Below are 128,572 nucleotides of genomic sequence, written 5' to 3'. Positions count from 1 at the left end.
AAATCGATTCGTTTTTTGGGGTTTTTTGTGTTTCGATATTTAAAAGAATTCCGAAATGTTTTTTAAAAAAAGTTCGATATTTACAAAATTTTGTAAATGGTAAAAAAAATTACAAAACAATAATGAAACAATAACGAATCGATTCGTTAATGGCGGACACGACCGCGCAATACGCTAAAAAACCTCCAAATGGGACAGGGGGAACTTCTGAAGCTTCCCTCTCCGTCTGTTGTTGACTGTTGGTGTGATATTATAATTTTTTTTCATTAATTAAACAAAAAACAATATAAAACTTGCCCCAGACATGCAGAAATAATAACAAAACGACCTCAAACCAATAACGAAACAAATACATAACGAAATACGAAGCATTTATGAAACGAATTGAAAAATTCGTTTCGTTTTTAAGTTGCTCCAGAATGGTTTGTTATCGCTTCGTTAACAAAAAACATAATGAATTTTTAACGAATTACGAATTAACGAAACGAAACCGCCCAGCCCTACTATCTATCTATCTATCTATCTATCTATCTATCTATCTATCAGCTTTGGATCATAAAGGGAAAAGGCCAACACCCCTGTGGTGTTTCCTTTGCTACCTTTGCCTCTGTTCACAAAACTGATCCCACCTCACTTTCTTTCTCTGTGATAATTGGAATTTGGGGAATTTGGCTTTTTTGTGGAAACATGGATTGGAGATACAGCTTCAGTGAGGACCCCCTTTCCCCCAGGATAACAACTCTCCCAGGAGTGGATTTCTTCTCATTTCTTGTTGTCTCAGATCCAATCTTAACTAAGAGTCGTTTGTTTGTAACAGTACTTTCTAGTACGTATTTTCCCGTTGGCATTCCTTGCCTAGAATCCCAAAACTTGCCCGCGAGTGACAAATGTTCGACTTACAAATGACTCCCAATTAAGATCGGGGCTTATTTATTTATTTCATATCAAAAGCATTGCATAAATTAGTATAAAACTGATAAAAATAGAAGGAGCACAGGCAGCTAAACGTATCTTTTGACCAAAAACGGGCAACAGCAACTGTTCTGTCGCACGCTGGGCCTGTAAGTTGTCTTTAAAACAGGACGTGCAACCTTTGCCCAACGGGATGCCAGGGGGCCTAAGGAGAAGTTCTCAGAGGTTTCCACCACAAACAGTCTTTAAATGGTTTAAGAAGTACAACAAAGTCTTTTATTACTGAACAATCAAACAGAAACTTCTCTTGTCTTCAGTAAAGTTAAGCAAATAATTCCAAGCTTTTAGGTAACTGGTGAATTCCTAAACTTGCCCACGAAGGACAGGCAACTATCTTCAATAATTTCTTCTTTACTTTAAAGGAAAATCCCCCTTTTAACTTCTCCCAGGCTGACTGTAAACTTAAACCTAACTGATGTGGGCACCACTACCGGGTTGAACTGCATCTCGAAGCACCGAGTGGACCTACCAGTAAAGGTTGAGATATTCTCCAGCTGGAGTTCTTTGGTCTTTAGGGCTGTTTTCCTGGAAATCTTTGGAGACTCTTAAGACTGTTTACCCCCGGAAAGTCTTGGATGCTGTTAAGACTGTTTTCCCCAGGAAAGTCTTAAGGGTTGAAGCTTTTGTACAGGGGAAGCTTGCACGCATCCTGTACATTAGCTTTCCTTGCTGAGACTGACTAAAAAATGGCTCCCTTCCCTTCCCAATTGCCCTAAGCAAGGGGCGGAACCAAAACTCAACGATGATGGACAGGTGACTTGCCCCATGACTGCAACCAAAGGAATCCACCTATCTGCAGAGTCCCTGAATCCCAGGGCTGCAAGCAAACATTTAATACAAAGCAAATAAAATTGGAGCTCCTGGTACAGTAGTACCAGCACAATTTCGTATCAAAAGCATTGCATAAATTAGTATAAAACCGATAAAAATAGAAGGAGCACAGGTGGCTAAAAATCTTTTGACCAAAAACGGGCAACAGCAACGGCATTGTCTGTAGCCTCCAACAATTCTTCCTCTGTACATGAGGCAGGGCATAGTGGGCAAGCATACAGGTGCAGAGTTGTTTGTTCTGCTCCATGGTCACACAAGGTGGGGGATCCTTTTAGGTCATGCCATTTTGCCAGGTTGTCTTTGGATCTGCCCTCTCCGCTTCTGAGTCTGTGCAGGGACTTTCAAGTTGCCCATTCTTGGTGTGCACCTGGAGGAAGACCCTCTCTCATGGGGGGCCATCCAGTTGGGATTTCCTCGTTGAGCTGCCCAGAGGGATACTCTTGATGTTGCTGGGGAGACATCAAGAGGAGTGGTGGTTCTCATAAAGCTTTTCCTTGATTTGAGTCTACTGGGAGGAGGCTGGTAGCCATGCAGTGGATGATGGCTTTCACCATGTTTATGCCGGTACGGCTGTACCAGGAGCTCCAAACTCCCTTTCATTCTTTGAGCATTTGCACGTGCTTGTTCTGGCCATGCATTTTGCAGTTGGATGGTTCCTGCTAGGCTGCAGTCATGGAGCTAGCCACCTTTCTATCATTGTTTAGTTTTAGTTCCGCCCTTTTTTCCAGGTTCAGGAAGGAAAGGGAACCATTTGTTACACAGAATCAATTTGTTGCGCAGTAGCAATGTGCAGCATGTCCAAAAACCCAATGCCAAAGACACAGACCAGTCAGAAGAAATAAAACAGTAGAACTTTACTCTTGGTTGTAGAGTCGAAAATAAAACAGCTTGGCACACTTACATAGTCTCTGTAAGTAATACAGAATAAATCTTCTGTGCTATAAATCATAGAGCATAACAAAATAAAACATGGTTACTTCACCATAGCATAAGTTTCTTGCTTCTGCTCTCCAGCAAAATCAAACTTCCAACTGCCAACAGGCAGCAAGAGCCTCAGAAAACTGTTACATTCAAGAGGCGTGGCCCAGCCTTGCTGAGCTCAGCTATTCTGCAGCTGCAGTTAATCATTAACACTTTTGCAAAGCTTTTCTGCAAGGTTTCCTTTAACACACACACACTGGGCTTAAAGCAATATACCGTAATACCATTTTAGTTCAGTCTTACAGTTTGAAGCTCAGCTACAGGACATGAAAGTTTTCTACCTGCAGAGAAGCTTCGTTTCTTACAAAATCCGGGGGGAAACAGTCCCAAAAGTTCTGGCTGGGGAATTTACAGCCTCACAGCTTTAAGAACAGTCTCAAAAGAAAGGCTTTTAAGAGAAACAGCTTTACAGCACAACCCTTGTTGGGGTTGGAGAAACGGACCTACAACTTTCATGGTAAAAATCCTAAGGACTCCAGCTGGAAATTCTTCAGAGCCTTGGCTGGTAGGTCTACTCAGGTACTCAAGAAGCAATTTGGAGCCGGGAGTAGAGCCCACACTAGCAAAGCCTAGAAAGCAGATTGGCCTGGGAGGGGTTTAAAAGGGTTTTCCTCGTAAAGGAAAGAAATAGTTCTCCAAGCAAGTTGCCTGTCCATTGTAGACAAGTTAAGAAACATTTGTTTGATTTGTGGAAGATCTCAGATTGTTTGTTGAAGACCTAAGCAATAATAAAGAATTTTGTTTAACTTTTAAGCCTCTAAAGACTTTGTATAGGAAAACCCATAAGGTCTCTCATCCGAGGCACCCCAGCTTCCCACTGGGCACAAAGAGCACGTTCTGTTCAAAAGCCAATTGCTATAGGTCCAGCTCGCGACAGCAGTGTTCAACCTTATTTCTCTCACATTTAGCAGCAACTTCCCGTCGCACATCAGGGGGGGGCAATGCCAGCTAGCTTGTAGAGTCTATCAACAGGTATAGGTTTAAGATCGGGGTCAAGACCTGGATGGAGGGCTGAAGTTGGCCCATGCCTGGGAGTTGAAGTCCTTTGGAAGGATCCTGGAATGGGCCAACTTCAGCCCTCCATCCAGGTGTTTTGGACTTCAACTCCCAGGCATGGGCCAACTTCAGCCCTCCGTCCAGGTGTTTTGGACTTCAACTCCCAGGAATAGGCCAACTTCAGCCCCCCGTCCAGATGTTTTGGACTTCAACTCCCAGGCATGGGCCAACTTCAGCCCTCCATCCAGGTGTTTTGGACTTCAACTCCCAGGCATGGGCCAACTTCAGCCCTCCATCCAGGTGTTTTGGACTTCAACTCCCAGGCATGGGCCAACTTCAGCCCTCCATCCAGGTGTTTTGGACTTCAACTCCCAGGCATGGGCCAACTTCAGCCTACTGTCCAGATATTTGGACTTCAACTCCCAGGCTTGGGCCAACTTCAGCCCTCCATCCAGGTGTTTTGGACTTCAACTCCCAGGCATGGGTCAACTTCGGCCCTCCGTCCAGGTGTTTTGGACTTCAACTCCCAGGCATGGGTCAACTTCGGCCCTCCATCCAGGTGTTTTGGACTTCAACTCCCAGGCATGGGCCAACTTCAGCCCTCCATCCAGGTGTTTTGGACTTCAACTCCCAGGCATGGGTCAACTTCGGCCCTCCGTCCAGGTGTTTTGGACTTCAACCCCCAGGCATGGACCAACTGCAGCCCTCTGTCCAGGTGTTTTGGACTTCAACTCCCAGGCATGGGCCAACTTCAGCCCTCCGTCCAGGTGTTTTGGACTTCAACTCCCAGGCATGGGCCAACTTAAGCCCTCCGTCCAGGTGTTTTGGACTTAAATACCAGGCATGGGCCAACTTCAGCCCTCCATCCAGGTGTTTTGGACTTCAACTCCCAGGCATGGGTCAACTTCGGCCCTCCGTCCAGGTGTTTTGGACTTCAACTCCCAGGCATGGACCAACTGCAGCCCTCTGTCCAGGTGTTTTGGACTTCAACTCCCAGGCATGGGCCAACTTCAGCCCTCCGTCCAGGTGTTTTGGACTTCAACTCCCAGGCATGGGCCAACTTAAGCCCTCCGTCCAGGTGTTTTGGACTTAAATACCAGGCATGGGCCAACTCCAGTCCTCCGTCCAGGTGTTTTGGACTTCAACTACCAGGCATGGGCCAACTTCAGCCCTCCGTCCAGACGTTTTGGACTTCAACTCCCAGGCATGGGCCAACTTCAGCCCTCTGTCCAGGTGTTTTGGACTTCAACTCACAGACATGGGCCAACTTCAGCCCTCCGTCCAGGTGTTTTGTACTTCAACTCCCAGGCTTGGGCCAACTTCAGCTCTCTGTCCAGGTGTTTTGGACTTCAGCTCCCACAATTCCTAACAGCCTACTGGCTGTTAGGAATTGTGGGATTTGAAGTCCAAAACACCTGGATGGAGGGCTGAACTTGGTCCATCCCTCCTCAAAACATTAGTGCCATGGATAGCATGGATCACATGAAGATCAGCATGGCCAGCAATCAGGATCCACCATGAAAGCAGCAAAACAACTGGAGGGAGGACCAAAATTGGCCCATGCCTAATACAAACCATCCAATCTTCTAGAACATGGCCATAAACCCCAAAAAACCTACAACAACCCAATCTTATATAGTCCATGGTGGTGGGTTCCCAACCTTTCGTCCTCCAAGGTTTTTGGATTCCAACAACCAGTAGGCCTCAGGCAGCTTGGCCAACAGCCAGGAATTCTGAAGTCCAGAACATCTACCTGGAAGGCCCACGTTGGGAGTTCTGTCATGGTCTAGTGATCATCTCCTCCTGAGTTAAAACGTTTAGAAGATACTGGCCTTTCCCCAAGTTACAAACGAGAGGTTCTGTAGGTTTGTTCTTAAGTTGAAATTGTATTCAAGTTGAAACACATACATTTTTAAGTGGAACTCCAGCCATTTGTAGCTGTTCCAACTTCCAAAGTCAACATATTTATTTATTTACTTATTTATTTACTTTATTTATAGACCGCTGTTCTCAGCCCGAGGGCGACTCACAGCGGTGTACAACATGAAAGCAACAAAATTCAAAGCACGATAAAAACAATTCACAACATTATACAAAAAACAGTAACATCATTTCTACAAAAACCATTCCGCGTCGTCTCATCGTCCAAACCACAATCCTATGTCGTATTCCATTTTTCCGTTCCTATAGTCATTACCAATCATTGCACTTTTTGTTCGAATGCCTTCTTAAACAACCAGGTTTTTAATTTCCTGCGGAAAATTATTAGAGAAGGGGCCAGTCTGATGTCCACGGGAAGGGTGTTCCACAGCCGAGGGGCCACCACCGAGAAGGCCCTATCTCTCGTCCCCGCCAGCCGTGCTTATGAAGCTGGCGGGATTGAGAGCAGGGCCTCCCCGGAAGATCTCAAAGTCCTGGTGGGTTCATAGGCAGAGATGCGGTCAGATAGCTATCTTGGGCCGGAACCGTTTAAGGACCCTATGCCCTGTAACCCTATGCCCTGTTTGGCCTTGCGACTAACCAGGAGTACCTCTGTCTTGTCTGGATTCAGTTTCAATTTGTTCGCCCTCATCCCGACCGTCACAGCAGCCAAGCACCGGTTCAGGACCTCGACAGCCTCTTTAGTAGCAGGTGGAAAGGAGTGACAGAGTTGGACATCATCCGCGTACAGATGGCACCGTACCCCGAAACTCCGGATGATCTCTCCCAGCGGCTTCATGTAGATGTTAAACAACATGGGAGACATAGATCTATCTATCTATCTATCTATCTATCTATCTATCTATCTACCTACCTACCTACCTATCTATCTGTCAGCTTTGGATCACAAAGGGAAGGGAGAACACCCATGTGGTGTTTCCTTTGCTACCTGTGCCCCTGTTCACGAAATTGATCCCACCTCATATTCTTTCTCTGTGATAATTGGAATTTGGGGAATTTGGCTCATTGTGGAAACGTGGATCGGAGATCCAGCTTCAGTGATGACCTCCTTTCCCCCAGGATAACAACTCTCCCAGGAGTGGATTTCCTCTCATTTCCTGTTGTCTCAACCCCAATCTTAACTAAGAGTTTGTTAGTCGGGTGTTTGTAACAGTACTTTCTAGTACGTATTTTCCCGTTGGCATTCCTTGCCCAGAATCCCAAAACTTGCCAGCGAGTGACAAACGTTCGACTTAGAAATTACTCCCAATTAAGATCGGGGCTTATTTATTTATTTCGTTTCAAAAGCATTGCATAAATTAGTATAAATCTGATAAAATAGAAGGAGCGCATGCAGCTAATTATCTTTTGACCAAAAATGGGCAACAGCAACTGTTCTGTCGCATGCTGGGCCTGTAAATAGTTGTCTTTAGAACAGGAGGTGCAACCTTTGCCCAACGGGAAGCCAGGGGGCCTAAGGAGAAGTTCTCAGAGGTTTCCACTACAAACAGTCTTTAGATGGTTTGAGAAGTACAACAAAGTTTTTTATTAATGAACAATCAAGCAGAAACTTCTCTTGTCTTCAGTAAAGTTAAGCAAATAATTCCAAGCTTTTAGGTAACTGGTGAATTCCTAATCTTGCCCACAAAGGACAGGCAACTATCTTCAATAACTTCTTCTTTACTTTAAAGGAAAGTCCCCTTTTTAACTTCTCCCAGGCTTACTGTAATCTAACCCTTACTGATGTGGGCTCCGCTACCGGGTCGAACTGCTTCTCGAATGCCGAGTGGACTTACCAGTAAAGGCTTAGATGTTGGCCCATGCCTGGGAGCTGAAGTCTGTGGCAAGAATCCTCATAGGTTGTATTGACAGTAGAGTGCATATATATGCCTGTGGAAAAAGGTCCAGGGTGGGGGGAAAGTGGCTACTCGTATGCTAATTCAGGCTGACTAATTGCAACAGTCTAATTGCAACAGTCTTACTGAAAGCCAAAACCAAGGTTACAACATCTGTTATAGAACTCCAGTATGCTGATGACAACGTCGTCTGTGTGCATTCAGAAGAAGACTAACAAGCCACTCTAAACACCTTCGCAGAAGCATACGAGAAGCTCGGCCTCTCATTGAATATTGAGAAAACCAAAGTGCTCTTCCAGCAGCCAATCCCTCTCCAGTGCCAGAAATACAGCTTAATGGTGTAACATTAGAAAATGTTGATTATTTCTACTACCTTGGCAGCCACTTCTTCACAAAAGTCAACATTGACACTGAAATACAACACCGCCTGAGCTCTGCAAGTGCAGCTTTTTTCCGAATGAAGCAGAGAGTGTTTGAGGACCGGGACATCCGTAGGGAGACCAAGGGGCTTGTTTATGAAGCTATTGTCCTCCCAACCCTGCTATACGCCTGCAAAACGTGGACTGTCTACAGATGTCACATGGAACTCCTGGAACGATTCCATCAGCACTGCCTCCGGAAAATCCTGCAAATCTCTTGGGAAGACAAGCGGGGAAATGTCAGCGTGCTGTAAGAAGCAAAGACCACCAGCACTGAAGCGATGGTCCTCCGCCATGGCTGTTTGAGAACTCTCTTCAGGGCAGCCATTTCAGATCATACCAAAAGACGGCCATTTTAGAACTCTCTTCAGGGCAGCCATTTTAGATCATTCCTCAAGGTGGCTGTTTTAGAATTCTCTTCAGGGCAGCCATTTTAGATCATTCCTCGAGGTGGCCGTTTGAGAATTCTCTTCAGGGCAGCCATTTTAGATCATTCCTCGAGGTGGCCGTTTGAGAATTCTCTTCAGGGCAGCCATTTTAGATCATACCAAAAGGCAGCCATTTTAGAACTCTCTTCAGGGCAGCCATTTTAGATCATTCCTCAAGGTGGCTGTTTCAGAATTCAGGGCAGCTTTTTTAGATCATTCCTCAAGGTGGCCATTTTAGAACTCTCTTCAGGGCAGCCATTTTAGATCATACCAAAAGGCGGCCATTTTAGAACTCTCTTCAGGGCAGCCATTTTAGATCATTCCTCAAGGCGGCTGTTTGAGAATTCTCTTCAGGGCAGCCATTTTAGATCATTCCTCAAGATGGCTGTTTGAGAATTCTCTTCAGGGCAGCCATTTTAGATCATTTCTCAAAGTGGCTGTTTTGGAATTTTCTTCAGGGCAGCCATTTTAGAACTACCTTCAAGGCAGTTGCTGTAGAACTCTCTTCAAGGCGGCCATTCTGGCTCATTCCTCAGGGCAGACAATTTGAGGCAGCTCATGGGATTGTTTTAAAAGTGAAATACCTAGAACCCAAATAATTACAATCTGAAAGTGTTAGTTATTTGTTTTAAGTTCGATTTGTGAGGAAACAACCTATTTCCTCCTTGTTTCCTTCAAGGTCAGGCTTCAGGCGGCCATTCTAGGGCAGCCATTTTGGGGAGTCCCTCAGGGCAGCCATGGAAAATAACTTCTCTGTGCTCTGGAAGACAAACTGAAGGTTCCTTCAGGCAATGTGAAATTTGGATCGCTTTGGGATCAGGCCAGACAGGGACTGGACCTGAGTGGCCTTTGAGAGCCATTTTTCCCATTGGGACCAGAACCTTTCTCCACATAGGTTGAACACAGTGGAACCATCATGCCGAAGAACGTGCCTGGGGGGTCCAAAGAGCCAAGGGTTTCCATGCAAGCGGGGCCCTCAGAAAAGGGCCCCCCGGAGAAGGGTCTCTCAGAAGATGGGCCATCAGAGAAGGAGCCCGTAGAAAAGAGGCCCCCAGAGAAGGGTCCCTCAGAAAAAGGGCCCTCAGAGCAGGAGTCCTCAAAGAAGTGGCGCCCAGAGAAGGTCTCTGGAGCACACTGGGAACCCTCAGAGGGGAAGTTTGCACCTCGCTCAGGGTCCTTAGGGAGCCGAGACCTTTCCGGGAGCCCAGGGGTCCGTCTGCTGACAGATGCCGAACGCTCATCACGTTCGAAGTCTTTAGGGAGCCCCTTGGACCCGAAACCCTTGTTCCCTTCTGGGGTGCCAGCGCTCCGTACGATGACAGAGGAGGAGGAGCCCACACCCCAGAGGAGTGACTCCTCTGAGGCCAGGCCCTTGCAGCAAGCAGGGCCCCCAGTGAGCCGTGGCCCCTTGCAGGTGAAGCCCTTGCAACCAGCGGGGCTCTCAGTGAACAAAGGCCCCTCAGAATTGAGGCCCATGCTACAATTGGTGGTCCCAGTGAGTCGTGGCCCCTCACAGTTGAGGGCCTTTCCACATGTAGCGCCCCCCCTTAGCCGGGCCTCCTCGTCATTGAGGCCCATGCAACAAGCGGGGTATCCACTGAGCCGTGGCCCCTCGGAGATGAGGCCCCTACTGCAAGCCGGTCTCCCGGAATACGGCCCATCGAAGCTGATCCCCTTCAAGCCAGTGGAGTCATCTCATGAAGGGATCTTCACACTGAGTAAGTGCGTGGAGAAGTGTCACCAATTGGTTGTAGTTGTCTCTCCCCCTCCTTTCATAATAATAATAATAATAATAATAATAATACTTTATTTTTTTCTCCAGACTTTCTATTTTTACAATACAGAAAATACATACCTTGCACACACAAAACATTTACAATTCCCACCACCAACATGAGGATTATTATCTTTCACATAGAATCATAGAATCATAGAATCAAAGAGTTGGAAGAGACCTCATGGGCCATCCAGTCCAACCCCATTCTGCCAAGAAGCAGGAATATTGCATTCAAATCACCCCTTAGGGATGGCCATCCAGCCTCTGTTTAAAAGCTTCCAAAGAAGGAGCCTCCACCACACTCCGGGGCAGAGAGTTCCACTGCTGAACGGCTCTCAGTCATAGAATCATAGAATCAAAGAGTTGGAAGAGACCTCATGGGCCATCCAGTCCAACCCCATTCTGCCAAGAAGCAGGAATATTGCATTCAAATCACCCCTGACAGATGGCCATCCAGCCTCTGCTTAAAAGCTTCCAAAGAAGGAGCCTCCACCACACTCCGGGGCAGAGAGTTCCACTGCTGAACGTCTCTCACAGTCAGGAAGTTCTTCCTAATGTTCAGATGGAATCTCCTCTCTTGTAGTTTGAAGCCATTGTTCCATTGCGTCCTAGTCTCGAAGGAAGCAGAAAACAAGCTTGCTCCCTCCTCCTGCCTGTGGCTTCCTCTCACATATTTATACATGGCTATCATATCTCCTCTCAGCCTTCTCTTCTTCAGGCTAAACATGCCCAGTTCCCTAAGCCGCTCCTCATAGGGCTTGTTCTCCAGGCCCTTGATCATTTTAGTCGCCCTCCTCTGGACACATTCCAGCTTGTCAATATCTCTCTTGAATTGTGGTGCCCAGAATTGGACACAGTATTCCAGATGTGGTCTAACCAAAGCAGAATAGAGCATGGGGAGCATTACTTCCCTAGATCTAGACACTATGCTCCTCTTGATGCAGGCCAAAATCCCATTGGCTTTTTTTGCCGCCACATCACATTCCTGGCTCATGTTTCACTTGTTGTCCACGAGGACTCCAAGATCTTTTTCACACGTACTGCTCTCGAGCCATTTCTTTTTGAGACAATCATTATTTCTTTATCTTTATACATTTCCATCCTGTATGCTATATAGTACGGCTGGGCAACCACGGAAAAATTTGTTTATAAACTCGATTCGTTTTTAGGGGGTTTTTGCGTTTCGATTTTTAAAAGAATTCCGAAATTTTCCTTCAAAAAATTTCGTTATTTACGAAATTTCGTAAATTACGAATCAATTACGAATCGATTTCGAAACAATTATGAATCGATTCGTTAATGGCCGGCGCGATCACGCAATATGCTAAAAAAAACCTCCAAATGGGACAGGAAGCTTCCCTCTCCCTCTGTTGTTGACTGTTGGTGTGATAATTTATTTATTTTTCACTGAGAAAACAAACAGCAACCCTAAAACTTGCACCAGACATGCGGAAATAATAACGAAACGATTTCGAATCAATTACGAATCAATTTCGAAACAATTACGAAACAATTACGAAACGAATTGAAAAAATTTGTTTCGTTTTTTAGTTGCTCCTGAATGGTTCAATATCGCTTTGTTATCAAAAAAAATAACGAATTAATAACGAATTACGAAATTAACGAACGAAATCGCCCAGCCCTACTATATAGCATTTTTGACAGACTTTGTATTTCTAGGTGCAAAGATGACTGCAGATGCAGACTGTGGCCAGGAAATCAGAAGACGCTTACTTCTTGGGAGGAGAGCAATGTCCAATCTTGAGAAAATAGTCAAGAGTAGAGACATCAGACTGGCAACCAAGATCCATTGCCTAGTCAAAGCCATGGTATTCCCTGTAGTCACCTACGGATGTGAGAGCTGGACCTTCGGGAAGGCAGAGCGAAGGAAGAGAGATGCTTTTGAACTGTGGTGTTGGAGGAAAGTTCTGAGAGTGCCTTGGACTGCGAGAAGATCCAACCAGTCCATCCTCCAGGAAATAAAACCCGACTGCTCACTGGAGGGAAGGAGACTAGAGACAAAGTGGAAGTCCTTTGAATGCCACATCATGAGGAGACAGCAAAGCCTAGAGAGGACAATTATGCTGGGGAAAGTGGAAGGCAAAAGGAAGAGGGGCCGACCAAGGGCAAGATGGATGGATGGCATCCTTGAAGTGACTGGACTGACCTTGAAGGAGCTGGGGGTGGTGACGGCCGACAGGGAGCTCTGGCGTGGGCTGGTCCATGAGGTCACGAAGAGTCGGAGACGACTGAACAAATGAACAACAACAACATCTTATTTCTTATGACCTGATCTCCAGAATGATTCATAATATAGTTCATTACCCTTGTCCATCTATCTTCCATTTCTCTCATTCGATTTTCATTGATTTTTAAATCATTTAATTTCACATTCATAATTGCAAATTCCATTTGCTCCACCATATAATGGCACCGTTTATTTATTGTCCATTTTGATTGATCTTTCCACCCTAATACTATTACTGCTTGTGCACATTCAATTATTGCTTCTGGACACAGCATATTATTTGAGAACACAGAAATGCTGGACCACACCAACAACCACCATGTCAGGCTACACAGAGAAGCCATTGAAATCCACAAGAAGCATGTGGACAATTTCAACAGAAAGGAAGAGACCATGAAAATGAACAAAATCTGGCTACCAGTATTAAAAAACTCAAAAATTATAACAGCAAAACAACAGAGAGGAAACAACCAGGCACAGATTAACACCTCCCAGCAAGAGATTTTCCCAGGCTCAGGCAGGCCTTCAAATGCTAATGAAGGTGATCAGCTAAACATTCACACCTAACTGCAGCAGGGAAGAGCTCTTTGCCCCACCCCAGCCATTCCACAGATATATAAACCCATTGTCCTAATTCCAACAGACCTCACTACCTCTGAGGATGCTTGCCATAGATGCAGGCGAAACGTCAGGAGAAATGCCTCTAGAACATGGCTCTATAGCCCCAAAAAACCCACAAGAACCTATTGCTTCTTTTATTTCCCATTTCCTCTCTTTTCCCTAATACTGCAGATTCCTTTGTTATGACCCACTCATTTCCTAGTATTTGATTTGACATATTTTGTATAGTCTGCCAAAAATCTTTTACATATTCACATTCGCACATCATGTGCATAAAGTGCCCTTTCTGGTGGCATCCATGCCAGCACTGACTACTCTCCTCTTTACAGTAGTAATAATAATACTTTATTTGTACCCCGCTACCATCTCCCCATGGGACTCGGTGCGGCTTACATGAGGCCGAGCCCAAAATACATCAAACAACATCAATAACACAACAGTAATAAGCAATCAATAAAATACAAATCCTATAAATCACATATGCCATATGCCAGCAAATATGGAAAACACAAGAATGGCCATCAGAGTGGAAAAAATCCACTTATATCCCCATACCAAAAAAGGGAAATGCGAAAGACTGCTCCAACTTCCGTACAGTGGCCCTTATTTCTCATGCCAGGAAGGGAATGCTCAAGATCCTGCAAGGAAGAAGACTCCAGCAATACATGGAGAGAGAGTTGCCAGATGTTCAAGCTGGGTTTAGAAAAGGCAGAGGAACCAGAGACCAGATTGCCAATATCCGGATGCTGGAGAATGGAGAAAGGCAGGGAGTTTCAGAAAAACATCTACTTCTGCTTCATTGACTATTCTAAAGCCTTTGACTGTGTGGATCATCATAAATGGTGGCAAGTTCTTGGTGGGATGGGCATCCCAAGCCCCCTCCCCTCTCTCCTGAGGAATCTGTACAAGGACCAAGGAGCCACAGTCAGAACTGAACACGGAACAGGAGACGGGTTCAAGATTGGGAAAGGCGTCCGCCAAGGCTGCATCCTCTCACCCAACCTTTTTAACTTGTATGCAGAACACATCATGCGAGGATGTGCAGGGCTTGAGGAATGCAAGGCTGGGGTGAAAATGGCTGGAAGAAACATTAACAACCTCAGATATGCAGATGACACCACTCTGATGGCCGAAAGCGAGGAGGAGCTGAGGAGCCTTCTAATCAAGGTGAAAGAAGAAAGCGCAAAAGCCGGGTTGCAGCTAAACATCAAAAAAACCAAGATTATGGCAACAAGAATGATTGACAACTGGAAAATAGAGGGAGAAAACGTGGAGGCCATGACAGACTTTGTATTTCTAGGTGCAAAGATGACTGCAGATGCAGATTGTGGCCAGGAAATCAGGAGACGCTTCCTTCTTGGGAGGAGAGCAATGTCCAGGCTCGATCAAATAATAAAGAGTAGAGACATCAGACTGGCAACCAAGATCCATTGCCTAGTCAAAGCCATGGCATTCCCTGTAGTCACCTACGGATGTGAGAGCTGGACCTTAGGGAAGGCTGAGCCAAGGAAGAGAGAGGCTTTTGAGCTGTGGTGTTGGAGGAAAGTGCTGAGAGTGCCTTGGACTGCAAGAAGATCCAACCAGTCCATTCTCCAGGAAATAAAGCCCGACTGATCACTGGAGGGAAGGAGACGAGAGACAAAGCGGAAGTCCTTTGGCCACATCATGAGGAGACAGCAAAGCCTAGAGAAGGGAATGATGCTGGGGAAAGTGGAAGGCAAAAGGAAGAGGGGCCGACCAAGGGCAAGATGGATGGATGGCATCCTTGAAGTGACTGGACTGACCTTGAAGGTGCTGAGAGTGCCTTGGACTGCGAGAAGATCCAACCAGTCCATCCTCCAGGAAAGAAAGCCCGGCTGCTCACTGGAGGGAAGGAGACTAGAGACAAAGTGGAAGTCCTTTGGCCACATCATGAGGAGACAGCAAAGCCTAGAGAAGGCAATGATGCTGGGGAAAGTGGAAGGCAAAAGGAAGAGGGGCCGACCAAGGGCAAGATGGATGGATGGCATCCTTGAAGTGACTGGACTGACTTTGAAGGAGCTGGGGGTGGTGACGGCCGACAGGGAGCTCTGGCGTGGGCTGGTCCATGAGGTCACGAAGAGTCGGAGATGACTGAACGAACAACTAATAAATCACATAACAAAACATCTATCAATAGTGACATATAAACAGTTTTAAAATGTCTGGGCCAAATGTAATAAATTAAAATTGAAAATATGCTGATGGGAATAGGTAAAAATATAACTGGATAGGATTTTTCAGAGAGAAACGAGAGAACAACAATCCATCCAAAGTCAGTGCTAAAGTGCATTATGAGGGCATATTGCTGAGAGTTCTATTCTGGGAAGGCACACTGGAAGAACCACGTTTTCAGGCTCCTCCTAAAGACTGCCAATGTCCCTGGGAAGTGAGTTCCAGAGTCTAATGTCCCTGGGAAGTGAGTTCCAGAGTCGAGGGGCCACTACCGAAAAGGCCCTCTCCCTCATCCCCACTAATCGATGCTGTGAGAGAGGTGGGAGCGAGAGCAGCGCCTCTCCAGATGATTGAAGAGATCGTGTGGGTTCGTACATAGAAATACGGTCACGTAGGTAGACAGGTCCTAAAACGTTCAGGGCTTTGTAGGTAAGAACCTGCACCTTGAATTGAGACCGGAAAATGAATGGCAGCCAGTGGAGCTCCTTAAACAGGAGAGTTGACCGCTCCCTATAAGAAGCACCTGACCGCCTGACCGCGGCTCGTTGAACCAATTGAAATTTCCGGGCCGTTTTCAAGGGCAGCCCTACATAGAGTGCATTACAGTAGTCCAAACTGGAGGTGTCTAAGGACCACCCTGGCCAGATCCGCCTTCACGAGGTACGGTTGCAGCTTTTCCAGGTAATATCCTGAGTGGCTCCTCAGCTGTGGCCCCAAATTCCTAGATATGCTCAGTAATGTAACTCCAGGAGCATGGCTGACTTCTCTGACGCTTGTTTCTCTCTTCCCATTAGAGCAAGCCATAGAGTTTGCCAAGGAGTCCTCTTCTTCCACCATCGGCCTCTTGTTGGTTTGTATAATCCTGATGATTTTGGTGGCCATCATGAACACTCAAGGCAAGTAAAAGATAAGCAAAAAGCTATTTGAATGAATGAAGATTTAAGATAGTTAAAAAGGAAGGCTGAGACAGGAAGGAGGGGGGAATTTAAGAAGAGGTTCTAAGGGTCATTCTCTCAGTCTCGCTGGACAAAAGAGAGCACAGCAGGAGCCTTAGATAGACAACTGAGAAGAGGTTTTATTTATTTCGTATCAAAAGCATTGCATAAATTAGTACAAAACTGATAAAATCAGAAGGAGCGCAGGCAGCTAAATGTCTTTTGACCAAAAACAGGCAACAGCAACAGCATTGTCCATAGCCTCCAACAATTCTTCCTCTGTACATGAGGCAGGGCATAGTGGACAAGCATACAGATGCAGAGTTGCCTGTTGTGCTCCACAGTCACACAAGGTTTGGGATTCTTTTAGGTCATGCCATTTTGCCAGGTTGTCTTTTGACCTCCCCACTCCACTTCTGAGTCTGTTCAGGGACTTCCATGTTGCCCATTCTTGGTTCACACCCTCTCTCATGGGGGGCCATCCAGTTTGGATTTCCTGATTTAGCTGCCCAGAGGGATACCCTTGCTGTTGCTGGAGGGGTGCCAACTTCCAAGAGGAGTGGTAGTTTTCTTGAAGCTTTCCCTTGATTTAAGTCTACTGGGAGGAGGCTGGTAGCCATGTAGTGGGTGGCTTTCACAGTGTTCAACCTTATTTCTCTCACATTTAGCAGCAACTTCCCATCGCACATCAGGAGGGTCACTGCCAGCTAGCTTGTAGAGTTTATCAACAGGTGTAGGTTTAAGACATCCTGTGATTATTCTGCATGTTTCATTCAATGAGAGTTTATCAACAGGTGTAGGTTTAAGACATCCTGTGATTATTCTGCATGTTTCATTCAATGAGAATTTATCAACAGGTGTAGGTTTAAGACATCCTGTGATTATTCTGCATGTTTCATTCAATGAGAGTTTATCAACAGGTGTAGGTTTAAGACATCCTGTGATTATTCTGCATGTTTCATTCAATGAGAGTTTATCAACAGGTGTAGGTTTAAGACATCCTGTGATTATTCTGCATGTTTCATTCAATGAGAGTTTATCAACAGGTGTAGGTTTAAGACATCCTGTGATTATTCCCCATGTTTCATTCAATGAGAGTTTATCAACAGGTGTAGGTTTAAGACATCCTGTGATTATTCTGCATGTTTCATTCAATGAGAGTTTATCAACAGGTGTAGGTTTAAGACATCCTGTGATTATTCTGCATGTTTCATTCAATGAGAATTTATCAACAGGTGTAGGTTTAAGACATCCTGTTGTTATTCTGCATGTTTCATTCAATGAGAGTTCATCAACAGGTGTAGGTTTAAGACATCCTGTGATTATTCTACATGTTTCATTCAATGACAGTTTACCAACAGGTGTAAGTTTAAGACATCTTGTGATTATTCTGCATGTTTCTTTCAATGAGAGTTTATCAACAGGTGTAGGTTTAAGACATCCTGTGATTATTCTGCATGTTTCATTCAATGAGAGTTTATCAACAGGTGTAGGTTTAAGACATCCTGTGATTATTCTGCATGTTTCATTCAATGAGAGTTTATCAACAGGTGTAGGTTTAAGACATCCTGTGATTATTCTGCATGTTTCATTCAATGAGAGTTTATCAACAGGTGTAGGTTTAAGACATCCTGTGATTATTCTGCATGTTTCATTCAATGAGAGTTTATCAAGAGGTGTAGTTTTAAGACATCCTGTGATTATTCTACATGTTTCGTTCAATGAGAGTTTATCAACAGGTGTAGGTTTAAGACATCCTGTGATTATTCTGCATGTTTCATTCAATGAGAGTTTACCAACAGGTGTAGGTTTAAGACATCTTGTGATTATTCTGCATGTTTCATTCAATGAGAGTTTACCAACAGGTGTAGGTTTAAGACATCATGTGATTATTCTGCATGTTTCATTCAATGAGAGTTTACCAACAGGTGTAGGTTTAAGACATCTTGTGATTATTCTGCATTTTCATTCAATGAGAGTTTATCAACAGGTGTAGGTTTAAGACATCCTGTGATTATTCTGCATGTTTCATTCAATGAGAGTTTATCAACAGGTGTAGGTTTAAGACATCCTGTGATTATTCTGCATGTTTCGTTCAATGAGAGTTTATCAACAGGTGTAGGTTTAAGACATCCTGTGATTATTCTGCATGTTTCATTCAATGAGAGTTTATCAACAGGTGTAGGTTTAAGACATCCTGTGATTATTCTGCATGTTTCATTCAATGAGAGTTTATCAACAGGTGTAGGTTTAAGACATCCTGTGATTATTCTGCATGTTTTGGTCAATGCTACGTTCACCTGTTTTGCATGGGCAGACATGTGCCAAACCAGGCAGGCATACTCAGCAGTTGAGTAAGACAAGGCTGATGTTCTTACTAATTTTGGGTCTGCACCCCATGTGCTGCCAGTAAGTTTCTGCAGGATGCTACTGCATGCAGTTCAAGCAGTGTTTCCTATATGCTAGTGTTTGATCTAAGGTGCCACCGAGATATTTAGGATGGAAACAATGTTCAAGCTCTTGACCTTCCCCAGTGACTTTCAATTTTCTGTTGGCTTCATGGTTGCGTAGGTGGCAAGCACACACTTGTGTCTTGACAGGGTTAGGCTTCAGGTGGTTATCTTAACAGTAACTGGAGAGATGTTTCAAGGCATTAGTAAGTTGGATTTCAACTATTTCAAAGTCTTTGGCTTGTGTTGTTCTGGGGGGGGGGGGGCAATGCCAGCTAGCTTGTAGGGTTTATCAACAGGTGTAGGTTTAAGACATCCTGTTATTATTCTGCATGTTTCATTCAATGCTACGTTCATCTGTTTTGCATGGGCAGACTTGTGCCAAACAGGGCAGGCATATTCAGCAGTTGAGTAAGACAAGACCAGTGCCGATGTTCGTATTAATTTTGGGTCTGCACCCCATGTGCTGCCAGTAAGTTTCCGCAGGATGTTACTGCATGCAGCTACTTTGTGCTTGGTGTTCATGCAGTGTTTCCTATATGCTAGTGTTAGATCTAAGGTGACACCCAGATATTTGGGATGGAAACAATGTTCAAACTCTTGACCTTCCCAGGTGACTTTCAATTTCCTGTTGGCTTCACGGTTGTGTAGGTGGAAAGCACACACTTGTGTCTTGGCAGGGTTAGGCTTCAGGTGGTTATCTTTGCAGTAGCTGGAGAAATCTTTCAAGGCATTAGTAAGTTGGATTTCAATTGTTTCAAAGTCTTTTGCTTGTGTTGTTGTTGGGGGGGAGGGCAATGCCAGCTAGCTTGTAGAGTTTATCAACAGGTGTAGGTTTAAGACATCCTGTGATTATTCTGCATGTTTCGTTCAATGCTATGTTCCCCTGCTTTGCCTGGGCAGACCTATGCCAAACAGGGCAGGCATACTCAGTTGAGTAAGACAAGGCCAGGGCTGATGTTCTCACTAGTTTTGTGTCTAGACCCCATGTTCTGCTGGTAAGTTTCCGCAGGATGTTACTGCATGCATCTACTTTGTGCTTGATGTTCAAGCAGTGTTTCCTAAATGCTAGTGTTTGATCTAAGGTGACCCCGAGATATTTAGGATGCAAACATTGTTCAAGCTCTTGACCTTCCCCAGTGACTTTCAATTTTCTGCTGGCTTCATGGTTGCGTAGGTGGAAACCACACACTTGTGTCTTGGTAGGGTTAGGCTTCAGGTTGTTATCTTTACAGTAGCTGGAGAGATCTTTCAATGCATTAGTAAGTTGGATTTCAACTGTTTCAAAGTCTTTTGCTTGTATTGTTGGGGGGGGGGGGGGAATGCCAGCTAGCTTGTAGAGTTTACCAACAGGTGTAGGTTTAAGACATCCTGTGATTATTCTGCATGTTTCGTTCAATGCTATGTTCCCCTGCTTTGCCTGGGCAGACCTATGCCAAACAGGGCAGGCATACTCAGTTGAGTAAGACAAGGCCAGGGCTGATGTTCTCACTAGTTTTGTGTCTAGACCCCATGTTCTGCTGGTAAGTTTCCGCAGGATGTTACTGCATGCATCTACTTTGTGCTTGATGTTCAAGCAGTGTTTCCTAAATGCTAGTGTTTGATCTAAGGTGACCCCGAGATATTTAGGATGGAAACATTGTTCAAGCTCTTGACCTTCCCCAGTGACTTTCAATTTTCTGCTGGCTTCATGGTTGCGTAGGTGGAAACCACACACTTGTGTCTTGGTAGGGTTAGGCTTCAGGTTGTTATCTTTACAGTAGCTGGAGAGATCTTTCAATGCATTAGTAAGTTGGATTTCAACTGTTTCAAAGTCTTTTGCTTGTATTGTTGGGGGGGGGGGGGGAATGCCAGCTAGCTTGTAGAGTTTACCAACAGGTGTAGGTTTAAGACATCCTGTGATTATTCTGCAGCTATTTTGTGCTTGGTGTTCAAGCAGTGTTTTCTATATGCTAGCGTTTGATCTAAGGTGACACCGAGATATTTAGGATGGAAACAATGTTCAAGATCTTGACCTTCCCAGGTGACTTTCTTTCAATTTCCTGTTGGCTTCACGGTTGCGTAGGTGGAAAGCACACACGTGTGTTTTGGCAGGGTTAGGCTTCAGGTGGTTATCTTTGCAGTCGATGGAGAGACCTTTCAAGGCATTAGTAAGTTCAATTTCAGCTGTTTCAAAGCCTTTTGCTTGTGTTGTTAGGACACAAGAGAGTACAGCAGGAGTCTTAGATGGGCAATTAAGAAGATATGGAAGTAGGAAAAGGGTGACCTGAAAAGAAAGGACGGGGAGCGCAGGAAGAGGGGAAGAGAGAAGGAGAAATTGCGTGGATAAGAAGCGCACGTAGAAGGATAGAGAAACCGAAAGACTTGTGAATGAGGAAATGGCTTGCAGCACGCACATATTTTTGCTTTGGACTATAAAAGTACCAAGCTGCAACTCAGATCTTCTGACACTTGTTTTTCCTTTGCTGGTCACCCTCAATTTTACTCTGGCCAGTCATAAAGCTGTAGTTTGGATCTCCTGTCTCTAGTGTCTAACTGGAAGAAAAGACACTAGGGCAGTGGTTCTCAACCTGGGGTCCCCAGATGTTTTTGGCCTTCAACTCCCAGAAGTCCTAGCAGCTGGTAAACTGGCTGGGATTTCTGGGAGTTGTAGGGCAAAACACCTGGGGACCCACAGGTTGAGAACCACTGTACTAGGGACTCTCCAAGCCCCAACACTGATGTATTCAATTGACCCGTGCTGCCTCTTCGTAGAAGCAGAACACCCTTCACCACAAGTTTATCCAAACCGTGAAGAGGTCATTTGTGCTCTTAATACTTACTTGGGTTTGTGTTTTGCTTTTGTCCGAAGTGAGCAAGCTCTCAGAGAAGTCCAAGGAACTGAAGGATGTGATCAACTTGCAGGTCATCATCCTGGCTGAATTCCTGAGAGACCTGCAATTTGGCAAAGGTGGGCCAATGCCGAATTAATATAGTATAGTATAGTATAATATACATATAACATTTATAATATTATAATGTAATGCAATATAATACTACTTCTAATAATAATATATTATAATTATATATTTATATTACATGTAATATTGCTAATAATATTACAATATAATGGTATAGTACAATATAGTAATAATTAGTACTGATATTGTACTATGCTAATGATATAATATATTGTGTGATATATATATGTGTGTGTGTGTGTGTGTGTGCCATTACACCCAGACGCTTTATAAAACAAACTATGATGTGCTGTCCCTATGTCGGGGCAAACTGTTGGGGCTTTCTGGAGAAAATTGAGATAAACAACAATGGAGTCTATTGCAAGTTCCAAACATCAAAAAGGATATTTATTTCAAAGTCTTGCAGACTTGGTACAGTTCTTTCAAAGTTGCAATCAAACAGTCAATAGATAAAATCAAACAGATATTCCTTCTCCAAGAGGCAATGGGTCCAGGAATCCCTCACCCTAATCCAGAGCCCTTATCTATAGAAAGAACCAATCTTTCTCTAACTATCTAGGTTCCAGACTAGCCTTGGAGAAAAGGCAATACGGCCTATCTCCCTATAAACTCTATAAAACTCAATTCTATTCTATGACTCAATTTAGCTTCTCTCAATTCTCTAACTATGATAGCTCAATTACACTTATCTCAACTCTCAATTGTTCTTAATTTAGCTTACCTAACTGTAACTCAATTAAGCTTAACTCAATCGTTTTTGCGGTGGTTTTTTCTGAGCTACCTTTTTTGGCCTTCAGCACATCCAATTCTTCCTTAAGACTGAAGGGGCAGGGAGACCTCCAAGATGGATGCTTCTACCCTGGAAGCAGGGGCGGGCCCAAAGAGCTACTCTTTGGCCAATCATTGCAGAGAGCCTGCAAACTGGCTTTCCTGCCTCTGGCTGCTAACCTTTTAGGCCTTGCAAAGGCTGCAGCAGCTTCCAAGAGAAAGGCAAGGGGCAAACAATTTAAGCAACCCAAAAAGGCAATAAACCCAGGCTCCTGGGAGACGGAACAATATATATATATATCTTGTAAACTGCTCTGAGTCCCCTTCGGGGTGAGAAGGGTAATATATAAAGTTTATTATTTATTTATTTATTTATTTACAGTATTTATATTCCACCCTTCTCACCCCGCAGGGAACTCAGGGTGGATTACAATGCACATATACATGGCAAACATTCAATGCCATAGACACACAACATATATAGGCAGACACTCAGAGGCTATTTAACATTCCAGCTTTTTCTTGAGGGTATTCTGGCCACCAGGGGAGCTCTCCCTTCACCGACCATTTGTGACACTTATAAAGTACTTCCTCATTCTTTGCATGCTCGCTGGAGATTTGTATGGCCTCGTAAATTAGTTAAATTTGTCTCCTCGCATAAACGGTACCTAAATTTCCTACTTGACAGATGCAACTGTCTTTCAGGCTGCAAAGATCGACAGCAAGCTACACAAATTTATTTATTTACAGTATTTTTATTCCGCCCTTCTCATCCCGCAGGGGACTCAGGGCGGATTACAGTGTACACGTATATGGCAAACATTCAATGCCAATTTGACATACAACGTATACAGACATAGACAGGGGCTATTTAACTTTTTCTGGCCACCAGGGGAGCTGTCGCTTTCATCGTCCATCTGCAACACTGATGAAGTACTTCCACATTCCCCGCATGCTTTCGCTGGAGTGCTTTGCCGGAGTCTTTTTTTATGGCGTTATAAATTAGTTAGTTTAGCCTCCCCACACAAGGTGGTACCTAATTTTCCTACTTGACAGATGCAACTGTCTTTTGGGTTGCAAAGGTCAGCAACAGGCTACACAATTGGTTGGAAGCCCACTCCAACCCAGGCTGGCTTCAAACTCATGATCTTTTGGTCAGAGTGATCTTAATGCAGCTGACACTGCTCGCTGCGCCACATTCCCGGTGCCGGAATCCCGGTGCCGGAAATTGGTCGAAAGCTCACTCCAACCTGGGTTGGCCTCGAACTCATTACCTTTCGGTCAGTAGTGATCTTAATGCAGCTGACTCCCAGCCAGTGGAGCCACAGTCCTGGGTGCAAATGTCACCATCAGGACTGCAGCCTAGAAGTGATGCCCTGTGGCTTTGCAGAGCAATGAAAGGGTCAGAAAAGGTGTTATTTCATAGGATGGTGTCAGCAGAAAATCTGATTTTTTTTCTTTTTCTTTGTCCCAACGCCACCCTTCCTCTTCGCAGTGTATAACTGCAGCATCTGCGAAGTCCCCTGGGTGCAGTGGGGAGACAACTGCTACCTCTTTGGGCACAGAGCCATGAGCTGGCCTTGGAGCAGGGGCTTCTGCCACGAGGAACACTCCGCTCTGACGATCGTCAATGGCACAAAAGAGATGGTATGGCTGTGTTTAAAGTATCGCGTATTATGTTTTAGTATAAATCACGCCGCGGCCACCACTTTAAAAGGTTAATCTCACCACCTGCCACCACCTAAGAACCTTAGGACATTAAAGACGATTCTCTGAGGTAAGCTTCTTCCTGCCAACCCAATACAGCTCTCCCTTAGCTCCCTGAGATGAGTGTGATGTTAAGATGTTAAAGCAACTAGAATTATCCCCACCTGATTGAATTACAACTGAGGCTTCTTTAAAAGTTGAAATAGAGAAAAGATTTATTGATGAGATCAAACAAACAACTGACTTCTTTGATGAGACACAAAAGCTTAAATGGTTACTAAAGTACAATATTCTTGATGGTTCCTTTAAACAGGTTACTTGACTTAATCACTACCAAAATTCCTCACTCTACAGTAACTGTTGGGGTTTAGCCTGCGTGTGAACCTGAACCTGATTCTCTGATTGTATTTCCTGATGCTACTGAACATGTATTTTTCCCTGATGGTAATGAAAATGTTGATTCTGAGGTCAGTGGCTTGGAAAGTGAAACTACACATTCTGATGAGAATGTTGCAGAGCCAAGCGGTGATAGCTCTCCAGAGGAGTTAACACCTGGCTTCCTTAATGAGGATAGAAAAGGACAGATTTGGAAAAACAGGAGTGAATCCCAGAGTCTGCGAAGGTCAAGCAGATTAAGGGAAAAGGAAACACAGGCTTCAAAGTTTAGACTGAGGCATTACCTTGACAGATTTCCCTGTTTCCCGTGGCCTACATCCCAAGAGGCTTCTAGTGCTCCAAGTACGGTTAGTGGTTTGCTAACAGGTTCCAGGTTTTTATAGTGTTGCTTTTGGAATTTTGATCTAGTTCAGAGATATTCCTGCCTGCTGAATTTTACTGTGGCTTTTTGACTTTGTATTTTCCTCTATTTTGTAACCATTTTTCATCAATAAAAAGGGATTATTTTTTCCCACAGTCAAGTGTGGTGGATTTTTATCTTATGGTCTCGTTTCCTGCTCTGGGTTGCAACAGTAACACAATAGCAGTGAGTTCCCCCAGACTAACCTACTCAGGCTGTCTTCAGAGCAATTAGCCCACTCTAATCAGAGTTCTCTATAGCTAATCTACTCTACCCAGAGAGCAAACCACTTGTGTAAACACCCACAAGCACCCAGGCGACTACTTGACCGTTCTGGCCAATAATGCAGCCTTGCCTGCCACAAATGCCCTCTGTCAGAAAAAAATCTTAGCTCAAAAAAATACCTTTCCTTTCTTCTGTTCCCAAAACTCATCTCCCTGCTCTCTTAGAAGCTGACACTTTTCCCTCTCAGGACTTGGCTCCTCCCATCTGTCCTAACCAATCCCAAGAGATCTCCAGCTCCTCCCCCTCTTCTCACTTTACACTCCCAAGATGTCTGCTTCCTTTGCTTACACTCCCAAAATGGAGGCCTGCCTCACTGATATCCCAGGCTTCTCCTTCGGCTTTCTAGGTAAGAATCAAGAATCATTACACTGTGCAAAGGGGGGGGGGGATCCCGCAAGGTTCTATTCTTTCCCCCATGCTTTTTAATATCTACGTGAAACCGCTGGGTGAGGTCATCTAGAGTTTCGGAGTTCGGTGCAATCTCTACGCAGATGACACCCAACTCTAATATTTATTTATTTACAGCACTTCTACCCCACTCTTCCCACCCCCGCAGGGGGACTCACAGCGGCTAACAATGGCAACGATTCGATGCCGCAATAATTACAATTATAAACGCAAAATAAAATCATACAATACAATACATTAAAACTGTTGCAACCCAGATCAGGAAACAAGACCATAAGATTAAGTCCACCACACTTGACTGTGGGAAAAACAATCCTTTTCTATTGATGAAAAAATGGTTACAAAATAGAGGAAAATGCAAAGTCAAAAAGCCTCAGTAAAACTCAGCAGTCAGGAATATCTCTGAACTCGATCAAAATTCTGAAACTCTGAACTAGATCAAAAGCAACACTATAAAAACCTGGAACCTGTTAGTATCTCACTAATCATACATGGAAATTAGAAGCCTCTGGGAATGCAGGCCATGGGAAACGGGAACTCAGCCAAGGTAATGCCTCAGTCTAAACAATGCTTGATCTAACAAGACAGCCCGGGGGAAAACACCTCAAAGTAAAGAAAATGTTTCGGGACACGCCTCCAGGCTTGGAAGGCTCCTTTTCCTTTAATCTACTTGACCTTCTCAGACTCTGTGATTCACTCCTGTTTCCCCAAATCTGCCTTCTTCTATCCTCATTAAAAAGGCAGGTGTTAACTCCTCTGGAGAGTTATCACCGCTTGATTCTGAAACATCCTCATCAGGATGTTTAATTTCACTTTCCCAGCCACTGACCTCAGAATCAACAGTTTTCAAACCATCAGGGAAAAATACATGTTCAGTAGCCTGTTCCGTTGCATCAGGAAATACAATCAAAGAATCAGAGTCAGGTTCACACGGAGGCTGAACCCCAACAAAAACAACATTATCCAATTATAAAGGCATTTCCATTATAACAACCGTCTGGTGCAATTCACTGTTCAGGTGCCGTTATATCCATTAGCCAAAAGCCTGGTTCCACAACCACGTCTTTCAGTTTTCTTCTGAAAGAAAGGAGGGAGGACGCTGATCTAATTTTGCAGGGGAGCGAATTCCACAGGTGGGGGGTCACCACCAAGAAGGCCCTTTCCTTCCTATTTCTCTCCTCCTTTCTTTTGCTCTTTCCTTCCCTCCCTCTTTCTTTCCCTCTTTTTCTTTTCCTTCTTTCCCTTCTTCTTTCTTCCTTCTCTACCTGTTTCTTTCCTCCCTTCCTTTGCTGTTTGGTTCCATCCTTCCTTCTCTCTTTCCTTCCTTCCTTCCCTCCCTCTTTCTCTCTTTTGTCCCTTCCCTCCTTCCTTCCTTCCCTCTCTCTTTCCTTCCTTCTTTCACTTTTTTATTTCCTTCCCTCCTTCTTTCCCTCTTTCTCTCTCTCCTTCTCTCCTTCCTTCCTTCCTTCCTTCCTTCCTTCCTTCCTTCCTTCATCTTTCATCCCTTCTCTCCTTCCTTCCCTCCCTCTTTCCTTCCTTCTTTCACTTTTTTATTTCCTTCTCTCCTTTCGTCCTTCTTTCCCTCTTTCCCTCTTTCTCTCCTTCCTTCCTTCCATCCATCCATCCATCTTTCATCCCTTCCCTCCTTCCTTCCCTCCCTCTTTCCTTCCTTCTTTTGCTTTTTATTTCCTTCCCTCCTTCTCTCCTTCCTTCCTTCTTTCCCTCTTTCTCTCCCTTCTTCTCTCCTTCCTTCCTTCCTTCCTTCCTTCCTTCCTTCCTTCCTTCCTTCCTTCCTTCCTTCTTTCTCTCCCTCTTTTTCTCTTTCGTCCCCTCCCTTCTTCCTTCCATCTCTCTTTCCTTCCTTCTTTTGCTTTTTATTTCCTTCTCTCCTTCCCTCCTTCTTTCCCTCTTTCTCTCCCTTCTTCTCTCCTTCCTTCATTCCTTCCTTCCTTCCTTCCCTCCCTCTTTCTCTCTTTCGTCCCTTCCCTTCTTCCTTCCCTCCCTCTTTCCTTCCTTCTTTCACTTTTTTATTTCCTTCTCTGCTTCCATCCTTCTTTCCCTCTTTCTCTCCCTCCTTCTCTCCTTTCTTCCTTCCTTCCTTCCTCCTCTCCCTCTTTCTCTCTTTCGTCCCTTCCCTTCTTCCTTCCCTCTCTCTTTCCTTCCTTCTTTTGCTTTTTATTTCCTTCTCTCCTTCTCTCCTTCTTTCCCTCTTTCTCTCCCTCCTTCCTTCCTTCCTTCCTTCCCTCTCTCTCTCTTTCCTTCCTTCTTTCACTTTTTTTATTTCCTTCTCACCTTCCCTCCTTCTTTCCCTCTTTCTCTCCCTCCTTCTCTTCTTCCTTCCTTCCTTCCTTCCTTCCTTCCTTCCTTCCTTCTTTCCTTCCTTCCCTCCCCTTTCTGTGTATATGTGCTGTGTGTGTGTATATATATATACACACAGACACACAGACACACACACGTGTGTGTGTATATTTGTGTGTGTGTGTATATGTGTTAGTGTATATGTGTAGTTTTGTTCATGTGTTGTAATGTAGTTTTTGTTTTTTAGTTTTTAAGCCTCTTTTGCTGTGTTTTTCAAAGTTTTTATGAGTGAAGGTCACTCGTTGGCCTGAGAGGTGTCTTGTGTCCAAATTTGGTGTCAATTCATCCAGTGGTTTTTGAGTTATGTTAATCCCACAAACGAACATGACATTTTTATTTATATAGATTATTATCATCGTGTAAGGTGTTTCCTTCCTCTCCTAAAACAGGAGTAGCAATATAAGGAAGCAACTAAACGTTAATTGGGAATATTCATGAGCCTGCATGAGCAAAGTGCCTTCTCAGTTTGTGTTTTTGCCATATATGTCAGCATTTCTTCACACGCACACAAACAAACAAAAGATCCCTGTTGTTCCACATTGTAGAATTTCCTGAAGCATGAATCAATAAAACATTTCGATCGTCACAAGCACAGCAACTTCCACAAATTCTGGATTGGCCTAAAGTACGATACGGATGCGAATCAGTGGATGTGGACAGATGGGTCAGCTTTCGATTCGAAAAAGTAAGTGTCCCTCTGACTCCAGGGCATTCAGATGGGCGTCTTTACCCCACACAGCAGAATAAGGGTGGGCGGCACCACTTCTACCTGGAAAAAGGGGGCCGGGCTGGGGGTCTCTCGGAGTCTCTCCCAACTTGGTGATTCTATGACCATGGGAACCAGGCTCTGAAGGCAAGCCACACTTTCTCAATCCCAAAGGGAGACAATGCTGAACTTCCTCTGGACAGATCTCGCCAGAGAAACCCGGGGATAGTTTTGCCCTCAGGTCACCATGAAAAAATAAACCCGAAGGCAAACTACAGCAAACAAATCTGTCCGAAGCCCTTAAATCCCTGGGGAAATGGCATGAACCCATACGGTGAACCCCTTTGGGTCCCATATTGGAGGAAAGGTGAAGTAGAAATTAAATAAGGAACTGATGTCACATTGTATTGTCGAAGGCTTTCATGGCTGGAATCACTAGATTCTTGTGGGTTTTTTCGGGCTATAGGGCCAAGTTCTAGAGGCATTTCTCCTGACGTTTCGCCTGCATCTATGGCAAGCATCCTCAGAGGTAGTGAGGTCTGTTGGAATTCTGGAATCACTAGGTTCTTGTGGGTTTTTTCGGGCTATAGGGCCATGTTCTAGAGGTATTTCTCCTGACGTTTCGCCTGCATCTATGGCAAGCATCCTCAGAGGTAGTGAGGTCTGTTGGAATTAGGACAATGGGTTTATATATCTGTGGAATGGCTGGGGTGGGGCAAAGAGCTCTTCTCTGCTGGAGCTAGGTGTGAATGTTTCAACTGACCACCTTCATTAGCATTTGAAGGCCTGCTTGAGCCTGGGAAAATCTTTTGTTGAGAGGTGTTAAGATGTGCCTGGTTGTTTCCTCTCTGCTGTTTTGCTGTTGTAATTTTAGAGTATTGTTAATACTGGTAGCCAGATTTTGTTCATTTTCATGGTCTCTTCCTTTCTGTTGAAATTGTCCACATGCTTCTTGTGGATTTCAATGGCTTCTCTGTGTAGCCTGACATGGTGGTTGTGTTAGTGGCCCAGCACTTCTGTGTTCTCAAATAATACGCTGTGTCCAGGCTGGTTCATCAGGTGCTCTGCTATGGCTGACTTCTCTGGTTGAAGTAGTCTGCAGTGCCTTTCATGCCCCTTGATGCGTGTCTGGGCAATGCTGCGTTTGGTGGTCCCTCTGTAGACTTGTCCACAGCTGCATGGTACACAATGTAGACTCCTGCAGAAGTGAGAGGATCCCTCTTGTCCTTTGCTGAACGGAGCATTTGTTGGATTTCACATTGCAACTGGAAATGGCCAGTAATGCACCCATGGGTCCACAGGGCCACAAATTGAGTTTGAGTACAGTTTTCCCACTTTGGTGTGGACGTGAAGTCAGGTGTGGTAGCAAATCTTTATCCATTCCAGGATTGTTTTCCTAAATATTTTGCACATTAAATAATCACATTAGAAACACAAAGCAGGTGTCTGGAAGGTTCAAGGCTGTCCTGATAAGTAAGCTGCCCCGATGATGGCGGGGTATAAATAAAGATTATTATTATTATTATTATTATTATTGACACAAAAACACAGTATGTCACAGCAAACGAGATCTATATGCTGGATTTTTTCGTATCACAAAATCACAAGTCAAACCATTCCCAAGCGTCTAGGACTGTGTGATGTATTTCCGAAGGATGCGCGCACATCCAAGTCAGGTGGCCTTTCACAGTTGACAGATTAATATTTTGTCAATGTGTATTGTTTCCAAATGCCGGCTGAGATCTTTTGCACGGTACCCAGTGCGCCCATGACCACTGGGACCACCTGGACTGGTTGATGCCAGAGCCTTTGCAGTTCCATTTTGAGGTGTTGATAGAGGCTGAGTTTTTCCTGTTGGTTTTCCTCAATGCAGCTGACACCTGGAATGGTGACATCAATCATCCAGACTTTTTTCTTTTCCATAATCGTGATGTCTGGTGTATTGTGTTCCAAAACTTTGTCAGTCTGGATTCGAAAGTCCCACAGGATTTTTGCATGTTCATTTTCCATGTTGTTGTTGTTAACTCTTCTCCTTTTCTCCTTTGCCGCAGCCACCCTGAGTTGGGTCAGGAGGGCTGTGCCTATCTCCAGAATGGAAGCCTCCGCTCCCAGCCCTGCACGAAATCGACTTTTATCATTTGCAAGACAAAGACCCTTTTTGGCTGAGTTTGGAGTTGCAGAAGTCCAGAAGGTGGAGGAGAAGGTGGAGGAGAGGTTGGAGGAGGAGGGGGAGGAGGAGGAGATGATTCTGTAAAGGTAGACAGTGGTGACCCCCAACAGGACCAGATCTTGGTGCTGCCTTTTGGCAATCACCGTAGTTACCCACAGTCCGTCACCTTTCTGTTACAAGAAATAAACTTGCCTTTAGAATCCACCTGTGCCTGGAGGGTGTCGTCTTCATTTGCCAGCCCATGACACAAGATGGAGAACCCCTCCATGAAAATCCTCCACCTCCTAAATGGCTTGTGTTTGGATGCTGCATTGTTTTGATAGGTTATGTGGGCCAAAACTAACAAAATGAAGTTCAACAGGGACAAATGCAAGATACTCCACTTAGGCAGAGACAGAATGGGGGACAATGCCTGGCTTGAGAGCAGTACATGTGAAAAAGATCTTGGTGTCCTCATGGACAACAAGTTAAACATGAGCCAACAATGTGATGTGGCGGCAAAAAAAAAAGCCAATGGGATTTTGGCCTGCATCAAGAGGAGCGTAGTGTCTAGATCTAAGGAAGTCATGCTCCCCATGCTCTATTCCGCTTTGGTTAGACCACATTACCTGGAATATTGTGTCCAATTCTGGGCACCACAATTCAAGAGAGATATTGACAAGCTGGAATGTGTCCAGAGGAGGGCGACTAAAATGATCAAGGGTCTGGAGAACAAGCCCTATGAGGAGCGGCTTAGGGAACTGGGCATGTTTAACCTGAAGAAGAGAAGGCTGAGAGGAGATATGATGATAGCCATGTATAAATATGTGAGAGGAAGCCACAGGGAGGAGGAGGGAGCAAGCTTGTTTTCTGCTTCCCTGGAGACCAGGATGCAATGGAACAATGGCTTCAAACTACAAGAGAGGAGATTCCATCTGAACATGAGGAAGAACTTCCTGACTGTGAGAGCCGTTCAGCAGTGGAACTCTCTGCCCCGGAATGTGGTGGAGGCTCCTTCTTTGGAAGCTTTTAAGCAGAGGCTGGATGGCCATCTGCCAGCGGTGATTTGAATGCAATATTCCTGCTTCTTGGCAGAATGGGGTTGGACTGGATGATGGCCCAGGAGGTCTCTTCCAACTCTAGGATTCTAGGATTCTATGTTGAACTGTGAAAGGAAGCTAATTTTGTTTCAAACATCAAAGACAAAATCTTCAATCACCAAGAGGTTTTATTCAAGAAAGTCGACCAGAAGTGTCATGAACTTCTTGCAAACCGAAACAAACAGCGGTGTGTATTACATGGTAGATTTACACAGATAAGCCTTGGCCATAGTGCAAAAACCTTTTTCAAGTTCCTTAAATCCTGAAAGACAAAAGAGGAAGAGAGTCAGAAGTCTGTCATTTCTGTTCCTTGAAGCCAGAACCCTTTCTGTTTTCTCTGGTCCTTTCTGAGGGAAAAAGAGGGCCCAAACTATCCTTGGATAATGTATTGTCGAAGGCTTTCATGGCCGGAATCACTGGGTTGTTGTAGGTTTTTCTGGGCTATATGGCCATGTTCTAGTGGCATTCTCTCCTGACGTTTTGCCTGCATCTATGGCAAGCATCCTCAGAGGGAGTGAGGTCTGTTGGAAGTAGAATCATAGAATCATAGAATCAAAGAGTTGGAAGAGACCTCCTGGGCCATCCAGTCCAACCCCATTCTGCCAAGAAGCAGGAATATTGCATTCAAATCACCCCTAACAGATGGCCATCCAGCCTCTGCTTAAAAGCTTCCAAAGAAGGAGCCTCCACCACACTCCGGGGCAGAGAGTTCCACTGCTGAACGGCTCTCACAGTCAGGAAGTTCTTCCTCATGTTCAGATGGAATCTGAAAATGGGTTCATATATATGGGTTCATATATCTGAGGAATGACTAGGTTGGGACAAAGGACTTCTGTCTGCTGGATCCTGAAGGTATCCTTGGATAGCTTCCCACCCAGCCCTATGCTTGTGCTATAGGACACTTAAGCCAATGAAATAATTTCTTTTCCCTTTTTCTGTGAATCCCAACCCACGATGGACCACCACCAGCACACCTCCCTCATTTCTCATTATATATGGGTGTGTGTATATATGTATGTGTATGTGTGAACATATATATGAACATATGCAGACCGGTGGCACAACGGGTTAAACCGCTGAGCTGCTGAACTTGCTGACTGAAAAGTTTATTCTCTATCCTATCCTTTATTGTTTCTTCCCTATCCTATCCTTATGTGCATCTAGAGAACAAGCCCTATGAGGAGCGGCTTAGGGAACTGGGCATGTTTAGCCTGAAGAAGAGAAGGCTGAGAGGAGATATGATAGCCATGTATAAATATGTGAGAGGAAGCCACAGGGAGGAGGAGGGAGCAAGCTTGTTTTCTGCTTCCTTGGAGACTAGGACGCAATGGAACAATGGCTTCAAACTACAAGAGAGGAGATTCCATCTGAACATGAGGAAGAACTTCCTGACTGTGAGAGCCGTTCAGCAGTGGAACTCTCTGCCCCGGAGTGTGGTGGAGGCTCCTTCTTTGGAAGCTTTTAAGCAGAGGCTGGATGGCCATCTGTCAGGGGTGATTTGAATGCAATATTCCTGCTTCTTGGCAGAATGGGGTTGGACTGGATGGCCCATGAGGTCTCTTCCAACTCTTGGATTCTATGATTCTATGATTCTATTATTATAAATTTGAAAGGGTCGTCGTACGGAGCCGCAAAACTCTAAAACCCCCCAATGAAACTTAACCAAAATTGCCATGCCCATAACACAACCCACTAGGTACAAACATATCTACTCAAAATGAAAAACAACACAACAATACACTCACAACACGGCAAAAGGAAAGAAAGAAAGAGGTAGAAAAGGAAGAAAGGGGAGAAAGGGGGAGAAAAAGGGGGAAGGAATAGGTAGGTGCCTCTCTATCATAATATTCCAGATATCTACCTCTACTTTGAAAAGATTTACTATAGGCCACAGCAACGCGTGGCAGGGCACAGCTAGTATATTTATATGTGTGTGTGTGTGTGTGTTAAAAATAATGCGACATGTCCCATTAAGAGCCACATCCACTGTTTTAGCGTGGTGAGATGTGTTCCACACTGGGCATGCATACTCAGCAGCAGAGTAACACAGCGCAAGGGCAGATGCCTTCACTGTGTCTGGTTGTGATCCCCAGGTTGTGCCAGTCAGCTTTCGTATATTGTTTCTAGCACCCATTTTTGCTTGATGTTCAGGCAGTGCTTCTTGTAGGTCAGGGCACGATCCAGAGTGACTCCCAGGTATTTGGGTGCGCTGCAATGCTCCAGTGGGATTCCTTCACACTGGATTCCTTCACAGATTCAGCCACAGACCCCTGCCTTAGCGCTACCAGATGCAAGAGAGTACTTTAAGGTATGTGACAACAACAAAGTTTGAGGAAAAGATTGGGACAAAAGGTTTCTTTCTCTTCTGGTTTCTTCCTATTTCCTCCTTCCCACTCCTACAACGTGGGACCCCAAGAAAGCAAGAGTGCACCTCTCTGCCACCTCGCCCCAGTGTGAAGGAATCCCACTGGAGCATTGCAGCGCACCCAAATACCTGGGAGTCACTCTGGACCGTGCCCTGACCTACAAGAAGCACTGCCTGAACATCAAGCAAAAAGTGGGCGCTAGAAACAATATACGAAAGCTGACTGGCACAACCTGGGGATCACAACCAGACACAGTGAAGACATCTGCCCTTGCGCTGTGTTACTCTGCTGCTGAGTATGCATGCCCAGTGTGGAACACATCTCACCACGCTAAAACAGTGGATGTGGCTCTTAATGGGACATGCCGCATTATCACGGGGTGTCTGCGCCCTACACCACTCGAGAAATTGCACAGCTTAGCCGGTATTGCACCACCTGACGTCCGCCGGGAAGGAGCAGCCAATAGTGAAAGGACCAAGGCAGAGACATCTCCAGCTCATCCCTTGTTTGGGTATCAGCCAACACGTCAACGATTTAAATCAAGAAATAGTTTTCTAAGATCTACAGAGACACTCGCTGGAACACCTCAGCAAGCGAGAGTTCAAAAGTGGCAGGCTCAAACCCAGAACCTCAATCCATGGCTGATACCAAATGAGAGACTCCCCCCTGGGCACACAGAAGACTGGGCGACTTGGAAGGCGCTGAACAGACTGCGCTCTGGCACCACGAGATGCAGAGCCAACCTCAAGAAATGGGGCTACAAAGTGGAATCCTCAGCATGCGAGTGTGTAGAAGAGCAAACCACTGACCACCTGCTGCAATGCACCCTGAGCCCTGCCACATGATGCACCAGGGAGGACATTCTTGCAGCAACACCAGAGGCACTCCAAGGGGACAGATACTGGTCAAAGGACATTTAATCAACTACCAAACTCACACATTTTTTGTTTTTTATCTGTTTGTTTTGTTCTGTTAGAAATGTAATACAATGGTATGGTGGCTGATAACACGATAAATAACTTCGCCCCACAGTACTCATGGATCAGAATCATTCCTCACCACTTCTGCTGGAAATGTAGGCGCAGTGTCCGTACGTTTGCTGTGTCCATGGACTCCACGCTCTGAAGTTGAACGGGTTGGAATCGCTCCATTGCCAGCGGTTGGTCTGCAAGAAGCAAGCAAAGGAAAACAGTTTGGAGAGGATAAATGGCAGCACCACGCCTGAAAGCAAAGTTGTGCCTGGCTTGTGTATTGAGCACAAAGTTATGAAGGCAGCTTCGACATTTTCAGCTCAGCTTTCCCCTGACCTGATTGGGAAATTGCCCCCCTGCCTTCTTCATACGAGGGTTGAATGAAAAGTAATGCCTCCATCCTGGTAACTCCTCAACAGATGGAAGTAATGGTATGCGGCAGGTACTGGCTTGTTCAGTAGACTCTCCTCTACAGTTCCAATTTGGCAGGAAGCCTTAGCATTGAATGGTTGTGTTGTTAAAGTGTGAAGTATGGAACCCCGCACAGACGGTCGGTGTATGCGACTTAAGTAACGTGCAGTCATGGAATTCAGTTCTTGTGGGTTTTTTCGGGCTATATGGCCATGTTCTAGAGGCATTTCTCCTGACGTTTCGCCTGCATCTATGGCAGGCTTCCTCAGAGGTCTGAGGAAGCCTGCCATAGATGCAGGCGAAACGTCAGGAGAAATGCCTCTAGAACATGGCCATATAGCCCGAAAAAACCCACAAGAACTGAGTGATTCCGGCCATGAAAGCCTTCGACAATACATAGTCATGGAATTCTTGACATTCGAAGATGTCACTTCAACATCTTTAAACTTGCTCGTCCAACGATGCAGAGTACTCGCATCAACACACTCACCATAAACAGCTTGCATTCTCTGATGAATCTCCTTTGGGGTGACACCTTCTGTTGTCAAGAATTCAATGACCGCACGTTGCTTAAGTTGCATTGACCGACCGTCTGTGCAGGGTGACCCACACGTTATTGTGAAATGTCGATTATGCTTGAAATTTCCCTCTGAGTAATATGACAATTGTCCTGAATCAATCTATCAACCTTTTGCTTAGGAAACTCGGTGGTTGCTGTCATAGGACGTCTAACTCTTAAACAAAGAGTTGGACGTCCTGTGACAGCAACCACCGAGTTTCCGATGTTCCCACCTCAACATCTTTAAACTTACTCGCCCAACGAGGCACAGTATTCACATCAACACAATCCCCATAAACAGCTTGCATTCTCTGATGAATCTCCTTTGGGGTGACACCTTCTGCTGTCAAGAATTCAATGACCGCACATTGCTTAAGTCACATTGACCGACTGTCTATGCAGGGTGACCCACACGTTATTGTGAAATGTCGATTATGCTTGAAATTTCCCTCTGAGTAATATGACAATCGTCCTGAATCAATCTATCAACCTTTTGCTTATGAAACTCGGTGGTTGCTGTCATAGGACGTCCAACTCTTAAACAAAGAGTTGGACGTCCTGTGACAGCAACCACAGAGTTTCCGATGTTCCCACCTCAACATCTTTAAACTTATTCGCCCAACGAGGCACAGTATTCACATCAACACAATCTCCATAAACAGCTTGCATTCTTGGATGACTCTCCTTTGGGGTGACACCTTCTGCTGTCAAGAATTCAATGACTGCACGTTGCTTAAGTCACATTGACCGACCATCTGCGCAGGGTTGCATACTTCTCACTTTAACAACACAACCGTTCAATGCACAACCCCTCTATTCTGCTTTGGTTAGACCACACCTGGAATATTGTGTCCAATTCTGGGCACTACAATTCAAGAGAGATGTTGACAAGCTGGAATGTGTCCAGAGGAGGGCGACTAAAATGATCAAGGGTCTGGAGAACAAGCCCTATGAGGAGCGGCTTAGGGAGCTGGGCATGTTTAGCCTGAAGAAGAGGAGGCTGAGAGGAGATATGATAGCCATGTATAAATATGTGAGAGGAAGCCACAGGGAGGAGGGAGCAAGCTTGTTTTTTGCTTCCCTGGAGACTAGGACGCAAGGGAACAATGGCTTCAAACTACAAGAGAGGAGATTCCATCTGAACATGAGGAAGAACTTCCTGACTGTGAGAGCCGTTCAGCAGTGGAACTCTCTGCCCCGGAGTGTGGTGGAGGCTCCTTCTTTGGAAGCTTTTAAGCAGAGGCTGGATGGCCATCTGTCAGGGGTGATTTGAATGCAATATTCCTGCTTCTTGAGAGAATGGGGTTGGACTGGATGATGGCCCAGGAGGTCTCTTCCAACTCTTTGATTCTAAGGCTTCCTGCCAAAATGAATCTCATTTCAGGTGACACCTTCTGATATCAAGAATTCAATGACTGCACATTGCTTAAGTCTCATTGACTGACCATCTGTGCAGGGTTCCATACTTTGCACTTTAACAACACAACCATTCAACGCTAAGGCTTCCCGCCAACATGGAACTGTAGAGGAAAGTCTACTGAACAAGCCAGTACCTGCCACATACCAGTTCTGCCATCTGTTGAGGAGTTACCAAGGTGGAGGCATTACTTTTCATTCAATCCTCAAAGAAGGATAACGAGAAACACACAACTCTGGAGTAGAGATGGACAAAAATCCTTGGGACCAATTTTGACCCCTGGGAACAGGCCAAAGGTTAATAACCTTCCTAGAATACGATGTTTCTGGATTTGTCATTCAAAGACACATAGAATCATCGAATCAAAGAGTTGGAAGAGACCTCATGGGCCATCCAGTCCAACCCCATTCTGCCAAGAAGCAGGAATATTGCATTCAAATCACCCCTGACAGATGGCCATCCAGCCTCTGCTTAAACGCTTCCAAAGAAGGAGCCTCCACCACACTCCGGGGCAGAGAGTTCCACTGCTGAACGGCTCTCACAGTCAGGAAGTTCTTCCTAATGTTCAGATGGAATCTCCTCTCTTGTAGTTTGAAGCCATTGTTCCATTGCGTCCTAGTCTCCAATGAAGCAGAAAACAAGCTTGCTCCCTCCTCCTCCCTGTGGCTTCCTCTCACATATTTATACATGGCTATCATGTCTCCTCTCAGCCTTCTCTTCTTCAGGCTAAACATGCCCAGTTCCCTAAGCCGCTCCTCATAGGGCTTGTTCTCCAGACCCTTGATCATTTTAGTCGCCCTCCTCTGGACACATTCCAGCTTGTCAATATCTCTCTTGAATTGTGGTGCCCAGAATTGGACACAATATTCCAGATGTGGTCTAACCAAAGCGGAATAGAGCATGGGGAGCATGACTTCCCTAGATCTAGACACTACACTCCTATTGATGCAGGCCAAAATCCCATTGGCTTTTTTTGCCACCACATCACATTGTTGGCTCATGTTTAACTTGTTGTCCACGAGGACTCCAAGATCTTTTTCACACGTACTGCTCTCGAGCCAGGCATTGTCCCCCATTCTGTCTCTTTGCATTTCATTTTTTCTGCCAAAGTGGAGTATCTTGCATTTGTCCCTGTTGAACTTCATTTTGTTAGTTTTGGCCCATCATCTCTCTAATCTGTCAAGATCGTTTTGAATCCTGCTCCTGTCCTCTGGACTATTGGCTCTCCCTCCCAATTTGGTGTCGTCTGCAAACTTGATGATCCTGCCTTCTAGCCCTTCATCTAAGTCATTAATAAAGATGTTGAACAGGACCGGGCCCAGGACGGAACCCTGCGGCACTCCACTTGTCACTTCTTTCCAAGATGAAGAGGAAGCATTAGTGAGCACTCTCTGTGTTCGTCCACTTAACCAATTCCAGATCCACCTCACCGTAGTTGTGCCTAGCCCACCTTGGACTAGTTTCCTTGCCAGAAGGTCATGGGGGACCTTGTCGAAGAAGGCCTTCCTGAAATCCAGGTACGCTACATCCACGGCATTCCCCGCATCTACCCAGCTTGTAGCTCTATCGAAGAAAGAGATCAGATTAGTCTGGCATGACTTGTTTTTGATAAATCCATGTTGACTATTAGCGATGACTGCATTTGTTTCTAAGTGTTTGCAGACCGCTTCCTTAACAATCTTTTCCAGAATCTTGCCCGGTATCGATGTGACATTGGTCATTGTTTGGGTCGTCCTTCTTTCCCTTCTTGAAGATTGGGACCACATTGGCCCTCCTCCAATCTGCTGGAACTTCTCCCGTTCTCCAAGAACTCTCAAAGATGTTTGCCAATGGTTCCGAAATGACTTCCGCTCGTTCCTTCAATACTCTGGGGTGTAGTTGATCTGGCCCTGGAAGGGGACTTGAACTCATTAAGAGCGGCCAGGTATTCCTGGACGACTTCTTTCCCAATTTGGGGTTGGATGTCCTCCAATCCCTCATCCACTCCATCTTGCTGAGGTTGAAGACTCTCCAGCTTGTCAATATCTCTCTTGAATTGTGGTGCCCAGATTTGGACACAATATTCCAGGTGTGGTCTAACCAAAGCGGAATAGAGCATGGGGAGCATGGCTTCCCTAGATCTAGACACTAGGCTCCTCTTGATGCAGGCCAAAATCCCATTGGCTTTTTTTGCCGCCACATCACATTGGCTCACGTTTTACTTGTTGTCCACGAGGACTCCAAGATCTTTTTCACACGTACTGAAATATCTATCTATGAAAGGTTTGTCTCAGGCATAAAATGGCCCTGGATGGTCCAAAATATGGTGGAAAATGTCCTCCTCTCACCAAGAGTTTATTTGGACTCTTCTAGTTCTATGATTCTGTGATTCAATAAAACCCAGAACTCACTTGACGGGGGTCTTGCAGTCCCACCCAAAGCTCCTTGACATCCGGGTAGCCGTGTCTGATCATCCCCGCTATCATGGCAACCTCCGACTGACCAAGGATGGAGGCCAGATGGCCACCAAGGCCTCTGGACTGACAGTCCACCTGGAGAAGAGAAAACAAGGTGTGATTAGCTTTACCTTGACCTGTTTTGCTTTCACTTTCCCCCCTTTCTCTAACCTTCCTAATGGTTCTCAAGCTTCCTAATGCAGCGACCCCTTAGTAAAGGTCCTCACGTTGTGGTGACCCCCAACCATAACGTTATTTTCGTTGCTACTTCTTTAATTTTGCTATTGTTATGAATCGCAATGTAAATATCTGATATGCAGGATGTATTTTCATTCACTGGACCAAATTTGGCACAAATACCCGATACGCCCAAATTTGAATACTGGTGGGATTGGGCAGGGGGATTGATTTTGTCATTTGGGAATGTTGGAGTTGCTGGGATTTACAGTTCCCCTAAAATCAAAGAGCCTTTTGAACTCCACCAATGATGGAATGGGATCAAACTTGGCACACAGAATTCCCATGGCCAAGAGAAATACTGGGAAAGTCTGGTGGACACTGACCTTGAGTTTTTGGAGCTGTAGTTCACCTATATCCAGAGAACACTGTGGATTCAAACAGTGATGGATCTGGATCAAACTTGGCACAGATAATCAATACGCCGAAATGTGAACACTGGTAGAGTTTGGAGAAAATAGACCTTGCCATTTGGAAGTTGTTGTTGTTGGGATTCATAGTTCACCCACAATGAAATAGCATTTTGAACCCCACCAATGATAGAATTGGGCCAAACTTCCCACACAGAACACCCATGACAAAGAGAAAATACTTATTTTCTGATGGTCTTTGGTGACCCCTCTGACACCCCCCTCGCGACCCCCACAGGGGTCGCGACCCCCAGGTTGAGAAACACTGATCTACCAGGAGGAGAAAATGTGTTGGTGCAGAAAACAGACAGTAAATATTTATTGTTGTTATTCATTCGTTCAGTCGTCTCCGACTCTTCGTGACCTCATGGACCAGCCCACGCCAGAGCTCCCTGTCGGCCATCACCACCCCCAGCTCCTTCAAGGTCAGTCCAGTCACTTCATTTATTATTTATTTAAAAGTTTTATACACCGACCTTCTCACCTCTCTTGAGGGACTCAGACCTGTTTCCAACCACAATATCACATACAGTCAATAAAACATCATAATTCATATTACAATAAAACATTAAAACAGCAATTACATTCAATAACTACAATGGTCAGTCGTCACACTAAAATCATTGTTCATCATCCTTCATCCATATCTCAGGGTGTTGGCTCACTCGTCGAATGCCTGTCTCCATAACCACGTCTTTACCTGTTTCCTGAATGTCAGGATAGACGGGGCGGTTCTGATCTCCAGTGGGAGAGAGTTCCAGAGTCGAGGGGCCACCACCGAGAAGGCCCTGTCCCTCGTCCCCACCAGACGCGCTTGCGAGGCCGGTGGGACCGAGAGCAGGGACTCTCCAGATGATCTTAAAAATCTTGATGGTTCATAGGGGAGAATACGTTCAGAGAGGTAAACAGGGCCGGAGTCGTTTAGGGCTTTATAGGTTAACACCAGCACTTTGAATTCTGCTCGGAAGCTAATTGGTAGCCAGTGGAGCTGGCGTAACAGCGGAGTGGTGTGCTCCCTGGACTCAGCACCCATTAGTAGTCTGGCTGCCGAGCGTTGGACTAGCTGCAGCTTCCGGGCAGTCTTCAGAGGCAACCCCACGTAGAGAGCGTTGCAGTAGTCTAAACGGGATGTAACCAGAGCGTGGCCCACCGTGGCCAAGTCAGACTTCCCAAGGTACGGGCGCAGCTGGCGCACAAGTTTTAATTCTGCAAAAGCTTCCCTGACCACCGCCGAGACCTGGGGTTCCAGGCTCAGCGATGCATCTAGGACAGTGTTTCTCAACCTGGGGGTCGGGACCCCTAGAGGGGTCGCGAGGGAGTGTTGGAGGGGTCACCAAAGACCATCAGGATACACAGTATTTTCTGCTCGTCATGGGGGTTCTGTGTGGGAAGTCTGGCCCAATTTTATCGTTGGTGGGCTTCAGAATGCTCTTTGGTAGTAGGTGAACTATAAATCCCAGCAACTATCCCAGCAATTGGGTTGTTGCTGTTGTGTAATATTGTATACTGTGCTCTTTTGTTTTGAATTGTATATTGTTGACTGATTTTATCCTGTTGTAAACCGCGTTGAGTCGCCGGTTAGGCTGAGAAATGGCGGTAACACAAGTAAAGTAAATAAAATAAATAAATAACTACAACTCCCAAATGTCAAGGTCTATTTTCCCTGAACTTCACCAGTGTTCACATTTAGGCATATTGGTGCCAAGTTTGATCCAGATCCATCATTGTTTGAGTCCACAGTGCTCTCTGGATGTAGGCAAACTATTGAAGAACTACAACTCCCAAGCTCAAGGCCAATGCTCACCTACCCCTTTCATTTTTTGCTAATCATGGGCATTCTATGTGCCAAGTTTGGGTCAATTCCATCATTGGTGGAGTTCAGAATGCTCTTTGATTGTAGGTGAACTATAAATCCCAGCAACTACAACTCCCAAATGACAAAATCAATCCTCTCATCCCAACTCCACCAGTATTCAAATTTGGGCATATTGGGTATTTTTGCCAAATTTGGTCCAGTGAATGAGAATACATCCTACATATCAGATACTTACATAACGATTCATAACAGTAGCAAAATTACAGTTATGAAGTAGCAATGAAAATAATTTACTAGCTGGGGGTCACTACAACATGAGGAATTGTATTAAGGGGTCGCGGCATTAGGAACATTGAGAACCACTGATCTAGGAGAACTCCCAAACTGCAAAAAAACACATTTGAGATGATTTTGCAGATTCTGTGGACTGATAAAAATCACTCATAAATGTATCCTAGAACAAATCAGTTCTGAACTCTCCCTGGAAGCCAAGATAACCAAACAGAGGCTGTTGCACTTTGGCTGTATCAAAACAAGACTGGACTCAATAGAAGAGGCAATAATGCTCCACCTCAGCTGGTCTTCTAAACTGTTTTAATGATAACTATTCAAAGTTAATGCCACTGTTGTTTCACCTTATTGTACAATGTTGATTATTGTTGTTGTTTTTATATTTTAGTTTTTTGACTGTATAGGCATTGAATGTTTGCCTGGTATTATGTTGGAAGCCGTTCTAAGTCTCCTCGGGGAGATAGAGTGGCATAAAGATTATTATTATTATTATTATTATTATTATTATTATTATTATGTTTTACTGACACAAAAGCACAGTATGTCACAGCAAACGAGATCTATATGCTGGATTTCGTATCACAAAATCACAAGTCGAACACTTCCCAAGCGTCTAGGACTGTTTGATGTATTATTATTATTATTATTATTATTATTATTATTATTATTGCTGGTACAGCTGTACCAGGAGCTCCAATTTTATTTGCTTTGTATTGAGTGTTTGCTTGCAGTCCAGGATTTCTGCAGAGGTTCTGCAGAAAGGTGGCTTCCTTTGGTTGCAGTCGTAGGGCAAGTCACCTGTCCATCATCGTTAAGTTTTGGTCCCGCCTCTTGCTCAGGGCAATTGGGAAGGGAAGGGAGCCATTTTTACTTAGTCTCAGCAAGGAAAGCTAATGTACAGGACGTGTGCAAGCTTCTCCTGTACAAAAGCGTCAACCCTTAAGACTTTCCGGGGGGAAACAGTCTTAAGAGCATCCAAGACTTTCCGGGGGAAAACAGTCTTAAGAGTCTCCAAAGATTTCCAGGGAAACAGCCCTAAAGACCAAAGAACTCCAGCTGGAGAAAATCTAAGCCTTTACTGGTAGGTCCACTCGGCGTTTGAGAAGTAGTTCAACCCGGTAGCAGAGCCCACATCAGTAAGCCTGAGAGAAGTTAAAAAGGGGACTTTCCTTTAAAGTAAAGAAGAAGTTATAGAAGACAGTTGCCTGTCCTTCGTGGGCAAGTTTAGGAAGCTCCCAGTTGCATAAAAGCCTGGAATCATTTCCTTATCTTTACTGAAGACAAGAGAAGTTTCTGTTTGATTGTTCATTAATAAAGAACTTTGTTATACTTCACAAGCCATCTAAAGACCATTTGTGGTGGAAAACCTCTGAGAACTTCTCCTTGGGCCCCCTGCCTTCCCGCTGGGCAAAGGTTGCACGTCCTGTTCTAAAGGAAATTCTTTACATGCCCAGAGTGTGACAGAACATTATTATTATTATTATTATTATTATTATTATTATTATTGGGAAAGTGGATGGAGGAAGGAAAAGAAGAAGACCCCATGGAAAGACTACTATAAGGAAGTCACAGCTGTCCTGAGTCTGAAAGACTGTAAGGACCAGAAAATCTGGAAGGCTCTTATTCAGATAGTTGCTAAAAGTCAGTGTCAATATGTTGACCATTACCTACTGTTTCAAAAAGGTTATGGGGTTCCACCATGAAGCCAGAATAAACCCCATAGCCATGGCCAAGAACCAAACACGACTTACTTCTGCATCTGACCATGTCTCAGATGTTTGAATGACTCCGTAGCAAACATCCTTGTAGATCTTCCATTCCTTTGGGCAATCTCCTGCTTCAGTACCTGCCAAGGAAAGAGGGAAGAGAAGCTATGGTTTCATAGAATCCTAAAATGGATGGGGACCTCTAGAAATAATCTAGTCCAGCCAATGATGATTCCACTCTAAGTATCCCTTCTCTTCAGAAAGCTCCATCAATCCTTGGAGATCTAGCTGGAAGGCCTTGAGATGCCTTCAGGTATTCTTTCTTGCTGCTGCTTCCTCACTGCAGACTTTTCAAGAGTGGTGAAGCAAAGATAAAATAAAGAATTCAAGGAGAAAATGGAAGTGTCTTTCTACACATAAGGCTTTCTGTGAATACGTATGATGGAAATTAGGGGTGTGCAAAGCTTCAGAGCCCTGCTTCGTAATTTAGAGATTCGTATGAATTGTGAATATGAATCTTTAAATTACTAATCCCTCCAAAGCATTTAGGAATCAAAACATAGGCCATCAGATTTTTTGAAGATTTGTTGTCTCAGAGGTGTTTCTTTTTTCAGTATAACATACTCCATCACCCGTAATTATCTGGGGTGAGAATGGAGGGGGCTGATGATTGTCAAAGGTACCTGCATGCTGTTTTTTTCCTTGTCAGCCAATCATAGAATGATAGAATAGGAGGAGACCTCCTGGGCCATCCCCATTCTACCAAGAAGCAGGAAAATTGCATTCAAAGCACCCTCAACAGATGACCATCTAGTCTCTGATTAAAAGCCTCCAAAGAAGGAGGCTCCACCACACTCCGGGGCAGTGAGTTCCACTGCTGAACAGCTCTCACAGTCAGGAAGTTCTTCCTCATGTTCAGATGGAATCTCCTCTCTTGTAGTTTGAAGCCATTGTTCCATTGCGTCCTAGTCTCCAAGGAAGCAGAAAACAAGCTTGCTCCCTCCTCCTCCCTGTGGCTTCCTCTCACATATTTATACATGGCCCTCATCATGTCTCCTCTCAGCCTTCTCTTCTTCAGGCTAAACATGCCCAGCTCTTTAAGCCACTCCTTATAGGGCTTGTTCTCAGTAGTATAGTATTCAAAAGACTGCTTTTCCCAGAATTTTCCTTGTGCCAGAAGAAAGGTGCTTTAAGTCTCTCTTTTATTAAAAAAAATTTTTAGTTCATTGATATGAAAATGATTTAAGTTAATCATATGTGCTTAAATTGAAAAAAATTCCTAAAAATCAATGGATAGATTGATTGGACTGAAACTTGGCAGGCTTGCTGTCCTGCTCATGTTGTCTCACTGCACTGCAATTTGAGTGAATACCTCCTGGAGGTTTGTTAAAAATACTTTAAACAATTCACAAAAATCAGTAGATAAATAAATCTTTTTGAACCTTTGCAGAATTGATGACCTGCATATGTTGTCATCTGGGTAGATGCGGGGAATGCCGTGGATGTAGCGTACCTGGATTTCAGTAAGGCCTTCGACAAGGTCCCCCATGACCTTCTGGCAAGGAAACTAGACCAATGTGGGCTAGGCAAAACTACGGTGAGGTGGATCTGGAATTGGTTAAATAGACGAACTCAGAGGGTGCTCATTAATGCTTCCTCTTCATCCTGGAAAGAAGTGACGAGCGGAGTGCCATCTACAGGGTTCTGTCCTGGGCCCGGTCCTGTTCAACATCTTTATTAATGACTTAGATTAAGGGCTAGAAGGCAGGATCATCAAGTTGGCAGACGACACCAAATTGGGAGGGAGAGCCAAGACTCCAGAGGACAGGAGCAGGATTCAAAGGGATCTTGACAGATTAGAGAGATGATGGGCCAAAACTCACACAAGGAAGTTCAACAGTGACAAATGCAAGATACTCCACTTTGGCAGGAAAAAACGAAATGCAAAGAGACAGAATGGGGGACGATGCCTGGCTCGAGAGCAGGATGTGTTCCACTGTTGAATGGCTCTCACAGTCAGGAAGTTCTTACTCATGTTCATATGTTTCCCTATCTAACGGTGTGGTGTTTAAAGTCAGAGGGCTTTTCCTGTCCTAGAGTGCAACAGACCCCTTTGAATGTTAACAAACTAAAGCGAGTGCCATCTGAATTGCCAAATTTCAGCCATTTTGCACACCTCTAATGAACTGGATATTGCCCCCCCCCCCTTTTTTTGGCTTTTCTGATTTTAAGAACCAAAGGTTGTTAATGAAAGGGATTTACTATCTTCACCATCTCAGCAACCCATCTGGGAAATTTTAGATCTTGGAGTATTTCAGATTTTGGAATTCCAGATAAGGGACACCCAGTTTGTATTACAATACGTAGTAAGTGTTTTGGCCCTCATTTCTTTTTGTGCAGTTATTAGTTGGGAAATGAACAATCCCAGTTTTGGATCTCCAAGCATCGCTTTGATGACTTCCTGTAAGATGGAAGAACATCTCAAGATTTTAGCAGAAGAGACTCACCTTGCAGGAAGAAGAAGATAGTAACCGAAAAGCAAAGGAAGACAGTTCCCATCTCTACACCTTTGGAGTCTGAAAAAAAGAAGGGAAATGGTTAAGAGAGCCTTGTATGCTCCTGATCCTACTCACAACCTTTCCAAATCCCCTTGTATGATTGTAGCCATCTTTCCTCTCTGCAGCTATTGTTCTACATCTGCAAGTTTCTCTGGGCATTTCTATTGTCTTCTGGTGCAATTCTATGGTCAACTTCCATAAAGTCATGTTGGAGAAACTAGAGCAGCATTTTTCAACCTGGGAGTCGGGACCTCTGATGGGGTCGCAAGGGGGTGTCAGAGGCATCACCAAAGACCATCAGAAAACACAGTATTTTCTATTGGTCGTGGGGGTTCTGTGTGGGAAGTTTGGCCCAATTCTATCCTTGATGGGGTTCAGAATGCTCTTGGATTATAGGTGAATTATAAATCCCAGCAACTACAACTCCCAAATGTCAAGGTTTATTTTCCCCAAACTCCACCAGTGTTTACATTTGGGCATATTGAATATTTGTGCCAAGTTCAGTCCAGATCTATCATTGTTTGAGTCTGGATGTAGGTGAACTACAAGTCCAAAACTCAAGGTCCATGCCCACCAAACCCTTCCAGTATTTTCTGTTGGTTTCATATGCCTAATTTGGTTCATTTCCATCATTGGTAGAGTTCAGAGTGCTCTTTGATTGTAGGTGAACTGTAAATCCCAGCAACCACAACTCCCAAATCTCAAGGTCTGTGTTCCTCAAGCTCCACCACTGTTCAAATTTGGGCATATTGAGTATTCATGCCAAGTTTGGTCCAGATCCAACATTGTTTGATTCCACAGTGCTCTCTGGATGTAGGTGAACTACAACTCCCAAATTCAAGGTCAATGCCCACCAAACCCTTCTAGTATTTTCTGTTGGTTTTGAATGCCAAATTTGGTTCATTTCCATCACTGGTGGAGTTTAGAATAAGTGAACTATAAATCCCAGCAATTACAACTCCTAAATCACCCCCTGCCCCAGTACTAAAATTTGGGTGTACTGGGTATTTGTGCTAAATTTGGTCCAGTGAATGGAAATACATCCATCCTGCCTATCAGATATGCATTATGATTCAAAACAGTAGCAAAATTACAGTTATGAAGTGGCAACAAAAATTATTTTATGGTTGGGGGTCACCACAACATGAGGAACTGTATTAAGGGGTCGCGGCATTTGGAAGCTTGAGAAACACTGGTTTAGAGCAACATAGAGCAGAGCACTCCTGGAAGATCTTCAATGAAGATTGGCCTCAGATTAACTGCCCAGAGTAGAGGAAGCCTTCAACACCTCAAAGAAATGAATCATTGCAATGCTCTTACCTCCCTGGACGTCTGGATGTTGCTGGTGCTTCTTAAAAATATAGCAATGTTTGTTTTGTCATTACAGGACACTAAATCTTCCTGGCTATTTATAAAGTAGCTGGTGATGGGAAATACATTCAATGTATTAACTCATCTGAAAAGTATATGAAGTCCATTTCAGTTGGAACATCCTAGCTGTGAGTAATGACCGAGGAACCAGGAGATTTCAATGAGTCCTAGAATAATGGCTTTTAGTAAAAGCTTATTTATGCTATGTTCTTGGAAGATATGGTTCAATGACATGGTGCATGGTTTGCATCTAGATAATCCTGAATTCATTTCAACGTGTTGAAAGAGCATTATCAGGGAGCCAACTCTACAGATGGGCTCACTCCACAAAATCTGTTTCCTTCATGGAATTGATTTGTGGACCATTTCCTTCAAGAAACCTCCCTGGCTTGCATCAGATGTCACTGTATTGGGACCTGGCAATGCTTTCTGAAAGTTCTGAGAGTACCTTGGACCGCGAGAAGATCCAACCAGTCCATACTTCAGGAAATAAAGCCCGACTGCTCATTGGAGGGAAGGATAGTAGAGGCCAAGATGAAGTCCTTTGGCCACATCATGAGAAGAAAGGAAAGCCTAGAGAAGACAATGATGCTGGGGAAAATGGAAGGAAAAAGGAAGAGGGGCCGACCAAGGACAAGATGGGTGGGTGGCATCCTTGACGTGACTGGATTGACCTTGAAGGAGCTGGGGGTGGTGACGGTCAACAGGGAGCTCTGGCATGGGCTGGTCCATGAGGTCACAAAGAGTCGGAGATGACTGAACGAATGAACAACAACAATAATGCTTTCTCCTCCATAAGAAATGCATTTGGATTCTTTTATGATTCTCAAATGGATCGTTGAGCAGAATCTGTACTCGGAGCTGGATCATTACTTCCCAGTCATGGAAGAGGACATTTCCTCACACAGAGTGAAATGAGGTTCCTGGTTGGAGTCATGTTCCTTACCTATGGCTTTATTGACCATTAAACACTCACACATGTCATGCTCATGCTTATTCAAGTTCAGAAATGGCCTTCTCTTGTTGCTGTATTTCTCCATGTGCCAGATATAATAAACTCAGATGGGAATTATATGGGGTCATCTGGTTCAAATAAAAAAATACATAGTAAAGCATCTTTGTATAAAATACATATTAAACTACACATGCTGGTGAACAAACATCACTACAAAGGACCATGATCCAGGAAAAGGACAAAGTGAGCTGCCAGAGATAATAAATTGCAGAGATCTTGGCTGAGATATTTTGGTTTCTTATGTGTGCCTTGCAGAAAGTGTTGCGTGTTGTTCTCTAACGCATAACAACACTTTTCTGATCCAAATGCAAATGTAGAAGCATGCCACTGCATGAGGATACATTAGGTATCAAGACATTTCCCACAATGCAGAAGCAGCACTGAGTCTCTCAATATCACCATTCATTTGCAAGATTGCAGAACATTTGCTGTGTAACACCGCAGTTGCAGTCAGTCCTGTATAGCCCAGAGTTGCAGGGTTACTGAAGAGAGAAAGTGCAGACCACTTCCTTAACAATCTTTTCCAGAATCTTGCCTGGTATCGACGTGAGGCTACGTCCGGTCAGCCTCACATCAATACCAGGCAAGATTCTGGAAAAGATTGTTAAGGAAGTGGTCTGCAAACACTTAGAAACAAATGCGGTCATCGCTAATAGTCAACATGGATTTATCAAAAACAAGTCATGCAAGACTAATCTGATCTCTTTTTTCGATAGAGTTACAAGCTGGGTAGATGCGGGGAATGCCATGGATGTAGCGTACCTGGATTTCAGGAAGGCCTTCTTTGACAAGGTCCCCCATGACCTTCTGGCAAGGAAACTAGCCCAATGTGGGCGAGGCAAAACTACGGTGAGGTGGATCTGGAATTGGTTAAATGGACGAACCCAGAGGGTGATTTTCCCCAAGGCTTCCTCCTCTTCATCCGGGAAAGAAGTGACGAGCGGAATGCCATCCGCAGGGTTCCGTCCTGGGCCCGGTCCTGCTCAGGAACTTCATTCATGAGATGAAGGGCTAGAAGGCATGATCATCAAGTTTACACCAAATTGGGAGGGAGAGCCAAAACTCCAGAGGACAGGAGCAGGATTCAAAACGATCTTGACAGATTAGAGAGATGATTGGCCAAAACTAACAAAATGAAGTTCAAGAGGGACAAATGCAAGATACTCCACTTTGGCAGGAAAAACGAAATGCAAAGATATAGAATGGGGGACAATGCCTGGCTCAAGAACAGTACGTGTGAAAAAGATCTTGGAGTCCTCATGGACAAGTTAAACATGAGCCGAGGAATGTGATGTGGCGGCAAAAAAAGCCAATGGGATTTTGGCCTGCATCAAGAGGAGCCTAGTGTCTAGATCTAAGGAAGTAATGCTCCTCATGCTCTATTCCGCTTTGGTTAGACCACGTTACCTGGAATATTGTGTCCAATTCTGGGCACCACAATTCAAGAGAGATATTGACAAGCTGGAATGTGTCCAGAGGAGGGCAACTCAAACAAGCCCTATAAGGAGCGGCTTAAGGAGCTGGGCATGTTTAGCCTGAAGAAGAGAAGGCTGAGAGGAGATATGATAGCCATGTATAAATATGTGAGAGGAAGCCACAGGGAGGAGGAGGGAGCAAGCTTCCTTTCTGCTTCCCTGGAGAGTAGGACGCAGAACAATGGCTTCAAACTACAAGAGAGGAGATTCCACCTGAACAAGAGGAAGAACTTCCTGACTGTCAGAGCTGTTCAGCAGTGGAACTCTCTGCCCCGGAGTGTGGTGGAGGCTCCTTCTTTGGAAGCTTTTAAGCAGAGGCTGGATGGCCATCTGTCAGGGGTGCTTTGAATGCAATATTCCTGCTTCTTGGCAGAATGGGGTTGGACTGGATGGCCCATGAGGTCTCTTACAACTCTTTGATTTTAGGATTCTATGAACTCAATTCTATAGCATTGAGTTGCAGCAATAAGAATGAAATGGACAGACACCTGGCTTGGAAACAGTCCATGCAAAAGGGACCTAGGAGTAGAGGTGTGCAAAATTCTGGATGTCATTTCAGATTTTGGAAAATTTCTGGGACTTGGAGATATGAACCCTCAAAATGTGAGGCGGAAAGAACCCTCTGAAACATTTACGAATCAAAAAACAAGCCTCTGAATCAAAACTTTAGGAGACATTTGTAAAATTTGTTGATTCTGAACTTTTTTTCAATGTAACACATTGCTCTGTTGCCTTGGAGTGGAAGAGAGCAGGGGAGGGAGACGGGACTGATTGATGTCATTGACAAGGGCAGCTGCATACTGTTTTTTCCTTGTCAGCCAATCACACTGCTTTCTGCAAAGCTGGTCTGTATATAGTCTTGCACAGCTCCTCCGTTTTTTGTGGTGGTGTAGCATTTGTAAGACGGGTGGCTGTCTGGAGGCAGCAGCTCACCTGCTGTTTTATGGTGATGGATATCGGGGCAAATGTATTACGGGCGGTGGGGGAATCTGGCTTCCAATGCATGTGCAGTCTGATGCACAAGCTCTGAAGCCAAACTAGACTTTAGGGGGGTCAACTCCAAGGAGAGATGACCCTTAGTTCCCACCAAAGAGGGAACGCTACCTTGGCAAGCCTTCAGAGAAGCCTGATTCCAGCAATTTTATTTAATATTAATAATTGAAATGAGACTCTTGCCAAAGCGAAGAAGGGGCACCGAGGTGTTTATTAGCGATTCAGCTGAGATCGGATGCAAGTGGGAATAGTTCCACTACAAGCATGCAGGAGCACAGTGATGCAGGCATATTTATACAATTTTTGAAAACCCAGAGTTCAAACTTCCCGCCCCGGCTCCTCTGACATTCCCCGCTGTGATTGGGCAGCAGGGCGAGCAGCTGGGGAGGAGCCTCCCACCCCCTGGGCTCCTGGACCAATCAGGGAGCTTCAGGGGTGTGCTGGATCCAAGGGGGAGGGCTCCTGTCGCCCGCCGGCCAGCGAATCAGAAGAGGGGAGGCGGGACGACAGAACACAAAGAGAGTTCATGAATGGGTCAATGGAAACTGGCCATGTGCTCAGCGAAACAAAGGAAAAATGTCTCCAGCTGATGCAGCTTATTGTCCTTTGAGTGGTGCAAATCACCATATATGAGGAAGTCCGGTTGTTTTCCAGGCTGGCAAACAGGGCGTTTGTGGAGATGAGACTGATACAATTGTGTTGTCGTGAAGGTGCAATTGAGTAAATCAAGGGGAGGGCAAAAGGGAACTCTTTGTCCTCCTGGTAGGAAAATGATATTTCTGCTAAAGGGCAAGCTGAAATGCCTGGGCGGTCCTCCGAGGGGCAAAACAGCTGGCCGGATCTATTATCCATGCAAAGGGAAATGATTGATAAACATTCTGAATGATTTGCAGCTCAATAGCTCTTTTCTGGTGGGATTTCTTCATGGGTTTGAGGGGAAACAAAGGCCAGGAGGAGGGAAAGGGGTTCTGGCCATGAAAGGGTCAGAAATATAATTTTTATACATATAAAAAACCCAAAAGGATAGAATTTTATAAAGGTAATCCATGCAGGGGACAGAAAGGAGTTCATAGTAAATGGCAAATCCGTAAGAATCAAATGATAAATCCACAAAAGTATCGTCCCTAGGTTCATAAGAGACTTTCAGGAAGGTTCCCAGGAGCCCTGAGCTCCTGCTGGCCCAATGCTGCCCTTGTCCTTAGAGAACTATAAGTCACTATCCCTTATTTGGGGGGGGGGGGGTGCTCAACATCAGCTCCACCTCACTGTCTAGGGCTAGGGCTGCCTTCCTCTACAGATTCCTTCTCAAGTGGCGTCAGGTGGATGGGTCAACTGATCGAGCAGTGCCACAAGATCACGGGCCACTTCCATTGCAGCTTCAAGTCTGGAAGACTGCTGCAGGACAGACAGCCTGTGGAGGGGGTCATGCAACACAAGCTCTTGCAAGACATCCTCTCCTGCTAGAACTCCACCTCCAAGATGCTACAATGGCAGAAGATAATCTACGGCCTAGCCCTGGAACTGGAGGCTTCATGTCGAAGCAGTATTTGGGAAGACCTGAGCTCTCCGCCAACCAGTGTGCCGAGGTTCAGCTTGGCTGGAGATGTCACCCCTCACCAGACCATGCTGGACCCTGCGGTGGAACATGGAGCAGATTGAGTCTGTCTGTCACAATTTGAGAATTATTAGATTGCGTCTTTTCTAGGAATATTCTGCTGATGTCGTCCCAAAGTTGTAAATGTTGCACTCCAGGTCCAGAAGAAGCCCTCTGACTTAAAACACACCACACAAAGAGTGAAGAAAAAAATCTTCTTTATTGAAGCTTAGTAAACATCCAGAAGAAATAAATGCTTGTAAGAAAATCAGAAGGTTCCAAAAAGTATTTGTCCATAAACAGTAATATCCCAAAGCAATGTCTACACAAGAAATACAGGCCATCCAAGACAGCATTAAATCCAGACAGGAATCAAGCAAGAAGCAAAGACAACCCAAAAGGCTAAAAAAAAACTCCACAGAAACAAGATCCCTTGAACAAGACTTCCATGGCACATGAACTTGATTTCCAAACGATGGCTGATCTAACAGGTTTCCCCTTGAGGCAAACCTTATATCCCAAAACTCAGAAATTGGTTTCGCTTTCCCCCACATTTACCCCTTATCAGACAAAGTCTTTTAGAGCGACGTAAACACCAAGTTTGCTGTCGATCCTGGCTAATCTCCAGCCACCTATTCTTCAGCTCACTCTATCTGGCTGCTCATTAAAATTCCCAGGGGTCAGATTGTTTCCCAAACCCAAATCTTGAGAGCTTACAGAGAGAGGGAGTGAACCATCATTGCTAGGCCCAGCAGGGATATTCTCATGAGAAACTGCCCTTTGCACTGGGGCCTCTCTGTCATTGTCTGTATGAAAATCATTGACCAAACCATCTCCATCTTGTACCTCAGCCTCGGCACCATCATTTCCCACATCAGGAACCTGAAACACAAACACAGGCTGATTCCAACAGTAAATTAATGACAGACGTCTTCCCTCCTGGATCCATCTCAGTTTCCTGGCCAGATGTTGATACTTCTTGATTGATGTTGATCTTATGTTGACTTCTTGACATTGTAAACATTTATCTTATGACTGTCCCAGTTCTTATCAGAGTTTACTTTTCAGTTCTCAGTAGCAACTTTTAATTACAGTCCAGCAAGCAGGTAGCTAGTCATCATAGGTCTTAATATTTTATTGGTGTTTCCAAAATTATTAGCTCCATCCATACATCTTCCATACTTTCATTCATACCCACACATTATTTCAAAGCCACATTCGTGATACTTATTGAACCTTTAAATGTTACGTTAATCCATTTTCAGTGGGACAGATTGCATTAGGCACAGAGAAAGAAGTAGACTCACAGATCTAGTACTGGTTTTATAATAGCTATATTGATTATGTTAGATAGAGAATGCATTGTTAGACAGAACTGCATTGGCAGTAGCCCTATTGTTGAACCCTGCCACCTGTAACGGGGTCCCTGGCCCTTCAACAGCTCGCTGTGAGGCATTTGTGTGGTTCTTCACAGATAAAGTCGCTCTGATTCACTCCGACCTGGATGTCACAGTATGGCGGTCTCTGAAGATATAGCGAGAGCACCTGCTTGTCCGGTTTTAATGGATTCCTTTCAATTTGTGCAACCCGAGGACGTTGACAAGATTCTTGGAGAGGCGAGGGTGACCACGTGCATCCTGGACCCCTACCCATCCTGGCTGATAAAGGAAGCCAGAGGAGGTTTGGCACAGTGGGTCAAAGTGGTGGTGAATGCCTCCCTTTGGGAGGGCAAAATTCCAGCCAGCTTAAAACAAGCTGTGATAAAGCCACTGTTAAAAAACAATCATGGGACCCCACTGATTTGAACAACTTTCGGCCAGTTTCCAATCTCTCCTTTCTGGGCAAAGTCCTGGAACATGTGGTTGCCTCGCAGCTCCAGGGGTTCTTGGATGAAACTGATTATCTGGATCCATTGCAGTTGGGTTTCAGACCGGGACATGGAACTGAGACAGCCGTGGTTGTCTTAGTGGATGATCTCCGCAGAAAGCTCGACAGGGGGAGTGTGTCCCTATTGGTTCTCCTGGACCTCTCAGTGGCTTTCTATACCGTAGATCACGGTATCCTTCTGGGGCGCCTCGCAGGAATGGGACTTGGAGGTAATGTTCTGCAGTGGCTCCAGTCCTTCCTCGAGGGTCGAGGTGTTGCTGGGGGGACTCCTGCTCGGCCCCACAGCCATTGTCCATGGCTCAGTATTATCCCCCATGTTGAATATCTACATGAAGACACTGGGTGAGATCATCCGGAGTTTTGGAGTTCGATGCCTGTGCGAAATAAACCTGTGCGAAATGCAGTTCTAATAGACATGTGGTCACACACCTGCAAAATGATTAAGTGGGTAGTGACATGTTAGCTAAGGGGCATGCTGAAAAGGCTGAATTGTAACCATGTGACATTCATGACAAAAGGTTGCAGCGCTCATTTGTACCTGGCTGATGAGGGGCCAGCAGTGGATATAAAAGAAGGCAGGAAATGCTTGTTCTTTCTCTTGCCATGTGTGAAGATCCCTTACCTTGCCAGCCGGGGGTGGCAGGGCCTAGGAAGAGACAGGCTAGGTAGTTTCAGCTTAGAAGGCCTGGCAGGGAGCTGCAGGAGCCATCTTAGTTTAGGGAAGACTCCAGTTCAGAGAGGGGGAGTGGCCTAGGCCTGAGCCAGCCCAGCAACAGCCAGGATTGGTTTGGAAAAGGGGGGCGGAGTTAGCCAGTTGGAGGGAAAGAGAGAAGCTTATTTTGACAGTTCAGTTCAGTTCTGGGTGATGTTAGAGTAGGATTAGAGTTTTAGGAGTCTCTGTTAGGAAATAGGCAGCTTGCCTGTAGTTTGCACAGCAAAGTAGGCTGTGGCAGACTGGTTACAGCTATTTTAGAGCAGAAAATAGCTGGGTTTCGAAATAGGAATTGTAACAAAGAAAAGAACCATTCTCTCAAGCAACCGATACGCTTTTAAGAACAAAAACACTTTAATTGTAACAGCCAAGCCTCTGAACCTGCATTCACTTTATTCTGTAACTTGTATTCAATAAACCTTTCTTGTTATTTTTAAAATTGAAGCCTGAGTCAAGTGCCATTTGTGGTTTGAGTTTATTTTCCTTTTTGAATCAACCTCTCCTGTTTCCCCTCAAAGAAGCCCTTGGTAATAGACAGTATTTGGTGGTCCTAGAAGTGTTTTAAACAGCCTTTTAACATTCTAAATAGCTAGAGGGTTCGTGATTCTTCAGTTTATGGTGGCAGCGAAGGTTTTAATAAAGAGACATTCCCTCAAACGCTATAAGAGCCAAAGTGGTGTGAATTCCTTATTAAAGGAGGGACAGTTTGGGATCTGTTTGCCCCCTGTCTAGTCTTACTGTTTGGCCATAAGGAATCATAGAATCATAGAATCAAAGAGTTGGAAGAGACCTCATGGGCCATCCAGTCCAACCCCCTGCCAAGAAGCAGGAATATTGCATTCAAATCACCCCTGACAGATGGACATCCAGCCTCTGCTTAAAAGCTTCCAAAGAAGGAGCCTCCACCACACTCTGGGGCAGAGAGTTCCACTGCTGAACGGCTCTCACAGTCAGGAAGTTCTTCCTAATGTTCAGATGGAATCTCCTCTCTTGTAGTTTGAAGCCATTGTTCCATCGCGTCCTAGTCTCCAGGGAAGCAGAAAACAAGCTTGCTCCCTCCTCCCTGTGGCTTCCTCTCACATATTTATACATGGCTATCATGTCTCCTCTCAGCCTTCTCTTCTTCAGGCTAAACATGCCCAGTTCCCTAAGCCGCTCCTCATAGGGCTTGTTCTCCAGACCCTTGATCATTTTAGTCGCCCTCCTCTGGACACATTCCAGCTTGTCAATATCTCCCTTGAATTGTGGTGCCCAGAATTGGACACAATATTCCAGATGTGGTCTAACCAAAACAGAATAGAGGGGTAGCATTACTTCCTTAGATCTAGACACTAGGCTCCTCTTGATGCAGGCCAAAATCCCATTGGCTTTTTTTGCCGCCACATCACATTCCTGGCTCATGTTTAACTTGTTGTCCACGAGGACTCCAAGATCTTTTTCACACGTACTGCTCTCGAGCCAGGCATTGTCCCCCATTCTGTTTCTTTGCATTTCATTTTCTCTTGCCATGCATCTATTCCCTATGTACTTCTTGACTGTATCTGTTGCCTGTATATCTGTATCTGTATCAGACTGTATCTGTATATCGCTGTAGATGCCACTGACTGATCAGGGATCCTGATCTCTGTGTGTATATTTGCAACCTATAGAGCAAGCTGTCAAGATTAAAAGCCTCTTAAGTTTGGATGAAAACTGAATCCGGGAGTTTTTCTAAACAGTGAACAACAGAAGGCCAGATGGTGCAATTACACTCTGTGGATAAGTTAAGCACTCTGCTGTGTGTTCATTTTTGCTTGCTTCTGAGGCACTCAGTCCAGTGTGCAGCATATCCAAGGATGGCGTGATTGGGAAAACTATAAATCACACACCTCTCCCTCCTTGGCAGATTAGAGAAGAGACAAAGGGAAAACATCCACTCAGCATTCATACTCCACATGCATTCAGCCCAAGAGGAAAGTGTCTCTTTGTGTAGCAAATTTTCCTTTTGTAGTTTTTATTCATTGATTGACTTGTTGTCCAACTAAAATATGTTGACACTGCCAATGGGATTTTGGCCTAGATCCAGGGAAGTCATGCTCCCTATGCTCTATTCCGCTTTGGTTAGACCACACCTGGAATATTGTGTCCAATTCTGGGCACCACAATTGAAGAGAGCTGTTGACAAGCTGGAATGTGTCCAGAGGAGGGCGACTCAAATGATCAAGGGTCTGGAGAACAAGCCCTATGAGGAGCGGCTGAAAGAGCTGGGCATGTTTAGCCTGAAGAAGAGAAGGCTGAGAGGGGATATGATAGCCATGTATAAATATGTGAGAGGAAGCCACAGGGAGGAGGGAGCAGATCACGGGTCTGGAGAACAAGCCCTATGAGGAGCGGCTTAAGGAGCTGGGTATGTTTAGCCTGAAGAAGAGAAGGCTCAGAAGAGACATGATAGCCATGTATAAATATGTGAGAGGAAGTCATAGGGAGGAGGAGGGAGCAAGCTTGTTTCCTGCTGCCATCGAGATTAGGACACAATGGAGCAGTGGCTTCAAACTAGAGCAGTGGTTCTCAACCTGGGGTCCCCAGATGTTTTTGGCCTACAACTCCCAGAAATCCCAGCCAGTTTACCAGCTGTTAGGATTTCTGGGAGTTGAAGGCCAAAAACATCTGGGGACCCCAGGGTGAGAACCACTGAACTAGAGGAAAGGAGATTCCATCTGAACATGAGGAAGAACTTCCTGACTGTGAGAGCTGTTCAGCAGTGGAACTCTCTGCCCCGGAGTGTGGTGGAAGATCCTTTTTGGAGACTTTGAAGCAGAGGCTGGATGGCCATCTGTCAGGGGTGCTTTGAATGTGATTTTCCTGCTTCTTGGCAGAATGGGGTTGGACTGGATGGCTCACCAGGTCTCTTCCAATTCTAGGATTCGAAGTCTCCATCTTCTCAGCTTCTTGCTGCTCCATGACATTCCTGGCTCATGTTCCCTTTCCTCCCCATGAGGACTCCAAGAATTTTTCCACATGTCCTGTCAAGCCAGGTATGGTCCCTCATTCTGTCCCTTTGTGTTTTATTGATTTCTGCCTAAGTCAGTGGTTCTCAACCTGGGGTCTCCAGATGTTTTGGCCTTCAACTCCCAGAAATCCTAACATCTGGTAAACTGGCTGGGATTCTGGGAGTTGTAGGCAAAAACACCTGGGGACCCACAGGTTGAGAACCACTGGCCTAAGTGGAGTCTTGCATTTGTCTCTATTGAACTTCATTGTGTTAGTTTTGGCCAATCATCTCTCTAGTTTGTGAAGATGGTTTTGAATTCCACTCCTGTCTTCTGGAATATTGGCTCTCCCTCCCAATGTGGTGTTGAACTTCATTGTGTTAGTTTTGTCCAATCCTCTCTTTAATCGGTTAAGATCGTTTTAAATTCTACTCCTGTCTTCTGGAGTATTGACTATGTTACAGTAAGTCGTAGCACAGTGGTTCTCAACCTTCCTAATGCAGCGACCCCTTAGTAAAGGTCCTCACGTTGTGGTGACCCCCAACCATAACGTTATTTTCATTGTTACTTCTTGAAATTTGCTACTGTTATGAATCGTAATGTAAATATCTGATATGCAGGATGTATTTTCATTCACTGGACCAAATTTGGCACAAATATCCAAAAAGCCTGAATTTGAATACTAGTGGGGTTGGGAGGGATTGATTTTGTCATTTGGGAGTTATAGTTGCTGGGATTGATAGTTCACCTGCAATCAAAGAGCATTCTGAACCCCACCAATAATGAAATTGAACCAAACTTGGCACACAGAACTCCCACGACCAACAGAAAATGCTGGAAGGGTTTGGTGGGCATTGACATTTGGAGTTGTAGTTCACCTAGAATCATAGAATCATAGAATTCTAGAGTTGGAAGAGACCTCCTGGGCCATCCAGTCCAACCCCATTCTGCCAAGAAGCAGGAATATTGCATTCAAATCACGCCTGACAGATGGCCATCCAGCCTCTGCTTAAAAGCTTCCAAAGAAGGAGCCTCCACCACACTCCGGGGCAGAGAGTTCCACTGCTGAACGGCTCTCACAGTCAGGAAGTTCTTCCTCATGATCAGATGGAATCTCCTCTCTTGTAGTTTGAAGCCATTGTTCCGCATCCTAGTCTCCAAGGAAGCAGAAAAAAAGCTTGCTCCCTCCTCCCTGTGGCTTCCTCTCACATATTGATACATGGCTATCATATCTCCTCTCAGCCTTCTCTTCTTCAAGCTAAACATGCCCAGCTCCTTAAGCCGCTCTTCATAGGGCTTGTTCTCCAGACCCTTGATCATTTTAGTCGCCCTCCTCTGGACACATTCCAGCTTGTCAATATCACTCTTGGTGTTGCCCAGAATTGGACACAATATTCCAGGTAATGTGGTCTAACCAAGGCAGAATAGAGCATGGGGAGCATTACTTCCTTAGATCTAGACACTAGGCTCCTATTGATGCAGGCCAAAATCCCATTGGCTTTCTTTGCCGCCACATCACATTGTTGGCTCATGTTTAACTTGTTGTCCACGAGGATTTCAAGATCTTTTTCACACATACTGTTCTTGAGCCAGGCATTGTCCCCCATTCTATATCTTTGCATTTCGTTTTTCCTGCCAAAGTGGAGTATCTTGCATTTGTCACTGTTGAACTTGGAAGCTTTTAAACAGGGGCTGGATGGCTATCTGTCAGGGGTGATTTCAATGCAATATTCCTGCTTCTTGGCAGGGGGCTGGACTGGATGGCCCATGAGGTCTCTTCCAACTCTTTGATTCTATGATTTCCTGGAGGATGGACTGGTTGGATTTTGTTAGTTTTGGCCCATTATCCCTCTAATCGGTCAAGATCCCTTTGAATCCTGCTCCTGTCCTCTGGAGTCTTGGCTCTCCCTCCCAATTTGGTGTCATCTGCAAACTTGATGATCCTGCCTTCTAACCCTTCATCTAAGTCATGAATGAAGACCCTGAGCTGGACCGGTCCGAGGACGGAGCCCTGCGGATGGCCCTCCGCTCATCACTTCTTTCCAGGATGAAAAGGAAGCCTTGGGGAGAATCACCGTTTGGGTTCGTCCACTTAACCAATTCCAGATCCACCTCACCATAGTTTTGCCTAGCCCACATTGGACGAGTTTCCTTGCCAGGAGGGTCATGGGGGACCTTGTCGAAAGGAAGCCAAAATTCCTTCTGTGAAAAGAAGCCAAGATTGTTGAACATCAAAGGCAAAACCTTAAATCACCGAGGGGATTTATTCAAGAAGGTTGACCATAAGTACCGTGTATTTCTTGCAAATGGGAACAAACAATGATGTGGATTACATTGTAGTTTTACACAGATAAGACTTCCCTACACAGCAAGGGCTTTTCTCCAATTCCTTAAATCCTGGAAGACAAAAGAGGAAGAGGGTCAGAAGTCTTCGCATCCTGATGAAACAGCTGTTCTTACCATTCAGTAAATCATCACATGGCATTTTACACACATACCACAGACCTTTATGTGGTATGTGACGGCTTTATACATGGACTTCACCAGATGGTCAACACCGAAATCAGATTGACTACATCCTTTGCAGCCAAAGGTGGCGGACATCCATCCAGTCGGTGAAAACAAGACCTGGGGCTGACTGTAGCTCAGATCACGAACTTCTTATTGCCCAATTTAGAATAAAACTAAAGAGATCAGGGAAAATACACAGACCAGTTAGATATGATCTCACTAACATTCCTAGCGAATATACAGTGGAAGTGAAGAACAGATTTGAAGGACTAGATTTAGTAAACAGAGTCCCAGAAGAACTATGGACAGAAGTCCGAGACATTGTTCAGGAGGCGGCAACAAAGTACGTCCCAAAGAAAAAGAAAACCAAGAAGGCAAAATGGTTGTCTGCTGAGACACTGGAAGTAGCCCAAGAAAGGAGGAAAGCAAAAGGAAACAGTGATAGTAAGGGGAGACATGCCCAGTTAAATGCGCAATTCCAGAGGTTAGCCAGAAGAGATAAGGAACTATTTTTAAACAAGCAATGCATGGAAGTGGAAGAAGACAACAGAATAGGAAGGACAAGAGACCTCTTCCAGAAAATTAGAAACATTGGAGGTAAAGTTCAGGCAAAAATTGGTATGATAAGAAACAAAGATGGCAGGGACCTAACAGAAGCTGAAGAGATCAAGAGAAGGTGGCGAGACTATACAGAAGATCTGTATAGGAAGGATAACAATATCGAGGATAGTTTTGACAGTGTGGTGAATGAATTAGAACCAGACATCCTGAGGAGTGAGGTTGAATGGGCCTTAAGAAGCATTGCTAACAACAAGGCAGCAGGAGATGATGGGATCCCAGCTGAACTGTTTAAAATCTTAAAAGATGATGCTGTCAAGGTGATGCATGCCGTTTGCCAGCAAATATGGAAAACACAAGAATGGCCATCAGACTGGGAAAAAATCAACTTATATCCCCATCCCAAAAAAGGGAAATGCGAAAGACTGCTCCAACTTCCGTACAGTGGCCCTGATTTCTCATGCCAGGAAGGGAATGCTCAAGATCCTGCAAGGAAGAAGACTCCAGCAATACATGGAGCGAGAGTTGCCAGACGTTCAAGCTGGGTTTAGAAAAGGCAGAGGAACGAGAGACCAAATTGCCAATATCCGCTGGATAATGGAGAAAGGCAGGGAGTTTCAGAAAAACATCTACTTCTGCTTCATTGACTCTTCTAAAGCCTTTGACTGTGTGGATCATCATAAATTGTGGCAAGTTCTTGGTGGGATGGGCATCCCAAGCCCCCTTCCCTCTCTCCTGAGGAATCTGTACAAGGACCAAGGCGCAACAGTCAGAACTGACCACGGAGGAACAGACTGGTTCAAGATTGGGAAAGGCGTACGGCAAGGCTGCATCCTCTCACCCAACCTTTTTAACTTGTATGCAGAACACATCATGCGTGTGCGGGGCTTGAGGAATGCAAGGCTGGGGTGAAAATGGCTGGAAGAAACATTAACAACCTCAGATATGCAGATGACACCACCCTGATGGCCGAAAGCGAGGAGGAGCTGAGGAGCCTTCTAATCAAGGTGAAAGAAGAAAGCGCAAAAGCCGGGTTGCAGCTAAACATAAAAAAAACCAAGATTATGGCAACAGGAATGATTGACAACTGGAAAATAGAGGGAGAAAATGTGGAGGCCGTGACAGACTTTGTATTTCTAGGCGCAAAGATGAGTGCAGATGCAGACTGTGGCCAGGAAATCAGGAGACGCTTCCTTCTTGGGAGGAGAGCAAGGTCCAATCTCAATAAAATAGTAAAGAGTAGAGACATCAGACTGGCAACCAAGATCCATTGTCTAGTCCAAGCCATGGTCTTCCCTGTAGTCACCTACGGATGTGAGAGCTGGACCTTAGGGAAGGCTGAGCGAAGGAAGATCGATGCTTTTGAGCTGTGGTGTTGGAGGAAAGTGCTGAGAGTGCCTTGGACTGCGAGAAGATCCAACCAGTCCATCCTCCAGGAAATAAAGCCCGGCTGCTCACTGGAGGGAAGGAGACTAGAGACAAAGTGGAAGTCCTTTGGCCACATCATGAGGAGACAGCAAAGCCTAGAGAAGGGAATGATGCTGGGGAAAGTGGAAGGCAAAAGGAAGAGGGGCTGATCAAGGGCAAGATGGATGGATGGCATCCTTGAAGTGACTGGACTGACCTTGAAGGAGCTGGGGGTGGTGACGGCCGACAGGGAGCTCTGGCGTGGACTGGTCCATGAGGTCACAAAGAGTCGGAGACGACTGAACGAATGAACACCACAGACCTTACACTCATCCCAAACCCCCTATCCTAAACAAAATAAACCCTCATCCCCACACCCATGCACCCTTCACCATGACCTCCCACACCGAAACACTATGAAGCCTTTAAGCCTATTTATCTATCCTTATTCATGGTAAACCTAAATTCCTAATGGAGCTCCTCTATATTACTGACTCTCTATTCAGATATGCCATGGCCAACTTCCATTTTTCTAGAAACTAACTAGGAGGAAGGGGCACCTTCCATTAACGAAGTAAATGAAGCTATTCAGATTCTTGCTATTTCCGATCATTTTTTCAAGAAAATTTGAAAAATAATTTTAAAATCAAAACGCCAGCGCCCCCCTATATACGAAACAAGTTTAGAACCCTTTTTTTTCTTGATCAACCAAGCCTAGTCTTTATAGGAAGCTTCCCACCAGCGTGGAAATCACCTATCAGACAGACGTAAGCTGTTTAATCTCAGCAGACTGAAAGGGGTGTGTGAAGTCTCGGCCTGTTTATTTCCCTGTTGGACTGTTCCATTTTGCCAAGTTTTAGAGTAGGAGCTTAGGCTCCCCTTATAGGCCGAGCTCTTTGGTTCAGCCCATTCTGCCTCAGAGCCTAGCGAAAGACTTTTTGGCTCCATTCCTTTTGATCATAGTTTATAGATAGTTGCCAGAAAAGTGTCTGGTCTGGCTGGCAGTCCGTACAGGCCATCCTTATTAGGCCTGGGCAACAACGGAAAAATTTGTTTCTAAAATCGATTCGTTTTTTGGGGTTTTTTGCGTTTCGTTATTTAAAATAATTACAAAATTTTCCTTTTAAAAAGTTCGATATTTACGAAATTTCGTAAATGTGAAAAAAATTACAAAACATTAACGAATCGATTTCCAAAACAATAACGAATCGATTCGTTAATGGCGGACGCGACCGCGAAATACGCTAAAAAACCTCCAAAAACTTCTGAAGCTTCCCTCTCCCTCTGTTCTTGACTGTTGGTGTGATATTATAATTTTTTTTCACTAATTAAACAAAAAACAACCATAAAACTTGCCCCAGACATGCGGAAATAATAACGAAACGACCTCAAAACAATAACGAAATGAATACAATAACGAAATACGAAGCATTTACAAAACTATTTAAAAATTCGTTTTTTAAAAAAATTGCTCCAGAATGGTTCGTTATCGTTTTGTAATTGAAAAAATTAACGAATTATTAACGAATTACGAATTAACGAAACGAAACCGCCCAGCCCTAATCCTTATCACATATTTGCCAAAGCTTATAGATAGATTAGTTATAGATAGATAGTTCATAGATAATATATATTTGCCTTAGAGTATTTGTAATAAAGAATAGATAATATTTGCCAAAGTTTATAGATTTTAGAGTAGTTCTATTTGCCATAGTTCATAGATAATACATATTTGCCTTATAGAATAGATAGTACTTGCCCCAGAGTTTATAGAGTATTTACCTCATAGAATAGTTATAGTCATACATTCCCCATAGTTTATAGTTATATTTACCTCATAGAAATTATAGTAGTTCGTTACCTCAGAGTTTATATTTCACTGTTCTAACACCATCATAATCAAACTGTACTTTTATACCTTGATTGTTCAGTAAACAATTGTTGAATTTAATCTTGTTTTTAGAGTTTTATTTTTGGGGGCATTAAAGTAATTAGGGCATACCGATGGTCACTGGGAAAATAGCCAGACACATTTAGTTTCTCATTAGATCTTCCCAGTGTGCCACCATCAATCAAGTCAAGTGAGTGCTACATGTGATTGTTTCTGAGTCTGGGATTTTTATAGTCTTAGATTGTCATAAACAAGTGCACACAATAGGCTTGGGCGGTTTCGTTCGTTAATTTCGTAATTCATTATTAATTCGTATTTAAATTAGCTTACGATCCAATATTGAGCCATGCAGGAATTGTGTGAGGAGTAATTAAAAATCGAAACAATTTTTCCAATTTATTTCGTATTGTTTCGTAATTGTTTCGTAATTGGTTCAAAATTGTTTCGAAATTGTTTCGTAATTGGTTCAAAATTGTTTCGAAATTGTTTCGTAATTGGTTCAAAATTGTTTCGAAATTGTTTCGTAATTTTTCGTAATTATTTCCGTATGTCTGGTGCAAGTTTTATAGTTGTTGTTTGTTTTATCAGTGATAAAAAATAAATTATCACACCCACAGTCAACAACAGAGGGAGAGGGAAGCTTCAGAAGTTCCCCCTGTCCCATTTGGAGGGTTTTTTAGCATATTGCGCAAACGCGTCCGCCATTAACGAATCGATACGTAATTTTACGAAATTTCGTATATTTCGAACTTTTTTAAAGGAAAATTTCGGAATTCTTTAAAAAAACGAAACGCAAGGCCCCCCCTAAAAACGAAACGAGTTTAGAACCAAATTTTTCCGTTGTTACCCAAGCCTAGCGCACAACCACACAAAATCAAACTGTCCCCCTTTCTGCCTCTTTGCCATCTCGCCCTGCAACACCTAGGGATCCAATTAGTTCCTCAAAAATCCAATTCACAATGGAAAAAGAAAATGAAGGAAGACTGCCTTTTCTAGATGTCCTAGTCATTTGCAAACCAGATCCACAATTGGGTCACACTGTTTACAGAAAACCCACACACACAGATAGATATCTACATAGAAACTCCAACCATCACCCAAGTCAAAAAAGAAGCACCATTAAAGCCTTGGCAGACCGTGCAAAGAGAATCTGCGCAGCCCACCTCCTCCAAGATGAACTGAACCACCTCTACTGGGCTCTCCAGGCCAATGGAGACTCCACCTCAGACATCAGAAGAGCTGCAAGACAACCAAGAACAAGCCATGAGAGTCAAGACCAAGATCCACCCAGAGGGAAAGTGTTCTTGCCATACATCAAGGGAACCACAACCGCATAGGGAAGCTGATGAGGAAACACAACAGACAAACAATCTACAAACCCACCAAGGAAATCCAACCAATGCTCCGTTCAGCAAAGGACAAGAGGGATCCTCTCACCTCTGCAGGAGTCTACCGTGTACCGTGCAGCTGTGGACAAGAAGTCTCCAGAGGGACCACCAAACGCAGCAGCGTTGCTCAAACACAAATCAAGGAACATGGAAGGCACTGCAGACTCCTTCAACCAGAGAAGTCAGCCATAGCAGAGCACCTGAGGAACCAACCTGGACACAGCATATTGTTTGAGAACACAGAAATCCTGGACTACTCCAACAACCACCACGTCAGGCTACACAGAGAAGCCATTGAAATCCACAAGCATGTGGACAATTTCAACAGAAAGGAGGAGACCATGAAAATGAACAAAATCTGGCTACCAGTATTAAAAAACTCTAAAATTACAACAGCAAAACAGCAGAGAGGAAACAACCAGGCACATCTTAACACTTCTCAACAAAAGATTCCCCCAGGCTCAGGCAGGCCTTCAAATGCTAATGAAGGTGGTCAGTTGAAACATTCACACCCAGCTCTAGCAGAGAAGAGCTTTTTGTCCCACCCTGGTCATTCCACAGATATATAAACCCATTGTCCTATTTCCAACAGACCTCACTACCTCTGAGGATGCTTGCCATAGATGCAGGCGAAACGTCAGGAGAAAATGCCTCTAGAACATGGCCATATAGCCCGAAAAAACCCACAAGAACCTAATTCCTCACCAGTTTTGCTGGAAATGTAGGCACAGTGTCCGTACTGTCTCAGTGACCATAGACTCCACTCTTTGAAATTGAATGGGTTGGAATCACTCCATAGCCAGCGGTTTGTCTGCAAGAAGCAGGAAAAGGAAAATCATTTGGAGAGGATAAATGGCAACACAATGCCTGAAAGCAGAGTTGTGCCTGGCCTGTGTGTTGAGCACAAAGGTGTGAAAGGAGTGTGGGGTTGACATCTCCCCTGATTTGATTGGGAAATTGCACTCCTGCCGCTCCACCCCACCCCACCCATGCCGTTGAGTGGCATGCAATGGTCCATGGATTTGATCTCCTCCTTCCTCATCTCCTACCTTTTTCTTCTTTGGTAGACTGACTCCTCCTTTTTATTTGTGAGGTTGTGACCACTGGCCATTATTTCTGCTGCCTTCATTGCTGCATAACATAGAATCATAGAATCAAAGAGTTGGAAGAGACCTCATGGGCCATCCAGTCCAACCCCATTCTGCCAAGAAGCAGGAATATTGCATTCAAATCACCCCTGACAGATGGCCATCCAGCCTCTGCTTAAAAGCTTCCAAAGAAGGAGCCTCCACCACACTCTGGGGCAGAGAGTTCCACTGCTGAACGGCTCTCACAGTCAGGAAGTTCTTCCTCATGTTCAGATGGAATCTCCTCTCTTGTAGTTTGAAGCCATTGTTCCGCGTCCTAGTCTCCAGGGAAGCAGAAAACTAGCTTGCTCCCTCCTCCTCCCTGTGGCTTCCTCTCACATATTTATACATGGCTATCATATCCCCTCTCAGCCTTCTCTTCTTCAGGCTAAACATGCCCAGTTCCCTAAGCCGCTCCTCATAGGGCTTGTTCTCCAGACCCTTGATCATTTTAGTTGCCCTCCTCTGGAAACATTCCAGCTTGTCAATATCTCTCTTGAATTGTGGTGCCCAGAATTGGACACAATATTCCAGATGTGGTCTAACCAAAGCGGAATAGAGGGGTAGCATGACTTCCCTAGATCTAGACACTATGCTCCTCTTGATGCAGGCCAAAATCCCATTGGCTTTTTTTGCCGCCACATCACATTGTTGGCTCATGTTTAACTTGTTGTCCACGAGGACTCCAAGATCTTTTTCACACGTACTGCTCTCGAGCCAGGCATTGTCCCCCATTCTGTATCTTTGCATTTCATTTTTTCTGCCAAAGTGGAGTATCTTGCATTTGTCACTGTTGAACTTCATTTTGTTAGTTTTGGCCCATCTCTCTAATCTGTCAAGATCGTTTTGAATTCTGCTCCTGTCCTTTGGACTATTGGCTATCCCTCCCAATTTGGTGTCGTCTGCAAACTTGATGATCCTGCCTTCTAGCCCTTCATCTAAGTCATTAATAAAGATGTTGAACGGGACCGGGCCCAGGACGGAACCCTGCGGCACTCCACTTGTCACTTCTTTCCAAGATGAAGAGGAAGCATTAGTGAGCACTCTCTGTGTTCGTCCACTTAACCAATTACAGATCCACCTCACATGTTTTAGCTCCAGTGTCTAGATCCAGGGAAGTCCTATAAAACCCAATACGGTGCTGGCCCAGCGTACCTGTCCGAACGTGTCTCCTTCTATGTCCCACCGCGGAGTTTAAGATCTTCTGGGGAGGACCTGCTCTCGGCCCCACCTTTATCACAAGTGAGGCTGGTGGGGATGAGGGACAGGGCCTTCTCAGTGGTGGCCCCTCGCCTGTGGAATTCACTCCCCGGGGAAATCAGGTCGTCAACATCTCTCCTCTCCTTCAGAAGGAAGCTGAAGACACGGATATGGGACCAGGCATTTGGGTAATCTGGCAGACTAACAAGGTAATGACGACTAGAGTCGGAAAGGACTATGGTAATGCTAAATGGATTGACGGATTTTAGAACTTGATGAACGCGGGCTGTAGATCGGTTTTTTAGTTGATATTGTATTAGGTTCTTGTGGGTTTTTTTCAAGCTATAGAGCCATGTTTTAGAGGCATTTCTCCTGACGTTTCTCCTGCATCTATGGCAAGCATCCTCAGAGGTAGTGAGGTCTGTTGGAATTAGGACAATGGGTTTATTTATCTGTGGAATGGGTGGCGTGGGACAAGGAGCTCTTCCCTGCTGCAGTTAGGTGTGAATGTTTCAGCTGACCACCTTCATTAGCATTTGAAGGCCTGCCTGAGCCTGGGAAAATATCTTGCTGGGAGGTGTTAATCTGTGCCTGGTTGTTTCCTCTCTGTTGTTTTGCTGTTGTAATTTTAGAGTTTTTTAATACTGGTAGGCAGATTTTGTTCATTTTCATGGTCTCTTCCTTTCTGTTGAAATTGTCCACATGCTTGTGGATTTCAATGGCTTCTCTGTGTCGTCTGACATGGTGGTTGTTGGTGTGGTCCAGCATTTCTGTCTTCTCAAATAATATGCTGTATTGTATTAATTGTATGTTTTTAACTATTGTGTTTATTATTATTGCATTTTTATTGTAATTGTTGGCATCGAATTGTGCCAGATGTAAGCCACCCTGAGTCCCCCCTAGGGGGTGAGAAGGGCGGGGTAGAAATGCCCGAAATAAATAAATAAATAAATAAATAAATAAATAAATAAATAAGGCATGCTCCCCATGTTCTATTCTGCTTTGGTTGGACCATACCTGGAATACTGTGTCCAATTCTGGGCACCACAATTGAAGAGAGATATTGACAAGCTGGAATGTGTCCAGAGGAGGGTGACTCAAATGATCAAGGGTCTGGAGAACAAGCCCTATGAGGAGCGGCTTAAGGAGCTGGGCATGTTTAGCCTGAAGAAGAGAAGGCTGAGAGGAGACACGATAGCCATCTATAAATACGTGAGAGGAAGTCATAGGGAGGAGGGAGCAAGCTTGTTTCCTGCTGCCCTCGAGATTAGGAAGTGGAGCAATGGCTTCAAACTACAAGAGAGGAGATTCCACCTGAACATGAGGAAGAACTTCCTGACTGTGAGAGCCGTTCAGCAGTGGAACTCTCTGCCCCGGAGTGTGGTGGAGGCTCCTTCTTTGGAAGCTTTTAAACAAAGGCTGGATGGCCATCTGTCAGGGGTGCTTTGAATGCAACATTCCTGCTTCTTGGCAGAATGGGGTTGGACTGGATGGCCCAGGAGATCTCTTGCAACTCTATGATTCTAGGATTCGAGACTGTGCTCGGTCAGATTCACTAGGAATTCTACACCAACACTACTCTAGTTTCTGTTTCACTTGCTTCACCATCGACAGCTCCTTGGAGAACCAGGGAGCTGACTTGGATCTGCTTTGTGAAAGGAAATGCTCGGAAGCAATTGTGTCAACTGTCCTGGCCATCTCCATATTAGACAGGTCTGCCAGAGCTTCCACAGAATCACCTAATGATTTGTTGTTATTAAATCGTTCAGTCGTTTCCGACTCTTCGTGACCTCATGGACGAACCCATGCCAGAGCTCCCTGTCGGCCGTCACCACCCCCAGCTCCTTCAAGGTCAAGCCAGTCACTTCAAGGATGCCATCCATCCATCTTGCCTTTGGTTGGCCCCTCTTCCTTCCATTTTCCCAGGCATCATTGTCTTCTCCAAGCTTTCCTTTCTTCCCAAATCTTTGCCTCTAATATCCTTCCCTCTAATGAGCAGTCGGGCTTTATTTCGTAGAGGATGGACTGGTTGGATCTTCTTGCTGTCCAAGGCACTCTCAGAACTTTCCTCCAGCACCACAGTTCAAAAGCATCTATCTTGGAAGGTTCAAAACATGGTGGAAAATGTCCTCTTGTCACCAGGAGATTATCTGGACTCTTTCAGCTTTATGATTGAGGTTCTGGATTTGAGCCTGCCACCTTTTGACTCTCGCTTGCTGAGGTGTTCCAGTGAGTGACTCTGTAGATCTTATAAAACTATTTCTTGATTTAAGCAAGAGTCCAAAAGTGGCAGGCTCAAACCCAGAACCTCGACCCATGGCTGGTACCAAATGAGAGACTCCCTCTTGGGCACACAGAAAACTGGTTGACTTGGAAGGCGCTGAACAGAGAACGCACTCTGGCACCATGAGATGCAGAGCCTACCTTAAGAAATGGGGCTACAAAGTGGAATCCACGACATGTGAGTGTGGAAAAGAGCAAACCACAGACCACCTAGTTTTTTAATGCAAACCACTGACCACCTGCTGCAATGCACCCTGAGCCCTGCCACATGCACAATGGAAGAGCTTCTTGCAGCAACACCAGAGGCACTCCAAGTGGCCAGATACTGGTCAAAGGACATTTAATAGAATACCAAGTCTGCAAACTTTGTGTTTTGTTTGTTTGTTTTTAATGCAATACAGCTGTTGTGTTGCTCGCTGGGCTTGCAACGAATTGCTTTTAAAACAGGATGTGCAACTTTAGCCCAGTGGGAAGCCAGGGGGCCCGAAGAGAAATCCTTAAGGATTTCCACCACAAACAGTCTCTAGAGGGCTTGAAAAATATAACAAAGTCTTTTATTGGTGAACAATCAACATAAACTTCTTTTGTCTTCAAAAGGTTAAACAAATGCTTCCAGGCTTTGTGGAACTGGTGGCTTCTAACTGTTACTTTTACTCTAAAGGAAAATCCCTTTCCAAACTTCTCCCAGGCTAACTGTGATCCTAAACCTAACTGATGTGGGCTCCACTACCGGGTTGAACTGCGTCTCAAAGCACCGAGTGGATCTACCAGTAGGCTGTAGTCACTTCAGCTGGAGTTCTTGATGTTTAAAGCTGTTATTCCCTCCGAAATTCCTCGGGGCTGTAAGGCTGTTTCCCTGGGAACCTTTGGGAATCTTTAGATCAGTGGTTCTCAACCTGGGGTCCCCAGACGTTTTTGGCCTTCAACTCCCAGAAATCCTAACAGCTGGTAAACTGTCTGGGATTTCTGGGAGTTGTAGGCCAAAAACATCTGGGGACCCCAGGTTGAGAACCAATGATTTAGATGCTCTTAAGACTGTTCTCCCCCGGGAAGTCTTAAGGGTTGAAGCCTTTGTACAGGAGAAGTCTGTACACATCCTGTACATTGACTTTCCTTGCTGAGAGTGACTGAAAATGGCTCCCTTCCCTTCACAATTGTCCTGAACAGGGGGCGGATCCAAACTTAATGATGATGGACAGGTGGCCTGCCCTATAACTGCAAACTTTAACAGGAAACCACTAGGCCTGGGTAACAACGGAAAAAATTGTTTCTAAAATCGATTTGTATTTGGGTTTTTTTTTTGTTTCGATATTTAAAATAATTACAAAATTTTCCTTTTAAAAAGTTTGATATTTACGAAATTTCGTAAATGGTAAAAAATTAACGAATCGATTTCCGAAACAATAACGAATCGATTCGTTAATGGCGGACGCGACCGCGAAATACGCTAAAAAACCTCCAAAACCTTCTGAAGCTTCCCTCTCCCTCTGTTCTTGACTGTTGGTGTGATATTATAATTTTTTTCCACTAATTAAACCATAAAACTGGCCCAGACATGCGGAAATAATAACGAAACGACTTCAAAACAATAACGAAACGAATACAATATCGAAATACGAAGCATTTACAAAACGTTTTTGAAAATTCTTTTTTTAAATAATTGCTCCAGAATGGTTCGTTATCGTTTTGTAATTGAAAAAATTAACGAATTATTAACGAATTACGAATTAACGAAACGAAACCGCCCAGCCCTAGAAGCCACCCTTCTGCAGAATCCCAAGCCTTGGACTGCAAGCAAACACTTAATTCAAGGCAAATAAAGTGGGAGCTTCTGGTACAGCTGTCCCAACACAACAGCTGTTTTGGCTCGCTCCTGACATGATAAATAAAGAAGCTCTATGATTCAGTGATTCAATGAAACCCAGAACTTACCTGACGGGGGTCATGCAGTCCCACCCAAAGTTCCCTGACATTCGGATAGTTTTGTTTGAGCATCGCTGCTATTATGACAGCTTCTGACTCACCAACGATGGAGGCCAGATGGCCACCAAGGCCTCTGGACTGACAGTCCACCTGGAACGAGACGACGAGGTGTGATTAGATTTATTTTGACCTGTTTTGACGTTACTGTTTTTATGGTTTTCATTAATGCTTTATTTATTGTTTTAATTGTTGTTTTATTGTATTTGTTATATGGAACAGCATCGAATTGTCGCCAAGTGTAAGCCGTCCTGAGTCTCCCGTTGGGGGTTGAGAAGGATGGGGTAGAAATGCTAGAAATAAATAAAAACATAATATTCGTTTGTGAGATTAACATAATTCAAAAACCACTGGACGAATTGCCGCTAAATTTCGCCACAAGATACCTACTAACCCAAGGAGTGACCATCACTTAAAAAATTGATTTTGTCATTTGGGAGTTGTAGTTGCTGGGATTTATAGTTCACCTACGATCAAAGAGCATTCTAAACTTCACCAATGATGGAATTGAACTAAACTTGGCATACAGAAAACACTAGAAGGGTTTGGTGGGCATTTGGGAGTTGTAGTTCCCCTACATCCAGAGAGCTCTGTGGACTCAAGCAATGATGGATCTGGAACAAACTTGGCACGAATATTCCATATGCTCAAATATGAACACAGATGGAGTTTGGGGGAAATAGACCTTGACATTTGGGAGTTGTAGTTACTGGGATTTATAGTTCACCAACAATCAAAGAGCATTCTGAACCCATGAATGACAGAATTGGGGCAAACTTCTCATACAAAACCCCCATGACCAACAGAAAATACTTAAGGCCATCCAGTCCAACTCCCTTCACCAGGGCAAGAAAACGCAATCAAATCCCTCCTGACAAAGAGCCATCCAGCTATAAGTATAGATAGATATGTTTTCATGTGATATATGATAGAAATATAAGTTTTTAAATGTATAGTTTAAATGTGAATTGAATATAAAATTATTAGATAAAGGTGTAAGTAAACAATATTGCTTTCGATTGGGTTAAAACACTCACCTCCAGCAATATTTTTAAAGGGAAGAGGCATATGCAGTGAAATTGCTACTCTATGTTAAAGTTTTGGTGTATAGCTCTATGTTTACATATGGCAGATAGGGAAGAATAGGCACAGACAGGGTAGCAACAGCAGAGATAGGATTCATTTGCATATGTGAAGCCGATTGGTCATATGCAGATTAGTGTAGGCCCAGGATTTGAAAAGGCTGCTAGGCCAAAATGACAGTTGGGGAGAGCAGAGCTGAACATTCAAAAGGGGCGGAGCCAAGGTTCTAAAAGAGGCAGTTAGAGTGAGGGAGTTGAGAAATGACAGTTAGGAATCTGTGTGTGAAGAGGAGAGTTGGTTTTTGAGTGCCTGATAGAAATAAGCAGTTATGAAGATGTGTTAAAGACTTCTGATAAAGAGAAGCAGTTAGTTAAATAGAGCTCGAGTTTTAAGGAATATAAAGAAGGCTAGTGTTGCCTTAGTTCAGAATATAATTCAGCCAAGAGTGTGTAAAGCAAGTAATATGTTTTTGAATATGAAACATTGATAGTTTATTCATAAAAGTTAACCAAGTAAATGATACTGACTGTAAGCCTCAAGATTGCAACAAAACACAAATGTAACCACAAGCATTGGAGCCAGAAGTTATAAATAAACTGTATTACTTTGTTATACACAAGAGTGTTTCATTGCCTGTGATATAAAGTACAAAGGTTTAACAGCATATGGAATGTCCCAGCCAATATAAAAGAAGAAACTGAATCAGTATAAGGCAGCAAAGAGGTTTTTAAAAAGAGGAAATAGTCTCTCTCCCTCGCCTCAAATAAAACCTTTATCACAAAGCTCAACCAATTTTCCAATGTTCATCTGTAAAGTTTTGGAGGATACATGTAAATGAGCTACTGCAGAGAGGAAGAAAATAATGTTAAATAAAGGTGTGTTGGTACAGAAGAAAGCCAATGAACAAAGTGGACAGGAAAAGAATCAACACATTTGAGATGATTTTGCGAATCCTGTGGACTGATAAAAATGTTCTAGATCCTAGAACAAATCAGGTCTGAACTCTCCCTAGAAGCCAAGATGATACAGGCTGTTGCACTGTATCAGGAGAAGACCGGACTCAATCATTATGGGGTTCCACCATGAGGCCAGAATAAACTCCATAGCCAGGACAATTGGATTCCATGTCCAAGACACAAGCAGGACTAACTTCTGCATCTGACCATGTTTCATATCCTTCAATGACTCCATAGCAGACATCGTGAGAAAACTTCCACTCCTTTGGGCAGTCCGCTGCTTTGGTACCTGCCAAGGGAAGAGGAAAGAGAGACCATGATTTCATGGAATCTTAGAATGGAAGGGGATCGCTAGGGATCTCTAATCCAGCTGATATGGAAATTAGACCACAATACAATGAGAGGGAATGGCCTAGTAAGCATTTATGCCAACCATAAATAATAAACAAAGTTCCAGATTAAACAAATTCACCATTGAAGCGGAGACATAGGACAGAGGCATTTTTTTTTCATCTTGGCCAAAATGTGATGCTTATGAGCTCCTGCTCCAAAATGACAAGCATAAGAGACCATGTGCTCTGCACAACAGTTGTTCTACAACCAAGTCCAGTATTTCACTTTGAACCATCCCTCTTCTATTTCTGGTTGACTGAGGTCCGATTATGTGACTGGAAATTGTAATTAAAAAATCAATGTGCAGATTTGATAATATGATGTGTGGGAATGAATGGAAGAATGGAAGGATGTATGACTTGAGTTAATAATTTTGGAGACACCAGTAAAATATTAAGGCCTGCAATGACTAACTACCTGCTTTCTGGACTGTGATTACAACCTGTTAATAAGATCTGAAGAGTAAACTCTGATAAGAATTAGGACAGCAATAATAGAAATGTTTACAATGTTAAGAAGGAAGTCGACACAAGCCTTGTGTTTGTCAACACCAATCAAGAAGATCAACATCTGGCCAGGAAACTGAGATGGATCCAGGATGGAAGACGTCTATCATTGATTTACAACTTTGGGATGACATCAGCAGAATATTCCTATAAAAGACTCAGTCTAATAATGCTCAAAGTGTGGCAGACCTGAGGAGTCTGGTTCACCCGCCATGCTGCTCCATGGGAAGGAGAGAGAGAGTGTTCCTGTGGAGAGTGGCAGATTTGCAAGGAAGCAGTCTGGAATATGGAGAAGGCATGTTCTACTAAGCAAGGAAAAGGAAGCCTGACACCATTACTGATGTTACTGAAGTTGCAGTGAGCAGTTCGAAACGCAACTCTGCTATTTGTATATACAATGTAAATAAAGCTAATGGATTTATAGTTTTACGACTCTGCTGGAGCAGTTCTTATCGCCTCGCAACCATAAATCTAACAAGATTGGCCCTTTCTATGCTTTTCTTCCATTATTAGGTGAAGACTTTCATCACTTTGATGACTTCCTGTAACATGAAGAAACATCTCAAGATCACAACAGAAGGGGCTCACCTTGCAAGAAGAAGAAGATAACAACCAAAAAGGAAAGGAGAAATGTGTGGACTGTTCCCATCTCTACACCTTTGGAGTCTGAATAAAAGAAGGGAAATGGTTAAGAGAGTCTTGCATGATCCCACTTGCAATCTTTCCAATTTCCCTTGTATTATTGTAACCATTTTTCTACCTTTGCAAGTTTCTCTGGGCATTTGTATTGTCTTCTAGTGCGATTCTATGGTCAACTACCATAAAGTCATGTTGGAAAACCTAGAGATTCCTAGAGGGTGTTCTTTCAATTTTCTTTAAAAAGGGTTTCGTCTCATTCTCATTCCCCCCAATTTTGCTGGGATCTTGTGAATATGGGGGACTCCCTCTGAAGAGGAGCATCTTAAAGAGCTGAGGATGTATTGGTTAGCTTCAGAGGAGAAGCTTGAGAAGAGACATGGGAGCTATGTTGAAATATTTTGAAAGGCTGTCACAATGAAGAGGAGGAGGCTTGTTATTTAGTGGAGCTGGCATAGCACCCCTTGCTATGCCAGCTCCACTGGCTGCCGGTCCATCTCCAAGCCCAATTCAAAGTGCTGGTTTTGACCTATAAAGCTCTATACGGTTCTGGCCCAGCATACTTGTCCGAACGCATCCACCCCTTTTTTCATTCTGCCATCAGAGTTTCTATCAGATGGACGTGAGTAAGAGACTTGGCTCTAAAAGCCCCTGATTAAATTACCTCTCAGCACCAATTCTGAGTTGTTGTAGGTTTTTTCGGGCTGTATGGCCATGGCCTAGAGGCATTCTCTCCTGACATTTTGCCTGCACTTTGGCAAGCATCCTCAGAGGTGAACCAATTCTGTGAACCAATTCTGAGGTTTTTACCCTTGAGACTTATGCTTCATGTTCAGACCAACCTGAACGACGTTGGAAGTCTCAAGCGCCTTCAAACTGGTTCTTTTGGCATCAGAGGAAGATCCTGAGTCTTCAAACATAGGCCATTTGAACTGGGGTTGTGGTTTGCTCCGGCATTCACAGCCATTGAGGAAAGAGGAAACTTGGAAAGGCTTCTCAGCTTCAAACTCCTTGGACTCAGGACTAACTGAGACTGTAACGTATATTTTTTTCACCCCTCTAAACTTTCATGCTCATTTCTTTGAAGAAATAGCTCTTTGAGTTACTTACAGTGTTTTGGGTCTTTGGGAGTTCCAGTTTCCGAAAGGAGGGCAAGAAGCAATCCCCTGGGGAAAGATGTCACGTCCATCCCTCTTTCACTAGAGGGGGACTCAAGAGCTATAGCCCCCAGGCGCGACAGCACAAGTAGAAATAAATGTATGCAGCATTTTAGAAGGGCAATGACTGGAATGGCAATTTGATGGATGACACTGTTTTATTGTTTTAATGATTGTTTTAATGCTTGTGAATGTATTGTTTTAATTTGATTTATGTCTAATTGTAGCATATAACTGTAATTTGTATTGGCATTGAATTTCGCCTTTACTTATGTGTAAACCGCTTTGAATCCCCCTCGGGGTGAGAAAAGCGTTATGCAAATAAATAAATAAATAAATAAATAAATAAATAAATAAATACTGCTGCCCTGGCGGCTAGGACTCAATGGAGTCCAGGCATAGCCCCAAGATTGGCCCAAAGCATGTCCCCCTTTTGCTATTTGCGGATGATGCAGCCCTACTATCCCTCTCTCATGTGGGCTTAAAAAGACTCCTGCATAAATTTGTTGATTTTTGCGAGACGAACGAACTGCAGGTGAACTATGATAAAACCAAAATCTTGGCGTTTGGGAAAAGCAACAAAAGACAAGTCTGGAAGATAAAGGGCCACTATATTGAGCAAGTAAAACATTTCAAATACCTAGGTCTCTGGTTTAGCAACAACTTGTCATGGTCCACCCATTTAAAATATGCACTGGCCCGGGCCAAATCGAGTGGCAGTGCGACCAGGAGGTTCTTCCACTCCAGTGGTAATCAATATATCCCCCTAGCTCTGCAAGTCTTCAAAGCAAAGGCGGTGTCACAACTTCTCTATGGAGCACCCATCTGGTTAACCCCCAATAACAGCACCATCAGATCTTTTCATTCGAAATTCCTCCACAAACTATATGGTGCCCCCAACTGTGTCCCGTATGCAGTTCTTTGTCTTGAATCTGGGCAATATTCTATTGAGGCTACTATCTGGCTAATCGTCATTAAATTTTGGCTATCTATACACTATCAAAGTCCCAGCGACTCTCTGACTCAACTCACCTTGAGCGAACTCCACCACTCCAAATGGTGCTCAACTGTCCTAGCAAAGATCGGGGAATTGGGCTACGACAGCGATTTCCTGACCCTACTATCTTTTCCCGAGATTTTTACCCTAATCAAAAGGAGGCTGCTAGAAAGGGACCACAACCAATTGTTGAGCTTGACTCAATGGAGTCATGGGTTCAAATTACAGGCAATGAGATTCCACAAGGGCTGTGTGATTTGGCAAAAAAGTGCTGGCTTAGGTCCCATTTTCAGCCCCCCCCCCCCCTGTTTACCAGGAAATTCCAGAAATCAGGAGAGGGGTTCTGTTTTCGTGCCAGTAAGATTTGGACTATTGGTGCTAATGGGGAAACTTTAGAGGCTCGTTTGTTGGATTTTCTTGGTGGGTCTGTAGATAGTTTGTATGTTGTGTTTCCTCATCAGCTTCCCTATACAGTTAGTGGTTCCCAATGCTCTGTTCAGCAAAGGACAAGAGGGATCCTCTCACTTCTGCAGGAGTCTACCGTATCTCATGCAGCTGTGGACAAGTCTCCAGAGGGACCACCAAACGCAGCTGCATTGCCCAGACACGCGTCAAGGAACATGGAAGGCACTGCAGACTACTTCAGCCAGAGAAGTCAGCCATAGCAGAGCACCTGATGAACCAGCCTGGACACAGCATATTATTTGAGAACACAGAAATGCTGGACCACACCAACAACCACCATGTCAGGCTACACAGAGAAGCCATTGAAATCCTGCAAACACTCTGAGAAGCACTTTACCCATTGGGTTGCTCTTTACTTGTGACTTTAAACCCTCCAGATAGATACATCCCCTGTTCATGTCCAGCATTTATTTTTAAAGTTTTAACTATTACATTTGGCCCAGACGTAGGTTTTTCAACTCTTGTGTGTTATTGTTTACTTATGAGTTATATTAATTGTATTGTTTATTTTGTTTATTGCTTGTTATATTATTATTGCTTGTTTTTGATGTGCTGTTGGGCTTGGCCTCATGTAAGCCGCTCCGAGTCCCTTGGGGAGATGGTGGCAGGGTATAAATAATTTTTTAAATTATTTTATTATTAAGCATGTGGACGATTTCAACAGAAAGGAGGAAACCATGAAAATGAACAAAATCTGGCTACCAGTATTAAAAAAAACTCTAAAATTACAACAGCAAAACAACAGAGAGGAAACAATCAGGGACAGCTAATCACCTCTCAACAAAAGATTGCCCCAGGCACTGCCAGGCCATCAAATGCTAATCAAGGTGGTCAGTTGTGTGCCGTCGCGCTTGGGGGGCTATTATTCTCAATAAAGGAGGGATGGACGTGGCATCTTTCCCCCAGGGGATTGCTTCTTGCCCTCCTATAGGAAACTGGAACTCCCAAAAACCCAAAACGCTGTAAATAGCTCAAAATAAGTTTTATTTATCACAAAGTCATTTCTTTAAAGTAATGAGCTGGAGAACTTTAGAGGGGTGAAAGAAAACATACCTTACAGTCTCAATTAGTCCTGGGTCCAAGGGGTTTGAAGCTGAGAAGCCTCACCAAGTTTCCTCTTTCCGCAATGGCCGTGAATGCCGGAGCAAACCACAACCCCAGTTCAGATGGCCTACGTCTTGAAGACTCAGGATCTTCCTCTGGTGCCAAAAGAACCAACTTGAAGGCGCTTGGGAACGCCTCAATGTTATCCAGGACGATCTGGACATAAAGCATGAGTCCCAAGGGTAAAAAACCTCAGAACTGGTGCTAAGAGGTAACTTAAATCAGGGCCCTTTAGAATCAAGTATTTTACTCATGTCCATGTTGCAGAAACTCTGATGGCAGAATGAAAAGAAAAAGGAAGTTCTCCCCTCTTGTAGGAAGAGGTGGAGCCAAACAGTACTGATTGACAGCTACAAGCAACCAATCCATACAACTATACATAAGCAGGGTAAAAAGGGGCAGGATTAAGCATGAAACAACAGTTTAAATCTTACAACTAACAGTTCTATACATAGGTGGCGCCACTCGCGCCATCACAAGTTGAAACATTTACACTTAACTCCAACAGACAAGAGTTCTTTATCCCACCCTAGTCATTCCATAGATATACAAACCCATTTTCCTAGTTCCAACAGACCTCACTACCTCTGAAGATGCTTGCCATAGTTGCAGGCGAAACGTCAGGAGAGAATGCCTCTAGAACATGGCCATATAGCCCGAAAAAACCTACAACAACCTAGATGCAATAACTAGGATATCGTGTCTATCAAGGAATAGTGACAGTGAGATGGATGACACAAGGACATCCCATTTGGACCAGTGCGACCTTCTCCTGGCTGGCCCATCTGGACACAAATAGGATGCTACAGAAGGTCCAGATGTTGCATCAACGACAATCATCACAGTCGATCTAGGGCCAGTTTAGAGCATCATAGAGCAGTTGAAGTACTTTGGCCACATCATGAGGAGACAGCAAAGCCTAGAGAAGACAATTATGCTGGGGAAAGTGGAAGGAAAAAGGAAGAGGGGCCGACGAAGGACAAGATGGATGGATGGCATCCTTGAAGTGACTGGACTGACCTTGAAGGAGCTGGGGGTGGTGACGGCCGACAGGGAGCTCTGGCGTGGGATGGTCCATGAGGTCACGAAGAGTCGGAGACGACTGAACGAATGAACAACAACAACAGAGCAGACCACTTCTGGAAGGTCTTCAATGAAGTTTGGCCTCAGATTAATTAGCCAGAATAGAGACAGCTTTCAGTGACTTAAATAAGCGTATCACTGCAATACACTTGTTGTTGTTCATTCGTTCAGTCATCTCCGACTCTTCGTGACCTCATGGACCAGCCCATGCCAGAGCTCCCTGTCGGCCGTTACCACCCCCAGCTCCCTCAAGGTCAGTCCAGTCACTTCAAGGATGCCATCCATCCATCTTGCCCTTGGTCGGCCCCTCTTCCTTTTGCCTTCCACTTTCCCCAGCATAATTGTCTTCTCTAGGCTTTGCTGTCTCCTCATGATGTGGCCAAAGTATTTCAACTTTGTCTCTAGTATCTTTCCCTCCAGTGAGCAGCCGGGCTTTATTTCCTGGAGGATGGACTGGTTGGATCTTCTCGCAGTCCAAGGCACTCTCAGCACTTTCCTCCAACACCACAGCTCAAAAGCATCTCTCTTCCTTCGCTCAGCCTTCCCGAAGGTCCAGCTCTCACATCCGTAGGTGACTACAGGGAATACCATGGCTTTGACTAGGCAATGGATCTTGGTTGCCAGTCTGATGTCTCTACTCTTCACTATTTTATCGAGACTGGACATTGCTCTCCTCCCAAGAAGGAAGCAATACACTTACCTCCTCGAAGTCTGGATATTGCTGGTGCTTCTTAAAAATAGCAATGTTTGCTTTGTCATTACAGGAGACCAAATCTTCCTGGCCATTTATATAGTAGCTGGTGATAGGCAATACATACAATGCATAAGTTAACTCATCTGCAAAGTATATGAAGTCCGTTTCAGGTGGAACATCCTTGCCATGAGTAATGACCGGGGAACCAGTAGGTTTCGTTGAGTACTAGAATAATGGCTTTTCGTAAAAGCTTATTTATGTTACGTATCATTCCTGGAAGCGATTGTTCAATGACATGGCATATGGTTTGCATCTAGAAAAATCCTGAGATCATTTCATGGTATCAGCAAAGTGTGAAATGCTTTCTCCTCCATAAGAAATGCATTTGAATTATTTTATGGTCCTCCAATAGACCATTGAACAGAATCTGTACTCGGACCTGGATCATTACGTCCCAGTCACGGAAGAGGATATTTCCTCCACACAAAGTGAAGTAAGGTTCCTGGTTGGAGTCATGTTCCTTACCTGTGGATTTATTGACCATTAAACACTTAACACAGTGTCATGCTCATGCTTATTTAAGTTCAGAAATGGCATTCTCCTGTTGCTGTATTTCTCCATGTGCCAGATATAATAAACTAAAAATTATATGGGGTCATCTGATGATGATGATGATGATGCCTAGAAGGTCTGGTGCAAGAGGACTTTGGCAAGTAAAACAAGCAGTTGAAGGAGAAAACCATGATGCCCTGGCAGAATATGTCAAGGAAAACAAAAAACTTGCCGTAATTGAAGTCAATAATATTTCTTTATCGTGTCATCAGCAACCATACCATTGTGTTACAATTCTAACAGAACAAAACAAACACACAGATTAAAAAGAAAAAGAAAAAGAAACACACAGATTTGGCAAACTTGGTAGTTGGTTAAATGTCCTTTGACCAGTATCTGGCCACTTGGAGTGCCTCTGGTGTTGCCGCAAGAAGGTCCTCCATTGTGCATGTGGCAGGGCTCAGGGTGCATTGCAGCAGGTGGTCAGTGGTTTGCTCTTCTCCACACTCGCATGCCGAGGATTCCACTTTGTGGCCCCATTTCTGAAGGTTGGCTCTGCATCTCGTGGTGCCAGAGCACAGTCTGTTCAGCGCCTTCCAAGTCGCCCAGTCTTCTGTGTGCCCAGGGGGGAGTCTCTCATCTGGTATCACCCATGGATTGAGGTGCTGGGTTTGGGCCTGCCACTTTTGGACTCTCGCTTGCTGGGGTGTTCCAGCGAGTGTCTCTGTAGATCTAAGAAAACTATGTCTAGATTTAAGTCGTTGACGTGCTGGCTGATACTCAAACAGGGGATGAGCTGGAGATGTCTCTGCCTTGGTCCTTTCACTATTGGCTGCTACTTCCCGGCGGATGTCAGGTGGTGCAATACTGGCTAAACAGTGTAATTTCTCCAGTGGTGTAGGGCGCAGACACCCCGTGATAATGCAGCATGTCTCATTAAGAGCCACATCTACTGTTTTAGTGTGGTGAGATGTGTTCCACACTGGGCATGCATACTCAGCTGCAGAGTAGCATAGCGCAAGGGCAGATTTCTTCACTGTGTCTGGTTGTGATCCCCAGGTTGTGCTAGTCAGCTTGCGTATGATGTTGTTTCTAGCACCCACTTTTTGCTTGATGTTCAGGTAGTGCTTCTTGTAGGTCAGAGCACGGTCCAGAGTGACTCCCAGGGATTTGGGTGCGCTGCAATGCTCCAGTGGGATCCCTTCCCAGGTGATCCTCAGAGCTCGGGATGCTTCTCTCTTCTTAAGGTGAAAGGCGCATGTCTGTGTTTTAGATGGATTAGGGATCAGCTGGTTTTCCCTGTAATAGGCAGTAAGAGCACCTAAAGCTTTGGAGAGCTTCTTTTCAACCATCTCAAAGCTCCCTGCTTGAGCGGTGATGGCACGATCATCAGCATAGATGAAACTCTCTGTCCCTTCTGGCAGTGGCTGGTCATTTGTGTAGATGTTGAACATGGATGGAGCAAGCATGCTCCCCTGAGGCAGGCCGTTCTTCTGTTTCTACCATCTGGTTCTCTGGCCCTGGAACTCAACAAAGAAGCTCCTGGGGGACATGAGAGAAGCCTCCTCGCAGGATTGCAAGACATCCGGGCGTCTCCTGGGCAACGTCTTCGTAGACGGCCAATTCTCTCGATCCAGAAGCAGCCAGAGACGACTTGCAGCATGCAAACAAGCAAGTCAATAATTGGAAGTGTCTTAAGGCACAGCAGACAAAGAATCAGGACAAGGAAACAGCACAACAAACCAGCTGGCACAACAAAGCATGGTGACTAAAATGGATTCCCCCGGCACCCTTTCCTAAGATGGCTGCCAAACTCCTTGGGCCTACTATTTTCCAAGGCTTCTTTCAGCCTAACCGGTAGGGAATTAACTACACTCCCCATGCACTTTTGGGAACTTTTGTGAATTTTCTTCAACTTTCATAAACTTTTGGGAACTTTTAACCAATTGTATTGTCTAAGTCTTTCATGGCTGGAATCACTGGGTTGTTGTAGGTTTTTTTCGGGCTATATGGCCATGTTCTAGAGGCATACAAGAAACGTCAGGAGAGAATGCCTCTAGAACATGGCCATATAGCCCGAAAAAACCTACAACAACCCAGTTTTAACCAATTTTTGGAGACTTTTGGAAACTTCCATGGACTCTTTGTCAGAACCCCTATGAACTATGAACTCCTTTTAATAACTTTCACAGACTTGAAAGTCCATGGATTTTGATGGACTTTGGGGGGGGGGGGGGGTGGTGGCGGCATGATTTTCCTTGAAGCCCTGCATGATTCCCATTAACCTTGTGAATTCGTTGCATGTTTCCTTGCCCCATACCCATTCTTAATGTGTGTGTAACTATATGAAAGGTAAAGCCACTGCTTTCACAAAACCAGCAACCCATGGCCCTTTGAGTTTTTCAAACTTCCTTAGCCCCTAATCTCCTGATAAAGGATTTTCACCAAGCCTACTATCATGGACAATAAAAACAAATGGGTCTTATCAGATAAGACTTTGGAGGGCGAAGCCAGACCATCTGGGATGATACGAGTCATGGATATTTAAATTACTCAACACAAAAGGTGACTTCCTATCTGCGAGGAACCAGGAATTTCATCACAGCCTTTCCATTGTGTCAACCCCAACCAGCTGAAACCAACCTCAAGAATTCATCAATGAACTCCATATCCCAGGACTATAAAGACAAAGGACCTAGCCTCTAGGGACAAGACCAAGGTGTGATTTCAAGAAACCAGACAATAACTTTGGCCAGGCTTGAGAGCCTAAAGGCTATCGCCCAGCCATTTAGCAAACATTAGTCACCTTAATCCTGTCATCTCTACATTTCCTTCATTGTTTTCCACCTGGCCCACCTCCTGCCTCCCCATTGGCTGAGAATCATAGAATCATAGAATCATAGAATCAAAGAGTTGGAAGAGACCTCATGGGCCATCCAGTCCAACCCCCTGCCAAGAAGCAGGAATATTGCATTCAAATCACCCCTGACAAATGGCCATCCAGCCTCTGCTTAAAAGCTTCCAAAGAAGGAGCCTCCACCACACTCCAGGGCAGAGAGTTCCACTGCTGAACGGCTCTCACAGTCAGGAAGTTCTTCCTGATGTTCAGATGGAATCTCCTCTCTTGTAGTTTGAAGCCATTGTTCCGCGTCCTAGTCTCCAGGGAAGCAGAAAACAAGCTTGCTCCCTCCTCCCTGTGGCTTCCTCTCACATATTTATAGATGGCTATCATATCTCCTCTCATCCTTCTCTTCTTCAGGCTAAACATGCCCAGTTCCCTAAGCCGCTCCTCATAAGGCTTGTTCTCCAGACCCTTGATCATTTTAGTCACCCTCCTCTGGACACATTCCAGCTTGTCAATATCTTTCTTGAATTGTGGTGCCCAGAATTGGACACAATATTCCAGGTAAAGTGGTCTAACCAAAGCGGAATAGAGCATGGGGAGCATGACTTCCCTAGATCTAGACACTATGCTGGGCAAACGCTCTGATAGGGCAGAGCACAGCACAGCCAATTGCACCTTCCAGCCAGCTGATAACTCCAACCAATCAGCACAAAGCCAGCTCAGGGGGTGGGAATGGGAAATTTGAATTTGACAGCTCTGAATTTCTTATAAAAATGGCATTATTTTTCCGAACGAGTCATTTCAGCTCCTGGGCAAATGATTGCGGTCATCATCCGTTCCAGCTGGAATGAAATAAAACATCTCGGTGGCTTTCCTTCAAATTTGTGAGATTTATTTGGGAAAATAGGGAAAAATTCTTTCTGGGTTCTTAGTGTCTCGCCAGGTGTCTGGATCCTCTTTTTGGGTCTGGCTGGTTTTTGCTTTGGCAGGGCCTCCTAAATTCGTGTTCGACATCATCAAGAGGCCTTTTGGATTTCCTGGTTGTTCAGTGATTTGGAAATGCTGTGAACGCAGGAAGAGAGAGAGAAAGACCTAGGATAGCATTTCTCAACCTGGGGGTCAGGACCCCTGGGGGCAGGGCACAAGGGGTTTTTAGAGGGGTCACCAAAGACCAGCAGAAAACATATATTTCTGATGGTCTTCGGAACCCCTTTGGCAAAGAAAGCTGAAGATTTCTCTGCCTGTCCTTCTCTTTCTTTTTGGAAACAGATCGCGAATCCTCCTACCAAAAGCCCTCCTCTGCTGTGATTGGCTGGCTTCTCAGTTAGCCTCCTAGCCAAGGGAAGAGATGATTCTGAGATTCCAAGCAAACAGGAGAGAGCAGGTGTGCTCGGCACATGTCAGCGTGATGCACATGTGCAGACGAGGGAGAGCGTGCGAGGCTGGAGGAAGGCTCATGCCAACAAGTCCCTTCAAGGCATGGGGATTCTCTGTGGAAATTTTAGGCCCAATTCTATCGTTGGTGGGGCTTAGAATGCTTTTTGAGTGAACTATACATCCCAGCAACAACAACTCCCAAATGTCAAAGTCTATTTTCCCCAAACCTTACCAGTGTTCAAATTTGGGCATATTGAATATTGGGCCACATTTGGTCCAGATCCACCATTGTTTGGGTCCACAGTACTCTCTGGATGTAGGTGAACTACAACTCCAAAACTCAAGGTCAATGCCTACCAAACCTTTCCACTAATTTCTCTTGGTCATGGGAGTTCTATCACCAGGAAGGCCTGTGGGAGGAAACCCCGCAATGTTTATGATCCGAATTTTCCAGAAAGGACATCTTATTAATAAAATAAATGGGATAATTGTTTTTAATGTGCATGTATATACACAAACACATATATATACAGAGAAACACGTATCTTCATCTATATTCCCTCTCTCTATAACAGCGTTTCTCAACCTGGGAATCAGGATCACTGGGGGGAGTCAAGAGGGAGGTGTCAGAGGGGTCACCAAGACCATCAGAAAACACAGTATTTTCTGTTGGTCATGGAGATTAGTCAAGTTTGGCCCAATTCTATCATTGCTGGGATTCAGAATGCTCTTTGATTGTAGGTGAACTATACATCCCAGCAATTACAACTCTCAAATGTCAAAGTCTATTTCCTCCAAACTCCATCAGTGTTCACATTTGGGCATATTGAGGATTCGTGCCAAGTTTGGTCCAGGTCTATCATTGTTTGAGTCCACAGTGCTCTCTGCATGTAGGTGAACTACAATTCCCAAACTCAAGGTCATTGCCCACTAAACCCTTCCAGTTGGTCACAGGCATTCTGTGTGCCAAGTTTGGTTCAATTATATTGCTGGTGAAGTTCAGAATGCTCTTTGATTGTAGGTGAACTATAAATCCCAGCAATTACAACTTCCAAATGTCAAGGTTGATTTCCTCCAAATTCCATCAATGTTCACATTTGGACATATTGAGGATTCGCGCCAAGTTTGGTCCAGATCCATCATTGTTTGAGTCCATAGTGCTGTCTGGATGTAGGTGAACTACAACTCCCAAACTCAAGGTCAATGCCCACCAAACCCAGTATTTTCTGTTGGTCAGGGGAGTCCAGTGACCCTTCCAGTTGGTCACAGGCATTCTGTGTGCCAAGTTTGGTTCAATTCTATCGGTGGTGCAGTTCAGAATGCTCTTTGATTGTAGATGAACTATAAATCCCAGCAATTACAACTTCCAAATGACAAAATCAACCCCCCCCCCCCCCCATTCCCACCAGTATTCAAATTTCGGCGTATCAGGTATTTGTGCCAAATTTGGTCCAGTGAATGAAAATACATCCTGCACATCAGATATTTACATTACGATTCATAACAGTAGCAAAATGACAGGAAGTAGCAACGAAAATAATGTTATGGTTGGGGGTCACCACAACATGAGGAACTCGATTAAGGGGTCGTGGCATGAGGAAGGTTGACCTAGGAAAACTCTAGAGAATTTCAGTCAACGAATGAGAACACTCCCCAATATTTTCTTTGCACAGAAAGATTTATTTACTGATTTGCAGTATCTCAAATGAAGCGCTCTTGCTATTACAGCAACCGGGATTTGCAGAGATAGCTCTTGGGGATCTGACAATTGGCATCATTGAGTTTCTTATAACCTGAAAGGGAGAAAAAGGAAAGGTCAAGGATGCAATGGATACGGGCCATTTTTTATTTCCTATATGTGGAGGATCCACCGTGGGTTGCTGATTCTATGACTGTGCCCTCCAAACACAAATGCGCCCCAGCCCACTTCCTTGACTTCTGGTACTTAGATTTGAAAGTTTCCAAAGATAAAATTCCCACTGCCCCATGGGTCACATCCAAATCTGTAATTCTATTTTTCTTATCTTGCTATTCGTTGATTGTTGCATGTATTTTAAAGTTCTATGCCTTTGCAGTTAGATGGCTTTCCTTACTTTGCAGCTATTGGGTCAATTTATTGTCGAAGGCTTTCATGGCTGGAATCACTAGGTTCTTGTGGGTTTTTTTCGGGCTATAGGGCCATGTTCTAGAGGCATTTCTCCTGACGTTTCGCCTGCATCTATGGCAAGCATCCTCAGAGGTTGTGAGGTCTGTTGGAACTAGGAAAAAGGGTTTATATATCTGTGGAATGGCTGGGGTGGGGCAAGGAGCTCTTCCCTGCTGCAGCTAGGTGTGAATGTTTAGCTGATCACCTTCATTAGCATTTGAAGGCCTGCCTGAGCCTGGGAAAATCTGTTGCTGGGAGGTGTTAATCTGTGCCTGGTTTTTTCCTCTCTGTTGTTTAGCTGTTATAATTTTGGAGTTTTTTAATACTGGTAGCCAGATTTTGTTCATTTTCATGGTTTATTCCTTTCTGTTGAAATTGTCCACATGCTTCTTGTGGATTTCAATGGCTTCTCTGTGTAGTCTGACATGGTGGTTGTGAGCGTGGTCCAGCATTTCTGTGTTCTCAAATAATATATTTTGTCCAGGCTGGTTCATCAGGTGCTCTGCTATGGCTGACTTCTCTGGTTAGAGTAGTCTGCAGTGCCTTTCATGTTCCTTGATGCTTGTCTGGGCAATGCTGCTGCGTTTGGTGGTCCCTCTGTAGACTTGTCCACAGCTGAATGGTACACGGTAGACTCCTGCAGAGGTGAGAGGATCCCTCTTGTCCTTTGCTGAACGAAGCATTTGTTGGATTTTCTTGGTGGGTCTGTAGATTGTTTGTATGTTGTGTTTCCTCATCAGCTTCCCTCTGTGGTCAGTGGTTCCCTTGATGTATGGCAAGAACACTTTTCCTCTGGGTGGATCTTCATCTTTACTCTCGTGGCTTGTTCTTGGTCTTGCAGCTCTTCTGATGCCTGAGGTGGAGTCTCCATTGGCCTGGAGAGCCCAGTTGAGGGGGTTCAGTCCATCTTGAAGGAGGTGGGCTTCACAGATTCTTTTTGCATGGTCTGCCAAGGCTTTAATGGGGCTTCCTTTTTGACTTGGGTGATGGTTGGAGTTTTTGGGTCAATTGTTTGTCAATTATTATTAGGTTCCCTAGTCCCGCCCCCTTTTTGTGCTTTGGGGGGGAAGTGAGCCATTTTGTTAGTTAGTCTAAGCTAGGTTAACCAATGTGTAGGATGTGTGTAACTTCCCCTGTACAAAGGCTTCAACCTTTAGGCATCTCCAGGGAAAGAATGCCAGGGAAGCATTCCCACAGCTTTAAGCAATCCAGGGGAGAACAGCTTTAAGAACTCCAGGAAAACAGCCTTAAAGACTAAAGAGCTCCTGTTGGAGAACATCCACTGCCTTGCTGGTAGGTCCACTCGGCGTCTGAGAAGCAGTTCGGCCCGGTAGTGGAGCACGCATCAGCGAGGGTTGGATTTTAGTCAGCCTGGGAGAAGTTAAAAAGGGGAAATCTTCCTCTTAGGCCTGACAGATGAAGATATTAAACTAGATAAAAACGAGGATGTCATCCTCACCTACATAACCACAGCAGCGCGAATAACATTCGCGAAAAGCTGGAAGGACGAACAGGCGCCCAAAATTGAACAATGGCTCGACAAACTCTCGGAAATCAAAGACATGGACAAATTAACCTTTTTTTTTCTAAGAACCAGCTCCGGAAAGCCAATGAAGGAAACGGATTGGAAAGTAGTTGAAGACTATGAAACAGAAAGAGCTGAAGAAAGAACTGCTTAGGAACTGTAAGGAGAAGGCAAAATAAATAAAACTTCAGTAATAAAGGGTCAAAAGAAAATTAGGATCCCACTCTCGAACAGACGAGAGTTAATCGGGAGACTATAAATTAGCAAATACGAGCACAGTCTGGACTCAAAACGGAAGTCAACCTTTTAATTCAGTTTAAATGACAAACCACTACCCCCTTCTTCCCCCTCACCCCTCCCCCAGTTCTTCTTAGGGAAGACTGGATGTGAGTACCATGGAGTATGGATGGATGAGTGAATGTATGAGTGGGCTTATAGATTCACACATATACACCCCTCCCTTTTCCGTTCCATGTTCTTGATCGCTAAGGTATGTAATGAAGATATGTATGTATGTATGTTTTATACTTGGAAATTTAATAAAGATTTATTTTTTTAAAAAGGGGGGAATTTTCCTTTAAAGAAAAAGTTATTGAAGATAGTGCCTGTCCCCTGTGGACAAGATTGAGAGAACCAATATTTTATCAAGAAAGCCTTGAAGTTCCTGTTTGATGATTTCATTAATAAAGGACTTTGTTGTATTTCTCAAGCCATCTGAAGATTCTTTTGTAAAGGAAGCCCCTGAGAACTTCTCCTTGGGCCCCCTGGCTTCCCGGTGGGCAAAGGTTACACATCCTATTTTAAAGCCAACCAAATACAGGCACAGCGGCGACAGAACAGTTTCTGCCTGGAAGTCTGGTGGCATCACCTTCTCTTGATGTCTTCAAACAGAGGCTGGATGCCTGCCAGGCAGGAGGACTTGAATAGTATCCTCCTGCCTGGCAGAAGAGGGTTGGACTGGGTGGCCCTTGCACTCTCCAAGATTCAATGACCATATATCTTTAAATTATCACTGAGACTTCTGAGTACTCCAAGTCCTCCATTGCTACCCTCCGAGTCCTTCCTCACCTTCCCCAATGGTTGTGTGGGCGCAATATTCCTTCCCGTTTTTGTTGTTGGGCTCCCCGATATTCCAAGGGAAGAAACTCAGCGGAGTCCGATCTACCCAGGTCCATTGTCCGGTCTGAGAAACAAAGCGAAGAAAGAAGCAAAGATATAAAAGCTAGACTCTGGTGAGTGTCCAGTAACTGAGTTTCTCCCTTTCTTTGGCTCTCGGACATCACTTATTTATTATTTATTTATTTGCTATATTTATATACCACCCCCCTCATCCCACAAGCGACTTGGGGTGGTGTACAGTCAACACCAGAAACATAAAATACAATAAAAACAGTTAATTAAATATAAAACCAGATAAAACAACAATATCAATAAAAACATGTATCCGTTTGAGTCTCCTTGTTAAAAATGTTCTGTTTTTTCCCCCTCTATGTCATATTGTGTTTGCAAACGCTTGCTCAAAAAGCCAAGTCTTGACTTTTTTTTTGAAATGTTAAAAGGGAAGGGGCCGGTCTAATAGCCCTAGGAAGGGCGTTCCACATCCGAGAGGACACCACTGACCACAGCTACACTTGCATCTCGAACCTGGGACAACTGTGATTCCTGAGATCTTTAGGCTGTGTTTGGAAGCAGTGATGAGTTGGCTGTGAGCGAGCAGACTCAAAGGGAATCCCGCAAAAACTGAGATCCTCTGGCCCGGCCAGCCGCCAGAATTAACCCAGTCTCTGCCTGATTTCGATGGGGAAGCTCTGGTTCCGCCTGCCCCTGTTCAAAGCCTTAAAGGGGTTGTGTTGGACTCATTGCTGACGATGGAGGCCCAGATCACGGCCATAAGGAAGCAGGCCTTTTTTCATCTTCGCCAGGCAAGGAAATTGGCATCCTACCTTTCGGTAGAAGCATTGGCAACGGTAATCCACGCAACAGTCACCACGAGGTTGGACTATTGCAATGCCTTCTATGCCGGCCTTCCGAAGTCAACAACCCAGAAGATTCGGATGGTCCAAAATGCGGCGGCCAGGCTGCTAGCAGGATCATCCTTAAGATCCCATATTACACCGATTCTGCAACAACTGCATTGGCTACCCATAGAACGTCGGATCTCTTACAAGATTCTGATCCTGACATTTAGAGCTCAAAATGGCCAAGGACCTTTCTATCTTAAGGACCGCCTCATTCCTTTTCCTCATCAGTGGTCACCTCGATCCACCCAGGAAAATCTCCTCTACATCCTGGGCCCTAGGGAGGGAGGGACACTTGGAAGCTACACGGCATCGTAGAGCTTTTTCGACCTATGCTCCAATTCTGTGAAACTCATTGCCTCCATACATTAGAGCAATGTCAGAGTTGCGACCTTTTGTAAAGGCGCTCAAGACTTGGCTGTTTGGTTGTGCATTTAAGTGATCAGATCTAATTTGCCAAATGGTCACTGTTGAATGTTTTTATGTTGAATGTTTTTATATTGTGTAAATGCTATTTTAGACTGTAAGTCGCTCGAAGCACCTTGGTGGAGAGCGACTAATTAAGAAATAAAGTGAAGTGAAGTGAAGAAGGCCCTGTCTCTCGTCCCCACCAGACGTAATTGTGACGTAGTCTTGTAGTCTGTCTGCTCAATCTTCTTCCAGCAGCTGAGGATGACATCTATTGTTTCATCTGCTTCCTTGCAGAGTCTACACTTGGGATCTGTCATTGACTTTTCAATTCTGGCTTTGATGGCATTGGTTCGAATGGCTTGTTCTTGGGCTGCCAGAATCAGGCCCTCCTTTGTCTCCGTTTTCAAAGTTCCATTTGTGAGCCACAGCCAGGTTTTTTCTTTGTCAATTTGACTCTCTGGTTTTTAATTAATTAATTAATTAATTAATTATTATATTGATTTATCCCCTGCTTTATCTCCCCTGAAGGGCGAGTCATAACCATCTGAGGCATATTGCAAAGGGGTTTCACCAGCCATTTATTTATTTATCGTGTCATCAGCAACCAGACAATTGTATTACATTTTTAACAAAATTTTAACAAACAGACAAAACAGAGTTTGCAAGCTTGGTAGTGGATTAATTGTCCTTTGACCAGTCTCTGTCCCCTTGGAGTGCTTCCGGTGTTGCTGCAAGAAGGTCCTCCCTTGTGCATGTGGCAGGGCTCAGGTTGCATTGCAGCAGGTGGTCAGTGGTTTGCTCCTCTCCACACTCGCATGTCGAGGATTCCACTTTGGGGCCCCATTTCTGAAGGTTGGCTCTGCATCTCGTGGTGCCAGAGCACAGTCTGTTCAGCGCCTTCCAAGTTGCCCAGTCTTCTGTGTGCCCAGCGGGGAATCTCTCATTTGGTATCAGCCATTGATTGAGGTTCTGGGTTTGAGCCTGCCACTTTTGGACTCTTGCTTGCTGAGATGTTCCAGCGAGTGTCTCTGTAGATCTTAGAAAACTATTTCTTGATTTAAGTCATTGACGTGCTGGCTGATACTGAAACAGGGGATGAGCTGGAGATGTCTCTGCCTTGGTCCTTTCACTATTGGCTGCTACTTCCCGGCGGATGTCAGGTGGTGCAATACCGGCTAAGCGTATAATTTCTCCAGTGTGTAGGGCGCAGACACCCTGTGATAATGCGGCATGTCTCATTAAGAGCCACATCCACTGTTTTAGCGTGGTGAGATGTGTTCCACACTGGGCATGCGTACTCAGCAGCAGAGTAGCACAGCGCAAGGGCGGATGTCTTCACTGTGTCTGGTTGTGATCCCCAGGTTGTGCCAGTCAGCTTTCGTATGATATTGTTTCTAACACCCAATTTCAGCCATTGTCCCTTACGGAGGACCTGTCAGCAGGTGGCTATATAAGAGAGACCAAACATTCCATCTTTCTCTCTCCTGCGTGACTCTTTGTGAGTATCTGTGTATTTTATATGTGACTTTTTGAGGATCTAATTTTTGTAAGGAAATGCCTGAAAGTGGATCTGCGTATCCTGATTGTACATTTGTATATATTGTAATGGTGAGGATTAAAGCCTCCGGATATTTTGGACAAAAATCTGAATCAGTGAGTTTTCTAAACAGTGTGTAGATAAGGTCAGATGCTTGCAGTTGGACTCTGCTGTATTCTTCCTGCTTCTGGGATACTTGCTATCCAGAGCATAGTGGTTCAGGGAAGTTGTGATTTGGAAAGTATAAATCAGTGTTTCTCAACCTGGGGGTCAGGACCCCTGGGGGGGGGGGTCATGAGGGGGTGTCAGAGGGGTCCCCAAAGACCATCAAAAACCACAGTATTTTCTGTTGGTCATGGGGGTCTGTGTGGAAAGTTTGGCCCAATTCTATCATTGGTGGGGTTCAGAATGCTCGTTGATTGTAGGTGAACTATAAATCCCAGCAACTACAACTCCCAAATGTCAAGGCCTATTTTCCTCAAACTCCACTCGTGTTCACATTTGGGCATATTGAGTATTCGTGCCAAGTTTGGCCCAGATCTATCATTGTTTGATTCCACAGTGCTCTCTGGATGTACGTAAACTACAACTCCCAAACTCAAAGTCAGTGCCCACCAAACCCTTCCAATATATTTCTGTCGGTCATTGGAGGCCTGTGTGCCAAGATTGGTTCAATTCCATTGCTGGAGCTCAGAATGCTCTTTGATTGTAGGCGAACTATAAATCCCAGCAACTATAACTCCCAAATATCAAAATCAATCCCTTCCCAACCCCACCGGTATTCAAATTTAGGCATATTGAGTATTTGTGCCAAATTTGGTCCAGTGAATGAGAATACATCCTGCATATCAGATATTTACATTACAATTCATAATAGTAGTTCTGAAGTAGCAACAACAATAATTTTTATGATTGGGGGTCACCACAACATGAGGAACTGTATTACGGGGTCACAACCTTAGGAAGGTTGAGAACCACTGGTATAAATCATTTCATGAACCCATCCCATGACAACATCATTAAAACCCAATAAAAGCTCTATTAAACGACATACAACAAGATACACAGAGTTAGAAATGGCAGAGGCAACCTGCCGTTGTGGACCAGAGTCGTGGGCACTCACCCTCCGGGCGTCCTCCAGCCCAACCCAGATGTCATCCACGTCCTTAAAGTTGGCGAGGATATATTTGGCCACCACGTCCCACTCGGCTTTGGTTTGAAAGGAAGCCAGGTGGCCGTGTTTGCCGAAGGTTTGACAATCCACCTGAAATATTATAAGAAAGGTGGATAAACAGACAAGTTTATGCTGCAACAAAGAAGCAGTAAGTCTTTTGAGCAAATCTTTTTGTTGCAGTTTTCAAGAACTATTTACAATACAGGGTTAGTCAAAATGAATAGGCCAATAAGAAAATTAATTGTACCCGAATGTATGTTTACTGTAACCAAACCACAGCTACGTAGCGACAGATAAACTATCAAAAATTTTTTTTGAGCAACACATATGTACGTTAATGCCGCTAGGCGTCGCTAGGAGTCGCTGTTTTCAAAATGGCGGAATCAGGCAAAGAGAAGGCGTTTTGTGTGATGACATTTGCTAAAACAATGTCAGTAATTACGGTCCAGCGAGAATTTCGAGCCAAGTATGGCAAGGAACCACCTCATCGACATTCCATTGCGAGGTGGGTAAAGCAATTTGAGGAGACGGGCTGCTTATGCAAGGGTAAAACCACAGGACGACCGCGTGTCTCCGAAGACACAGTGGAATCCATTCGTGCATCCTTTCAACGAAGTCCCCAGAAGTCGACAAATCGTGTTTCCATGGAATTGAACGTTCCGCAAAAAACTGTGTGGCGCGTGTTACGCAAACGTTTGCAGTTCAAGCCGTATAAATTGCAAATGGTGCAGATTTTGAAAAAAGGTGACTATTCGAAACGACACGATTTTTGCGAATCAATGCAGCGAAGACTAGAGGAGGAAGGCTTTGCCAACAGACTGGTCTTCAGTGACATTATAATCCAGTTTAAAGCAGATAATGCGAGATTTTACACAGCAGTAACGTACATGTGTGTTGCTCAAAAAAAACTTTGATAGTTTATCTGTCGCTATGTAGCTGTGGTTTGGTTACAGTAAACATACATTCGGGTACAATTAATTTTCTTATTGGCCTATTCATTTTGACTAACCCTGTATAATATTTATTCTGTACACACACACACACACACAAATAAACCCATGACATTTTTGTGGGAATTTTGTGTAGAATAAGCCCCAAATTGCAAAAAATTATCATCAGTCCAAAACTTCAAGGAACAGGTTCTTTTGACCATGTTTTCATCATTTTCTGATATTCTCCCCATCCAAAATAAGAACAAAGTTTGTCATATATAATTTGGAAATTGGGGTTAGAGGTAAATACACACATTAGTAGGGTTCCCCTCTGCACTTACAACTTTGAATGTTGGAGATGGTGGGAGTTGTAGTTTTAACGTTGAACGTTAAAGGTGAACGTTGGCCACTAGATTGGCTTTTTAGTTGTTATTGTATTAATTGAATGTTTTAACTATTGTGGTTATTGCTGTTATGTATTTTATCTGTTGAATTGTTGGCATCGAATTGTGCCATTTGTAAGCCGCCCTGAATCCCCCCTAGGGGGTTGAGAAGGGCGGGGTAGAAGCTCCTGAAATAAAAAATAATAATAATAAAGGTATTTTGCCTTCACTGCCAAAGAGTGCTGATGCCATACAAAGGAACAAAAAAGGAACAAAATGGCTTCTTGCTTCCTCAACTTCTGTGGGAGCACAACTGCCACTTGAGTTCAGGCCCTGGCTTATATAGGGTAAACAGGAAGCAGCAACGACTCACTCTGACTCACTTTGAGAACAATGAGCCTCGCCCCGCCTCTCAAACAAAGCAAACACTCAGCAGCTAATTTTAAACACTCACTCAGACTCCTAGTGCCCCCTAAGACAAGGCTTACCTGAAGCAGAAAGGAACAAAATGGCTTCTTGCTTCCTCAACTTCTGTGGGAGCACAACTGTATAAAACTGTACAAAAGTATAAATCCCAGGATATGCTAGCATTGAGTCATAGCAGTTAAGGTGGTGTCGAACTGCATTCATTCAACAGTGTAGATGCAACCCCAAGTCTTCCTTCTTACCTCTGCCTCTGGCCAGCTCGATTTCTGGGGAACTACCCCAAAGCAACGGTTCAGATGTTGGATCCAGCTTTCAGGACAGACACCTGCTTCAAAGCCTGGCCACAGAGGAGAAAAACACATAGTCAAGAGCTAGAGTGTTCGATATACAGGAAAAAGCACAATCAAAGCCTCCCAGGCAAATGTCCATCCAGCCCTAGTTGAAAAGCTCCCAAGGAAGGAGCTTCCACCAGATTCTGAGGCAGAGAGTTCCACTGCTGAACATATAGTCAAGAACTGTAGAGTGTCCAACAAGTCCTTTGGGGAGAAGGAGGGAGAGAAGAACCAAAGGGGACCTCTACTAGTCATAGAATCATACAATCATAGAGTTGGAAGAGACCACATGGACCATCTAGTCCAACCCCAATCTGACATGCGGGAAAAGCTCAATCAAAGCCTCCCAGGCAAATGGCCATCCAGCCCTAGTTGAAAAGCTCCCAAGGAAAGAGCTTCCACCAGGCTCTGAGGCAGAGAGTTCCACTGCTGAACACATAGTCAAGAACTGTAGAGTGTCCAACAAGTCTTTTGGGGAGAAGGAGGGAGAGAAGAATAAAAGGGGACCTCTACTAGTCATAGAATCATACAATCATAGAGTTGGAAGAGACCACATGGAACATCTAGTCCAACCCTTAACCAGACAAAATTCTATAATAACATAAATCTAAACAAAACATCCACATTAGTGTACAACAGCCAGCAAGGGTTCACAAAATGGTATGGGTTGGTTATGTATCAAATAAAGCCATTGGGCTGGCATGGAAATCTCAAATACAAATAGTTCTCAACCAGAGTCCCAGCAACGATCTCTCAACCATCTATTCCTCCTCCTCTCCATATGCTAGTGAGCAAAAGTGGGTCTTCAGTTGTTTTTTTAAAGGAGAGGAAGGAGAGGGGCCAGCTTTATTTCTTTAAGGAGGGAGTTCCAGAGGTGGGGGGTGACCATGAAGAAGGCCCTCTCTCTCGTTCCCACTAGCTGTGCTTTGGATGGGGTGGGACTCAGAGGAGGGCTTCCTCTGATAACCACAGTGCCCGGGCTGATTTGTAAGAGGAGATATGAGTGTGTTGGGACTCAGCCTGTGATTGATGAACCTGAGCCTCTGCTTGAACCTGTGACTGTGTTTCAGTCTCCGGATGTTTCTGTGTCTGATGTGGGTAATGAGAAGGGAAATCAGTCCCCTGTTGAGTCTGATGTGGGGGATGCTGGGACTAACTCTGAGGTGCAAGATGGAGACACTTTGGTCAATGAGTTTCATGCAGACACTGACAGAGAGGTTTCGGTGCAAAGGGCAGATTCTCATGAGAATGCTTCTGTCAGGCCTTGGAGAAAGGTTTACTCCCTCCGCCTGTGAGCTCTCCAGATTCTAGTTTGGAAAACAGACTGACACCTTCTAAAGTTAATGAGGAGCCAGATAAGCAGAGTCGGCAGCTGGAGATTAGCCAGAATCGACAAGAGGCCCAATGTTTACGTAGATCCGAAAGAATTAGTCAACTAAAGTCAAAGATTGTTGAAAAATGAAACCAGTTTTTGGGATTTAAGGTTTGTCTGTAGAAAATCTTGTCAGATCAGGCATCGTTTGGAAACCAAGTATAGCCTCATGGAATCCCTGTTCAAGTCATCTCGTCTTCATGGATTTTTCTAGCTTTTTCAAAGTGACTAGCAACATCTGGTCTGTTCTTGCTTCTGGTTTAATTCCTGTTTGAATATCATTCCCTTGGATTATATGTTCATGTTTTTTGGATATTGTTTTTGATTGCTACGCTTGGACACTGTTTCATCTGGCTGCCTTGAATGCCTTATTGCTTTTGGAATCTTATCTATCTTTACAAGCATTTAACGAACCCTTAGCATTATGTCCTCTAAAAGCACTTTATACTGATTTAGGGCTGCTTGTACGTTTCCACCAACGTCCCACCTTCTCTATCTTGCTTATGCCCAACATTATATTTTTAACTTTAATTACATTCGGCCCAGCCATAGATTTTAAATTTATTTTGTGCTATTGTTCAATGTTTATGCTATTTATGTATGAGTTTTATTTTTAATTGCTTTGTATTCGTATTTGTATTTTGCTTTGTATTGTGGTTGTTATTGCATGTATTGATGTATTGTGGGCTCGGCCTCATGTAAGCCACACCGAGTCTCTTGGGAGATGGTAGTGGGTTATAAATAAAGTTTTATTATATTTCATTATTATTATTATTATTATTATTATTATTATTATTATTTATTTATTTATTTTTACTGGCTCTTTTGCTAAGCTTTAATAAAAACATTTGTTCCTTCACTCAACGTGTAGTGTGTTTATAGTCAGAGGGGTAATTTCCTGTTCTGGAGTCCAACAGAGTATGCATATGTATGTGTGTGTGTGTGTGTGTGTGTGTGTATGTATGTATGTATGTATGATTTAATAAAATTATATACAATAAAGCCATGCTTTAGCACGGCAGGTTAACTGCCAGCTGCAGTAAATCTTGCCAACCAAAAGTTTGACAGTTCGAAGCCCGGATCAGGGTGAGCTCCTGGCCTTTAGCCCAGCTTCTGCCTACCTAGCAGTTTCAAAAACAGCAAGGTGAGTAGATAAATCAGTACAGCTTAAGCGGGGAGGTATTAAAGGCACCCATAAGGAAATGCCAGAAAAATTCCAGCAATTTGATCAAAGAGGAAGCTTACAAACAAAGCTCTTTGGCAGGACAAGTGGAGAGACAGCACCCCCGTGTGGCCAGAACCGAGCACAGCCTCCAAGATGCCAAAGATGGGAAAGCCTATATATACACCTCTATCTAAGTTCTTGGTGGGATGGGCATCCCAAGCCCCCTTCCCTCTCTCCTGAGGAATCTGTACAAGGACCAAGTAGCAACAGTCAGAACTGACCACGGAACAGGAGACTGGTTCAAGATTAGGAAAGGCGTACGGCAAGGCTGCATCCTCTCACCCAACCTTTTTAACTTGTATGCAGAACACATCATGCGAGGATGTGCGGGGCTTGAGGAATGCAAAGCTGGGGTGAAAATTGCTGGAAGAAACATCAACAACCTCAGATATGCAGATGACACCACTCTGATGGCCGAAAGCGAGGAGGAGCTGAGGAGCCTTCTAATCAAGGTGGAAGAAGAAAGCGCAAAAGCCGGGTTGCAGCTAAACATAAAAAAAACCAAGATTATGGCAACAAGAATGATTGACAACTGGGAAATAGAGGGAGAAAACGTGGAGGCCGTGACAGACTTTGTATTTCTAGGTGCAAAGATGACTGCAGACGCAGACTGTGGCCAGGAAATCAGGAGACGCTTCCTTCTTGGGAGGAGAGCAATGTCCAGTCTCGATAAAAGAGTAAAGAGTAGAGACATCAGACTGGCAACCAAGATCCATTGCCTAGTCCAAGCCATGGTCTTCCCTGTAGTCACCTACGGATGTGAGAGCTGGACCTTCGGGAAGGCTGAGTGAAGGGAGAGAGATGCTTTTGAGCTGTGGTGTTGGAGGAAAGCTCTGAGAGTGCCTTGGACTGCGAGAAGATCCAACCAGTCCATCCTCCAGGAAAGAAAGCCCGACTGCTCATTGGAGGGAAGGAGACTAGAGACAAAGTGGAAGTCCTTTGGCCACATCATGAGGAGACAGCAAAGCCTAGAGAAGGGAATGATGCTGGGGAAAGGGGAAGGGAAAAGGAAGAGGGGCCGACCAAGGGCAAGATGGAGGGATGGCATCCTTGAAGTGACTGGACTGACCTTGAAGGAGCTGGGGGTGGTGACGGCCGATAGGGAGCTCTGGCGTGGGCTGGTCCATGAGGACACGAAGAGTCGGAGACGACTGAACGAATGAACAACAACAACATCTATGTACAGTTGTCTCTCTTGTCAGTGTATAATGGCATTGAATGTTTGTTCGTATATGTGTTCTGTGATCTGCTCTGAGTCCCCTTCGGCGTGAGAGGGGCGGAATAAAAATACTGTAAATAAATAAATATTTTTTAAACAAAAGAAAAAAAGGGATTAGATTACCCATTGACCAGATGACTAGATGCTTCTCTATGATTTATGTTATAACATTTTGATCTTACCTTTTTGGGTATATGGTTTTAACTATATGCTTTAATCTGTTTTGCAAGACATCCATCTCAAGTCTTACAAAAACAGATACAATTTTTTGGGGAAAAGATAAGGGATGGATAGGTTTATTCATTCGGAAAATGTGTTTCTGGCATAGAAAACCCAGCTCTGAGGATATTATTTACCTTGAAAGAAGAGGATGGCGATCAGGAAAGTGCAAAGGGAGAGGTGGGAAACCTTTTTCTGTGCCATTAGTACCTACGGAAAGGGAATAAACATAGTGATAAGGTTGGCAGCAACAAAACACATGGTTAGGTTTAATGAGTGGGATTTCTCTTTTCCCCTCTAATTAATGAATATATATATATATATATAAAATGTAATGTTCATTTGTGAGATTAACAGAACTCAAAAACCACTGGACGAATTGACACCAAATTTGAACACAAGACACCTAACAACTCAATGTATGTCCTTCACTTAAAGATAATCAATTTTGTCATTTGGGAGTTGTAGTTTCTGGGATTTATAGTTCACCTACAATCACAGAGCATTCTGAACCCCACCAACGATGGAATTGAACCAAACTTGGTACATAGAACTCCCATGACCAACAGAAAATACTGGAAGGGTTTAGTGGGCCATGTCCTTTGTTTTTGGAGTTGTAGTTCACCTACATCCAGAGATCATTGTGGACTCAAACAATGATCGATCTGGACCAAACTCTACACAAATACTCAATCTGCCCAAAAGTGAACACTGGTGGAGTTTGGAGAAAATAGAATCTTGACATTTGGGAGTTGTAGTTGCTGGGATTTATAGTTCACCTACAATCACAGAGCATTCTGAACCCCACCCATGACAGAATTGGGCCAAACCTTCCACACAGAACCTCCATGTGGGCCACAGCAACGTGTGGATATAAGCTGTACCCTGGCCACACGTTGCTGTGGCTCTCAGAAAACAGAGGTATTCCAGATATGAAACAATCTAGACTAGGGAACACCTCCCCACAAAGGTTTCCCACAAGCAGGAAGAAGCCAGGCTTTTAAGCTGCAAGGCTTTTCATCCTCAGAGGTTTGTTCAGAGGTCAGTTGGAAATGAGGGAAGTGGAGTATACCTATTTATCTATCTATCTGTATCTGTGAATAATGCCCAGGTTGGGGGTGAAAGTGCTCATGAGGGGAAGCATCCGTTCTTAGCTATTCGGGGCCTTTTACTCTGTGTTTAAAGAGCATTTTGTCATACCTGCCTGTGGCTTTCATGGATCGTTAGGTCCTTGTTGCTTTATGTTTATGTTTTTTTTTTGTTAGTGATAGTCACTCCTTGTGTTGTGAGATGTTTCGTTGCCAAATTTGGTGTGATTTTGTTCATTGGTTCTTTTGTTTTGAATGTACTCATTATGCACAGAACATTTATATAGATAGATAGTAGGGCTAGGCGGTTTCATTTCGTTAATTCGTAATTCGTTAATAATTCGTTAATTTTTCCAATTACAAAACGATAACGAACCATTCTGGAGCAATTTTTTAAAAAAACGAATTTTTAAGCACGTTTTGCAAATGCTTCGTATTTTGTTATTGTATTCGTTTCGTTATTGTTCTGAGGTCGTTTCGTTATTATTTCCGCATGTCTGGGGCAAGTTTTTTGTTTAATTAGTGAAAAAAAATTATAATATCACACCAACAGTCAACAACAGAAGGAGAGGGAAGCTTCAGAAGTTTTTGGAGGTTTTTTAGCGTATTTCGCGGTCGCGTCCGCCATTAACGAATCGATTCGTTATTGTTTCGGAAATCGATTCGTTAATGTTTTGTAATTTTTTTTCACATTTACGAAATTTCGTAAATATCGAACTTTTTAAAAGGAAAATTTCGTAATTATTTTAAATAACGAAATGCAAAAAACCCCAAAAAACGAATCGATTTTAGAAACAAATTTTTCCGTTGTTACCCAGGCCTAATAGATAGATAGATAGATAGATAGATAGACAGATGGATAGATAGATAACACTACACAAGGATGGAAAAAAAGAGAAAGAATTCCACCTAAACATTAGGAAGAACTTCCTGATGGTATGAAGGGGTGTCTGACGGATGAATATGCTACTGCCTGATCATCCAATAGAACCTCCTTCTTTCGAGCAGAAGAAAACAAGCCTTTTCCTTCCTCAGTGGGACATCCTTCCAAACATTTAAACATGTCCCCTTCTCTCAATCTTCTCTTCTCCAAGCTCAACATCCCCAGTTCTTTAAGGAATTCCTTAGAGAGATTCATGGCTTCCAGACCTTGGACAATTTTGGTGACCCTACTCTGGTCACCTTCCATGAGTTGTAATTCCAGAACATCAGTACGACCCCACAATTCCCAGTTTGCTGCAGTTGATGTGTTCGTGTGTGGCCACCTGGTCAGCTTTGTCTTAAAGGGGAACTTGACGATGTGTGAGCCTTAAGAATGACCACCATCATCTGCCCAACTCAGGTCTTGCAAACTCATGAGTTGATAGAATCCATCCATCTATTGTGTCAAATACAAGGACCAATCCATCCTGTTCTGTCATCTTTTGGTGGCCCTACTCTGGTCACCTTCTATCTTGGGTTGTTGTAGTTTTTTTGGGTTGTATGGCCATGTTCTCAAAGCATTCTCTCCTGACATTTCGCCTGCATCTATGGCAGGCATCCTCAGAGGTTGTGAGGTCTGTTGGAGAGAATGCTTCTACAACATATCCATGCAGCCCGAAAAATCTACAACAACCCAGTGATTCTGGCCATGAAAGCCTTCAACGATACACCTTCCATTTTGTCCATCTCTTTCCTGAATTGATTTGCCCAGAACTGGACATACATTATTCCAAGTGAGGTTTGAACAAAGCAGAAGTGAATTGTCCCATGACAATCTTCAACTTGGAAACTAGACTCGGATGGCTGCAGCCTAGAATTGATCATGGTTCTAGTAGTGTCAAAGAGCATTAATTCCACAGTGTCTGCACCCTTAGATGGCCCTCCATATGTTCTCCAAGTTCATTCTTTACCATTGCCAAGGCTGCAAGGAGAACCATGAGTTGTAATTCCAGAACATCTGTAGGACCCCACAATTCCCAGTTTGCTGCAGTTGATGTGTTCGTGTTTGGCCACTTGGTCAGTTTTGTCTTAAAGGGGAACTTGACAATGAATGAGCCCTAAGAATGACCACCATCATCTGCCCAACTGAGGTCTTGCAAACTCCTGAGTTGATAGAATCCGTCCATCTATTCTACTTGTGTCAAACTCAAGGACCAACCCGTCCTGTCCTGTCATCTTTTGGTGGCCCTACTCTGGTCACCTTCCATCTTGGGTTTTTGTAGGTTTTTTGGGCTGTATGGCTATGTTCTCGAATCATTCTCTCCTGACATTTCGCCTGCATCTATGGCAGGGATCCTCAGAGGTTGTGAGGTCTGTTGGAGAGAATGCCTCTACAACATGTCCATACTGCCCGAAAAACCTACAACAACCCAGTGATTTCAGCCATGAAAGCCTTCGACAATACACCTTCCATTTTGTCCATCTCCTTCCTGAATTGCTTTGCCCAGAACTGAACACACATTATTCCAGGTGAGGTTTGAACAAAGCAGAAGAGAGTTGTCCCATGACATTCCTCAACTTGGAACCTAGACTCCTATAGCTGCAGCCTAGAACTGGTCATGGTTCTAGTAGTGTCAAAGAGCATTAATTCCACAGTGTCTGCACCCTTCGATGGTCCTCCATATGTTCTCCAAGTTCATTCTTTACCATTGTCAAGGTTGCAAGGAGAACCATGAGTTGTAATTCCAGAACATCTGTAGGACCCCACAATTCCCAGATTGCTGCAGTTGATGTGTTCGTGTGTGGCCACCTGGTCAGCTTTGTCTTAAAGGAGAACTTGGCGATGAGTGAGCCCTAAGAATGACCACCATCATCTGCCCAACTCAGGTCTTGAAAACTCATGAGTTGACTGGATCCATCTATCTATTCTGCTTGTGTCAAACACAAGGACCAATCCATCCTGTTCCGTCATCTTTTGGTGGCCCTACTCTGGTCACCTTCTATCTTGGGTTGTTGTAGTTTTTTTGGGTTGTATGGCCATGTTCTCGAAGCATTTTCTCCTGACATTTCACCTGCATCTATGGCAGGCATCCTCAGAGGTTGTGAGGTCTGTTGGAGAGAATGCCTCTACAACATGTCCATACAGCCCCAAAAACCTACAACAACCCAGTGATTCCGGCCATGAAAGCCTTTGACTTTGTCCATCTCCTTCCTGAATTGTTTTGCCCAGAACTGGACACACATTATTCCAGGTGAGGTTTGAACAAAGCAGAAGAGAGTTGTCCCATGACATCCCTCAACTTGGAAACTAGATTTCTATGGATGCCGCCTAGAATTGTATTGTCCTATTTAGCTGCAGCATCACACTGTTCAGCTTGTGGTCCACTAAGACTCCTAGATCCCTTTCCCATGGACTGTCTCCAAGCCAAAAGAGTCATGATATACTTTGGGGGCAAAGTGCCAGTGAAGATGTCCTCTAAGAGAATGCCAGTATATCATGCATACTCACGTTATGTTCCTGCCTCCTTCTCTCCACTTATGAGAAATGAATGCAGCCCACCCAACACTCTGAATGTATTTATATTAGCACCAAATGACGTGTTGATATGCCTTTAAGCAGACCAGTTCAACCATAAAGTGCCCACACTTCCTCTCATTTTGGAAGCTCCCACACAATTGAGCAGCAACCCAGCAAGGAAGGGGGCTGAAAGAACCTCAAGTTACAGATCATGTGAAAACAATGTATTCCTTTCGTTCTTTTTAGACCGTTGGCAAAGGATGTAATGTTTGCTTCTGTCTTAGGAGGAAGAAGAATAAACACAGTGTAGCACTGTGACTCAATGCTATGGAATCCTGGGAGTTATATTTTGGGGACACATCAGCACTCTTGGGCAGACAGATCTAAATAGTTCACAAAACTACAAATCCCTGGATTCCATTGTGTTGAGGTGTCATGGTTGTAGTAGTGTCAAAGAACACTACTTGTGTTGAGGTGTCATGGTTGTAGTAGTGTCAAATTCCACAGTGTCTGCACCCTTAGATGGCCCTCCATATGTTCTCCAAGTTCATTCTTTACCATTGTCAAGGCTGCAAGGAGAACCATGAGTTGTAATTCCAGAACATCTGTAGGACTCCACAATTCCCAGTTTGCTGCAGTTGATGTGTTCATGTGTGGTCGCCTGGTCAGCTTTGTCTTAAAGGGGAACTTGGCAATGAGTGAGCCCTAAGAATGACCACCATCATCTGCCCAACTGAGGTCTTGCAAACTCATGAGTTGATAGAATCCATCCATCTATTCTACTTGTGTCAAACACAAGGACCAATCCATCTTGTCCTGTCATCTTTTGGTGGCCTTACTCTGGTCACCTTCCATCTTGGGCTGTTGATGACCACCATCATCTGCTCAACTCAGGTCTTGCAAACTCATGAGTTGACTGAATCCATCCATCTATTCTACTTGTGTCAAACACAAGGACCAATCCGTCCTGTCATATCATCTTTTGGTGACCCTCCAGGTAGATGCTGGGCTTCAACTCCCGTATTCCTCCTCATTAGACATTATCATGACTAGAGTTGATAGGAGCCATGACGCAGTAACATCTGTAAGGCTGCAGTTGGTTCTGTTGAATCAGGAGAGTGGGATTTGGATTGAGACACAAGGCTCATGGATAGGGTGCCTGATGTTTTAATGTCCTTTAACCTTGCCCCAACCCAAAGCCACAAGTGCCATTAGGTTGCCACGCCGTTGTCTGCAGGATGGATCACCTAAAGTGATGGGAGATGTCCGTCAGTACCATCTGGGGACCCAAACTAGGTAGAAACTAAAGAGCACTGACGTCTATGTAAATGATTATAGTTAACCCTCTGTCTCCATGGTTTATCCATCCATTGATTCAACGGTCCTTTGAAGGCAAACATAATAAGGTCCTCAGATTGGACAGCCCTGATCTATAGCATGGTCATCCTCTTTTCCTATCACCTTCCTCAACTACGGTGAGGTGGATCTGTAATTGGTTAAGTGGACAAACCCAGAGGGTGATTCTCCCCAATGCTTCCTCTTCATCCTGGAAAGAAGTGACGAGCGGAGTGCCACAAGCAGGGTTCCGTCCTGGGCCCGGTCCTGTTCAGGATCTTTATTAATGACTTGGATGAAGGATGAGAAGGCATGATCATCAAGTTTGCAGATGACACCAAATTGGGAGAGCCAAGACTCCAGAGGACAGGAGCAGGATTCAAAACGATCTTGACAGATTAGAGAGATGAAGGGCCAAAACTAACACAATGAAGTTCAACAGGGACAAATGCAAGATACTCCACTTAGGCAGGAAAAACGAAATGCAAAGATATAGAATGGGGGATGATGATGCCTGTCTCGAGAGCAGTATGTGGGGAAAAAGATCTTGGAGCCCTCGTGGACAACAAATTAAACATGAGCCAGGAATGTGATGTGGCAGCAAAAAAAGCCAATGGGATTTTGGCCTGCATCAATAGGAGCATAGTGTCTAGATCTAGGGAAGTCATGCTCCCCATGCTCTATTCTGCCTTGGTTAGACCACTTTACCTGGAATATTGTGTCCAATTCTGGGCACCACAATTCAAGAGAGATATTGACAAGCTGGAATGTGTCCAGAGGAGGGCGACTCAAATGATCAAGGGTCTGGAGAACAAGCCCTATGAGGAGCGGCTTAAGGAGCTGGGCATGTTTAGCCTGAAGAAGAGAAGGCTGAGAGGAGATATGATAGCCATGTATAAATACGTGAGAGGAAGCCACAGGGAGGAGGAAGCAAGCTTCTTCTCTGCTTCCTTGGAGACTAGGACGCAATGGAGCCATGGCTTCAAACTACAAGAAAGGAGATTCCATCTGAACATGAAGAACTTCCTTACTGTGAGAGCTGTTCAGCAGTGGAACTCTCTGCCCCAGAGTGTGGTGGAGGCTCCTTCTTTGGAGGCTTTTAAGCAGAGGCTGGATGGCCATCTGTCAGGGGTGATTTGAATGCAATATTCCTGCTTCTTGGCAGAATGGGGTTGGACTGGATGGCCCAGGAGGTCTCTTCCAACTCTTTGATTCTATGATTCTAGGATTTTATGTTTCCACTTTTATCATTCTTGCCTTTTGCAGTTAGTCCTGTCCATAGAACAGGAGCCTCAGTTTGGTCATCTTGACTTCCTCGAAGAGTCCAGTATCTATTTCCTATCAGATCCCTTTATGTTTATGGTAGTTCAATTATTCAGCGTCAACATTGCAAATGAATTGATTCTCTTCCTGTCATCTTTCCTTCACCATCCACCGTTCACATCCATATATAGAAAATGGAAACCCTATTACTAACTTACTTACTTAGGCGATACCTCGTTGGCCGAGTAAGATAGTCTTCCAGGATCTGTATTCTGGTGGGTCCGTAGGTGACTGTGGAGCCCTCTTCTTGACCTGCATCTTCTCCTGCAGTGAGGGCATTGGTTTCCAGATGGAAGGTGGTCTCGGTCAGGATTGGCTTGACGCGTCTTCCTCTTGGCATGTTTCTCTCTTTCACCCTCCATTCTTACCTCTTCAAATTCTGCAGCACTGCTGGTCACAGCTGACTTCCAGCTGGAGCGCTCAATGGCCAGGGCTTCCCAGTTTTCAGTGTCTATGCCAGAGTTTTTAAGGCTGGCTTTGAGCCCGTCTTTAAATCTCTTTTCCTGTCCTCCACATTCCATTTTCCATTCTTGAGTTCGGAGTAGAGCAACTGCTTTAGGAGATGGTGGTCGGGTATCCGGACAACATGGCCGGTCCAGCGGAGTTGATGGCGGAGGACCATCGCTTCAATGCTGGTGGTCTTTGCTTCTTCCAGCATGCTGACGTTTGTCTGCTTGTCTTCCCAAGAGATTTGCAGGATTTTCCGGAGGCAGCGCTGATGGAATCGTTTCAGGAGTTGCATGTGATGTCTGTAGACAGTCCACGTTTCGCAAGCAGATACCCTATAGTATCTGCCTACAAAAGATACTATAGTACCGTGATGGTGAACCTATGACATGTGTGTCAGCACTGACACGCATGGCTATTTTTGATGACACGTGGCCACATGCGGCCGCATACAGAGAAGTATACCTTATAAGAGCCAATCTAATTCCATCCTTAAATTTGAAAAAGGCTCTAAAAATTTAACATCTTCACGTTTGATTGTTGTTGTTCACTCCATAACTCCATACATTTTTCCTATTTAAACTATAAATATTGCAAAATTATGTTTTTTTTTTTCTCGAAGTTGACACTTCGAGAAAAACTTGAGCAAGTTATGCTCAAGTTTTTGGCAAATTTTGACACACCAAGCTCAAAAGTTTGCCCATCACTGCTATAGTATCTGCCTGTGAAAGATACTATAAATCAGTGGTTCTCAACCTTCCTAACACCGCGACCCCTTAATACTACAATTCCTCATGTTGTGGTGACCCCAACCCTGAAATTATTTTTATTGCTACTTCATATCTAGAATTTTGCTACTGTTACGAATTGTCATTTAAATATCTGATAGGCAGGATATATTTTCATTCTCTGGATCTTGGGAGTTGTAGTTGCTGGGATTTATAGTTCACCTGCAATCAAAGAGCATTCTGAACTCCACCAACGATGGAATTGACTCAGATTTGACCCCACAGAACGCCTATGACCAGCAAAAAATAATGAAAAGGTTAGGTGAGCATTGGCCTTGAGTTTGGGAGTTGTAGTTCACCTATCTCCAGAAAGCACTGTGGACTAAAACAATGATGGATCTGGACCAAACTCTACATGAATACTCAATATGCCCAAATGTGAACACTGATAGAGTTGGGGAAAATAGACCTTGGCATTTGGGACGAATTGACACCAGATTTGGACACAAGACACCTAACAACCCAATGCATGTGCTTCACTCAAAAAATTGATTTTGTCATTTGGGAGTTGTTGTTTCTGGGATTTATAGTTCACCTACAATCAAAGAGCTTCTGAACCCCACCAATGATGGAATTGAACCAAACTTGGCACACAGTTCTCCCATGACTAATAAAAAATACTGGAAGGGTTTGGTGGGCAGTGTCCTTTGGTTTTGGAGTTGTAGTTCACCTACATCCAGAGAGCACTGTGGACTCCAAACAATGATGGATCTGGATCAAACTTGGCACGAATACTCAATATGCTCAAATATAAACACTGGTGGAGTTTGGGGAAAATAGAACTTGACATTTGGGAGTTTTAGTTGCTGGGATTTATAGTTCACCTACAATCAGAGAGCATTCTGAACCCCACCAACGATAGAATTGGGTTGGACTTCCCACACAGAACTCCCATGACCAGCAGAAAATACTGTGTATCCTGATGGTTTTTGGCGACCCCTCCCACACCCCATCACGACCCCCCCAGGGGTCGCGACCCCCAGGTTGAGAAACACTGCTATCAATGGAAACCCTATAGTATGGAGAATTCTCATTTTGGTATTTAAGGGTATACTGTACACTTCTTTGGTTCTTTCGTGACTAATTTTCCATGGGTATCTCTACACTGTTGAATGAATGTGAAAAAGATCTTGGAGTCCTCGTGGATAACAAGTTAAACATGAGCCAACAATGTGATGTGGCGGCAAAAAAAGCCATTGTGTTTTGGCCTGCTTTAATAGGAGCCTAGTGCCGTGATGGTGAACCTATGACACACGTGTCAGCACTGACACGCATGGCTATTTTTGATGACACACAGACACCTGTGGCCACATACAGAGAAATACACCTTATAAGAGCCAATCTAATTCCATCCTTAAATTTGTAGAAGGCTCTACAAATTTAACATCTGCACGTTTGAGTATTGTTCACTCCATAACTCAGCATGGATTATACATTCTTCTTATTGAAACTATAAATATTGCAAAAATATGGGGTTTTTTTCCCCTCAAAGTGACACTCTACCCAAGTTATGCTCAGGTTTTTAGCAAATTTTGACACACCAAGCTCAAAAGTGTCTAGATCTAGGGAAGTCATGCTCCCCATGCTCTATTCTGCTTTGGTTAGACCACTTTACCTGGAATATTGTGTCCAATTCTGGGCACCACAATTCAAGAGAGATATTGACTCTAAGCTGGAATGTGTCCAGAGGAGAGTGACCCAAAGGATCCAGGGTTTGGAGAACAAGCCCTATGAAGAGCGGCTTAAGGAGCTGGGCATGTTTAGCCTGAAGAAGAGAAGGCTGAGAGGAGACATGATAGCCATGTATAAATATGTGAGAGGAAGCCACAGGGAGGAGGAGGGAGCAAGCTTCCTTTCTGCTTCCCTGGAGACTAGGACGCAATGGAGCCATGGCTTCAAACTACAAGAGAGGAGATTCCATCTGAACATGAGGAAGAACTTCCTGACTGTGAGAGCCGTTCAGCAGTGGAACTCTCTGTCCCGGAGTGTGGTGGAGGCTCCTCCTTTGGAAGCTTTTAAACAGAGGCTGGATGGCCATCTGTCAGGGGCGATTTGAATGCAATATTCCTGCTTCTTGGCAGAATGGGGTTGGACTGGATGGCCCATGAGGTCTCTTCCAACTCTTTGATTCTATGATTCTAGGATTCTATGATTCTATGAATGCAGTTTGACATCACTTTGACTGCCGTGGCTCAATGCTATAGAATCCTGGGATTCATAGACTGACTTTTGTCCAAGAGTGCTGGTGTCTCGCCAAACTCGCACTGATGCCAGACTGCATTAATTCTGCAGTGTGGGTGCACCCTCACCCCCGAAGAGAAACATCTTTGGATGAAATCTTGCCAAGAAAACACAACAAAACTTATGCCTTGAGGTCTCCATGTGCCATAAATGACAAGAACATCTCAGCCCTTGAAATCCAGAAATCCAGGTGCAACAAGTGGGAGTCCGGTAGATCCAAGTGTGCCATTCCAATGATGCCTTTTGAGTAAAGTATTGCACGTACCTTGAAGCTGGCACAGTCTTCTTCTCCTAATGTAACTCATTATGCCTCCTCAGTTCTTTTTATAGCTTTCCCTCGGAGAGAATGAGTGTTTACCTGCCTCCTCCATGTTAACCTCTTGACTTAGAATCAGAGAATCAAAGAGTTGGAAGAGACCTCATGGGCCATCCAGTCCAACCCCATTCTGCCAAGAAACAGGAATATTGCATTCAAATCACCCCTGACAGATGGCCATCCAGCCTCTGCTTAAAAGCTTCCAAAGAAGGAGCCTCCACCACACTCCGGGGCAGAGAGTTCCACTGCTGAACGGCTCTCACAGTCAGGAAGTTCTTCCTCATGTTCAGGTGGAATCTCCTCTCTTGTAGTTTGAAGCCATTGCTCCGCGTCCTAGTCTCCAAGGAAGCAGAATACAAGCTTGCTTCCTCCTCTCTGTGGCTTCCTCTCACATATTTATACATGGCTATTATATCTCCTCTCAGCCTTCTCTTCTTCATGCTAAACATGCCCAGTTCCCTAAGCCGCTCCTCATAGGGCTTGTTCTCCAGACCCTTGATCATTTTAGTCGCCCTCCTCTGGACACATTCCAGCTTGTCAATATCTCTCTTGAATTGTGGTGCCCAGAATTGGACACAATATTCCAGATGTGGTCTAACCAAAGCGGAATAGAGGGGTAGCATTACTTCCTTAGATCTAGACACTAGGCTCCTATTGATGCAGGCCAAAATCCCATTGGCTTTTTTTGCCGCCACATCACATTGTTGGCTCATGTTTAGCTTGTTGTCCACGAGGACTCCAAGATCTTTTTCACACGTACTGCTCTCGAGCCAGGTGTCCCCCATTCTGTATCTTTGCATTTCATTTTTTCTGCCAAAGTGGAGTATCTTGCATTTGTCCCTGATGAACTTCATTTTTTTAGTTTTGGCCCATCTCTCTAATCTGTCAAGATTGTTTTGAATCCTGCTCCTGTCCTCTGGACTATTGGCTATCCCTCCCAATTTGGTGTCGTCTGCAAACTTGATGATCCTGCCTTCTAGCCCTTCATCTCAGTCATTAATAAAGATGTTGAACAGGACCAGGCCCAGGACGGAACCCTGCTTGTGGCACTCCACTTGTCACTTCTTTCCAAGATGAAGAGGAACCATTAGTGAGCACTCTCTAATGTGGTTTCAAACTGCATTAATTCCATAGAGTAAATGCACCCTCAATGCTTTCTCCTCCTCTTCTTTTCAAGATCACTAAATCCTGGATTTCAAAAGAATCTAGACTAAATCAGCTGTAGAGGTACATTCTGTACCTTAAGAATACTGTATTCTGAATTTGTGCCATTTCGGGGGAAACTCTAAACTTCATTGCCTACCTAGTCACTGTTTCACTGTTATCTCTGCATCGGTACTAACGCTTCAGGTGAATTTCTTTAAAGCAAAGTTCGCGGTGTCCTGGAGAGCCAAAGCCAATTTTATGTGTTTTTAAAGGCCGCCAACTTGTGCAGAGAGCAAGGCGGTCCCATTGGAACTGAAGAACACATAATGGAGAAAACAGCTCGACACCAGGTGCAGAAATTAATGAGCAAATAGATAGATGGGGGGAGATTAGTCAAAACAGAAAAGCCTGGTGGGGATGAGAGACGGGGCCTTCTCAGTGGTGGCCCCTCTGCTGTGGAACGCCCTTCCTACAGATATCAGATCGGCCCCCTCCCTGTTGCTGTTTTGGAGGAAAGTGGGCCAAAACTAACAAAATGAAGTTCAACAGGGACAAATGCAAGATACTCCACTTAAGCAGAAAAAATGAAATGCAAAGATACAGAATGGGTGACGCCTGGCTCGAGAGCAGTACGTGTGAAAAAGATCTTGGAGTCCTCGTGGGGAGGAAGGTGAACATGAGCCAACAATGTGATGTGGTGGCAAAAAAAGCCAATGGGATTTTGGCCTGCATCAATAGGAGCATAGTGTCTAGATCTAGGGAAGTAATGCTACCCCTCTATTCTGCTTTGGTTAGACCACATCTGGAATATTGTGTCCAATTCTGGGCACCACAATTCAAGAGAGATATTGACAAGCTGGAATGTGTCCAGAGGAGGGCGACTAAAATGATCAAGGGTCTGGAGAACAAGCCCTATGAGGAGCGGCTTAAGGAGCTGGGCAGGTTTAGCCTGAAGAAGAGAAGGCTGAGAGGAGATATGATAGCCATGTATTAATATGTGAGAGGAAGCCACAGGGAGGAGGAGGGAGCAAGCTTGTTTTCTGCTTCCTTGGAGACTAGGACGCGGAACAATGGCTTCAAACTACAAGAGAGGAGATTCCATCTGTACATTAGGAAGAACTTCCTGACTGTGAGAGCCGTTCAGCAGTGGAACTCTCTGCCCCGGAGTGTGGTGGAGGCTCCTTCTTTGGAAGCTTTTAAACAGAGGCTGGATGGCCATCTGTCAGGGGTGATTTGAATGCAATATTCCTGCTTCTTGGCAGAAGGGGGTTGGACTGGATGGCCCATGAGGTCTCTTCCAACTCTAGGATTCGATGATTCTATGATTCTATGATTAAGCAGTGTAATTGAATATAGGAATACGGAATAATGGATGATGAGATTGGATTCTGATTTTACTGATGAGACGCTAATGACTGTTATATTGATGTTTAATTGTTGATGATGCTACTGTTTTTAACTGTCCCATATTCGTTTTGTGATGTTTTTGCATTGAATTTTGCTGTTGTCAACCGCTTTGAGTCGCCCGAGGGCTGAGAAAAGCGGTATATAAATGAAATAAATAAATGAAGTAAATAAATAAGGTGTAAGTGAAGGGTGGAGCAAGCTGCAGGCGTCCGGGGTGTGGAAAAAAGAGATAGAGTGGCTCTGGGCCCAGAAAAACACAACTCTTTTACCTGTCTGGCCCGCCCTTGTATCCTATTACCGTCCCTCCTCCTCTGCCTCCCAGATCTCGCTCCTGAAGAGTGCAGTGAAGCGGTGCAGGTGCGCATGTGCAAGATCTGAGAGGCAGAGAAGGAAGGACAGTAATAGGAAAATTACCATATTTAAATCAAATCTGATGGTTTTAAAAATTTTATTTGGTGTGTGTTGGAAGAGGGGTAGTCTTATACAGCGAGTATATCCCAAACTCTATATTTTAACTGGAAAAGTTGGGGATCGTCTTATACACCCAGTCGTCTTATATACCGGAATATATGGTAAGTTGACCCTCCCTTAGATAGCTCCCCATCCCATCCATTTATTTATTTATTTATTTATTTACTGTATTTGTATACCGCCTTTCTCAGCCTATCGGCGACTCAAGGCGGTTTCCAACAAAACAGTATACATAGTATCACAATACAATTTAAAACATTAAAATTACATAAATCACACAACAATAAAAACGACATCATTGGCGTCTCCTTATTGTCAAGCATTGTCCAGTTCCATCGTCAGTCATCAGTTCCTATATCAGTTCTCTGTATCCGTTACTCTGTGTTTGTGAACGCTTGCTCAAACAGCCACATTTTGAGTTGCTTCCGAAACATTAAGAGGGAGGGAGCAGATCTAATCTCCCTGGAGAGGGCATTCCATAACTGGGGGGCCACCGCTGAGAAGGCCCTGTCTCTCGTCCCCGCCGAACGTACCTGGGACAAGGGTGGGGCCGAGAGCAGAGCCTCTCCGGATGATCTCAAGGTCCTAGATGGTTCATAAGGGGAGATACGTTCGGACAGGTAAGTTGGGCCAGAACCGTTTAGGGCTTTATAGGCTAGAACCAGCACTTTTAATTGTGCCCGGTAGCGAACTGGCAGCCAGTGGAGCTGGCCCAACAAGGGGGTTGTATGCTCCCTGAGAGCCACTCCAGTTAGCAATCTGGCTGCTGTCCGTTGGACCAGTTGAAGCTTCCGGACAGTTTTCAAAGGCAACCCCACGTAGAGAGCGTTGCAGTAGTCTATATGGGATGTAACAAGAGTGTGGACTACCGTGGCCAAGTCAGACTTCCCAAGGTACGGGCGCAGCTGGCGCACAAGCTTTAACTGTGCAAATGCTCCCTTGGTCACCGCCGAAACCTGGGGTTCCAGGATCACACCCAGACTGCGAACCTGTGTGACCCCGTCCAACACAGGCTGTAACCCTATGTCCTGTTCAGCCTTGTGACTGACCAGGAGGACCTCTGTCTTGTCTGGATTCAATTTCAATTTGTTGGCCCCCATCCAGATCGTCACAGCGGCCAAGCACCGGTTCAAGGTCTGGACAGCCTCCTTGGTGACAGGTGAGAAGGAGTGACAGAGTTGGACGTCATCCGCGTACAGATGGCACCGTACCCCGAAACTCCTGATGATCTCCCCCAGCGGCTTCATGTATATGTTGAACAACATGGGGGACAGTATAGAACCCCGAGGAACTCCATAATTCACCCCCTTCTGCACAAGTGAATGAGTGAGTGTGATGAAATGCTGTGATGACGATCTTTATTGAGAACAAGGGGGCAAAGGAGGCATGCAACACTCTTATTGCAGAGCTGACTGTCCGCTCTTTCTACCCCATCTTACAGACGTAGGGCCTCTTGACTTGGCAATCATCATTCATCCATCCCTTGAAACCTGAAAGAGAAGGGGGAAATCGTATCAAGAGAGATTCCATTTCCCCAACTGCATCATTTCTTAAAAACAAGAGTCCTTTCCAATGCAGGGTTAGCTCCCTTGCACCAAAGTGGGAAGTTATAGGATGCTCTATTCATAGGAGGCCAGTGTCATAGAATCATAGAATCCTAGAATCAAAGAGTTGGAAGAGACCTCATGGGTCATAATCCAGTCCAACCCCATTCTCCCAAGAAGCAGGAATATTGCATTCAAATCACCCCTGACAGATGGCCATCCAGCCTCTGTTTAAAAGCTTCCAAAGAAGGAGCCTCCACCACACTCCGGGGCAGAGAGTTCCACCGCTGAACGGCTCTCTCAGTCAGGAAGTTCGTCCTCATGTTCAGATGGAATCTCCAAGATGGAAGGAAGCCATAGTCTGGCTCCATTCCAGCACTTCTCAACCTTTCTAATATTGTGACGCCTTACTACAGTTCCTCATGTTGTGGTGACCCCCAACCATAAAATTATTTTCGTTGCAACTTCATAACTGTAATTTTGCTACCGTTAGGAATTGTAATGTAAATATCTGAGATGCAGGATGTATTTTCATTCATTGGACAAAATTTGATAAAAATACCTGACACGTCCAAATTTGAATCCTGGTGGGGTTGGGGGCAGGAGGGATTGATGTAGTCATTTGGGAGTTGTAATTGCTGGGACTTATAGTTCACCTACAATCAAAGAGCATTCTGAACTCCACCAACGATGGAATTCAACCAAACTTGACACACAGAAAATACTGGAAGGGTTTGGTGAGCATTGACCTTGAGTTTGGGAGTCGTAGTTCACCTACAGCCAGAGAGCACTGTGGACTCAAACAAGGATAGATCTGGACCAAACTTGGCACAAATAATCAATATACCCAAATGTGAGCACTGGTGGAGTTGAGGAAAATAGACTTGACATTTGGGAGTTGTAGTTGCTGGGACTTATAGTTCACCTACAATCAAAGAACATTTTGAACCCCACCAAATGATAGCATTAGTCCAAACTTTCCACACAGAACCCCCAAGATCAACAGAAAATACTGTATTTTCTGATGGCCCTTTGTGACCCCTCAGACACTCCCTCATGACCCCTCCAGGGGTCCTGACCACCAGGTTGAGAACCACTGGTCTAGATGGAGGGAAGCCATAGTCTGCCTCTATTCTGCTTTGCTGACCCAAAATAACTCTGTATCCACTTCTGGGCAGCGTCCAAGGGGGATATTGACAAGACAGAAGGTATCCAGAGAGGTTTAACCATAATGGCCAAAGGTCTGGAAACCATGAATCCCTCTGAGAAGCAGTGTAAGGAGTTGGGAATATTTACAAGCTAAAGTCTTTGAACAAAGTCTGGATAGCCATCCGTTGGGAGTGCTTTGATTGTGGATTCCTGCCTGGCAGAAATGGGTTGGACCAGGTGGCCCTTTGAATGGGTTTACCCACCTTATCCTTTGTTTCTGAAGGCTCTGCTTCATCATCTGTATCCTACTGGCCAATCTCAACTCATGACCCAATTGGCACTTGGTGGAGATTTGGGGAAAATCTTCCCCACCCATGCTACCAGTGTGAGTTGCTTAAGAAGGATCCAATGTTTTGCAAAAACCTTATGGATTACTATTGACTTGGATGAGCCAAGCTGGGCCTCACCTTCTGAGCCTACCATATAGACACAAGCTTTCTCACTGGGTGCCTCTATACGCTCTCCAATTTTCCATGGCCTGAAGTTGGTGGTTGCTAAATCTGTCCATTTCCATCTTCCATTCTGCAATGACATTCGTATCAAGAGAGCCAAATCATCATCATCATCATCATCATCATCATCATCATCATCATCATCATCTACAGTTCTATGCATTTCATGGCTATGGAAACCAATTCCTTCAATTCTGACTTCGGATCCAACTTATGATGATCCTAAAGCAAAGCTACCGCAGAGGTTTGTTGGTAACGTTTGTCCAAAGGAAGGATTGTCCTTGCTTTCCTTGGAGGCTGTGAATGTGTGACTTGGGTAGACTCCTCCACTGGGTTTTCGTGACCTGACAGAGACTCAAACCCTGGTCGTTAGAGCCACAAGGTACATCTACACTGCAGAATGAATCCACTTTAACTGCCACGGTGCAATGCTATGGAATCATGAAAACTGTACACAATTTTACTGATACAGAAATTCACCAAAGCCTGAGCTCTGCGAGTGCAGCATTTTTCCGAATGAAGCAGAGAGTACATTCACATTGAAGCAGACAATACATTGAAGCAGAGAGTGTTTGAGGACCGGGACATCGGTAGGGAGACCAAGGGGCTTGTTTATAAAGCTATTGTTCTCCTCCCAACCCTGCTATATGCTGCGAGACGTGGACTATCTACAGACATCACATGCAACTCCTGGAACGATTCCATCAGCGCTGCCTCTGGAAAATCCTGCAAATCTCTTGTGAAGACAAGCGGACAAACATCAGCGTGCTGGAAGAAGCAAAGACCACCAGCATTGAAGCGATGGTTCTCTGCTATCAAATCTGCTGGACTGGCCACATTGTCTGGATGCCCGACCACCATCTCCCAAACCAGTTACTCTACTCCGAACTCAAGAATGATAAAAAGAATGTTGGTGGGGAGGAAAAGAGATTTAAAGATGGGATCAAAGCCAGCCTTAAAAACTGTGGCATTGACACCAAGAACTGGGAACTACTGGCCCTTGAGCTCTCCAGTTGGAGGTAAGCTGTGACCAGCAGTGCTGCAGAATTTGAAGAGGCACGAATGGAGGGTGAAAGAGAGAAACGTGTCAAGAGGAAGGTGCGTCAAGCTAACTGCAACCGGGACCACCTTCCACCTGGAAACCAATGCCCTCACTGTGGGAGAAGATGCAGATCAAGGATAGGGCTCCACAGCCACCTACGAACCCACCGCCAGGACACTACACTTGGAGGACCATCATCCTCGGACTACGAGGGATTGCCTAAATGAACATAATTTTACAAAGATGTTTTGCCTTCTCTGACCAAGAGTACTGGCGGTTCCTGAATTTAAAATTCCTATGATTCCATAGCAATAAAAATGGTGTCAAACCGCATTGTCTCTACAGTGTAGATGCACCCCTAGTCCAATGACTAGCTCTCTAGTGCAGTGGTTCTCAACCTGGGGTCCCCAGATGTTTTTGGCCTACAACTCCCAGAAATCCCAGCCAGTTTACCAGTTAGGTTCTTGTGGGTTTTTTTCGGGCTATAGAGCCATGTTCTAGAGGCATTTCTCCTGACGTTTCGCCTGCATCTATGGCAAGCATCCTCAGAGGTGTGAGGTCTGTTGGAAGTAGGAAAAATGGGTTTATATATCTGTGGAATGGCTGGGGTGGGGCAAGGAGCTCTTCACTGCTGCAGTTAGGTGTGAATGTTTAGCTGATCACCTTCATTAGCATTTGAAGGCCTGCCTGAGCCTGGGAAAATCTGTTGCTGGGAGGTGTTAATCTGTGCCTGGTTTTTTCCTCTCTGTTGTTTAGCTGTTATAATTTTAGAGTTTTTTAATACTGGTAGCCAGATTTTGTTCATTTTCATGGTCTCTTCCTTTCTGTTGAAATTGTCCACATGCTTCTTGTGGATTTCAATGGCTTCTCTGTGTAGTCTGACATGGTGGTTGTTGGTGTGGTCCAACATTTCTGTGTTCTCAAATAATATGCTGTGTCCAGGCTGGTTCATCAGGTGCTCTGCTATGGCTGACTTCTCTGGTTGAAGTAGTCTGCAGTGCCTTTCATGTTCCATGCAGCTGTGGACAAGTCTACATAGGGACCACCAAACGCAGCGCCCAGACACGCATCAAGGAACATGAAAGGCACTGCAGACTACTTCAACCAGAGAAGTCAGCCATAGCAGAGCACCTGATGAACCAGCCTGGACACAGCATATTATTTGAGAACACAGAAATGCTGGACCACACCAGCAACCACCATGTCAGACTGCACAGAGAAGCCATTGAAATCCACAAGCATGTGGACAATTTCAACAGAAAGGAAGAGACCATGAAAATGAACAAAATCTGGCTACCAGTATTAAAAAACTCTAAAATTATAACAGCTAAACAACAGAGAGGAAAAAACCAAGCACAGATTAACATTTCCCAGCAACAGATTTTCCCAGACTCAGGCAGGCCTTCAAATGCTAATGAAGGTGATCAGCTAAACATTCACACCTAAGTGCAGCAGGGAAGAGCTCCTTGCCCCACTCCAGCCATTCCACAGATATATAAACCCATTTTTCCTACTTCCAACAGACCTCACACCTCTGAGGATGCTTGCCATAGATGCAGGCGAAACGTCAGGAGAAATGCCTCTAGAACATGGCTCTATAGCCCGAAAAAACCCACAAGAACCTAGTGATTCCAGCCATGAAAGCCTTCGACAATACAGTTTACCAGTTGTTAGGATTTCTTGGAGTTGAAGGCCAAAAACATCTGGGGACCCCAGGTTGAGAACCACTGCTCTAGTGAGTATACATGGATTGGGAGTATAGACTATTTCAGAGTGAGGCCCTGGAGTCTATGCGCAGCGGAGATGAGTTTACTAGATCACGCAGACACAAAACAGGACACTGCAGTCTGCCAGTCTTAAAAATAACAAAGTTTACTTAGCACATCTTAATACACGTCTACTTCCAAGCGAGCTTAATCAGGAACTACAAAGCACAGCTACAATACAGTTACAGAACATCTGCTTATCAGTTTCACTTTGGCTGTGAGCCGGCTACTCCCTAATTCTTCCCAGACAGAGAGAACTTGTTATCTTACTTCTGCCAATGTCTCTTCTCTCTGTACCTCTCTGTCTCTCACAACAACAATTCCAGCATACAATTCAACATAACTGAATCCATCTTGAATACATATGAACACCATTGTTAATCATATTGAAACACATTGAAAAAACATACATGCATACTTTCAATAATCCTGACAGACTAGTCATGACAGTGTAACTTGAGGTTATGCATTTGTAATTGTGATCATAATTCTGGAGACAGCAGCCACATTAAATGATAATGGAATAGTAAAACCATACATTGAATGAGATGCTAAACAATAATAATAATACATCACACAGTCCTAGACACTTGAGAAGTATTCAACGTGACTTTGTGATACAAAATCCAGCATATAGATCTCGTTTGCTGTGACATACTGTGTTTTTGTGTCAGTAAAATAATAATAATAACTTATTAATTATTAATTTTAACAGTTATTAATAATAACTGGGTGCTGTGCCAAAAGACCTCAGCCGGCATTTGGAAACAATAAACATTGACAAAATCACAATCTGTCAACGGCAAAAGGCTGCCTGACTTGGATCTGCGCGCATCATTCAGAAATACATCACACAGTCCTAGACACTTGGGAAGTGTTCGACTTGGGATTTTGTGATACGAAATCCAGCATATAGCTCTCGTTTGCTGTGACATACTGTATTTTTGTGTCAGTAAAGTAATAATAATAAAAATAATAATAATAATAATAATAATAATGTATTGTCGAAGGCTTTCATGGCCTGAATCACTGGGTTGTTGTACATTTTTTCGGGCTATAAGGCCATGGTCTAGAGGCATTCTCTCCAGACGTTTCGCCTGCATCTATGGCAAGCATCCTCAGAGGTAGTGAGGTCTGTTGGAACTAGGAAAAAGGGTTTATATATCTGTGGAAAGACCAGGGTGGGGCAAAGAACTCTTGTCTGCTGGAGCTAGGTGTGAGTGTTTTAACTGACTGTTATTTTTGAGAACACTGAAATGCTGGACCACTCTCACAACCACCATGTCAGGCTACACAAAGAAGCCATTGAAATCCACAAGCATGTGGAAAATTTCAACAGAAAGGAGGAAACCATGAAAATGAACAAAATCTGGCGACCACTATTTAAAAAACTCTAAAATTAAAACAGCAACACAACAGAGGGAAAACTCGGAAAAGACTAAAAACCTGGATGTTCAAGCAGGCGTTCAGTTAACTCAGTGCAATAAGTGTAATGATTGAAGGACTGGCAATTTGGACGACGAAACTGGATCGCGATTTTAGTCAAGAGATGAATTGGATTGTTTATTGATATATGTATTGTGGATTGTGTTTTTATGCTTTTAAACTGTATACTGTTGTTTGTTATAAGTTGTTGTAAACCACGTTGAGTCCCGGCTAGGCTGAGAAACGGCGGTATACAAGTATAGCAAATAAATAAATAAATAAATAAAACAATCAGGGACATCTAATCACCTCTCAACAAAAGATTGCTCCAGGCAATGCTAATCAAGGTGGTCAGTTAAAACAGTCACACCTAGCTCCAGCAGACAAGAGTTCTTTGCCCCACCCTGGTCATTCCACAGATATATAAACCCCTTTTCCTAGTTCCAACAGACCTCACTACCTCTGAGGATGCTTGCCATAGATGCAGGCGAAACGTCAGGAGAGAATGCCTCTAGAACATGGCCATATAGCCCGAAAAAACCTACAACAACCCAATAATAATAATAATAATAATAATAGATTGTGTAGTGTGCATTTCTGCATGCAGAGTTGCCCATTATTGGAGCCTTGTCTCAAATGGCAATGCTGCACCACTGAACAAGGCAGGTAAGGGGCAACCTGACCCAATTGATGCATATAGCAAATCTGAAGGTACATCAGCACCATGCATGCACAATGACCGCACTCCTGCAGCTTGGCTTCTGCAACCTCAGGTCATGACGTGGGGACAAGCAGGAATGAAGGGCGGAACTCTTACCTTTTTGGGGTCATGAAATCCAATCCAGACACCTTCTATCCCTGGATAGTTGGCAGCAATGAACTGAGCCACCATGGTATTTTCTTGCGCTGAGAGAAAGGAGGCCAGGTGGCCATTCTGGCCATACCGTTGGCATGCAACCTGGAGAAGAAGGGCAAAGTGCATTTTCTAGATTGGCTATCATGGGTTGAAAATGTAATACATTGTAAGATGGCATTCCTTTGACAGTCTGTACTCATATTGAAGTCGATAGGAACTTTAGAAGGGTCTCCCCCAGGAGGAGAGACCCTGCGGCCCCACCAAAGAGGGATTGCTACATTGGTGAGCAAAGAAAAGCCTAATTTTAAGCAATTTATTTTCCCTAAGTTCCCAAAAAGAATCTCACCAAAGTTGAAGAAAGCGCCACCGTGATGATTTATTCGCGATTCAGTTGAAAAGGATGCAAAGCAGCAATCATTCGCCAAGCTAAGCATACATGTACACAAATAAATGCCAATTTTATAGAAAAAACAGAGTGTGTGGTTTGAATTTCCCACTACCCCCCCCCCCCCAACCTGGCTTGAAGGTGATTGGCTCACACCTCAACAGCTGGGCGGAGGCTCGCCTGCCCCTCGAGCATTTGGGCCAATCACAGAGCTTCTGCCGCCTTGGCACGTCGACGAATCAGGAGGGAGGGAGGTGGGACAAGGAAATACAATGCATTCTTGAATGGATTATGGAACTCAGGAAATGTCCATGTGGCTCAGTGAGTCCTAAATGGCCTTCAAGCGAAACCTGTCTATTGTGTCATGGTTGATCTGAGATAAACATTGATGACTACTTAATCCAGGTTTTCCTCTTGTGGTCAAACAGGGGCACAAAGGGGGAAACTTTGGTGAATGTCTTCAATGGAAAGGCTTGAAAGGAAACAGGTCGGGGGGGGGGGGGGACTTTCCGAAGGTCCTCTTTCCTCCTATTGTAATCTGATTAAAAACTCTGCCAAGCGACAGTTCATTACAGAGTTCAACATTTAGTGCAGATACTGAGGACGTGCATCAATGTAACCCTGATCTTTAAGCATTATTAGTACTTTTTTTCCCCAGTGCATCCTCACTGCAGAATTATAGCAGTGCATCATCATCATCAATTCATGGTCCATGAGTCTGATTGTTTTCCAAGGGCAAAGTCTTCGTGGTGGGTCTGTGATTGTGGAGACCTACTCTGGATCTGCATGGTCTTTCGCAGTGAAGACATATATTTCCAGATGGAGTCACCCTCTTTCTCTTGGCCCATTTCTCCCTTGCACCTTCTATTCGTGTCTCTGCAAAATCTACAGAGCTATTGGTCAAAGCTAACCTACAGTTAGATGCTCAGGGGCAAGGCTTTCCAGTTCTCTCTTGATGTTTATTCCACATTTTTAAAGGTTAGCTTTAAGCCTGTCTTTAAATGTCTTTTGCTGTCCACCAACATTTTCTTTCTGTTCTTGAGCTGAGAGTAAAGTAACTGCTTTGGCAGATGGTGATCTTTCATAGAATCATAGAATCAAAGAGACCTCCTGGGCCACCCAGTCCAACCCCATTCTGCCAAGAAGCAGGAATATTGCATTCAAATCACCCCTGAGAGATGGCCATCCAGCCTGTTTCAAAGCTTCCAAAGAAGGAGCCTCCACCACACTCCGGGGCAGAGAGTTCCACTGCTGAACGGCTCTCACAGTCAGGAAGTTCTTCCTCATGTTCAGATGGAATCTCCTCTCTTGTAGTTTGAAGCCATTGTTCCATTGCGTCCTAGTCTCCAAGGAAGCAGAAAACAAGCTTGCTCCCTTCTCCTCCCTGTGGCTTCCTCTCACATATTTATTATACATGGCTATCATATCTCCTCTCAGCCTTCTCTTCTTCAGGCTAAACATGCCCAGCTCCTTAAGCCGCTCCTCATAGGGCTTGTTCTCCAGACCCTTGATCATTTTAGTCGCCCTCCTCTGGACACATTCCAGCTTGTCAATATCTCTCTTGAATTGTGGTGCCCAGAATTGGACACAATATTCCAGGTAATGTGGTCTAACCAAAGCGGAATAGAGCATGGGGAGCATGACTTCCCTGGATCTAGACACTAGGCTCCTCTTGATGCAGGCCAAAATCCCATTGGGTTTTTTGCCACCACATGAAATTCCTGGCTCATGTTTAACTTGTTGTCCACGAGGACTCCAAGATCTTTTTCACACGTACTGCTCTCGAGCCAGGCATTGTCCCCCATTCTGTAACTTTGCATTTGGTTTTTTCTGCCAAAGTGGAGTATCTTGTATTTGTCCCTGTTGAACTTCATTTTGCTAGTTTTGGCCATTCAGCTCTCTAATCTGTCGATATCGTTTTGAGTCCTGCTCCTGTCCTCTGGATTCTTGGCACTCCCTCCCAATTTGGTGTCGTCTGCAAACTTGATGATCCTGCCTTCTAGCCCTTCATCCAAGTCATTAATAAAGATGTTGAACAGGACCGGGCCCAGGACGGAACCCTTTGGGTCTTCGGACAACATGGCAAAGTGGATGGTGGAGGATCATAGCTTCTGTAAGGTTTCTCCTAAGATTCCCTCTGTAGTGATCAGCAAACACCACAAGAGTAGTCCAGAGTCAGCCCAGGGTCAAATCAGCAGTTAGTCATCAAATCAAGGGATAAGCAATAGAGAAAATGGTGAGTATGTTCCAAAGATCCAAAGCCAGGATATCCTAACAAACACAGTCTGAAGTAGAATCTGAAATACAAACCAAATTCCTAGATACTGTTGGGGTTCAGCCTCCATGCGAACCAGAACCAGAACCTGCTTCTTTAATTGTATTTCCTGATGCAACTGAACAGGCCTCTGAACATGTATCTTTCCCTGATGGGGTTGAATCTGTTGATTATGAGGCCAGTGGTGGGGAAAGTGAAACTGAACTTCCTGATGAGAATGTTTTGGAATCAAGCAGTGATAGCTCTCCAGAGGGACTCACACCTGGGTTTGGTAATGAGGACCGAAGAGAACACATTTGGAAGAACAGGAGTGAGTCGCAGTTTCTACGAAGGTCAAATAGATTACAGGAGAGGGAGGCTTCAAAGTCTGGAGGCGTTTCAAGAAATAGTTTCTTTAGTTTAAGGGGCCTCTCTCCAGCTGCCTAGCTAGATCAAGCATCGTTTTAGACTGAGGCAGCACCTTGGCAGATTTCCTGTGTTCCATGGCCTGCATTCCCAGAGGCTTCTAGTTTTCAAGTACGGTTAGTGATATGCTAACAGATTCCTGGTTTTTGTATCGTGGCTTTTGGAATTTTGCTCAAATTCAGAGAATTTCCTGACTGCTGTGTTTCTACTGTGGCGTTTTGACTCTGCATTTACCTTTCTTTTGTAACCATTTTTCATCAATAAAGAGGATTGTTTTTTCCCACAGTCCAGTGTGGTGGATTTTATCTTATGGTCTCATTTCCTGATCTGGGATGCAACAGATACAGTCCATTACACAAGGTCCAGGAATGACACAAAGTCTCAAGGCTAGAGCTCCAACAAAGACGTTGCTGCCAGCAACTGGCTGCTCCAAGCACCAGCTATTTTTTTAGCCCCCTAAAAATCCTATTACAGAGAAAAGGCAACGTACCTGTCCAAGGTGTCCACAGAACACTTCTGCAGCATCACATCTCAAAAGGAATTGATCTTTTTATGGCTAGTTTCCTAGCCAACCACTTACTTACTTTATTAGCATTTTCGAAATGTTCCTGCCTTACATACTTTAGTTTTTTTCCCCATCTCCTCTAGATCCAAGGTATTCAGTTGTTTCCTTAATAGATCTGTTTGGTACTGTAATCTTTTGTTCAGTGGGTTCAATTTTGCTTGTTTTTCTAATTGCTCTAAATCTGTCCTTAGTTTCTCATAGTCTTTCTTTTCTTTTTCTTTTCTCTTACAGCATGCTCTATAAATTGGCCTCTCATATATGCTTTAGAGGTGTCCCAGATAACCTCTATGGCAGTGTCTTTTTCCGTATTAATGGTAAAAAATTCTTGTATTAGCCCGTTGTATCTATTTTGGTTATGTTCTCCTTTAATTAGGTGTTCATTTAGTATCCAGTTGTACATTGTTCCCTCTCTTTTATTATCTTGGATTATCAATAGGATTGGGGCGTGGTCTGATGTTAATATTGGGAGTATTTTGGA

The 128,572-nt window shown here is 44.3% G+C and overlaps 4 protein-coding genes and 1 pseudogene across 4 annotated transcripts in view; 1 reads left to right on the top strand and 4 right to left on the bottom strand.

Annotated features, from left to right (window-relative positions):
* Positions 1 to 15,473: 15,473 nt before the first annotated feature.
* On the top strand, positions 15,474 to 30,781 carry LOC137097145 (C-type lectin domain family 2 member B-like). Its single transcript, XM_067468527.1, has 6 exons — positions 15,474 to 15,561; positions 16,037 to 16,138; positions 21,479 to 21,577; positions 23,851 to 24,002; positions 28,455 to 28,594; positions 30,667 to 30,781. Exons 1-6 carry the CDS (start codon positions 15,474 to 15,476, stop codon positions 30,779 to 30,781), a joined length of 696 nt encoding a protein of 231 aa, XP_067324628.1.
* Positions 30,782 to 31,974: 1,193 nt separating this feature from the next.
* LOC137097144 (regenerating islet-derived protein 4-like) lies at positions 31,975 to 55,665 on the bottom strand. Its single transcript, XM_067468526.1, has 6 exons — positions 55,536 to 55,665; positions 46,991 to 47,059; positions 44,529 to 44,623; positions 39,979 to 40,119; positions 35,290 to 35,395; positions 31,975 to 32,126 (listed from the first exon to the last, which is right to left on the bottom strand). Exons 1-6 carry the CDS (start codon positions 55,663 to 55,665, stop codon positions 32,059 to 32,061), a joined length of 609 nt encoding a protein of 202 aa, XP_067324627.1. The 3' UTR covers positions 31,975 to 32,058.
* Positions 55,666 to 61,386: 5,721 nt separating this feature from the next.
* Positions 61,387 to 82,607, bottom strand: LOC137097107 (regenerating islet-derived protein 4-like; annotated as a pseudogene).
* A 6,302-nt stretch (positions 82,608 to 88,909) lies between these two features.
* On the bottom strand, positions 88,910 to 102,373 carry LOC132775528 (C-type lectin BfL-2-like). The gene is made up of 5 exons (XM_067468408.1): positions 102,307 to 102,373; positions 98,045 to 98,139; positions 96,011 to 96,151; positions 91,990 to 92,104; positions 88,910 to 89,043 (listed from the first exon to the last, which is right to left on the bottom strand). The coding sequence occupies exons 1-5, from the start codon at positions 102,371 to 102,373 to the stop codon at positions 88,973 to 88,975; spliced, it is 489 nt and encodes a 162-aa protein (XP_067324509.1). The 3' UTR covers positions 88,910 to 88,972.
* A 15,138-nt stretch (positions 102,374 to 117,511) lies between these two features.
* Positions 117,512 to 128,572, bottom strand: part of LOC132777318 (C-type lectin lectoxin-Thr1-like) — a 19,250-nt gene continuing 8,189 nt past the window's right edge. The window contains exons 4-6 of the mRNA XM_060779672.2: positions 124,426 to 124,566; positions 119,331 to 119,445; positions 117,512 to 117,660 (exon numbers count right to left, since the gene is read on the bottom strand). Coding sequence (XP_060635655.2) covers positions 117,596 to 117,660; positions 119,331 to 119,445; positions 124,426 to 124,566 — 321 coding nt within the window. The 3' untranslated portion in view covers positions 117,512 to 117,595. The remainder of the gene's footprint in view (positions 117,661 to 119,330; positions 119,446 to 124,425; positions 124,567 to 128,572) is intronic.

Source organism: Anolis sagrei, chromosome 5 (assembly GCF_037176765.1).
Source record: "Anolis sagrei isolate rAnoSag1 chromosome 5, rAnoSag1.mat, whole genome shotgun sequence".
Taxonomy (NCBI): domain Eukaryota; kingdom Metazoa; phylum Chordata; class Lepidosauria; order Squamata; family Dactyloidae; genus Anolis; species Anolis sagrei.
Note: the sequence above shows the minus strand (reverse complement) of the source record. Positions and strands in the feature narration are given on the sequence as shown.

Coding starts and splice junctions, on each gene's coding strand:
- LOC137097145 (XM_067468527.1), top strand. CDS start 15,474: ATGTCCCTGGGAAGTGAGTTCCAGAGTCGAGGGGCCACTACCGAAAAG. Junction 21,578..23,850: donor AGACCTGCAATTTGGCAAAG/GTGGGCCAATGC, acceptor TCCTCTTCGCAG/TGTATAACTGCAGCATCTGC. Junction 28,595..30,666: donor TCAGCTTTCGATTCGAAAAA/GTAAGTGTCCCT, acceptor CCTTTGCCGCAG/CCACCCTGAGTTGGGTCAGG.
- LOC137097144 (XM_067468526.1), bottom strand. CDS start 55,665: ATGGCTGTGGGGCCGAGCAGGAGTCCCCCCAGCAACACCTCGACCCTC. Junction 47,060..55,535: donor GAAGGATACCGTGATCTACG/GTATAGAAAGCC, acceptor TCTTTTTTTCAG/ACTCCAAAGGTGTAGAGATG. Junction 44,624..46,990: donor TATCTTCTTCTTCCTGCAAG/GTGAGTCTCTTC, acceptor TTTCCTTGGCAG/GTACTGAAGCAGGAGATTGC.
- LOC132775528 (XM_067468408.1), bottom strand. CDS start 102,373: ATGGCACAGAAAAAGGTTTCCCACCTCTCCCTTTGCACTTTCCTGATC. Junction 98,140..102,306: donor CGCCATCCTCTTCTTTCAAG/GTAAATAATATC, acceptor CTCTGTGGCCAG/GCTTTGAAGCAGGTGTCTGT. Junction 89,044..91,989: donor CCACACAACCATTGGGGAAG/GTGAGGAAGGAC, acceptor TCTCCCTTTCAG/GTTATAAGAAACTCAATGAT.